This window comes from Hypomesus transpacificus, chromosome 25 (genome assembly GCF_021917145.1).
Source record: "Hypomesus transpacificus isolate Combined female chromosome 25, fHypTra1, whole genome shotgun sequence".
NCBI classification, from domain to species: Eukaryota; Metazoa; Chordata; class Actinopteri; order Osmeriformes; family Osmeridae; genus Hypomesus; species Hypomesus transpacificus.
This window is the reverse complement of record NC_061084.1, coordinates 2,458,456-2,584,004: the sequence shown is the minus strand read 5'-3', so window position 1 is coordinate 2,584,004 and position 125,549 is coordinate 2,458,456. Positions and strand designations below refer to the sequence as shown.

Below are 125,549 nucleotides of genomic sequence, written 5' to 3'. Positions count from 1 at the left end.
ATGTGACTTTCTGCCTTGGCGTTGAGCGGGATTTAAAAGCCAACGGTACAAGTAGCAGATTTTCAACACTCCCTGCATTATACATATACACATATATAATGATATTCAACAATTGTTTCTATTGTACTGCCCTTTCTCTGTTTCAGATATGTAGTTCCGGTTATAAAAAAAAAAAAAAAAAAAAACATTTGTTTCAGATATCCTGTTCCTGTTATACCCCCCCCCCCCCCCTACACACACACACACAAATATATTTTCTGTTTCAGATATTCTTCGAGATATCCAGTTTGTGTTAAAAAAAAAAAAAAAAAAAAAAAGGGGCCTTCCCCCTTTTCGGGGGTAGGGGAAAGGTGTGGATGGTACCAAGCTTTGTCTGTTGACTCTCTGCTACAGTGGTCTCAGGTGAGGGGCCAGACTAAGAATGGTTCAAAAAAACAAAGGACGACATAGTAAACCAACAGAGGAGTCAACCTGCTCGGAGCCCTAGTCTGGAGCCAAAACAATAAACTCTCTTTTTTTTCAGATAACCGTCAAGCTATCCAGTTGTTTCAATGTGTACTAATTGTTCTTTCCAAAAAATGAAACAATTGGTTATATGTACATATATCAGATGGACTTCAAGCTATACTTTCTCTTTTTATCCTACTATGCACTAATTATTATTTCTGTTTCAGATAACACATTTCGACCTTCGCCGTTGAGTGGGCAAACTAGAACCTAAAGATTTTCCAGGAGCTTGCTTGATCGCCTTTTTGCTAGGGGTCAGGGAATAATTTTCCAGTCTCGCCTTTATTGGCTCAAATTGGCTGACTGGTTTTTCGATTCCCTCTGGAAAAGCAGTTTTTAATTATATAAAATAAAAACAATTGTTTTAAATACTGAACTACTGTGTCTTTTGTACATGTATCCTGTGATTTAGAGGCCTGTGCAATTTACTCAGCTAGCATACAGTACGATATGGGTAAACCATGTTCATGAAATAAGTTACTAGCGTTAGATGAAAGCCTGCCAGACAACAATAATCGTGCATTGCAATCCATTTGGACCGAAGACTTCTGCAGTATTTAGTATAAGGTAAAATCCGACTACACTAAATAACGCTACGTAACATGGCCACTAGTTAGTAACAGCTAGGTTAGCTAGGTTAGTTGAATTACACTCTAGCTAGTTGAATTACACTATTACGAGCTAGCTAGTTTAGCAAACACATCACCTCGTAAAGTACAACAGTTAATACTTTCATCTCAATATCATGCAAAATATATGTGTTGTAACTTCAGTTGAACAAACACTTCACTTACCAGAAAAACGTCGCCATGAAAGGTAAACATGGTCCCACGAGGCGGATGAAATGCATCAAGGAGGAGGGGGGTGGGGGGTGGTCGTAATATTCTAAACAACCAATGGGTTGTTGCCTGGTCAAAGCTACGGGGTCCAACAGGTTTAACTCAAAATGCGAATAGAGAAATGCTTAAATTGTACAGCAATTCGACATTAATGCATCATAATCAATTTCTGGAACGTTAAAATTGATCCAAAATCACGCGCATTAAAAACTCACCCTGGGGGACCAGTCAAACAATTTAGAACGTACGTGTGAAAAGGTTAAGAGCATTGAGCTCTAAGTTGTTCTGGCTGCACCATGTCACCAGGTTGTCAACTTCCCACCTGTAATCAGACTCGTCCCGTCAGAGATGAGCCCAGTGAGGGTGGTGTCGTCTACAAACTTCAAGAGTTTGACGGATGGATGACTGGACGTCGAGCTGTTGGTATACAGGGAGAACAGCAGAGGGGAAAGGACGCAGCCCTGAGGAGATCCGGTGCTGATGGACCAGGAGTCAGAGACATGTGTTCCCAGCTTTGTCTGACTCCACCTGCAGGTGTCTGTGATCCACCTGTAGGTGGAGTCGGGCACATTCAGCTGGGAGAGCTTGTCCTAAAGCAGGGCGGGGATGATGGTGTTGAAGGCAGAGCTGAAGTCCACAAACAGGATCCTGGCGTATGATGCTGGGGAGTCCAGGTGCTGTAGGGTGAAGTGATACACTTCAGCTTTTCTAATTTACTCTTTCCCCATTTTTTGACTCTCCCTATCATTCTTGAGATTAAAATGTGTCCCCACATAGCCCTTATTCTATTTTGTGCCACCTTCCCTTCACATATACCATTTGTACCACACTGCCCTAGTGTGTGAATAAAACACACACTAATTTAATCTCGTTGGCCAAATTCCTCAATGCTGACAGGCATCAGAGCTCACATTAAACTCTGCATCGCTTCCCTATTACGTTTGGTCAGCTCACAGACAATTTACAAACATGTATTAAACCAATTACATGGAAGAAATACTCCACTGCATCCACCTGCCTGCCCTTTCCCTCCCTTTCCCTCTCGCAGTCTGTCTTTCTGATGTTCCCTCTGTTCTCTCTGTCAATCTACCTGCCTACCCCCACCACTCCTGCTCTCTCCGACAGCCCTCTCTTTTTCTCTCTCACCCTCCTTTCTCTTGCTCTACCTCTTAGTAGCGATTTATCTCTCTCCTTTCTACGCGCCACCTGACCATGAAGAGAGGTGTGTCGGCCAGTCTGTGTAAGCAAGGAAGTGAGGAAGCAGCCAGGGAGAGTGTGTTGGCAGTCTGGGTAATGCACTAATGCAAGGCCATGATGATTTGTTTAACAAGATTATCGTTACCTGTAACATGCCAGTTCCTCAGCCTATAGAGCCTTAGGGTGCTTTCACACCTATTAGTCCGTTTGCTTTGTCCGAAACAGTGGATAAGTTGCTACTTTGATGCATTTTTCATTAGGTCCGGAATACAACGATTTTTGTAAAAAACAATGACACGCGGTCTGACAGATTGTTAATCTATTGTTAATCTGGTCTACAATCTACCCAGACGCTCCCACGTTACTCCGCTCCTCATTTCCCTCCACTGGCTACCCATCATGGCCCGCATCAGATTCAAGACCCTCGTACTGACCTTCCGAGCAGTGAACGGGACTGCACCCGACTACATCAAGTCTCTCCTGCAGCCTTAGACCCCTACCCGCCACCGACGATCTTCTTCAGACAACCGCCTGTTGGTCCCACCGCTCAAGACCGCCCGGTCCCAACACAAGCTCTTCTCCTGCCTAGTCCCCCAGTGGTGGAATCAACTCCCCACCTCCATCAGAGACACAGACTGTCTCTTCACCTTCAAGAGAAGGCTCAAGACGCATTTGTTCCGGGAGTACAACTGTATTTAGGAATGGTTTGCTGAACCCAATGCTAGTTTCCTCAAGGATCACAATGACTCTTGCTTAGAGACTTGTTGCTCTTGTTGGTTAGTGTTAACTGTTTAAACTGTTGTATTCGCTGCGAAATATTCTATTTTAGTTCATCTTATTTGATTTTTTCTGTTGCTTGCTTTTTCTACAGGTACCCTTGCACTTAGAGATTCATGTTGTTTATAACTTGCTCAACTACATGCTCTTATGGTTCTTCCCCTTGGCACTTATTTTTTGGTTGTTTAAAATGTGTGCTTCTTGTTTTTGGCTACCCGCAATGCTTTAGGGCTATCTTGTTGTTTTTATCAGTGACCTATGCACTTTGTAAAGCTCTCTCTTGGAAGTCGCTTTGGATAAAAGCGTCTGCTAAATGAATAAATGTACATGTGAATCTATTGGACAGGAAATGATTGAGGGGAAATCACTTCCTTGTCACGAACGACAATGGAGCAACAGCAGCTTATTGAGATTGCAATACTATCTTTAATAGTTATGACCACATTTTTTGGTTTGCTCGTTGGTTTTAGGATTATATCCAGGTCATCAAACCTTGGCAATATTTTTTTTTCTGCCGACGAGCTACCACTTTTCCATACAACATCACGCACTTTCATGTATTGCTCCCAACGTTTTTTACCTTCAAACGACATTGGTGCACTGTGCAATAATAACCCTTTATTTCAGTATATCACTAAATAATTTAAATACCTCGCTATTCTAATGTATCACAACAAATTTCTCTGCAATATGATCATCAGCCCATATTTGCAGAAGAGCCTTCACTTCATCAGTCCCCCACGTTTTCCCGCAACACATTTTGCTGCTAATGAGTGGCACAGCTGTCTCTGCCAAGTGTCAACATCCTTTTTCAACCCACAATGCACTACATTTTGGTTTGCTTCCTGGAATAGGTAAATAATATGTCCGATTACGTTCACACCTGAAGCGAACCGAACCATGGTTCACTTGGAACTGGACCGAGACGGTTATTTGGTCCGTACTATGGAAGCAAATCGTGACCAAAATTCAAATGAAAATGCATTTCCAGAAATGCATTTTCATTTTAAGAATGCGGCTGCATTATTTGACTCATAAATGAAATTAGTAATCAATCATCCTATTTGCATTTTAATTTTCTTCTTTAAGACTGCTCATTCTTTCCCTTATTTAAAATGAAAACGAAAAAGACATTTGAAATTTAATTTTCAAAATATGCCCCAGCAAATAGATACCAAAATTCTATTTGAAATGTAAAATTTGAAAATGAAAATGCATTTCCAGAAATGCATTTTCATTTTAAGAACGTGGCTGCAAAATCGTGACCACAATTCAAATTCAAATGCATTTCCAGAATTGCATTTTTATTTTAAGAACGTGGCTGCAAAATCGTGACCACAATTCAAATTCAAATGCATTTCCAGAAATGCATTTTCATTTTAAGAATGTGGCTGCATTATTTGACTCATAAATAAAAATAGTAATCAATCATCCTATTTGCATTAGCATTTTCTTCCTCAAGACAGCACATGTCATGCCATAATCAAAAAGAAAACAGAGCGGACATTGCATTTTCGTGTTCTGCCCGCAAAGAACTAGCCTGACGTTGTCATACTCATAATTCTAGTCAGAATATGAGTCTGAGAACTCTCCGTTGGGCTTTGACTACAGGGCGTGTTTCAAACGAGCCTGGAAAACAAATGCCTCTTCGCTCAATTGGATAGATCTATTCCAATCAGAGCAACAGAGTATGTGACGTATGTTAAGCACCGCATAGTTGTTGTCAACAGAACTAAACTACAAGCAGACTTGAAGTATGCTTGAAGAATGAATACAAACGATTTTTGCCGGTGTTGTAAAATTAATTTAAGGGTAGGGAGAGTACTTGTTCACACGGTCAACCTTTTTGAGCGAAACAATAAAGGGCAATGCACATACGAACAAGTTCTCCTTTTAGGATTACAACTCCATCGGGGCCAGCTGATAAATTAAACTTTTACCGAATCCCGTAGGAAGGACGGCAAAAACATATTTTCCATGACAAATGCCTTGATTGCGTCTCTGTTCCTCTTTCAAAATTAATGCGCTGTCGATGTCTTCTAAAACAGACTCGATGGCAGAATCATCACATCCCAGATCTCCAGCGGTAGCCATGTTTGTTCAAAACGAATTCAACTTAAGCGCTCTTTTGTGACGTGGGTGATTACGTTACTGTTGATCATCTGTCCATCATCGTATAAAGCCCGCCCTGGCAATTTAATTGGTTCGCCCAGATTCTGGTTTTCTGTAGTTGGTCCCCAATACGAGACCCTCCAGACCCAACTTCCCGACCAAATTTCTTTGGGGGCGGGGAGAAGTTGGGCTGGCAGCCAGGCTAGCAAAGAACTGCCCATAATTCGAAGACGAAAATGCATTCTGAGCGGTGCAGCAGAGTGACGTCAGTAGCCGCTCTTCTTCAGCTCCCTGCTGACCGAGCTACCCATCTTGTTCGGTAGGGGGCGGTGTGCACGTACGCATTGCATTACATGGCAAATGTGCCGGGAAATTGATTGAATTGCCGGGTCTTTAGAGGACGCATCACAGATCATGGTGCTCCCTCAAATTGTGAAGACACTAGGGATGGGCATTCGACTAAATTGTCTTAATCGATCGTCGGGAGAATTAACGATCAATTTTCGATTAATCATTAAAAATGTTATATTAAAATTCACAATTTATAGGCAATATTAAAATGCAGTGAAAACAGAAAAAAAACACAGCGTGTTTCCGCATTGAGATCTGTAGCCTAGTATAAAGGGCCCTATTATTGTCCACTCTAAATCTCCAACGTTCGGGGCCCCATTATCGTCCACAACCGTTTCTTCCGTTAATTTCTTAAAGAAGATATGCAGCAGCAACGAAAGAAAGTAACTCATCGATATGTACACATCTTATAGTGCTGCACACCAAATTACAGCTTCTTATTTCGAGATTTGAGTATGTAAATACGCTCTCAAACCGTATGTGTAGCATCTGCCTTCCGCAGCGTCAAACTGACAATTCTTCATTGAAAGTGGTTGGGTGGACGATAATGGGACCCCCTGGCTAACTGCTAAAATCAGGAAAGTAACATTTCTAGGCATATCCGGATTTGATTTCAATACCATAATGTTATAATATAGGTGTGTATCTATATATTAAAGTATAATGCTGTGACATAGGCCTAACGTTTTTAATTTGTATTATAACGACATTTTGGTAACATTGCTAACGAGCGTCGATAACTAGGTGGACGATAATGGGACCCCTTACTAGGTATTACAAGAAAAACAACTATTTCTGTAACTCCTAGAAGCGGAGCCGACAACTAGAAGCCTGTGTTCAAACACAACTGACCCTCGTTTTTTCCGGCTAATTAACAAAGCTTCATAAAAACCTTCGCCCTCAACAATACTTAAAGGTAGCATATCCATCTCGATCGACTTACAGATCCGTTGGGTAATTTTCTCTGCTCGTTGTGCATTGCAGCTCCTCCGTGCTAGCACCAAGAACAGGATGCACCGCCACTAACCAGGGTCGGATGTACGTTCTTCAAGTGGTACATCATTTGAGTCGTGGAGGAGTTGTATTTATACTCAGCTTTGCAGTGTTGGCAGTGAACAAAGTAATTTTTTAGTCAATATGGTCTCACGCTACACTTTGCCGTGACCTCTTCATATTTACTTTTGAAATCGCTACATGGAAACTCGCCGGTAATTGAGTAGACCTGTGGCGTTTTTTTCCAAACATTGGCTTCATTTGGTAAAATGTTTAATTGCTGCCACATAGCGAAATCCATTGCAATCCTTCAAGACTCACACTACGCAACAGAACACGCATTAGTTTTATCGATGAACAAATAATGTTATCGACTAAATTCTTAATGATCGATAGTCGATCGTCGATTAATTATGCCCATCCCTAGCAGACACTGATAGAATTAGCTGAGCTGGTAGAAACTAATATTATATCTTGAGTCTGATGCCCGTGACAGAGTAGAACAAGTCACAGAGAGCTTGGCTGCATACTCTGCCGTCACAGACGTACACATTAATGAGGTTGCCATAGTAAACCTCTCTTCAGTCCTGGAACGGCTGGATGTTGTGGAGCCTCAAATGGGACGGGGACGACCAACCATCCACATTCCGTTCGAGTCCATCGAAAACTATTTATTAAATGGTTTAAAAATAAAGGACATAGCGGAGCTGTTCGGCGTAGGCCACCAGACCATCCGTCGGAGGATGCAAAGCAACGGATTTATGGAGCTAGAAAGCTGACAAAACTATTTTGCAGCCACGTTCTTAAAATAAAAATGCATTTCTGGAAATGCATTTGAATTTGATTTGTGGTCACGATTTTGCAGCCACATTCTTGAAAATGCATTTCCTGAAATGCATTTGAATTTGAATTGTGGTCACGATTTTGCAGCCACGTTCTTAAAATGAAAATGCATTTCTGGAAATGCACTTTCATATTCAAATTTAACATTTCAAATAGAATTTTGGTATCTATTTGCTGGGGCATATTTTGAAAATTAAATTTCAAATGTCTTTTTCGTTTTCATGTTAATTAAGGGAAAGAATGAGCAGTCTTAAAGAAGAAAATTAAAATGCAAATAGGATGATTGATTACTAAGTTCATTTATGAGTCAAATAATGCAGCCGCATTCTTAAAATGAAAATGCATTTCTGGAATTTCTTTGGTCACAATTTGCTTCCATACCGTACCAGAGATAGAATGCATGTTCTCACTTATCCAAACAAACCGGACTTTCAGAGAAAACGGACCATGGTCCGATTGAAACGAATCATGTAAGGTGTGAAAGCACCCTTAGAGTGCGTTCACACTGCAGCGACGCGAATCGCTTGCCATCGCTCGCCTTCCCACAGTGCACCACGCTCGGGGGCGTGTCGACAGAATAATGCACTTAATAATTTCAGCACTTTGTTTTACGCCGAGTGAAAGATTAATTGCCACCCGCACTATGTAACCGGTATTGTGCCCGCTGGAATACAGAGTATAGTCCAATGTTGTATTTATAGTTTTTACTCTAATTTGTATTATTAATGTAGGCTATTGTAATAGGTACAAATTCTGCAAGCTAGCCAGCACCATATATAATGTTTCCAGTAACATTGTAAATAATTGTATGCATAGGCCTAGCTGGATTTTGAATGATAACCACACCCTGTATTCAGAACAAACGAATTAAATTCCCTCCCGCTCTTTATATATTTTTGGAGGGAATACATTGGTATAAATACAGGTGCTCTCCATCAATATTCTTTCATTCATCATGAATAACGTCCAGAGGATTGCTCTCGTCGCCCTGCTCTTCTGCTGGAGAAGACCCCGCCGACGCTGCTGGGTTCATCCCATTCGCCGTTTGCGGGTAACCAACGGAGCTTATCACCGCCTGGTTCAGGAGCTGCGACTGGACGACGACTTGTTCCAGCGGTACTTCAGGCTCAACCGGGCCGAGTTCGATGACCTGCTGACCAGAGTGGGACCCCGGATAAAGAGGCTAAACACCTCTTTCCGCGAGGCGATCAGCCCAGCTGAACGCCTCGCTATTTGTCTACGGTAAGCTTTTATAGCCTTTATAGTAAACAGTTAATATTTCAGTGTTGTCATACTAAAATGTAGTGTAGTTATTTTCTATGCATTAAATTGTATGTATGGTATTTCTTTGTAGATACCTTGCCACGGGGGATTCGTTCATGACGATCAGCTTCAGTTACCGTGTGGGCGCAAGCACTGTGGCAGGTGTTGTTGGGGCTGTGTCCCAGGCCATTTGGGACTGCCTGGTGGAAGAATTCATGCCTGTGCCAACCAAGCAGGACTGGAGGGACATTGCTGCAGGTTTCCTTCAGAGGCGGAACTTCCCCAACTGCCTGGGCTCCATCGATGGCAAGCATGTAGTCATCCAGGCCCCTTCCAACTCAGGGTCACTGTTCCACAATTACAAGGGGACATTCTCCATCGTCCTCCTTGCCGTTGTAGACGCCGACTGCATATTCCGGGTCATCGATGTCGGTGGCTATGGACGGAACCGTGACGGTGGGACCCTGGGGAACTCTGCATTTGGTGAGGCCCTGAAAGATGGAACCCTGGACCTCCCAGAGAACTCCATCATCCCTGGAGCAGAGCCACGTGGACCACTGCCACACGTCTTCGTAGGTGATGAGGCCTTTCCTCTGCGGAGCAACCTCATGCGCCCCTTCCCTGGGACAAACCTCACCAGGGAGAAGAGGATGTTCAACTACCGCCTCAGCCGTGCCAGGTTGACAGTCGAGTGTGCGTTTGGTATTCTCTCCAGCCAGTGGAGAATGTATCGGCGTGTCATCGGTGTCAACCCGACAAAAGCAGAGGCGTGTGTGAAGACCACCTGCATCCTCCTCAACTTCATCCGGAGGTCCAGGAGAGGGGCCACTGGATCTCCAGCAGCCAGTCCTGGCCAGGAGGGGTCAGCAGGTCTGCAGGAGGCTCCACGACTGGGCAGCAACAACGCTGCGCGTGCAGCAACAACGCTGCGCGTGCAGCAATTCACGTGAGGGATGCATTCACTGCATATTTCAATGCAGAAGGTGCAGTGCCCTGGCAGCAATCAGTTGTGTAGCCCATGTCATCAAGAAACAAAGGCTCTTTTAAGAGCCACCCACATTAATCAGCAAAAGGCAAACAGTTCCAGAATGTTCTTTTCATAAAATATGAGCTTAAATCTTTCTGTGGTCATGTTTAATTCTTATCATTATTAATTTTCACTACCAACCATTCACCAACAGCCCAATTCAATAAAAGCAACACAAAGTTCTGTCAGTGACAATTTCTGGTTTATTACATCACTGTGTGGCTTGCATCTCTTCCCTAAAAAATCAAGCGGTGAATATTAAATTTTAATTCTGCCCGCTTAGTTGGTGGCACTCTTTTCAGGGCAGGGAGAAGGCTTTTAAAAAAAAGCTCATCCTCGTCCTCTGCTTGAGGTGGTGGAAGAGGAGCTGCGGCAGGTGTCTGTGCCTGCTCCAAGGCACCAAGCATCCTCTCCTCAAATGCCGACAGCTTTTCTTTGCGCACCCTCTTTTGGCCAGAGGATGCTGGTGGCTGGCTGGTGTTTGCTGCTGCTCTGGCCTCACTGGCAGGTGTTCCTGGCTCGCTGTCTGGCTGTGTGGCTGCCTGCCCTATTTCATCCTCACTGACCTGGCTGACTGAGGATGTGGTAGCAGGCCTCGGGAAGTTGCTGCTAGAGTCCCTGTACTCCATAAATGGAGCCAGGAACCCCATCACAGCAGCAAACTTCCAGGGTTTATGATTACTCAGGCCTGCTCCACTCCTGCCCAACTCTTTCTCCTTGGTTTTCTCTCTCTTGTAGCTGTCTCTCAAAATTTTCCATTTTTTTTTGCAATCCTCAGCTAGAAAGACATTATTTGAAAACGGTTTAATAGACATACACGTTGACATGTGTAAACACGTTCTATTACATTACTCGAAGTGTCTGCTAATCTGTCGATACAACTATGGAGTCCCAGCCTGGCTAATTAGCTAGCTCTAGTTATCACAGAACGAAGTTACGTAATGTGACTAGACTGAATTTGAAAGTACAAAATACCCACCAGGAGCACCGACAATTTCGGCAACCTTGCGCCATGCATCATTTTTTATATTAACATCTCTGTACGAATACAGAGACGAGTCATACAGTACGGGGTACCCAGCCACACAAACGATCAGTTTCTCCTCCATCTTGAAACCTAGAAAGCTAGAAATGTTCACCATGGTTGCTACGTTACGAGAAACAAGCAAACAGTCCGATTGGACATCGCTAGCGAAAATCGCTCTTCATTTGCATAAAGTTGAGAAAATCTCAACTCTGTCGCGTCGCGTCGCTACCCACAATGCACCACGCAAGCGATTCGCCTGGCTCCATAGAAAATGAATGGAAAACCTGTTGTCGCTCGCATCGCGTCGCTGCAGTGTGAACGCACTGTTAGTCCAAAGCCTGATCCAGAGTGTTCGGGAGACCAGGGCCGGCCCAAGCCTTTACGGGGCCTTAAGCAGAATTGATTTGGGGGCCCCTCGTTGTTACCAATTATTATTATTTTTCTTAATTACCATATTTATTTGATTTAACTTCGATTTATTACACATTGTTCATTTTTGGTGCGCCGTTTATTCGAGGGCGGCGTTTAAGTGAGGGCGACGTTTAATCTAAGAAATATGGTATTCTAGGCTGTCTACGCTAGCATGCTAATGTGTTAGTTTGCTACATTAAATGTTCCAAAAGATAGTTTGAACAGTACGGTCTTCTAAATCACAGATTAAGCAACAATCAAATGTCAATGTTAGTTAGACTAGCTAGCTCTATCTCATCTGCTTTTTGTTAACGCTGATTTGCAAGGAATACAAGAACAGCTATAGCGAAAACACCTAGACTACCTACTGTAGCCATGTAAACTAGTTTAACTTGTGTAACCCAGGTAAAATAATGGACCAATTAAAAGCAAAACTATATAAAAGTAAATATGTATACAATGGGTAAAAGTATTATACATTTGTCCAAAACTGATAAATTAATAAAATTATATAATATTAATATTGAAAATGGACAGGTTCACCGGAAGTCGTGTGACTGATCTGTGGCGTGTCGGAACTGATGTGCAGACACCTGTCAGAGATTGATTGAGAGAACCAAGAGAAACACGCTAGACGGTGATCTCTGAAACATTTGGACAAATTAACAAAAATACTGATTACATTTTTTAAGGACTTAAGAAAGCTCTTAAGAAGGGTTCGGCCAAGAAGGAGTGCTAAGATAGGGGTGTTTCCCAGACGCGTTCTTAACTGCCTTCTTAAGATCCCGCCAAAGAAGCTTCTTAAGAAGCTCTTAGCCCATACGGAAAGAAAACATATTTACCAATAAATGATTTGAAATACATTTTAATATATTGTAATATATTGTTTTCCATTACATTGACCAATATATGATATATATGGAAATACATGGGATAATATATTGATGATAAATATATTACAAATATATTATAAACTATAATATATATTCATGTAATATATTGCAATATATTGCAGAATACAGCAATGACTGCCGTTAATGACTGACATTAATATATAATATATGTGGTTTTATATCCCAAAATATATGCAATTTATATCCCGCCTTATATGGGAACATGTATGGGTAATATATCTAAAGATATAGTGTCACATGTATGCTTCATATATGGTAGAATTTATTTTTAATATATGTAAAATTATATGGAAAGATATATTGAACAATGCATGTGTATATAAATGAGAACATGCCCATACAATGTACAGACATATGGTGATATTTACATACAGTCCTTTAACAGACGACCTTATCCAGAGTGACTTACAGGTAAGTTACAGTAAGTACAGGGACATACCCCGAGGCAAGTTGGGTGAATTGCCTTGCCCAAGGAAACAGCTTAATTTTAGCGGTTCCGGGAATCGACCCAGCAACCTTCTGATTAATAGCCTGATTCCCTAACCGCTCGGCCATCTAAGAAGGTATTCTAAGAAGGTTGTCAACGGCATTATTGCGAATGGAATCCCGATTCAAACAGTACCACCTGCTAACTGAAAATGTGCCCCCAAAAACGTAAATACCGTAAGATTGACATTTATTTAGGGGGATATGGCTAATTCAAAATAAGTTTGCTGGAAGCGATCATTGTCATTATATATTTCAAATATTTTTCCATATAATTTTACCTATATTTAAAATATATTCCACAATATATTGACCACATATCTGTACATTTATTTCATGTATATCTCTCCATATAATTAGGATTCCCCCGTCAGGAATAGGCTTTAAGGTGACTTACGTCTGAAGTACCCTGCAAAGTTTCACCTTAATATGTGGAAATATGACTGAATTTGAGCTGTTTGAGCTTGGACCAAATGTGACTATGATTGCCATAGGAGAAACGTCTTATTTTATTATTCAGTAACTGAACACTGCAAAGTCTAGATCTTGGAATGGCTCAATTGGATGAGAGGTCGTGCTGGTAAACAAAGGGTTCCAGGTTCAACTCCAGACACAGGCTTTTGGTTTTCTGGGTAATCCTGGTGTAACTATCTATTATGTAAATTTTACAATATTTTGACATTTTGAAGGAGGAATTCGCCATTGCTGCTTGCAGCTATATTTTTTACATATAATTCAAATATATTCTACCATATATTAAACATACATGTGACACTATATCTTTACATATATTACCAATACATTTTCCCATATGAATCGGAATACATTATGTTGGTTTTTATAGATATAAAATTGGATATATTTTGGGATATATAAACGCATATATTATATATTCATGTTGAATATGTTGCAATATATGGAAAACGGCAATCATTGCTGTATTACATGAATATATTTTATAGTTTATAATATATTAGTAATATATTTATCATCAATATATTATCCCATGTATTTCCGTACAATATAAATATTACATCCCATATATGGACATATATTGCCTAATATATCACATGATATTTTCCAATATACTGCAATATATTTTCCTTCCGTAAGGGAGTGGGAGCTGTCCACCGCCGTGGTGTTGAAACTAAATCAATCGATGCCAGGAAAATCGATCACCCACCACTTTATCAGCGCACGAGTCACACACAACACCGTGTGGTCCCAAGGCCGTCATCATAATACACATCCCCCCCCAATATTCAAATCTGGTCAAAATGTCCCCCCCAATATATTGATATAAAAATATAAATGTGCTACGTTACGACAGGCAACCACGCACGCTGTCCGAAATTATCATAACAAATTTAATTCGTACCCCCCAATGTTGACTCCATGGCTACGTCCTTGAGCCCTATACATGATAGTTGATATGGGTTGTGTGATGGTAGTGGTAGTGGGTTTATTGTTGGGAGTTGGGTGGTGCTGATATCCGTGCTTCGTGACTGGTGGTGACGGCGAAGGGGCTGATAGACATCAAAAGAGATTGACAAGCTCCTCTCTGGTCTGGACAGCAGCTTGGAGAGCTGCTCGGAATTCGCGGGGGGCAAGGTTGGGGGTTTCATCTTCCGATGATTCCCCATCTTCATCCTCAGGAGGCGGCTCATCTGCTCCAACGCGCACTGCTTTTTTGTGCAGCATGGCTGTGACAACAATCATGCGGCAACATTTTACAGGTGAAAAGCGCAGCCCCCCCGACAAACGATGGATACATCGGAAACGACCCTTCCACCTGCCAAACACCCGTTCAATGTGGGTCCTGGTGTGTGTGTGGGCCTCATTGAACCTCTCCTCCTGTGGTGTTGCTGGGTTGATCATCGGTGTCACAAGGTAACTCCGGAGAGGGTAGCCACTGTCCCGGAGGAAGATGCTCCTGCCGAACTTTCCTCGGCCAGCCTCAGCCACAGCTGATTTGGCCCACACAAAGCTGTCGTGTGTGCCTCCTGGCCACCTGGCAACGATGTCCGTGATGAGGCCATCGTGGTCCACTGCCACCTGGGTGTTGATGGCAGCGTAATGTTTCCTCCCAATCCAGCACGAATCCACCAGGGAGGGATTGTGGATTGGGATCAGTGTGCCATCCACGACACCGATTACCCGGGGGATCCCAACCATGGCATGAAATCCACTGTGGACCTGGCGGACCTTGTCCCGTGTGGTGGGCATTTGGATGTGTCGGGGCATGGCACAGGAGGATCGGTGTCACGGCTGCCACACCCCGTGAAACCGATGCCTTGTAGCTACAGGAACACATGAGCAATTATGAATTTTTATATCGTTATTTTTCTTCTTATGCTATTATTTTTCTTGCGTCAGTGTTCTGCAGCTGTGGGCGCACATTTATCATCACACATGGTTTTAGTATTCCTTTGTGTCAGATCTAACTTTCCATGACGCGGCTGCAGTGAGCGTTTGGTCGCTAAGAAGGCTCTTAAGAGTGGGTCAGGCTGATCTTACATTTCCTTCTTAGTGAAAGATCTTCTTAAGCTAAGAACGACTCTGGGAAACACGTCCTTCTTTCACAGCGCTCTTAAGAGCGCTCCTAAGAAGGTCTTAGCGCCTAAGAGCTTCTTAACGAATCTGGGAAACGCGGCCATTGATGGTTTTGAGGACTAGTTCGTTAATGTAATCCTTTCTTATTTTCCTTTTGAATATTGTATATTCTATTGTGTACTTTTTAAGGGGAAAGGTACAGTAGTGTGGTTTAAAAATATACAAGGTTCAATTGAATAACAAACCTAAACCAAACAATCTTAACTGAATTAAGATTTTAAAAATAAATAGGAAATCTAAATTAAAAATTAATTTATTTAATGAATAACTGATAAGTAAACTAAAAGTATAAGGTTAAATATCATTCTAAATTAGGAAAACCATGGTTAATAAATAGGTAATTAAGAATTCCAAATCAGTTTACATTCGTAACTTACCAGATATACTTCAAACTAAATTCATTGGATTTATAATTTTTCATACATTCTGTAAAGTACTAAATTGTAGTAGATTTGAGATTATCTGGTTTGCTACATTTGCTAAGGCAAGAGCACCTGCTTCTCTCCAGTTCTTTCAAAAGATAATCTAGACAGGCGTTAGCAATAGGCTAGACGGCTATTCGTTTTCTGGCATTTTTTTCCGTAAGCTTCCCTTTTAATGTCTATTATCTTCTAACTAGGTAAGTAATGTTTAGATATTTAAAATGCATGGCTAGCAGTGGACCCCGAGTGCAACACAACAGAATGTTTATTAAACATGCTGCTACTAGGTATTTCAGGACATGCTGCTCCTACCGTATTTTTGGGGCAACGTTTATTACACAATGTACATTTTTGGTGCAGTGTTTAATCAAGAAACACGGTACATTAAACTGTAATTTCATGTGCTCTTGGGGGCCCTCTGGTGGCCACGGGGGCCCTAAGCAGCCGCTTAGTATTTAAGGTTTTCTCCTTATCTTGGTCTTATACTTAAGGATTCCCGTAAAGTTCGTTAAAGCGTTGCACAAAAGACCTTAGCAAACAAAGTAAGGAGTTTATGGAGATTAGTTAACCCATCCCACACCTAGGCTCTCACTTGTCATCGAAAACCTTTTGTCTCACCGCTGGCTCTTCCTTTATCCATCAGTTCATTCCCAGACACAGTTGTGTGGCTTATCAGCTGAGGACCCTGGAAATGGGGGGGGGGGGGGGGGGGGGGGGGGGGGGGGGGGGGGGGGGGGGAACGGGGAAACGCCTCTGACCAGTGCATGTCCATGATGCTGGCGGCACTTTGGCAGCTCAAATTATTTGGTACTAGTAAAATATTGTGAAATCCAAGCTCAGAATGTGTTCAAATACATACTATAGCATGGCATCTTGACTTACTGTTAATGGGCTGTGACATTGTGCAGGGGTTTCTGTATTGTATTGTTTTTATGATCATATTCATATTGACAGTGTGTGTGAAATTGAATTTGTTTCCGAACAATGAAGGTGCAGCGTTTGTATTGTATGTGAAAGTCAAACTGAATAAATCTATCCACTAGGCTTGTGCATTGTCAACCAAATGGTCAGTAGAACCCCTACAATTTTCAAGAGAATTCCATATTGTCATAGCCATACCATATTGAAAAGACCCTCTGGACCTAACCCAAACCTTCTCTGTTAGGAATCCTTTTATGTCTTTCTTTAGAATGACCTTCCACACAATAACCTTCCTGTCAATATCAAGCTGAGTGAACTGAACTCAGGCAATTATTCAGCCAAAGTCACGTTAGAATATTTGTTTGTGTATGTGTGTGCATGTGTGTGTGTTTATGCTGTGTGTAGAGGAAAAGAGTGCCAATTGTGTAGTATTGAAGTGGTATTTTGACTGTGGAAATTATAGTAGGGGACTCCACATAGCGCTAACCTTGATGGCACACCATCAAACCTCAAGAGATGGTCAGCCATGACCAATCCGCTCTTTAAAGTGTCTTAGTAATGGCAGCGCTGTCCGAGAAGACTAATTCCATGCCTGGCTGTGTACGTAGTACAGATCCCTGAGGCTCTTGAATCAAGACAAATATAAAAGATAACAGTTGAACCAGTGGAGCATGCATCTGCTGCCTTATGATTTCCTTCCCCTGTCTGCTAATTGATAGGAACATTTAAAGGCAGGAATAATGTAAATCTGTATGAGGAGAAGATCTAGCCAGGCACTGTACTGCACTATGCCACTCATAAATAAATGCATGGACAGAGCAGTGATATATGACAATGAACCAAATTGGAAGCACCCGATGGGGCCAATATGGGGTCTTACTTCTAATCAAATCATTTTTAAGTTGCAGCGAGAGAATGTCTTTCTGGGAGAAACAAAGCTATTTCACAGTGAAGGGCGCCTTCTCTCCCTCTGGCAGAGAAAGTGACATGGACAAATGGAGGGAAGGACAGGCTTTAAAAGGAGGAGAGAAAGGCTTTTGGAGGGGATTATGGTGATTTAAGATATTTCCCATTCCCCACTACAACTCCTCCCTCTGGTTTTCCCAGTCATGATGAAACGTAATAAAGACACTCCATCCTGCCTTTTATTTGAGCTTTATGTTTTACACACTAGCTACTATCAGTAGTGACTGCATGAAGGTGGTGTGTGAACACAAAAGTGTTTGTGTACATAATGTGTGCATATATTGGTGTTTGTTTTAGAGAGATTGTGTGTGTCTCTGTGTGTGTGTGCAGGTGTGTGTGCACTCTCAGCCTTACTCCCATTTGCTCCCTCCATCTTGCCTACTTTTCATCTTCATGGCCACATGCAATCGACTGAGACGGCAGGCTTCAGCAGGTGCAACAAGAGGAGGGACTGTAAATTAACAACATCCCATCACTGTAGAGATAAGGGCAGGGACGTTGCTATGAATTCTGGGACCCCTGAAAAAATATCGATGTAGGCTCCCCCCCGACTTTTCATCACCAAAGTTAAATTTTACACCACTTTTTTTCTTAGACTATGTATTATATATATATTTTTTTTTCTGTTTCCCTATGTTCTTGACAGTGCCTGACATAGCTGTAGAGAAACAGCTTCACTTTATTGTTGTATAGTAAGGTGAAAGCAAGCAACGGAGCAGACATAGTGTGGAACTCCACTTTACTTCTTCATCAATCATACTCACATACATTTCCTCAGGTATCTCATTATCCCAAGAGTGTATGGCTGCAGCCTGCAGCCTCCCGTCTCAGGCCCTCCCGTCTCAGGCCCTCCCGTCTCAGGCCCTCCCGTCTCAGGCCCTCCTGCTTCTACTTTTCAAAATAAAAGCTTGTCTGGTCCACTTAAAAACTCGTCTGGTCCGCTATTTCTCCTTCCTACTTTGGTGTACGTGACGGGAGGGCATGAGACGGGAGGGCATGAGACGGGAGGGCATGAGACGGGAGGGCATGAGACGGGAGGGCATGAGACGGCAGGCTGCAGCCATACCCATCTCCATTATCCTAGCGTAGCGTCCCCAGTGGAATGTAAGATATACCACATTTATTATTGTGTGAGGACGGCAAGCTGTAAAATAAGATTAGCTTACTGTAACATTAACAAGACTAATGTCAACAGGCTACCATAGCAGTTTAGTTTTAGTAAACACTCATGTAAGAATGGAAAATGATGTCCTACTGCTACTGGAATTTCTTGACAGCGTATTAAAATATTTGGCGAATTATAACCTTACTGATCTTTTCTGTCGATGATATTTAGAGGATAATTTTGTAATGTCAGCCTTGTCAGGCGATTATTTGACACTGCTGACCACACGTAACGTTAAACGTTAGTGTCATTCTGTTAACGCAGTAAAGTTAGTAGCTGGATAAGCGCTAGCTCCTAATATTAGTCACTCCAACATCATGACGTTGGACGAGGCGAGCTATGCTATTTTTGGTTAATTTGGTTAATGTGTTGATTAACACACCACTAGAGAGTGACACACTGGTAACTAAAGCACAGATAAGACTAAATCATATGTGCTTGTCCATTGTCGATTAACAAGAAGTTTCCTCAAGAAGTTTCTTCAAGAATAGTAAAACAAGAAAACTTGCAGAGACGTTGTGCTTCAAATTTAGAGTAATTTTTAGGAGGTTTGGGGTTAGAATTTGTGTTAGGGTTAGAAGTTAAGCATAGTTTTAGAGCAGTGGCGGCTGGTCAATAGAGGGCGCTAGGGCACCGCCCTCCCTGGTGAAAAGTGTTTTAGATTTTTGTTTTACATGTAATACATTTTCTAAACAATAACTACTCATTTTAAGCACAACTGTGTTAAAAAAAAAAGTGTTTTGTATATATATACAAAAATTCTGTTTTGGGATACATTTACTTCATGCTGGACATCTGGGGCGCTAGAAAAAGCACCCATCAAAACGCCCTACCAACCTGCTGGCGATAGGTGAATTGCTGACTGTGCTAACAAGAAACACATATTTAGCCAATCAGCGTCCTCAAAAATGATGCTTACAGGGCGCTGGAATTAGCGCCCCAAGCAGAGTCAGAGTATAGAAGTGATTTTGCGACTGTAGGGCCTACTTAACATTATTGAAAATGAATGACTCCGGACTTCAGACGTTCTCATTTCTCAAATGAGAGTTAGACATCCTCTCCAAAATACTTTTGAGAGGAGAGCTTTTGTGGAGAAAATAAAAATAAAAGACTTTGGCCCAACCTGACATCAAAATTACAAAACAGGCAAGCGAAAAGGGTAGAGTTAAATCATACACAGAGGTTTCTCCCACGATTGGTGAACTACAACAGAAAGGCCTGGCTAGCTGGATGCAGTCATGTCAATGCCTTATTTTGCTTCCCTTGCTTGCTTTTTATAACATTCAAAACAGATACAGCATGGACTGTTACAGGAGTTAAGGACATTAATCATTTATCTGAGAAAACAAAACAAGTGCACAAATTCACACATGGAGAATACAATCAAGCTAGCCATGATAGGCAGAGACAATTGCTATGCAATTGGATGAAGGTCACCAGATTGAGGTGAGGAGAAACAACGAAGAAGTGGATAATTGATAGAACAGGCACGTTCTATCAAAGATAATTGATTGTGTTAAATTCATTTAGAAATCCTTAATATTTAGTTTTACAGTAATAATTGTGTTGTGTTTCCTAATAATACCAGGGAGAGTGGCTCAAGTGCCCAGATGTCCGTGGTTTTCAATATTTCTGAACTGAGTGTTATGATATTTATAGTCTACAAATGTGGACATTTGCCTATAGCTGTGTGCATTAATTACTTAATTACTATTTCAAAGAGAACTCGTATCATGCAGTTTGTGTTCAATTGTATTAGGATGGTTACCGAATTGACTAAATATTTCACAGCCCCACCTAGAATAATTTTCTCCAGCCGCCACAGTTTTAGAGTTAGGTTTAGGAGCCATAGTCAGGTTTAGGGTTAAGGTTAGGTTTTTGGGTTGAGGTCAGGGTAAGGGTTAAGTTTCGGTTAAGGAGTTAGTTGAAATTTAATTTTGTGTGTGGAATAGACAAATACATTGATTGCACACTGAAATATAGATATTCAGATAAACAAACATACTGTGACTCTAGCAAGGCCTGCTGAAGTGTGTGTGAAGTAGAGACCATTACATGGAATACCACCTGTGTTCATCATCGTGTGTGTGTGTGTGTGTGTGTGTGGGGGGGGGGGGGGGGGGGTTAGCTTCAGAGAGACCAAAAACAGTAAAAGGTGTCAGAATTGTAGAAGCAAGACAATTACAAGAAAATGTATAGGATTACAGAAATTGAAAATGAATAGAAGGAAAGTGAATAATAAAGAACAAAGGTAGAAAACTGATGGTGAAACTGAGAAAGGCGGGGGAAGAGGGAAAGAAAAGGATAATGCCTCTTTTTAAGGAATCATTTTTAATCATTACTGAGTTTACGTGTATGTGTGCATATATTTTAAAACTCAGCCCCGGACTTGAACATTTATATTTAATATATCAGTGTTTGGTTGCAATTTCCACATGTCAAAGAACACTTGTTATTGTTGAAAGCCTCCAGTGTTTCCACCATCTTAACGAAAAGCAGAAATCAATAGGACAGTGAGTTGTGAGATATATAGATATGTTCTCACAGCTGAAAAGACAGTGCAGTCTTCCATTAAACTCAAATGGGAAAATCAGTAACACATATTTGTTGTATTCATGAGGTCCTAGTGTAGCCTGGCTGCCAGCCCAACTTCTCCCCGCCCAAAAGAAATTTGTTCGGGAAATTGGGTCTGGAGGGTCTCGTATTGGGGACCAACTACAGAAAACCAGAATCTGGGCGAACCAATTAAATTGCCAGGGCGGGCTTTATACGATGATGGACAGATGATCAACAGTAACGTAATCACCCACGTCACAAAAGAGCGCTTAAGTTGAATTCGTTTTGAACAAACATGGCTACCGCTGGAGATCTGGGATGTGATGATTCTGCCATCGAGTCTGTTTTAGAAGACATCGACAGCGCATTAATTTTGAAAGAGGAACAGAGAGACGCAATCAAGGCATTTGTCGATGGAAAATATGTTTTTGCCGTCCTTCCTACGGGATTCGGTAAAAGTTTAATTTATCAGCTGGCCCCGATGGAGTTGTAATCCTAAACAGAGAACTTCGTATATGCATTGCCCTTTATTGTTTCGCTCAAAAAGGTTGACCGTGTGAACAAGTACTCTCCCTATCCTTAAATTAATTTTACAACACCGGCAAAAATCGTTTGTATTCATTCTTCAAGCATACTTCAAGTCTGCTTGTAGTTTAGTTCTGTTGACAACAACTATGCGGTGCTTAACATACGTCACATACTCTGTTGCTCTGATTGGTTGTAGATCTATCCAATTGAGCGAAGTGCCAGGCTCGTTTGAAACACGCCCTGTAGTCAAAGCCCAACGGAGAGTTCTCAGACTCATATTCTGACTAGAATTATGAGTATGACAACGTCAGGCTAGTCCTAGTGTCCCCACACCTTGGATAAAGCAACCCTGTCAAGCAAGGTACTTAATGAAGTTAGATGTCACTGAAGTTTTAGAAAGAAGACCTCCAATCTTGGGTATTCATGGAAGTATACACATCGGATATGCCAACATACAATAGCTGATAAACATAACTTATTTTACATTTACATTTAGTCATTTAGCAGACACTCTTATCCAGAGCGACTTCCAGTAAGTACAGGGACATTCTCCCCGAGGCAAGTAAGGTGAAATGCCTTGCCCAAAGACACAACTTATTTTTGCACAGCCGGAATCGAACCAACAACCTTCTGATTAATAGCCTGACTCCCTAACCACTCAGCCATCTGACCCCCTAATTTTGACAAAATTCTATTTTTGTTAGTTAAAAAGTTCAAAAATAAATTAAATAAATGTACATAAAATAAAGATACAACAGTTCAGGTTTCCATTTACCTCTATTAGGTTAGGGTGAAAGATTATGCTGTGGATAGAGCTATCAGCTATAGTTTTTTTTGTTATGTTTCTATGTGCTATGTTTGTTTTTTTACACATAGCACAAGCCCCGTGTACTGCCGTTAAGAAAACATAAAACACCAGGTTTCCACCGCAGGAATTATACCCTAGAACTAGGAACTATACTATACAAATGAGTAGTCTCAAGAGAGTGATTCATTAATTTTCTTGTGCCTGTGCATCATGACTGTTTCATAGAGGAAACTTCATTCGCGTCTTGATTGGGTCTTTGGGTATGGGTTTTTCGTTAAGTTGTACGTGACTGTTGTATAGGTTCAGTACTGTGCAACAGTCACATGGAAACTGGACAAAAGATCCATACCAGAAGGCCCAAGTGGTGAACAAATTGTTTCTGTTTCTTAACTGAACCTATGCAACATGACACGTCACATGAGACATTTACAAAAGAACTGAAGAGCAACGCAAAGGTTGAACTAGTAATTTCTCTTTAATTATATTATATCATTTACCTTGTATTACATTTACATTACATTTAGTCATTTAGCAGACGTTCTTATCCAGAGCGACTAACTGTAAGTACAGGGAGAATGTCCCTCAAGGACACAACTTCATTTGTCACGGCCGGGAATCGAACCTTCTGTTTAATAGCCCCTAATTCCCGCGCCTATTCCCTAACCGCTCAGCCATCTGACCTATTAGATGCTTATGATTTTGGAGGGGGGGAAATATTGGCCAAACAACCAAAACTATTCCCCTACGGTTTAAAGGAAGAGGGGAAACTGAACTGTGTATTCATTAGTAGCTGGCACAGATACATTTTTTAAATCTAGATTTATCTCACTGTAATCTTGGAATTAATCTAGATTAAAATGGCTCATTTGAATTCCGCCGAAGGCATTCAGAATATGTGTGCTACCCAAATAATGACTAAAAGTACGTATTTGAGAACGGGTTTCTCAAGCCAGGTGAGCGAGGAGATTAGTTAGCTTGGCTGATAGAGCTGTGGTGACGGGCTTGCCTCGGTTGCACTCAAACATAGTAGTTTGACGACAACTCTTCCCCTGCGCTACATCAGTGCTTGGCCCGGCATCTTCCGCATTGGCTAAGGCAGTGGTTCCCTAACCTGCTCCTCAGGTAACACCTGTCCTGCATGTTTTACATGTTTCCCTGCTCCAACACACCTGATTCAAATGAATGGTCATAAGCAGGCTTCTGCAGAGCTGGATAACGACCCATTAATTTGAATCAGATGTGTTGGAGCAGGGAAACATCTAAAACATGCAGGACAGGTGTTCCCTGAGGAGCAGGGTTGGGAACCACTGGGCTAAGGGATGCTTTGCGTTTAGGTGGTATTTGAGACTGGAAGAACTTGTACAATAAACTAATTCCGCATCGCACAAGGTGCAAACAACCTTAATCTTGTCGAGGTTTCCATTGGGAAGCTTCTTAAAAGTACGGCTTCATAGCTGCATCCATGTTGCATGTCACGTTTGATGTGGTAATTTCATACTCAAGGCATACACACAGGTTCTAAGACTCGTTCTCGCCCCCTACAGTGCAATTCGGCTAGGTATACATCCGCGCAAAAAAATCAAGGTGAAAGTCATCATAGCTTGCGTAGTATAGACCCAGCTCCCAACCCGACTTTAAGAAAAGATTAACTGCAATATTTTTTTATCGCCCGATAAGAGTCTCACGTTAACGCAGCACATTAACGCCGATAACGGCCCACCAGTAGTATTCATATTAACCAAATGATGCCAATATCAATTAAATTACAGTTATAAGACACTATGGGTTGAATCATAGCGAGAATGGTATGGTTGTATGATGGTAAAGTATGGTTAAATTAAATTTTATAACATTGCAAATGTATTAAATAAATTACAAAAAAATGTACATAAATAAAAGCTTTATATCTTACCTACTGTACCATGATTATTGTAAAACAGAGAGAAAGCAAGAGGTGAGGAAGGAGAAGGAGTAGGACAAGTCAGAGCTGAGGAGAGGCCCTCAGGAGATGAATAATCCCCAGAGTATGCTTCACATTTCACTTTATATCAAACTATTATCTGTAGAAGACCACATCAGACCACATCTTGACCCTTACTTGTCAACACATGACTAGAAAATGCTAGTTGTTGGAATGCTGCTTCAGCATTCCAAATATTGTTCTTTGAATCTTTATTGTTGGAATGCTGCTTCAGCATCCAACTTCTTAGTTCTTCAGTAGGTTTTTTGTCCTTTAACTACTCCTGAATACTTTCACAGATGCCTACAATTTTGGTATCAAAACGTTCACTTCCTTCAGAAGATGTTTGCTATGTCTTTTGGTATTTCCCACTTTTATACTTTTTAAAATATTAAGTTTTTTGTACAAATTATTCTCCCTTTAAAAGTAATGGTAAATCCTTTCAAATCATTAAAAAAGCTCCCTCCTCTTTCAAACTTCACTACTTCAGCATACTTTCAGCTAGAGACACCATTCAACCTTTAAAATGTTCACAAGACATTCAGCTATTCCCAAATTATTCAGCTTTTTCAAATATTCAACCAATTTTGAATTTTGAAATACAAATTGTCCTCTTTCAGCCAATGTAACTACAAAAAAAATGTTCAAATTCTCTCACTAACTTCAATGGAGAGGTGAAATTCGTCAAAGAAAGCAGAAGGAACAAGATTTTGAAACTGCCGGTAGAGTCGTATTTCGGACCGCACAGACATATAAAGGACAACTCTGGTGTCAGCAGAGTCTTGGGTCTCGGGCAATATCCTTATTTTTGGATTGGACTTACAGTTTTGCATCTAGGTTAACTTGTTTGAGGTGTGGATTCTAGCTACATTTCTGTTATTCTCTGCAATCATAGCTGCACCATCACCGTGGCAACGACAGACACGCACCACTCAGTCTCTCACACGGGTGATTGGTATTAGCTGATTAGTGGAGTCAGAAGAAAGACTTTGATAGTATTTCAACCTGATACAATTTACAAGAGGTGACTCTGCAGGTGCTGCTAATATCTCTTTTACTACTATTGCTAATGTAACTGTTTTATTCTACTACGCCACTGAGTACGTTTACTTGACCATGAGAAACCCGATTACTAGCAATTGTCGGTTTATGCCAATAATACGATTACAAAGACAAAACTTGCACCATCATCCTTCGGCAACAAAGTGTCACCCTGTCCTCCTGTATCGGCCCTACTGCTGTATGTTTCATTCCATCAACACATTGAATTCTACTATCTCTCAATCACCCTGGGATCGGCTACGGTGTCCCCTTCATCCTCGGCCAGGAACCTCGGGGTGACCATGGATGATGAGCTTTCCCTCATTGCCCACATTGCTGCGGTCTCCTGGTCGTGTAGATTCACCCTCTACAACATCCGGAAGATCAGGAGTTACCTGTCTGAGCATTCCACCCAGCTGCTAGTCCAAGCACTAGTCCTCTCAAAGTTGGACTACTGCAACTCGCTGCTCGCCGGTCTCCCAGCATGCGCAATTCGTTCTCTCCAGAGGATTCAGAACGCAGCGGCCCGTCTGGTCTTCAATATACCCAGACGCTCCCATGTTACCGCGCTCCTCATCTCCCTCCACTGGCTTCCCATCACGGCCCGTATCAGATTCAAGACTCTGGTACTGACCTTCAGAGCGGTGAACGGGACTGCACCCGACTACATCAAGTCTCTCCTCCAGCCTTACACCCCCACCCGCCACCTACGGTCTTCTTCTGACAACCGTCTGGTGGTCCCACCGCTCAAGAGCGCCTGGTCCCAACACAAGCTCTTCTCCTGTGTGGCCCCCCAATGGTGGAATCAGCTCCCCACCTCCATCAGGGACACTGACTGTCTCCCCACCTTCAAGAAAAAGCTTAGGACGCACTTGGCCTGGGAGTACAACGGCACTGAGGAATGCTTGGCTGGACCGGACGTTAGTTTCCTCCAGGTTCACAATGACTCTTATTGAGAGACTTGTTGTTCTTGTTGGCTAGTTATAACGGATTTAAACTTTTTGTACTCACTGTGAAATATTTTACTGTTGATTGTTCTTCTAAAGGTACACTCTTGCACTTTTTGGGTTTTATGCTGTTTAATTGTATTTGCACTTTTGAGTTTCATGTTGTTTAATTGTAACTTGTTTAACTGCATGCTCTTATGGTTCTTCCCTTTGGCACTTATTTGGTTTTTCACAATGTATGCTTCATGTTTTGGCTGCTTGCAATGTTTGGGGCAACCTCGTTGTTATGATCAGTGACCTATGCTCTTTTGTAAAGCTCTCTCTTGGAAGTCGCTTTGGATAAAAGCGTCTGCTAAATGCATAAATGTAAATGTACTAAGAAAGCCGAGTAAACGCACTCAATGGTAGGCTACATCTGCTACTGCTATTACTATCCCAACTATAATTTCAGCTGTTAAAACTATAATATTCTTGTTACAACTAGCTAGCCTACTTCTTCTTCTATTTAACAGTTCAGCTTTCAGCTTCTCCCGCATTGTAGGCTATTTAAGCTCTTAGCTGTGTTAGATGATGCAGTCAGCTTCCACACTGCCTCTTGAAATTCAGCTATTTCTTCGATTGCTTCACAACGTTCAAACTTATTCTCCCGCATTGTATTAAAGCACATAACTTTGTTAGATGATGCAGTTCAGCTTCCACACTGCCTCTTTTGTGTGACTCACACATTTTTGAAATTCACTTCTGCTTTCAGCTTGCGGGTATTTTCAAATTTGTGTATTTTTAGCAATAAAAAAATCATAAAATCTTTCAGCATTCCAATGCATTTTCTCCATGAAATGCACATTCTAGTTACACAATGAAGTGTGAGACCCGTCAAGTAGAGACTCCGTCCAGCCTCTCCGGATTTAAGCATTTGAGAGGTGGGCGCAGGGTGATACCTAATTTTCTTCCCTCTATATAAGGCCTATTGTCCACACGTCAGCTGACTTATATGACTATTTTTAAGTTCTTGCAGTTGAAACCTGGCTTACAATGGGCTACAGGAGCCCTTTAGTTTCTTAAACCCTTTGGGAATTTGCTGTAGAAACACGGTTTCATATGGTCAAATGATTTATGATTTATGAATTACAATTCTACTGCTATGCATACATACAAAACCCTCTGTATGTTTTCCTAAGAAAGGCTTGGATCTACACCACACTGTGTGGTCTTTGAGCTTTTAAAGTATGTGGGTTTTTGAACCTACCAAAAAGTATTACTAAAAATGTGCATGCCTGCCAAAAATATCACATGCTATTTGTGCATGGGAAGGGAATCAAATAGGGATGATTACAACCCCATCTGGAACACACATACACACATACAAAAATGCACACAGAAACATAGACACATGCCCAAACACACACACCCCAAGCACTTCAGATGCCCCCGAACGGCGACATGAATCAATTTGACTGTCTCTTCATGTTTGAGTGGCCATATCGCAACGACACAAAACCCATCAGCTACACGACATCCAGAGGCAACTCCACATGTCACATGGTATGGATGCGCCCTCACGCGCCTGTCCTCACCCAGTGCAGCTGCCAAGGTCTCTTGGTACAAGAGGCAGACAGACACTACTTCCTGTACATCATATAGGAGCATTACTGCACAGTCCATCATCAACCAATGCAGAAATAATCTGTACATAAATGTCACAATTGTGGATAAGCCAGCTGTCACAGAGTTACCGCAAAAGGAGTTGCAGTGGATGATGCCATGGAAAGCGTTGTAGCTGGCTGCACAGATGACTGCAGCGGAATAAGGACAGACACCCCTGTACAGTCTATGAGATATCTCATGTACAATAGTGTAAATGTAGGAATTCATTATTCCCATTCTTTGATCAGTAGATACAGTAAGAGGGCTATAAGGCAAAGTTTGTCTTCGTGAGAATAGATGATTACCTAAGCAGTGGCATGTAAAGCTACTTCATGAACACTAATCAGTTTCATAATCTGCTTTAAACTGAAATCATGTAATCTGATATATTTTTACAGTTTTTATATTCGCTTTGGTACTATTTTCACAAGTAATGTGTACATTTTCAAAACTCTGTACAAAGATCCAAACTAATCACACTTGTAACGCAGCTAGTCATTCTTTCAAAACCTGATGGAATGCTTTCAGTCCACATAATCATTGTTTCAAACACAAGATTATTGTAATATGTAATGGGAACATTTGGTTTAATCACCGAAACACAACAGTATGATCTTCTTTCAGTTAAGTACTTTTAACAATCAGTTCATCCAACAGCAAACAATGCAAGATACATGTTTCAAATCGGCCTTAGAAGTGCTGAAATTACTGTAATATGCTACAGTACTATGTAAAAGACAGATTACAGTTTCACATAAGGCAATACACTTACATTACTCACATTTACATAATCTATAACTTCCAAAATATCAATCCTATGTGTAATCAAGTGAAGGATCAATGAAGACATTGTCTACAATCATTTGGCCAAATTAGTTTTTATACTATTTTTCTGATATAATTGTAAAATAGGTATACTTTGTATTACGTATGTAACTGAATGAGAACAAAACATAACATTTACTGTAAAGGCCGCATGCCCACCTCTTTGACCTCTCTGTTGGTGCCCATGTCCACCTCTCTGACCTCTTTGTTGGTGCCCATGCCCACCTTTCTGACCTCTCTGTTGGAGCCCATGTCCACCTCTCTGATGGTGCCCATGCCCACCTCTCTGACCTCTCTGTTAGTGCCCATGCCCTCCTCTTTGACCTCTTTGTTGGTGCCCATGCCCCCCTTTCTGACCTCTCTGTTAGTGCCCATGCCCACCTCTCTGACTTCTCTGTTGGTGCCCATGCCCACTTCTCTGTTGGTGCCCATGCCCCCCTTTCTGACCTCTCTGTTGGTTCCCATGCCCACCTCTCTGATGGATCCCTTGTCCACGAGCTCTTCCTATTCCCTGCTGTCTAGCCTGCTCCATGTTGAAAGAAGCAAGTGTTTACGCCCCCACTTTTACGTACATCTAATGACCAATTGTGGTTACCCCAATTTGAAATCAAGTAGTAATAATGAGTATTAATCATGTGTGGTTACAGTAATTTATATGTTCGTACAAAAACAATTTGTATTTCTTTAGTTCTCAAAATCGATATACTGTTTATTGTTGAAATGAATATATATAGGTTTAACAAACGGTTCAGTGATTAACCATTAAAATCAGTTGGATTAAGTGTTGGTCAAATGTATTTACGCAAATTAGAAAAGAAGCATATCAAAAGTATCATGAGCATTGCATTGTGAAAGACAATTACTTCATATGAAAGGTATTTCTTTGACGACACACTGATTAGGTGTGGTGAAAAAGTGATTGTGTATGTTGTGCATTGTACTTTGTCAATTGAACATGTGATTACATGTTTGAAAAAACAGACTTTTTGATGATCTGCTTTGAGTTTTGTACTAACAGTTGTGAGGTTTTACCACATACTTGTGAAAATAGAACCAAAGCGAATAAAAAAAACTGTAAGACATGACTGGTCATACGTAGCAGCCATTTTAAATGTTAATGCATCAACATGATCTGTCGATATCTTGGTCGAGAATTAGATGGGATGTGAAAGGGATGTTTTTTTGTGCATGTAAATCTCAGTGGCTTGATTTGCCAAAAGATTAGTTATACCAAGACTTAAAGCCTGCATCAATTTATTTCTTTTTAGACAAATTTAAGAATGAAAAATCCTTATAAAAAGCGACCCGCTCTTTAGATATCCTGTATGTCTTGCATGGGTATAGTGAACCTCAATGTCATAATCACATGTCATGTGGGCAGAGTAGCATTTCTGATCTTGCATGAAAGATCTTCTGCATAATTTATTCAAACTGATTGTTCAAATGCCACAGGAGCACAGTTGGTCTCTTAAAAACACACATGTCAGAAGTACTCACAAACACAACCATTTCAGAGATAACAATGCAACTAAAGAAATGACTTTTAAAGACAGGCTCCACTGAGGTTAACCACCATTACTTCTAGGAAGTGGGTCCTGCTGTGCGTCCAGGAGATTTCATGATAAGTGGGAGCAGCGGCGTAACAAGGACTTGGCGGGCCCGAGTGCAGATCTCACCAACGGGCCCCTTACCGACCTATCGTCAGGCGAAATTATTGAGTTTTCAGTTTAGCAATGCGCAAGGAAATTTAGGCTACTCATGATGTACAATTAAGGGTAACGACTGCTCCTTCTATGTGAAGATAGATGACTGTTTTCAAAAGTGAACGGCTCTGACTCGCGAGTCTCTGGCTCTAGATTATGCTTGCTACAACACGGAATGAGCATAATGGAACAGTCAGTCATGAGCCGACATATCTGCGACGTTTGAAATAGAGCACAGAGATGAGAAGAAAATCTGATCATTTACCAACGCTTATCCGACGTTATGAATGACGTTTCGATCTGTCATGTGTGCTATCTGGGTACTATTAAAAAACAAACTGTCACTTCGATGGTGAATATTTGATTTTATGTTCGTTAGATATGCTAGTTTACATTTAGTCTATCTAGCTTTAGCTATTTTCCGACTACATCCTGAACATAGTTTACTATATCTAACCTGGCCGCTGCCTGGTAGCCTAGGCCTATATGTGCATTTTTATGACGTTTAATAGCCATGTCAACTGCATACACCAGACAGTAAACGTCATGTAATTATTAGCCTACCCTGGTGGCTGAGTTTCACACTCATTGCTGTTGCCGGGCTGGGGGTCAGACGTAGCGTCCTCTTCAACACGCTTCGCCACAATCCAAATGAGGATAGTTTTGACAGCTTTGCCACCCTTACATCTTGCTCTTTTCGTTCCTGCCGCTTTCTGGAGCCACTTTTATGTTAAAGGGCATGGCATGGGGTAGCCTAATTCGCTTAAAAACGCTAATGCAACACAACTGTAGTATCCCAACAACAACTGTCTGTGGTATTCCAACAACTGGATGGGAACAATCGTGTGTGGGTGGGCGGGAATCTTTGACAACAATATTACCCAGACATCCTTGCTATTTTTCGAGGGCAATATTACTTAATAAAAACGACATTTGTTTAATTCAGCAAAAGGCAAATGAGGAAAAATTAATTATTTGCTGTTGTTAACACTGACTGTTTTTAAATGTTTATTGGGCAGGTGATAGCTCATAATTCTGAATAACTGACACCATAATTGAGAAATGTTTGCGAATTGATAAGACTGGATCATATGTGAACCTCAATTTGCGGTATCACAGCGGTGCAAGGGGCCCGGTCAGATTGCCTGAAGTTGCCCGGTCAGGTTGTCTCACTTTTACGGTGAGATCGAGGACGGGCCCCCTTTCGCCACGGGCCCTAGTGCAGCTGCACTCCTTGCACTCCCTATAGTTACGCCACTGAGTGGGAGAGGCAGAGATGTATTTCAGAGAAGACAAGAAGAGAACATGGGAAACGCATTACCCTACTCTCTTTCTCTCTCTTGTCTGTGTCTCAGTCCCTCCCTTGCCATTACAAGGGTATGTGTTCTATCATATCTGTCGAGATTTCTCATCCAGCACCCTACCCAGACAACTGAGAAGGAGGAGAGAAAAGAGGCCCAAGCCCCAGGTGAAATCATTCTAGATTAAATGCCTCATGTATGACCTTTGGAATACAAAAGGGAGTTCAGTTGAAGAGGTCAGCTAGTGATAGCACAGTGTTAAAAAGGACCTGTTACTCATTACTTTTAACAATAATAATGGCTTTCCTAATGGTTAGTTGCTAGATTTAAGTTTTTAAGGAGTATGGTTTTTGAGACTGGATTGTTTACAAAAACAGTGACCCTTGCAGAACTACTAGCATGGTGCATGAAAGTGTTAGCATTTGCTTTAAATCAGACAAAATTAAAGAATGGGTATTTCCAAGACAATACAAAGGGAGAGACAGAAGGATGTTCAAAGGACATTGTTGAAATGGAGGACTACCTACTGTAAAGAACTGATGTCCACTCAATAGTTAGTTAAGTGCAAAGTTCTCTATTGAACAACGTGGAGGTAACACAGGCATGTCATTAGCATTAGCCCAAGACTCACTTATATCAGGTGATCTCATTTCCGGTGACGTCACTCATAAGGTCACATATACATGTACACATTATATGACACCTACAGCAGAAAGGCAACGGAAAGAAAAGCTTCTTAGATTTGTCTGTGTGCATGTGGAGATTCTGACATCTGCATGCCTTGATGTGATGAGGGAACATTCCCAACAACCAAGGTTACATGTCCTTCCTCTCTGTTCATGTAAAAGGAGGTGCAGATAGAAAGGATGTCAGCTGGGGGATGAGGAGGGGAGTGGTAATGAGCGCCGCCTACCTGTGAGTGCATGTGTATGTGGCGAACAACCTTAAAGGTGACGTGAGGGTGTGTGAGCATGTGAGGGAAAGACTGTAATCAGATAGGCAGCTCTTGGCATGAAGGCGCCGCGTTGGTGTTAACTGGTGTGTGTGCATCAGAGAAAATCCCGAATATCCCCCTCTCCCCTTTGCGTTCCTTCCCTCACTCTACCATGATGATCCTAATTGGTGGAGAAAGGCAGGGAGGAGGAGAGACGAGGAGGAGAGACAACCAGTATGTTCTTTCTTCTTCCTGAGTAGTTGAATATGAGTGTTTGTGGATGTTGAGCAGTGCTGGATACATCTGGCTGGGGTTAAATAGCAGTCAGAAGCACTCTTACATTAGGACTGTAGGGACTCTCCCAGAAAACAAGGTTACCACCGGGCCAGCTAGCAGGTGAATAGGAAATGGAGCGTGTCTAGTGTTCTAAGAAGGAATCTAAAAAAGCTTACATTAAGAAATCACAGATATGACTTCACTAGATTAGTACACACCAGTATAGAGAGGACCACATACTTTCACCATTCCAAAAAGTTTTAAGATTGCCCAAAGGAGAGAATGGAGGAAAGGATGCTTTTTAGGGTATTTTTTAGAAGGGAGAATAGATTACGGGAACAGTATTGCCATTGGATAAGATGGCCTAAGGCAAACTGTAGTTGAGGTAGATAACAAAGCCTTCCTGGGTGCCCTGCTTACTATATTGGAGGGCTGAGTATTGTGTAGGCTGCGAGCTGGTGTGTGTTCTCCTTGTAGTTTCTGCATGTCTTCAGCGAGGCTGGCAACAGGGGCCATGGTGATACAGATTGACGGGGAGAAGATGGGGCGGCAAACCCCCAAACCCCCTGGCTCATTCCTCCATGTCAGCTTTTGCCAATCACAACCAAATGAACTCCAGTCTCAGTCCCCCCTCCCCCCTACGACCCTCTTTCCCAGCCCACAACCTGCCCACCTGCCTAGCCTCAGCCTGTTCAAGGTGCTTCCTCCACTGCTTGATGTCAATCGAGCCTTCCACACTCCACCCACAATCTTGACACTGAAGACTCCTCTGTGCCCAAGCTCCATCTTCCTGTCAGACCAAGACCAACACCACCTTGGGAATCATTGACTTTGGGACCATGTTCAGAGTTGGTTGGCATGAACTGTCCATTCCCAAGGCTCTACACTTAGATAACACTGTTGACTGTTTTAACAAGGTCCTTTATCTCAGCACTGCTGAAAACACTTGAAACATTTATTTCCAAGATGCTTGAACTCTTGAATGCACTTAATCAGCGCAACTAGTTCAGGCAGGGCAATCGGGCAGCGCGCGTCAGCCATCGGGGACGCAACGCGTCTTACTTCACCTTCCTTTCCTCCGCCCACTACCACACCCCGGTTAGCAGCACATATCCACTGGGCCACGGCCGATAAGGCGTCTTTAAAAGACGCGGGAATACGCACATACTCACCCTGGTTGTTGTATGATCAGTGCTGCTGCCACCCTCCACCATCCCTTTCTCCCCCATGCTGTCTGTATGTTGTTTTCACCGGGGGGATTATATCTCTATTGCTCCCTTCCTCATATGTAAAGTATGGATGTGTTGCATCGAGGAGGCAGGGAGCGCTTCCAATAGATCATCCACTCCGCCAAAGTTAAATCAACATGTCCATGTCATGTAACAATAAATGCTCAAATCTTATACGTGATTGTCTTGACTGATACATGTTTATGGTGGCTAGTAAATCAAATCTTTGATGTCCCTCTTCTTTGAGCTTGTCAGATGTTGTTTTAAGAGGAAGACTAGGCTAAACTTGAGCGCGTGTAGAGATTTAAGTTGAGAGTGTATGATAATGATGCTTATAGCATCCATTCATTACTAGTTATGAACCTAAAATCACAAGTACCTCATCAAACCTTTCTACAAATATGTTTCTAGACAGGCTAAATTAACAACTGCAACCTAAAACTAAGGCTAAACATGGCTTTCCACAGCAAATATGTGAAACAACCACAGATTGTCAATAAATTGTCTAATGGAGCCTAAAGGCCGAACTATACTACTCTGTTTTCACAGAGACGGACACAGGGATTGCCCTCTCCGATGTGGTACGCCCTCCCTGAGCCCCTCGGAGAGTTCTACGTGCACCTCCTGATTTTCCTGACTATCTGTCCGCTAGTCCGTAATTTTACGGATACCCATTGGCTGTGATTGGTCCGTATTAAGAACTGCTTGCGTCAGGGGCGGGGTTGCCGTGACCAATAAGACGACCAGAATCTTTTGACCGCCATTGCTGTAAGTTTTTACAATTCATATTTCAGCTAAACAGTACACGTAAATCAGCATTTGAATTAAAATGTGATGAGAAATGGGCAGTGTACTTGCTGAAAATGTGCTTATTTTAATGATGAAACGGCTAATTTGTAAATTTGCTCCGACTTTTCAATAACCTAGCTAGCATCGCAGTGCAGCGCCACCTACTCTTCTGGCGATGAATTGTTTTCAGCACCCACAGCCTTCGGAGTACTATAAATTCAACGAGTCCGTCCAATCCGTCCGTCTGTCCGTAACGGAGTCGAAGTAGTATAAATTGGCCTTTAAATCGAGGAAGGACCTCTTTAAGTGCTCAGTCAAGCACAGTTACAACTGGATCAGTATGTGGCTTAAGTTGCTCCACTGCCTAGCCAGGGTTAATGGAGGGTGTGAAAGACAGCCACCTCCTTCAGTCCAGGTTGACACCAAGGCCTGCCTACCATTAGCTCATCAAACCTACTAGAGTCCCCCACCATTTCCCCAGCACACAATTACAAAGGAGATGTTACTGACAGATTGTAATCAACATGGTTGACCACAACTTGAATACAACAAAGGACCTTAGCCTCCTCAAAAAGTAAGAGTTGGCTTTAAACAGTCAGGTATGTGGCCTCAATGTTTCCAGTCCATTTCAGTATGTTATCCAGGTGCCCTCCCACTTGTTTGACTGGACCACCTCAAAATCTGCTTCATGGATGCAGAAAGGAGTCTGCAGATAGGTTGTGTTTGTGCTATCTCACGTCACAGGTCAAGGGTGAACAGGTAGGGCAACAGGACAGTCCACTGTGAGCCCCTACATAGCTGACCACTGGCTATGACAGTCCCAAAGCCCCACTGTCAACACATACTGTGGTCTTCTAGTCAGGTTGTCAGTAATCCAGGTCATCAAGGGAGGTTCCACCTGCTTCTTCTTTAGCTTGTCATCTTTCTTAGCTTCCTTAGCTTTAGTAAAGTAGCTGTACTGTATATCTACATTATTACATTTCACTATCCTAGCCCACCCCAGGACACTGACGCGTAGCGTCACACCGGTGTGACGGCTTCTGGCTGGGCCCCATAGTGTGGAAGGCCTAGTGGGCAAGTAATAAGACGCCCCCGTGTGTTAGCACGCGTAATTAACGCCGACTTGGCATGCAAAGTCGGCGTCTTTTGCGCCTTGTTTGACACGGCCCCGTCTCAACCACGCGTGAAAAAAGGCCGACTTCCATACAAAGTCGGCGTCTTTTTCGCCTCGAATTGAAGCGTGTCACTTGACACGTTGCATTTACACACGTAAATTACGTCTCAAACTTTGAGACGTGTCGAGCAAACCACACGAAATTAACGCCTGGTTTGGCACAATCAGCGTCTGGTTTTCCAAAATTAAAGTCTGATTGCTTGAATCTCCGATGGGAAATTATGACAACAATTGTAACAACTAATACGTAAGTCAAGTAGGTCAAAGGATGCTCATGCGAGCTACTATCAAATGCAATGTTGGTTAGCTAGTTAGCTATTAGTATGAAGTTGGTGGTCACAATTGCAATCCTAAAAAGGAGTGCAGACTAAAGACAAATAAATGTAGTAATATCAGGCTGGCTGGTTGTCTGGCTTGAAGTTTTGTGAACTTTCCTTGCACTGCGATTGCGTTGCCTCAGTATTGTGCGCGATTTGGTTTCACTGCCAACATTCCTTAATGTAAGAGGCAATGCGCAAACTCAGTTGGTGGCAAAATACAACTGTTGTTACTATTCATGTCAAGTGTATTTTATTGTCATTTTCAATTCTTATGGTAGAACAAACGAAACAGAGTTTCCCCAGGACCATGATGCCATATTAAAAAACATAACAAGTAAGGTGCCAGGGTCAGCGTATATGTAGCCCACAGTGACAGGACAGTATGTACAGTGACAGGACAGTATGTACAGTGACAGGACAGTATATACAGTGACAAGACACTATGTACAGTGACAGGACAGTATGTACAGTGACAGGACAGTATGTACAGTGACAAGACACTATGTACAGTGACAGGACAGTGTGTACAGTGACAGGACAGTATGTTCAGTGACAGGACAGTATGTATAGTGACAGGATAGTATGCAGTGACAGGACAGTATGTACAGTGACAGGACAATATGCAGTGACAGGACAGTATGTTCAGTGACAGGACAGTATGCAGTGACAGGACAGTATGACAGTGACAGAACAGTGTGTACAGTGATTGGAGGTAGCAGTTATGAAGTGACAGGTTCTCGTGCCAATATATTGTGATGCCAATTTGTTGAGCGGTCATCTTCCTTGTATAGACCTACAAAAGTGAAATACAATAAATAAAGGTTCATCGGCTGTCCTCACATTCACACACTGTTGTCCTTATACTTAACATATCATCTATGATGTCCTAAAGGCCCAACTCCTTCTCAGGTCACCTTCTGGCAGCAACCTTACAGGTGGGTTTCACTGTGCAACCAGGCCTACCCAAGCTGCTACTGCTGGGCCAAGGGCTGATTGGAATGGCACACTGGGACTTGCAGATGACGTGAAATACATTTTTATTTCTGCTGTGTAAGATGTAGGCCTACTGCTTTTAATTTGAGTTGAACGCTGTTAAACACTGCCATGGTCAGCAAACACTAGCCATGGCTCTACTTCAGAAAGGATACTGTTCACAGCTGTATGAGTCAATAGGACATTACCATTACCTGAATGACTTGTAGTGGTCAGGAGGTTATGCCTGTTCTGATGATAGCATAAACCATGTTAGATTGTTGGCTCTATGTGCATTGTTTGGGTCTCCTTTCTCTGTCTTCTGTTTCTGTGTCTTTGGTTCTGTTGCAGGATGGCAGGCAGGTAGAGGAGCTGTGATTGCTGCTAGAGCACACCTGTGATCTGTGCCTCGGTCCTTAATAAGTTGTGCCCTAACAAGCTGGGTCTCTCCATTACTATCAGGAATGTCATTACTGTTTGCTTTTTAGTTTGTAATGATTCTCTACACTCAACACTTGCACTGATCCCACACCCATTCCCTACACTACTAATTTACCAACAGTTTCTTTGTAAGCACTTTTTATTAAATAAATACATGTTTTTTCTTATTACTGTGGCTTGTCACTTCCTGAAGTTCTTATCTAATCTTCCTATGAATCCAGTTATGACAGCATTAAACAAGCACTGGTTGGCTACACACCTCATGCCAGGCTTATACAGATGTGTGTATTGGCACTTTGTAAGGTTTAGTGTAGGCTACTACCTCGTGTGAATGAATACATTCAACGTTTGTGTAGTGACCTGTATCCATTTACGACATGTCTAGCACCTCTACTCTAAGGAAAATACTATATTTTGACTATCTTTCTGTCCCCTGGTCCTCCCCCAGCACCAAGGGTGTTCCCAGAGGCCAACACCTGTGACATAACCCTGAGACTGCCCATACACACAACCCAGTTCAAACAGTACATGAAGTCTGGGATAATACAGGCACCCACCTTTGGGCAGGCATAATGTCACGGCCACAGCCGTGCCCCTGTTTTTGGTTTTGCCCTGCCCTACCGCGTCCTTGTGTCTGCCATTGTCTTCACCTGCGTCTCGTTGAGTGGTTTCAGTTCTTGTTTGTATTATCGTGTCCACCTGTGTCTTGTTTGGTTCTGTGTATTTTAGGTTCCTGTTTTGTGTCTAGTCTTTGTCTTGTCCTTACCCTTGTTAACGTAATACCCTGTCCAGTGCCGGTCTTTCCTATAGGCGACATAGGCAGCCGCCTAGGGCGGCATAAGAGTGGGTGCTGGTGAACAATCAGTCTAGGGCGCCAAATGTGCTAGGACCGCTACTGACCCTGGCTGTTTCCCGTTTAAAAGAATAAACCCTTTGTTTGAGGCAAAGTCTGGCTACTCTCCTGCGTTTGGATCCTACCACCACACACCGTAAAACATAAGGCATAATTGAATTAATTAAAGACATAAAATTAAATTGTATAACCTTACTTTTAGAGTGTTTGATATTAAAAGGGTTTCTTAGTAGCATTGGCTTCTGAGTGTAGGTGGCAACCTACAGATATTACCGTTGGACTTACAAAAATGTCTTATAATTCTTTAAACTTCTCTTTAATCAATGCATCTGCAGTCGTAATCCTGAATGGAAGTTTAGTTAAAATCTAGTATTTTTCACCCCTTTACCAAGACACTGTAGCCTAATGATGGTACATTGTGTTAGTTTGGAGTATGTTTTAAGGCTGAATGTAGGGGAAAGTGTATTACATGAGAAGGAAATGTAACAAAAGGTTAGGGTATGATTTCCCAGATAATGAAAATGGTGTTACCCTTATAGATGGTGTCACTAAAGGGTCAATGACCTGAGCGTCAGGTCACCTCATAAAAGTAGAGGACGCATTGCGTTATTTGTTATGGAAAATTATCCCTAGTGAGCGGGCACTGTGAAGATAAAGTTATCACAATTATTTTATTGGTAGCCTAACACTGCATTGCGAGAGCAGGTTTCTTCTCTTTTGTGTTTTTCTGCAGACATTGAGAACTTGGGTTGGACATCTTTGAACAGTGCTAGTTCATGACTATACCATATCAAGCTTGATTGTCTATTCGCCTACCATTTAGTTAGCTGACGATTAGCAGTGTACGATATTTTGTGTTAACCGGGTTCATTGGAAGATTAGATTGATACTTTATTGCTCCAGAAGTAAATGAAGGAAGTGGAAAGCCACATGAATATGGATAACAGTGTATTTCTTCAATAGAAAGTGCTTACAAAAAAACGGTTGTATGTGACGGTCATGTAAATTAGTAGTGTAGGGAGTGGATGTGGGATCAGTGCAAGTGTAGAGAATCATTACAAACTAAAAGGCAAACAGTGATGATGTTCCTGCTAGTAATGGAGAGACCCAGCTTGTTAGGGCACAGCTTATTAAGGACCAAGGCACAGGTCACAGGTGTGCCCCTGCAGCAATCACAGCTCCTCTACCTGCCTGCCATCCTGCAACAGAACCAAAGACACAGAAACAGAAAACAGGGAGAGGAGACCCAAACAATACACAGAGCCAACAATCTAACATGGTTTATTTCCTACATCAGAACAGGCATAACCTCCTGACCACTACAAGTCATTCAGGTAATGGTAATGTCCTATTGATTCATACAGCTGTGAACAGTATCCTTTCTGAAGTAGAGCCATGGCTTGTGTTTGCTGACCATGGCAGTGTTTAACAGCGTTCAACTCAAATTAAAAGCAGTAGGCCTACATCTTACACAGCAGAAATAAAAATGTATTTCACGTCATCTGCAAGTCCCAGTGTGCCATTCCAATCAGCCCTTGGCCCAGCAGCAGCAGCTTGGGTAGGCCTGGTTGCACAGTGAAACCCACCTGTAAGGTTGCTGCCAGAAGGTGACCTGAGAAGGAGTTGGGCCTTTAGGACATCATAGATGATTTGTATAGTATAAGGACAACATTGTGTGAATGTGAGGACAGCCGATGAACCTTTATTTATTGTATTTCACTTTTGTAGGTCTATACAAGGAAGATGACCGCTCAACAAATTGGCATCACAATATATTGGCACGAGAACCTGTCACTTCATAACTGCTACCTCCAATCACTGTACACACTGTCCTGTCACTGTCACTCTGTCCTGTCACTGCATACTGTCCTGTCACTGTACATACTGTCTTGTCACTAAACATACTGTCCTGTTACTGTACATACTGTCCTGTCACTGAACATACTGTCCTGTCACTGCATACTGTCCTGTCACTGTACATACTGTCCTGTCACTGCATACTGTCCTGTCACTATACATACTGTCCGGTCACTGTACATAGTGTCTTGTCACTGTACATACTGTCCTGTCACTGTACATACTGTCCTGTCACTGTACATAGTGTCTTGTCACTGTATATACTGCCCTGTCACTGTACATACTGTCCTGTCACTGTACATACTGTCCTGTCACTGTAGGCTACATATACGCTGGCACCTTACTGTCATGTTTTTTAACATGGCATCATGGTCCTGGGGAAACTCTGTTTCGTTTGTACGACCATATGTAATTGAAAATGACAATAAAATACACTTGAAATGAATAGTAACAACAGTTGTATTTTGCCACCAACTGAGTTTGCGCATTGCCTCTTACATTAAGGAATGTTGGCAGTGAAACCAAATCGCGCACAATACTGAGGCAGCGCAATCGCAGTGCAAGGAAAGTTCACAAAGCTTCAAGCCAGACAACCAGCCAGTCTGATATTACTGCATTTATTTGTCTCTAGTCTGCACCCCTTTTTAGGATTGCAATTGTGACCACCAACTTCATACTAATAGCTAACTAGCTAACCAACATTGCATTTGTTAGTAGCTCGCATGAGCATCCTTTGACCTACTTGGCTTACGTATTAGTTGTTACAATTGTTGTCATAATTTCCCATCGGAGATTCAAGCAAGCAGACTTTAATTTTGGAAAACCAGACGCTGATTGTGCCAAACCAGGCGTTAATTTCGTGTGGTTTGCTAGACACGTCTCAAAGTTTGAGACGTAATTTACGTGTGTAAATGCAACGTGTCACGTGACACGCTTCAATTCGAGGCGAAAAAGACGCCGACTTTGTATGGAAGTCGGCGTTTTTTACGCGTGGTTGAGACGAGGCCGTGTCAAACAAGACGCAAAAGACGCCGACTTTGCATGCCAAGTCGGCGTTAATTACGCGTGCTAACACACGGGGGCGTCTTAATACTTGCCCACTAGGCCTTCCATACCAGAGCGTACTGTCACGCCGGTGTGATAGGAACGCGTCCTTAGAACGTCCAGTTTTCTTTATTACGTCACAATAGAGAGTTCAACATTAGCCTACGTGTATATTATGAACATAAGTCTCAATTTACTGTATATTTTGAGAAAGTTTACCTTTATTATCTATATGAAAACGTTTAGACAATGATTTTTAGCTAATGTAAGCTAACAGCTAACCCAAAATAACTCACGCTTTACTCACGTCACCTAGTAAACCATAATATTACCCGTTTTCCTTGACTTGGCTATCAGTGTCAACACATTTTACTATTGTATAACCAACCAGAGATCGAAATAATAGATATACATTTACAAATATACATCTAAAACATCCGACACTCGATTTGTTCTTCGTCTCGTTTACATGCGGCCATCTTGGATGTGTTCCGGCAACAAAGATGAACTTTGATGATGTCCCACTTGACACCGTACACCTCAGTATTTTCTCGTGAGAAGAGTAGGTTATCTCGTTGACCCTTTGACACCCACAATGCATTGAGTACTGATCAAAACAAAAAACATGGCAGCCCACATGATCGGTTATAGCCAAGTTAGCTTGTTGACAGCTTCACTATGATCCTATATCATATCCGATCACTATGGATTCACTTATGTGAATATTTAAAATTTGGAACAGTATTGACAGTAATAGGTTATACCCTCAATTCTCAACAACCTATAAAAAACCCACACAAACACGTTTCTTCATTTTTACCACGGTATCCTTGAACTCGTTTCAGGTACATGTCCGGGAAAGGGTACAATCACATCACTCATTTTACTTATCAAGGAATATAATTAGCACAAACATTGAGCCATAAAACATATCACATCAAAATAATTCAAAACCTTGATGCTGAGTAGGGGTAGGCAAGGCTTCTGTCAATATTCCATCAAAGATGTATATCATGTTTGAGTTGTGTGATGTACTAACTATTTTTAGGACATGATCCTTTACACAGGATCCACTATGGACATCCGGTATCATGATGGGCTTGGGATTTCTGGGTCTGTTGTCTTGACAAGTCAACTGGCATTTATTGTCATCATATACTTACATTACACAATAAACAAAACAACATTCTTCCAGGACCTAGACATAACCTAGACAACTACTAAGGAGAATTAGGTAAATACAATTGGTCCAACAAGACAAGATTACATTTGTGACAAATGCCCCAAGACACAAAGAGGTGGGGATCCTTCAAGTTCAAGTCTTTTATTGTAAGATGGACAGAACACCACAAGGTGCCTTCTTAGACATCCGGTGCGCCTAAGAGATGGCTGCGCCGACAAGAGCTTTTTGTTTGTAGTTTCACTTATTTAAACTCAGCATAGATGTAAATTATGTTCCGTGTACTTATATGTTATGTTATGCCAGGTGCTTGCGTTGTCTTGTCTTAAGAATTTCAGTGCCCAGTCTAACCTTGTGTTGTTCTGTGCATCTGACAAATAAAAGACTTGAACTTGAGGTCAGACTGGGCACTGAAACTCTTAGGACAAGACAACACAAAGCAACCTGGCATAACATATAAGTACACAGAACATAGATTTCATCTATGATAAGCTAAAATATAAGGAACCTTCTAAATATACAGATAATATAAAAAATTTGAATGTAAACATAACATCCTAATACCATGTGTGGACATCAGTTATTGAGGTAGCAGCCATATGCAAAAATATTGAGTGAAGTCTGAGGGTGTACAAGTGCTTGTGGGGTGCATGGGTTTGTCCACAATGCGTGTGGCTTTGCGGATGCAGCGTTAGGTATGTTTGTGAGGGAGGGAAGGAAGAGAGACCCTGACTATCTTCTCGGCTGTCCTCACCATCCTCTGCAGAGTTGCAGTTTGAAGCGGTGCAGTTCCAAAACCAGGCTGTGATGCAGCTCCTCGGGAAGCTCTCTATAGTCCCTCTATGTAATGTGGTGAAGATGTGGGATGCCAGATGGTCTTTCAGCCACTGCTGGTACATTAAGGAATTAGATGCTCGACGGTTTAGTTGATGTTCAGCAGGGATGGGTCGCTTTGTGCTGACTTTACTTGCTCTGCACACCTGAGAGAAGGCCATGTAGTACTATACATGCACAATTTGTACAGCAGTGCAACCCTCTTTCAACATTTTCTGTCTCTTGGTACGGGGCCTGTGCAGGCCAACATTCACCTGTAAAATTAGAAAGGGAGATGTTCAATAGATAGAAAACGGTCAACAGCACGCAGTCAAGTGGTATGACAAGAGATGTGTTCATTACCCTATGAAATATTACAGTCATACATTACTGTATTGTCATTTCAATAGGCTGTTTTATTGAATAAGCAAGAAATCAGGTTTATTCTACATGTCGTCCATCAAGTAGCCCTAGTCTAGGTTTTCCAAACGAATTACACTTGCCTCATTTTTGCAATACTTGAACTGTGGCCTGACAATACATGAGGAATAATAAATGTTCCATCAACACGGAAATGAATGGCAGTAGATGGTAGCAAGAGATCACAAAACATAGCCATCAATTTAGAATGGATGTCTGCTTTATTATGTTTACTCTAATTAGACTAAACATAGCAAGTTACTACGAGCTAGCTAGCAAAAACATCAGATCGTGGAAATCAACAACAGACATGCTTTCATCTCAATATCATGCCACAGGTATGTGTATAATTTGTATAAATAATCTACTCACCAGAAAGTTGTCCCAGAAAAGTAGACGCCAACCAAAAAGCTTGATCGCTCTTGGTCAAGGGGTCTGGGAGTCCTTTTCAAGTCTCGCCTCTATGGCTCAACTTGGTTAGCCTGACGTTGTCATACTCATAATTCTAGTCAGAATATGAGTCTGAGAACTCTCCGTTGGGCTTTGACTACAGGGCGTGTTTCAAACGAGCCTGGAAAACAAATGCCTCTTCGCTCAATTGGATAGATCTACAACCAATCAGAGCAACAGAGTATGTGACGTATGTTAAGCACCGCATAGTTGTTGTCAACAGAACTAAACTACAAGCAGACTTGAAGTATGCCTGAAGAATGAATACAAACGATTTTTGCCGGTGTTGTAAAATTAATTTAAGGGTAGGGAGAGTACTTGTTCACACGGTCAACCTTTTTGAGCTAAACAATAAAGGGCAATGCATATACGAAAAAGTTCTCCGTTTAGGATTACAACTCCATCGGGGCCAGCTGATAAATTAAACTTTTACCTAATCCCGTAGGAAGGACGGCAAAAACATATTTTCCATTGACAAATGCCTTGATTGCGTCTCTCTGTTCCTCTTTCAAAATTATTGTTGTGTCTTCTAAAACAGACTCGATGGCAGAATCATAACATCCCAGATCTCCAGCGGTAGCCATGTTTGTTCAAAACGAATTCAACTTAAACGCTCTTTTGTGACGTGGGTGATTACGTTACTGTTGATCATCTGTCCATCATCGTATAAAGCCCGCCCTGGCAATTTCATTGGTTCGCCCAGATTCTGGTTTTCTGTAGTTGGTCCCCAATACGAGACCCTCCAGACCCAATTTCCCGAACAAATTTCTTTTGGGCGGGGAGAAGTTGGGCTGGCAGCCAGGCTACAACTTGGTTGACATTGTTGATAATATACAAGGCTGTGTTACGTTGTTTGTGTGGCCAGATTATAACAAGTACAAAATAATGCAGGTGCATCTAGACAGACTAACGTGCTAGAATTGTAATGCATCGTTTTTTTTTCTTACTTATTTTGTGAACACAGGCTGTGTTGCCAACTCAGTAGGTTTAGGAGATGGAAGCCAGGTAGAGAAAACAACGATGCATAGCAATCAAGTTAGACTGACTGGATGTATCTGAATTCTTGCGTATTTGTTATAATCCAACCACACAAACAACGTAACATAGCCTAGTAAATTAGCAACAGCTAACTTGTTGATTCAACTCTTTACTACACTACGAGCTAGCTAGTTTGGCAAAAACATTACCTCGTGAAATACAACAGTTCATGCTTTCATCTCAGTATCGTGCAAAATAAATATGGGTGGTATAATTTGAGTAATACAAATACTTCAGTCACCAGAATCATAGCATAAATGCCGCCAGTCCCCTGACGCGGAAGAAATACGTAAGGAGAAGCAAATACAACAAAACAACCAATGAATGGAGAAGTCGTCACTAATACGGGATGCAAACTAGGTCAATTTCAAATGCGAACCGAGAAATGCTGACATTGTCTGGAAATTCGATTTGAAAACGTCATAATCAATTTCTGGAACGTTGAAATTAATAAAAACTGCCACGCCAAAAGAACTCACGCTGTGGGGGCAGTCAAGACATTTAGAACGTACGTTTGAAAGGGTTAAATACCAGAATGAGCTGGAAAGACTGAATATTGTAAACAATGAAACACATTTTATATATGTTTAATGGTGGTCTGCACCTGTAATATTTACACTTTTCCACTGCATGAGGCCGGCTCAACTCAATCCAAATGTGCTTGCCTTGTTTGATTTTCCATTAGGCAAATAGATACCTAGTACCTGATTCAATTTTAATACCACCTTCGTTGATGTTCCAAGCGAGCTGCAGCAGCAAAATTTCACCCAATCCAATAGGCCTATGTCTATATGTGTGACACATGTCACACATGGTGGTGGAGACATAACACAAGTTTGTCTTCAGTCTGTGTTAGTGTTAGCCAGGTTGTCATCCTAACATGGCATAGACATAAAGTGCCTGCCCGTCTGATTGGCCTGAAACTAATCCCCTCCGCCTCGTCGTCCCATCCAACACCACCTTTGTGTTTTTCCTAAACCCAGTATTTGTACTTACTCAAGCATTGTGGCTGACAACATAATTACCTTTGGCTGCCGCAGACAAACAAATCGAAACTGCAATTGGAACGCACCCATTTTTGACAATGCCATCAATGGTTTGCAGTGTTTTGAGTAAATTCTTATTTAATTTTTTGTGATAATTGTTTACTTCGTCCATAAGACAACTTAAAGACAGACAACGAGAGAAAAGAAATGGAGTGAGAGAGGGATAGAGAGAATGGCCAAAACTGAGGTCAGATAAATTAGGACACATTTTCTCATTTTTGTTTCCTCTGTCTAAGGCCTCATAATGCTATTGAGGAGACAATTGTTTAACAATTATAGTTAGCCTAAGCAATATGCCGTGAGAGGGAGTGCTGTTCTACTGAATATCAGCACGGCTGTGATTTGGTTGTCGCCACGAAGCCGCAGACAGGGTGAATATCATCGTGCTGATATTCTGAAAACATCACAAGCAGGAGTGTCTGATGACAAGATCACAAATACAAATACATATCTTTTCAATCTAATGTACTCGTCCAGGAAACGTTCAGTAAACGTAAAGTCAATAGAATATTGTTAATAATGTCCAGTGAGGGACTACCACTATGCCCTCTACCTCAGTTCCTGGAAATGACTTAAGGACGCCTCATTAGGTTTATATCTAACACAATAACAATTAGGGCATTTGCTAGATGGAGGGAGTAGATATAGGATCATTTAATAAGGAGATCAGAGTACATCCACCATCTGGTTCTAAATGGTAAGTAATTTATACAGAGAAGGAAGGGAAGTTAAAATGGTCCAGTGATGATACAAGAAAAAGACCAGAGCGAAAAAAAAAGAAAAAAATGGCTGAGAGAAAGGGAGAGATAAATTGTGTCTGTGTGCGCGTGTGTGTGCTGTACCCTTGACTTCAGTATGGCTCATTAATCCTGGTTAACCTCTGGACCCATACTTTTGTAATAACTGAAGAAATGTACTTTTCAGGGCAAAGTTCACATTTATTTAATTTATTTAACAAGCCCAGAGAATATAATTTACTTCGATAGGCAGCTGTGTTCTTTATTAATTTAAGTACAATATCGGATTAGAAAAATACATTGTATTTCCAATATAAAAGGCAAAGCCTATCCAATAAATTATAAATTGATTAAAAGTTAGAATAAAACACAAGGCTAAAGGCAAAAGAGAAATACACAGAAGTGATGTGAAATAGGAACAAAAAGAGAAAGAAGCAGCAGTCAGTAGTGATTTGTGTCCTCCCTTACTGAGTTTACAGCACTGAGAGGGTGTGTGTGTGTGTGTCAGAGGCTCAATGTTGAGTGCTAATGGACCGTTGCTTGCCTGGCGGTAAGCAGGCATCATGGGTAATTGCAGCTCTACAGTGTAACAGCTCTGCAATGGAGCCACAATTCGTATTCGATCACCAAGGCTCCGATTGGGCAAGCTACCACGTGATAGGGGCTGACAGAGGACTCACTCGACAATTGGCAGTGCGCTATTATTAAATCTGTAAACAACGGTGACAAACAACAATGAAAGCTTAAAACCGATTTTGGTGTCTGTTTTTCTGCAAATTTATTGCCAGTAATTTCTTAGTTGACTGCTCCTGACATGTCATACTGCTGACATGGTTTCCAGACCAACTAATTAGGGTTTTTTTTGGAGACAATTTTACGCTAGTCCCCAATTTGCTGCAGAACTAGAGTATTAATTTTGAGGAGAGCTTGTATTCAAAGGATAGAGATAGTCAAAGACAACTGATGGAGGAGTACTCTCCATCTCTTCTTCTCCTCTTCCCTTCATTGTTGATGTCTCCTTTCTGTGAACCATGTGTGTGTTGCCAGGCGACTGGGTTGCCTGGGAGCAAGGTTTTGATGAACAGTCACAGTGTAATGGGAGGAGCCCTTCCAAGACACCAAGCACAGGATGGAGACTCACATACACAAGCTCACAGAGAACCACACACACCCCCAATCACGTAATTCATCACTCACACAAATACTTATAGATATACTATATACAACAGCACACGCCTGTATCCCAAAACATTCAACCGCAACTAAATCGTCTGCTGTGGGGCCTCACTGATCAATGGTAGTGAAAGGCAATTTAACAAGCTATGGCACAGTCAAGCAAACATTTACCATCCACTGCATGGAGAGCCAACATTTGTGATTTAGATACCCTACTTGAAATACAATACCATTTCTAAACTACATATGCCTTGCAACCAAATTGCATTATTCAAATGCATAGTGTTTACACCTTGGCTAAATGCTTACATGATCTAATTCTGTCAGACGGTGCCGCATGGAGGGAGAGAGAAGTGTGTGTCACTATATCTCTCTGTGTGAATGCTCTGTCTCACTGTCATATCACTGCACAAGCCCCTTTCACTACACTCTTACTCCAAATGGGTATACATAGACTACACTTTTAATGGCTGTTAAATTAATCAACATGAAAACGTCATACTGTGATGTGACAGTAACCGTGAAAATAACCTTGATTATTTTTTAAGTCAACCATTTATTATTCCAAATGAACCAATATTACACTGCATTACCTTATGTAAGTGAGTGGTGTATGGGAGGATGTGAGTGCATGCTTGCGTGAGTGAGTGAGTAGAGAGGCAAGTGGTGTGAAAGTTCTCAGCTTGATCTCTTACAGGTATGCTCAGTGACTTGCAGATGAGCGTTTGGTAAATGTACTGTAAACTTGGCAAACAAGCATATGGAAAACAAACAGTGCACAACACTAACCAGCGATGTGTGAAAGTTGCTAATTGAAATAACATTTATTTAAACATCCTGACAGTATGTGTGTTAGTGAACGTGTGCATTTGTTCGTGTTTGATGAGTGCAAGTGGGAATTGGGAGTATGTGCGTGTGTTTAAGTGATTGTCTGTGTTTTGTGTACCTGTATGTGTGTGTGGGTGTGTGCATGCGTGTGTGTGTGTGACGACACCTGATACATGTTATTGCCTGGATATAGGAGTGTGTAGTGCCTCAAACCACATATCCACCACCCCAAATGAAATGAACAAAAAATTAAGCTAGTGGAGAAATACGGCAAATACCATTTGGCTTCCTTAGCTGGAGGCACAGAAAAAAGATAGAAAAGGAGTGAGAGATAAAGCAACCAGAGAGAGAGGCAGAAATCATACTATTGCTCAGAGCTACTACCTCTGAGCATATTCTTAAACTGCAATTATTTTAAGCAGCTGCACCTAAGGGAAGGTCTAGTCAGCCTTGTCCACACATTTAAAATACTTTAATTTCTGTGAGACTATATAATACATTCAGCGTAATCTACAGTGTGGTGGTGTTTTATATCACACAATCAAGATGGACAATAGATCATTAGATTTAAGAAGAGAATTGGCAGTAGCATTAGCGATTAATTCAATAATTAAAAGCTAAGTTGATAAACAGATACTTACATACAATGTTCAACAAATGTATACTGTTAAACAAAATGTGACTTTCTTGCCTTGATTTCCCTCCTTCCTTTCTTTCTCTGTTGTATGGCAAGCCAGAGAGACCCAGGGCTGAGATGTACACAGTTCAGAAGACTGGAGACTAAAGGGCAATGAAAAACATTTTAATTACAAAACAAACAAAATAAACATTTAAGCTCAGGAATCTTCCAGGGAACCTTGCTCCACCCGGACCAGATGCTCAAGCCCGTGCATGAGGCATCAAAAGTATATTTTATGCGATAGGCCGCGTTGTAGGCCGGCTCTCCCTCCACCTCGAAGTGACTCCCTCTGAGGCCCTGTTGGCTCAGCTTTTGTGGCCCAGGCCACCGATTGCCAAAGGATTCGCAACTATGCAGCTCATTTGGAGAGCAGGAAGCGGAAGGTTTCTGAAAGGGATGGCACCCATCCTGGACTTGAGGAGACTTGAGCCGCTGTCCCTGGTGCTGGGAGGGGTCGGAAGGCATCGTCTCTTCAGGGCTGCCACACGCTTTTTTTCAAATGTTTAATTCCAACATCTGTCTTCCAGGGGTCATAGGCTTGTCACAGCAACAACTAGCTAAATCAATTGTACATATCAGAACAGACCTACCTGCAGTCTCTGAGTGTTGTATGTGTTAATCTGTGTTGTCTTTGTATCATACCAGCTGAGTAACAGAATGCATGTTATATAAACCGTCTGTGATCTGACATGTTCCAACTCCACATTTCAGAGTGAGAAAGTTTTAGAGTTTTGCACATGCAACTCATTTCACATGTATATATTGTACTAAGAAGCAAATCATGGAATTTGCTTTAATTAACTTTAGTTCAAAGTAAAGGGAAAAAGTGAAGGACAAAAAAAATGTCTCTTACTGATGACGATGTATTCATGTTCTATCAAGCATTCAATGGGAACATGACATTTCCAAAATGTAAGCCTACCTGTGAGAACAAGGGGTGACCAAAATTGTTAAATTTATGAACATGGGCCTATGGAAGGCTCGTAACCCGTCGGTGCATTATTTAATACATTTACCCCAAATATTTCAAGATGTATGTCTTACTTCAACAAAGCCTTTCTCTGATTGTCCAACTCCTAAATTGTTGTAATATCATGACTTTATGTATCTTAGTCTGATACATAATTGAGTTACAACACTGGCCTATTCCTAGGAAAAACTAGCGTACAAACTTGAAAAGGAAGCTAATGCCCAACAAGTTCCTTTTTTTTTGCCGACTACAATTCAGTAATGCATATTTGCATTTTATTTGACATCAGACTGGTTGCTATGTTGGCTATTAAAAGCAGAATTATGTCAGACATTTCAAAATCATTATAATTTAATTAGATTTCAACTGTCATTGTTTCCATTTGTGGATGGGATCATGCATGTATCATGCATGTATGCACAAATGGTTTACAGTGCATGGTACCCTGACTACAAATATTAGAGGGGGAACAAGAGGGAACTACAGAGGGTACAATTTCTGGGGAAATTGTGGGGTGTGCTTGTGTAACGAGTGTCTAACTTTAACACCGCTACAGAGAATAATAATGATGATCAATGGGAGATGTATCAGAATATCTGGTTCTTCGGAAAGATGGTACTGTTTGCACTACAGAATGAAACACACAGAACACGTTGGCTATATTTCAGAGGTAATAGAATTGTTTTTGTTATTGTTTTTGATATTTTGTTTCTTTATTACCTCTGTTTTATTTTTTCCCTTCTCATGGAAAAAAACACATTTACCAACCAAACAACAATTGCAATTGACTTAATGACAATAACACAAAAATAGTAACTCCCCAAATCAATATGAAAGTGTCAATAAATTGTTCTCCCTGATTCCCTTAAGTTTTATCTATTTATTCTTATTAGCTTGTGGCTTATTTTTGCTTTTAAAATATCTATGGGATTATCACTATATTATATTGATTTGGTTGTGGGACTCTTATTTTGGAAAACGGGCTTGACTTTTTGGATATTATTTTACTCTAATTAAATGAGAGGATTATTGATTTTGATTGAAAGTACAAGTATAAAAAACAACAAATATATGAATACACAAGTCAAGTAGTAGAACAACTAATTCTAAAAAATCCCTCACTCCAACCTCATCTCTAAATCACAGCATATACAAAACACAGTGCTGCGGCGTGAACTCACGCGCACTCAAAGATTTTGTGAGTCTTTCAAAACAACAAACAACACAGAAAATGATCAGTCCGGGTCCAAGTGTCTGGCTCCAGGGTAGTCACAAAACAAATCAAATAGAATCAGGCTCTTGTCCTACCAGTCGTAGCAAGGCTCTTTCTGCTTGATCTCTCAGGCAGCCAGCAGATTGTTGGCCACAGTAGCTAGCAACCCGTAGATGACTCGGTAAGGCTCTCCAGTTCACACCACTCCAACACTGGTACTCAAAGAAACGATCGGGTGTAGCAGGCGAAATCCAAGTTCGCTCGCTGGATTCTCCCCAAGGAATGTAGAAAAATGTAGAAGAAAAGAAAAAAAGGACACAGCTGAGGCAGCTAACAGTTCTCCAACCGTACTGTAGCAGAGCTTCTTCGGCTAGCCCACCGTAAAAACAAACCACTTCAGGAAAATAAGAAAACAAGAAAAATAACAAATATTCTCTCAATCGATACTCATTCACAAAACAATAACATATATTACTAGCTAACCAAATCAATATCTTCGTCTCTTTCTTTCTTCTCAGTAAAATGCTATTTGTTTTTCTTTCTTTCTGGTCCCTCGTCTCTCGTCTCCCTCTAGTTCGGTTAGCCTTCCTTTCTCCGCGCGAGAGCGCGCGAGACCCCAAACCTTCCCGCTTGGACACCGAAAGATGCACATTCACAGCAAGTTATCCCAACATAAAAACATGAAACAAATATGAACATGGATCCACAGCATCAACCTGGGACAAAACCACACCGGCATCACTTTTCTTAATCAACAAATAAATAATAGTTCTTGTATATTACTTTTGTGAATATAATAGTTATTTATTTGTAACTCTTTATAAATAATTTTATTTTACATTTAATTAATTTGTGCCCTGTAACCCTGGGTTACACTTGCGTTGGTTGCAGATGATCCGTTTTTTTACTTAAATTTTACAACTAATATTTCTGTATATTTTACATAAAAATACATACTTATTATTTATGAAGTTTGCATAGATTTAAAAGCATACGTTTGTTGCTGCTCATTTACAATTAAAAAAACTAAGAGTGAAGTGTGGAATGAAATGGCGGTCTTCTCATTTCCCCTGCAAGAGGGACGGGTGATCGGCTATATAACAGCCTCATAGTTGAAAAGTTGCATCAAAATGAAGAAATTGGGCAATCCGGTGTCAAAATGGTCCTAACCTCTATGACTTAAACGTCCCTTAGGTTTTTCCCTTCTGGTGATATTTTCAACCATTTTTAGCCTACTCATATCGCATTCATTCATTAATAAAGAACCCCTTTTGAAACAAGCTTATTCTAACATTGTTGTCACTGGGAATGTATCTCAGATGGAATTGCATTTCAAACAGTAGGCCTACCATCTGCAAACTGAAAATATGCCCACAAAAACTTAAATAAGCTTGACATTTATTAAGGGGAAAATGGCTATTCAAAAAAGGTTTACTGGAAGCGATCATTGTCAATATCAACGAAAAATGCGACCATTCGGTTGCAGTCAAGAGGCCTGCGTGGAAAAGCTGACTACTGCTGTGTGGGAATCGCAGGAGCTAACCAGTTGAAGGGTGTACAAAAATACAGGGTCTTGATATCACATCCTGGAAACATACCTAGATACATGTTTGGAGCCAACATTGTGTATGTAGTTTACGGAGTTTTAGGTAATAGGTAAGCTGAGTGGAACTACCACAACCTACTACCCAGCAAACATGTGACCGACGGGCCAGCAGCGGCCCACCAGCGGCTGGCTGGGGTTTTGCTCATCGTTTTACCAGCGGCAGCCTACTCACGCTACAGGCAAAGCACACCCAATAAGATAAGTCACTCCATTAAGAGACGGACAAAACACTTTCTTCATCAAGAGGATGTACTTCCTGTGGCAGCTGAAAAAGTTCAACCTGCCAAGGATGATGGTGCACTTTTACATAGCCATCATCATCCTTTCCATAAACCTGATTCTGATTCATAACTTAGATTGAGCTTTTTTATTTTAATATTGCACAATATTGTAAAATTCTTCAAACTAACAGGAACAATAAACACAGAAACACAATTTAAACAAATGAACATAAAACAATTATTAATTTACTACAATTAACTTAAAAGTAGGTCGTTTGATAACAAATAGAATATCCTGAATAATATATATATATATATATATATATATACATAATATGCTGTCCTGCAGCAAAGACCTGGGAGCTTGTCTATTTCCGCTTGGTGTAATTGGTGTACATGTTGTTCAACCAGTATCTCCTCCTGGCATCCAAACTGAATCGGCATCGCCATTTCAATTTGGCTAGTCTGTTCTCCGTAATTAGGTAATTATTCTTGAGCTTATGGGTTGGTGCTGGCCTGGTGAGGGCTACAAAACCTGGAGAGGAGATGCATATCAAGAGGGAGGGAGAGCGAGAGGAGGGGGAAAGGGAGGTCAGAGAGAGATTAAACGAAAATTCAGAAGTGGTCAAGTCAAAATGTACACAGTATATCATTATAATAATTTTTTGTGTGATTTTTATAATGTGATCTTTATTCTCACAGGTCTGCGTTCTTAATGTGGGGGTGTGCAGAGACGTGCTCAGCATTTATATTTCTGCGGCCTTGTTGTGTAGATAGCCTTTGCATATTTTGCACTACACAGCGCTGTCACGCAAAATTGTGGTTTGTTCACTTGCAGTGCAGGAAACGATTGATAAACGAAACAATGATTGCATTAAAGTTTAAAGTAGAATAATTAAAGATTAAATTATAAAACAATGATTGTTCCCCTGATATAGCTGGGTAGCTAGTAGCTATTTAGTTACCTTCCTATGTTGGGAAGACAAAACGAAACTTTTGCGTTTCAGACAACTAGTGAAATTGTATGAAGAGGAGGAGATGTACCATGAGTCGGAATAACTTATTTTGCTAAAGTTAATTAGAAACAGAGACAGAAAACGCAAAAGGAGGTGGTCAAAGAGTGCAACATGAATGAAGAGATGCGATACAAATTTAGACGGAAATCCATACTCTGTGTAACCCCTCCCTCCGCCATCCAACCAATCATTGTTTGCGGTTGACATAGTAGCTACGCGCTTTTAGACTTTTGAGCTGTTGCACGTAGCCTATGCGGCCAGGCTGTGTGGTCCTGCGTGGCTTTATGCGGCGTCCACGGATCCTATAAGTTTGAAGTTTAAATCAGGCTTAACAGAAGCCCCAACACATTTGTGTGCTGACTGGTAAGTGCAATTCTCATGTCATGACATGGCGGGAACAATCATTTTTACTGTAAAAAGCTAGTATGTTTTGATAAACATAACTAATTGCATATTCACACGAGCGAAAATGATCATATTATATAACTTTGATAGTTCTAAACTATTTGGCTAATGGTAGGCTAAGCCATTGATCAATAGCTAATAATAAGGTAGGCCTAATAAGGAGATGATGGCATGGGCGGGGGCTTTTATGATAATTGGATTCACAATAGTGTAACCGATCGTTCTTGAAGGCTTCTAATTTAAAATAATGATATGCGCGGACAGACTACAGGGCTCCATGACTTCTCAATTCGGCCGGCCACACTTTATTGTCTCCACTCGCTTTGCACATGACTTCCTCCTTCACAAGCAAAGTCCCCCATTTCTAGCACAATAACAGGCCACTCAATAAAATAGCTTACAATAGAATTTCTGAAATATCGAGAGGTGTGCATTTTACAACTTCTTACATCTGACTGCAATGAATGCCCATTTTTCTACAAAGAGTGTGTGAACGTAACAAGAAGCTAAATTACATTTATTATTGAGCTTTAAGTAGGCCCATCAGAATGTAATGCTTGTAATGTTGGGTAACTGGATTGAGTAAGGTACAACGTTGAAAGGAACTGTTGAGACCAAATCCATTGATTCACTGAATCATTTATTGACTATGTGTTCAATCACAAAAGGGGGGATAGGATCGCACCTTTCAAACAGCCTGAAAGATGCATTCATGGCTTATCAGCATAAAAAATTGAGAAGGAAAGAAATCCTGTGCACAACGCAATGCCCAAGATTAGCTTATTTAATTATATTTAGTCTGTAGTCCGTAAAGGGAACAAAACATATCGGCTAGGCCATTCAAAATTGTCTGTCAGGCTGGTTGTAGTAGATAGGCCGCTTAGTTGATGCAACTTTAGTTTTATATGCGCTACTGCCCTTGCGAAACCCGCCATCCACACTTGGAACTGGAGTCCCAATGTTACAGTAATAGCCTACATAAAACCACAATAGACATTCTCAACTAGTATGATATTGACTACTGTCTAGTATTATAGGCTGCACTGCATATCTTGTCATTCTGAAAGTTGTTACATATGATAGGCTATAGCCTATTCAATTTAACTTATAGCATCAACATGTAGGCTAACATCATGTAAGCCTATAGCCTAGAAGTTCCTAATTACTAATTACACATGACTTTAATTTTTGCAATACTTGGAACATGTCCTGATAATAACTGAAGAACATTAGGGCCTACATGTTTTGCCAGTATAACTGGATCTAATTAGAGCATTGAATGTTTATGATGTTGCTGTGTGTTTAAACTTAAGACTGTGGACCACAACGCAATCTTGAAATGTTGATAATGTTGGGATACTATAGACCAACTGAAGTCTAACCCGCAACATGTTTGACATCCTTTAGCCAATAAATGACATTTTGCTAAAAGATTGAAGGGCTACACAACAAACGCTGATGAAATTATGACTGACTATCAACACTGAAATGAATGACAGATTGACAAAGGCACGTTCATTTTCCGTGCCTTTGCTCCGTGCAAGCTTTGTCAATCTCTCATTCATTTCAGTATTGATAGCCAGCGATCAATAAGTGTAAGTCAATTTGAGCCCTATCCGCGCTATAAGTAGGGAAAACCAGCTCTGCGCTTCTTGTGTTATGATTTTTTTTAGGTTTAAGTGTGCTCTTTCCAGCTCCCAAAGTCACTAAACAGGTTGTGTGTCAAAGGGTCATATCACAACATATGACCAAGGTCAACACACAACACACCAGTACGTGGAGGTGGGTAGCATGGGGGGGTGGGTAGGAAGGGGTAGTCACACACACACACAGCAGGGCCACTCACCAGAGGTCATGGTGTGGCTCTCACCGACCGGCTTCTGGTTGGGGCCATCCTGGATATCTAGAGAGAGAAATACATTCCACTTTAGTCAGGGCTAGCTGTAGGTGTGTGCGATGTGCATATGAGGTGTGTGTCTTTGTGTGCGTATACTGTATGTGTAGGGATGTGGTGTGTTGGTGTGCATGCATGTGTGTGTAACTGAAACAGGCTGGTGTGGTGTGAGTATGTGTGACTAACCCTGCGTATTGTTTGACTAACCCTGTGTGTGTGTGTGTGACTGACCCAGCACAGTGTGCGGGCCTGTTAGGGCCACACCCCAGGCCTGTGCAGCGTGCTGCAGCAGCAGAGTGCTGATCTGACGGTGTGCCTGGGCGTCCCAATGCACGTTGTCTTTGACGCGGTGCTGCAGCTGGGAGCGGAAATGAATGTGCAGGTCCAACACATCCAGCCCAAACCCACTTGCCACGCTGCTTGAGACTGCATTGGCCTCGACAATGTCCTCGCGCATTGTCGAGCCAATGTGGGCTATCTGCGGGTTTGGAGGTCAAGGGTCAGGGTTCAATATGGCCATGGAAGAGCCAGGAAGATTATGTTCAATAGGCTCTTTTATTGATTGATTTGATTCCTTAATTGTTTATTGATTCATTTGTTCCTTGGATTAAACATTAATCAATTAATAAACAATGGAATTAATTGATTAATCAAGGTCATATTGAACTGCCAGTACTTCCTGTGTTTGATGAATCCAACTAATGAATCAAACAATCAAGGAAATATTGATTAGCCTTTGTAAACTTCTGACTTTCTGTGTATGTATGTGTACGTGCCTGTGTGCTTAAATGTGTGTGTGTACATGCATATGCACGTGTGTTTACCTCGGGCACTAGGAACCCGCCCCTGATGTTGTTTCCTACTGGCATAGTGAGGGTCCAAACCACCAGGCTCTCCTTAGGGAGGATGCTCTTCAGCTGCGTGAAGAACTTCCCGAGGTTATCCCTGTAGTTCAACTCCCATGGACGGTTCCATCTGAGACATACACACATGCAGTGACACATAGATACACACCCAGGGACACACACGCAAAGATGCATAAACACACACAAGGACACGCACACACTTTGCTATTTCAACATTTTCTAGGATAATAGTTTGAAATTGATCTAATGCAGGGGTGGGGAACCTTTTTTCTGCCAAGGGCCATTTGGATATTTATAAAATCATTCGGGGGCCGTACAGAATCATCAACTTAAAAATGTGCCTGCCTTATTTGGTCAAACATTTAATTAACTCACCCCTAATGTGATGGCTGGAACTGCTTCTCTTTGGTGAGGTTTGTGATGTTAGCTGGCACAGATGCAGCCTGCATTTTTTGCTTATTGATCTGAGTCTTAATCAGGCGCAGAGCCATACGTTGTAAACATTCGGGGCTTAGCCCAAACCAGCAATGTATTCTGGGTTTGATTTGCTAGAAAAGAATTCCACACTTAGGCCTAATGCGTGTGCCCAGAGCGCGTACATTGCTAGGCAACGCTGCGCGCCTCCACAGTCCTCTTCCACATATTAAAATAGTGCTGCTGCCAACGAATAATGCACCTAATAATATGGTTCCTGCAGTGCCATGGCGGGCTTGACCAAATTTTTTTGTGGGCCGCATACGGCCCGCGGGCCGAACGTTCCCCACCCCTGATCTAATGGGCAGTGACAAGGTAAGTTTGCTTGTGTGAGACAACAAATACATTTGCCACCAAACATGCAAGATCACAGATTACTTTCATCAAAGAGCCCTGATTTGAGTAAGATGAAGTATCAAGGTGAACACATTGTAATGTGACACGTGTCAGTGCAAGTGAAACGTGACTAAAGGTTTCATATAAAGTAGAATGTTGTCTGTTTCAACCTGCTTAGTTTGCAACAATAATCTAAGCTTGCTTACTAGCTGGCTACTTTACTATCCATTTATGCAATTACAATAAACTGCTAATTAACAAAAATGTTCACTGTGATGTTTTCCTTCATTTCTTTGTGTGCTTTAAAAAAATTTCAACCCTGGGGTATGAAGTTTCACGTCCTGTGCATGTTTACATGTGTGCGTACGCATGTCTCAACACCACCACAAAACAAGGCGTTCACCTGGAGATGTCCCAGATGCAGGAGTTGACCACGACCAGGTCTGGTTTCAAACCACACCGGATGTCCTCCAGAATGCTCTCCACGTATTCCGAGAAGATCCGGGTGATGAAATAGAAGCGGACATGGTGGTTATCCGACCGATATTCACGCACCTCCCTATATCCAGTTGAGTTATTCATTGGCCCCCCCTCCAACAGGCAGTCATTTTCAAACTCCAACTCCCCCTTTGAAGAGGAAGAAGAGGGGGAGGAGAAGGTAGTTGATGAGGAATAGGGTGAGGCAGAGAAGGGGGAGGATGAGGGGGAGAGGGCGGAAGAGAAGGAGGATGAGGGGTATGGTGGGGCAAACAAACAAGCAACCAAATGATGTGAATCCCTTTACAGACCAGGACAAATTCTCAGATGCACTTGATTTGACTCACCCCATGCAATGAAATTATCAGTCTCAAAGATACTCAGTCAATTCAAACACACCTAATCTACTTTTCAATACATGTACAGTATGGCCACCATTATTTTGCCTTAATTATCTTGAGAGATTCACAGGTTGCCACTGGAGTCCATTCCTCCATGACAACATCACGGAGCTGGTAGATGTTAAAGACCTTGTGCTCCTCCACCTTCCATTTGTGGATGCCCCACAGATGCTCAATAGGGTTTAGGTCTGGAGACATGCTTGGCCAGTCAATCACCTATTGAGCATCTGTGGGGCATGTGTGGCTGTGTGTTGAGTTATTTTGAGGGGACAGCAAATTTACACTGTTATCTGTTCATTCACTTCTTTAAAAAAAAGTGGCTTCTTCTCAAGATTTACAGACCGTGCAGCTAATTTAATTCACAACACTTGAAAGGGGGGTTATTACTAATGAAAGTTAAAGTGGAGTTTATATTCCAGTGCGGATTAGACTCCAATTTACAAACTTTAAGTTTTCTTTCTGGGGGGGTGCGGTTTATACATGGACGGATTAAGAAACCATAGGCCCCTGGGCCTAGACGTGTCAAGGGCCACCCCTGCCCCCCCACCCCCCACCCCCCTCCCACCCCCCTGCAAAAAAAAAGATTATTTTTTCTTTTTTTCTATAAACTGTTCAAAATATATATTTTTTAAGATCATGTAAGGAATCTCACTTGTCCCCTAATTAAGGCCTACCAGTAAAACATATTTAAAGAATCATACAGTGAAATGTTATGATGTGTTATGATTGAGGGGCTCCATTCAGACAGATCAGGGGTGGATAACATCATAATGGGGTCTTCATGAAGAACAACTTTACAGAAATGCCACATAAACAGCACATTTGTATGTAGGTTGGGGGTGGGGGTGCTTAGACAGAGCTCTAATGCTATTGTTTTGCACTTCCTTTTTGGATTTCTCCCTACAGAGTTGAAGGGCCCACATTGCATGGAGTACTCAGCCCCTCTAAAGTCCTATAGATAAACTGAGGGGATAAACACTCACTTGAAAGGTATCATGATGGTTTCTTTGTGACATCTTCAAAGTGAATGTTTAGGCTATTCTTTAGTTTTTCAGTAGGACTTTTGGGGCCCTGTTATTGACATGAATGACTTAAGCCAAGCATATACTGGCTACGGAGCATCGTATCATATCAATACAAAGTTAATAACAGAGACTTCACGCAAAGGATCTGGTTTAGGGGCCCCCTGAGCTCATGGGCCCCTGGTGCCGGTAGGCTCGTTCGGTAATCCATCCCTCAGTAGGACTATTGGGGCCCTGTTACTGACATGAATGAATTAAGTCTAGCATATACCGACTACGCGCATCGTGTCATATCATCATATTCATATCAATACAATGTTAATAACAGCGACGTCACGCGCGGAGGCTCTGGTTTAGGGGCCCCCTGAGCTCATGGGCCCCTGGGCCTGGGCCCGGTAGGCCCGTTCGTTAATCCATCCCTGGGTTTATACACGTGGCTTATTTTCCGTGTCCGGTAATAAAATATTTACAAAAATGTGAGAGGTGTTTTGTGAAATACTGTACAATTGAGCTCTGTAATTACATTGGTCTAATAGCTGTACAACTACCTTTCCTGCATCAAATATAAACGGCATGTCGAGTTCACCTTTTTCTTTAACTGGGCCTGGGTGAGAAGGTTGTCCTTCTGTAGCAGAATCACCAAGTCTTTGTAGACTGACCGCTGGACTATGAAAAGGAAGCGATTTGTTTAAGTCAAAATCACTTTTATGAAACACAATAGTTAATTCAAAATGAGACTATAGCCTACTTGAGTCTCCGAGCACGATTACGAATTTCTTCCGAAGAAGATGGCTCGCCTGCCCGTGGTTAATTGTGTCATTCTTCATATCAAAACAAAGATAGTTTAATTAACATTATTGAAGTAAATGTAAACTGATGTCGTTAGGCCTTGCACTTGGTCCAACATTAGAGGTAAACTAGATGTGTTAACGGTTTTGGCTGTGAAAATCCCAAGTAGGCCTTTACTTACCATTGCTTTAAGCTATTGCGACTGAACTGTAGCCTACTGGTTTGCAAAGTGTGCATTTGTCTGTCGTGGCCCACTGAATGTACATTTTCTCTTTTTTTTAATAGCCTGAATCATTCAGTAGCCTATTCCAGGTATTCCTCAATTACCTTGTTTATAGTCATCAGAAGCCCTTATTTTTAATTTTTTCTTTATTATTATTTTTTTATAAATATCATTTTTGTATTGCTACCCATTTAATACACACATAGGTCTAAAATGACCCCCATTCATTTCATATGATATTTCTTGTATGGCTGTGAGTTTCTTTGCCAAATCATGGCAATCAATTTATTTCAGAATTAAACATTTCAAGCATTCATCAAATATGTTGTTTTTGATTGCCACAAATAGCCTACTTATTTTTATTTTCTTACTTTATATAATCAACCATTGTTTTTGTGCTACTACCTTCAGTTTACTGACATGGGTCTAGAATATAAGAGTTCCTTATTGTTAAATCAATAGAAGACTACTTTGATTAGGTCATCCATTTCTGCAGATAGAAGACACATGGAATTGACATTGAGTTTTGGTTATATTGATCGTTTTCCGTCGGATAACCTAAAGTTCCATCTATTCAACGTTGGGTTTGATTGTTTGTTCAACATCGTTCAAACCTGTTGTATGATAAATATAACTTCGAACTTTAACATAGCTCTTAACGTACGTAGAATAGGGCATTGGCAGCATCTAGACCTGGACACATTTAAAAGTGCGCGATGCAAGCTTCTTTTAAACTTGGTTCGTTTTTCTACATTGGGATTATAGCCTTTTATAATTCAGTAAAAGGGTGAATCTCCCAAGACTTTCATTTCCAAAGACCAATAATCACAGGATATCACAGTTCTTCATTAGTCAACATAACTGTAATATTTTGGGAAATAATACATAAGAAATTGGCCTGTTGAAGCAACTGAGGCAACATTGAAGCAGCACAGCTGGCAGTGGATGCTAATGCGATCTAGGAATTCAGCCTCCTGGCCATGAACTTCCCATGCTAGCCTTCATCTTCCAGCAGTTTTAACAGTGGGATGTCTTGTCCATACCACCTTTTCAAGAAGCTTGGAGCTCTCCCTTGCTGCTCAGATGGAAGACCAGGTAAAAGAATGAGAGACGGAAGAAAATGTGCAGCCAATTCTAGATATATTCATTCTTTGAATTCTAATACAAGATCATTTCCATGGGTTTACTATTTACAACAATGACACCTGGTCCCTGTTTCTACAACTGTATGAAAAAGTGAGTAATTATATTAGCTTGCTCCGTAAATGAAATACTGAAACATAAAATATACATAGCTTTCAGGTCCTAAAGCAAACAGTTCATTTGAAGCATCGGACCAGAATTGCATTTACGAGGTATGTGTAGTATTATACAGATACCAATATACAGTTACCGATATACAGTGAGGAAAATAAATTGATCCCCTGCTGATTTTGTACGTTGCACCAAGTACTAAGTCAGGTTTTGCAGAGGGATCAAATACTTATTTCACTCCTTAAAATGCAAATCATTTTCAAAAAATGACTGATTATTTCTTTGTCAGTGGGAAAACATACACAATCAGTAGGGGTGATGTTTTCCCCTCACTGTACATGCACTTCACGAGTTGAGTAATCACACCATAGATTGAATAGATAACTTTTATTGAAGCAGGGCCGGTGGTAGAGTCAAGCCCGATGGTGGAGGAGGCTGGTAGCAGAAACGAGCCTGGAGCGGTTGGTAGAGGCCGGTAGCAGAGCCGGGCCTGAGGTCCGGGCATGGACTTGGGGTGTGGCAGAGTCCTAATGGGTCACGGCCAAGCAGCAGCTCGAGCAGATCCCCTGGGAAGCCTGGATAGATGACAGGGAGAAGCAGAGAAGAAAGGGAAGGGTGGGAGGGTGACAACAACATGCTAGCATAAGGACCAGAGGAACGGAAGATACTTTATACAAGGGGAGTTGGGTCGCATTCTTCCGTGCTTTACTGGGATGATGTGTATTAGTTGATTGGACACTGGGCTGATGCGTATTAGTTAACATCTACATTTACATTTATGCATTGAGCAGAGGCTTTTATCCAAAGCGACTTCCAAGAGAGAGCTTTACAAAAGAGCATAGGTCACTGATCATAACAACGAGGTAGTCCCAAACATTGCAAGCAGCCAAAACATGAAGCATACATTGTGAAAAAACTAAACAAGTGCCAAAAGGGAAGACCCATAAGAGCATGCAGTTATACAAGTTACAAATTAAAACAACATGAACCACAAAAAGTACAGGACTGTACCTGTAGAAGAACAATCAACAGTAAAATATTTCACAGCGAGTACAAGACTTAACTTCCTTATAACTAACCTACAAGAGCAACAAGTCACTCAATAAGAGTCATTGTGATCCTGGAGGAAACTAACATCAGGTCCAGCCAAGCATTCCTAAGTGCCATTGTACTCCCGGAACAAGTGCGTCTTGAGCCTTTTCTTGAAAGTGGGGAGACAGTCAGTGTCCCTGATGGAGGTGGAGTTTGATTGGAGAAGGAGTCTTGGTGTGCCACCTTCCTCCCGAACTTCAGTTAACCCTTTCATGCCTAACTCCATTATAAGTTAATACATAATTATTTGTAGTAAAGAGTATGAATATAATTTACATGTAAATATAAAGTGACTAGATATGTGGTCTGAGTGTAGTTTTGTAATGTGGTGGTGCAGTTTCAGTGCCTGTTGGTGCAGGAGCGGAGGTGGGATCTCTGGTGATGCCCCGAGCCCTCCACAGGCTCTCCTCAGGAAGATGAGGTGTTGAGGGACCAGGAGAGCTCCTCAGAGATGTGGACAGCCAGGAATTTGAAACCGGAAACATAAAGATACATTTTATTAGGCTAACACTTGTTTTACAGCAGTATTTAGCAGATCAATATCTTATAATGATTCTTGAGGTCAAAAGTTACTTTGAGAGAATACATGTGAACAATAGGCTACTAGTCATTAAAGTACAGTTCTACAATATAGATTTTTCAATGTAAAATACATTGCAGTGCAATCATGTAAATAAAATCATCTTAACAGCAATGGGTATATCAGAATCAATAACAAAACAAGTGTTATATTTATTGTATGTCATGAACATTTACTGTTACAAATGTGACTGGTTCATCCTACTCTGTTGTTCACACTTATCTTATAACGTTGCTGCTTTCTCAGCCTGCACTATGTCTGCACTGGATTTCTGAGTTTCCTAAATGCATTTTAAAATAATATCTTAATAAACAAAATGACCTAATGAGAAGTACATGCAATGCATTTGTTTGTTCAGATTTTTTTTATTTTTATACGTAGGTAATTTAGGTTTTATGGAGCTGTACTAGGCCTACATCATCTGGACTGGACCTCTGAGCAATTAAAAATGTGTTAATTATATGATGCATACATCATACATCATCGAAGTATAAGTGTGAATGATAACAACTGTAGCTAGCGTTTTGGGCCATGTTCCTGTTCTCTGAATTGGGTTGTCTACAAGGACGTAGGTTTGGTCCCATCTTTGGTAGGAACAATTTTTTAAATCAAGATTAATCTCACTGTAATCTTGGAATTAATCTAGATCAAAATGGCTCATTTGAATTCCAGCAAAGGCATTCAGAATAGGTGTGCTACCCAAATAATGACTAAAGATAAGTCTTTGAGAACGGGTTTCTCAAGCCAGGTGGGCGAAGAATTTAGTTAACTTCCCCTGCGCTACATCAGTGCTTGGCCCGGCATCTTCCGCATTAGCTAAAGGATGCTTTGCGCTTCGGTGGTATTTGAGACTGGAAGAACTTGTATAGTAAAGTAATTCCGCATCGCAGGTGCAAACAACCTTAGTCTCGTCGAGGTTTCCATTGGGAAGCTTCTTAAAAATACATTTTCCCTGAAGCAAACCCGGCGGCTTCATAGCTGCATCCATGTTAGCACGTCGCGTTTGATGTGGTAATTTCATACACAAGGCATACACACAGGTTCGAAGACTCGTTCTCGCCCCAGTTCCAGCACAGTAATTCATCAATTTAATACAGACACTAACCATGCTTAGTTGACTGCTGACATTGGTTGAGATATCAGGGATAACCATATTACTATCCAAGGGATCATATAGGCCTATTACTAGTTAATATCACTTTTGAGTTGCTAGCCTGCTGGTACTAGGCTAAACACACGGTCCCATTATGTGGGTTGGTAGCTCCTTCTGGCTTCAACAAGACCAGCTGCTACTAACACAATGGTCGAAAGATTGCAGACGCTAGGGATAGATTTAATACAAGCAAAAGTGACATGCTCTAGCTACTACACTAACAACTTTCAAAACATGTTTCCATTGTAGAATGGGTGGCGATGTAAGGCTAGCAGGTTTGCACGGGTAGTTTTCCAACTAGATAACTAACAACGACCTTTATAGCTACTTTCGCTCTGGGTGGTGAAAAAACTTCTGATATCTCTTCTTTTTGGGTGACATTTTCCTATCTACAAAGCACAAAAGGGTCAAAAATATCAATGCTGAGACCAAACGAAATACTAATGAGGCTTTATTATTTTCTGGCGTATTTAGTAGTTTTTGATAGTTGTTCCGAAGTGTTCAAACACTAGGTTTGTGGTATTTATTAGCGAAGCTTATAGTATAGGTTACAGTAGTGTTTTGTATATTTAACCTAGCTCTAGTGTAATCAACTGTTTAGTAGTAGTAGTGTAATAGTAGTGTTTTGTATTTAAGTCTAGCCTACAACACAGTTGAGTAGCTAGACTGGGTTTTAGCGTCAGTTACAGTAGTAGTTAATTACCTAGCCTTAAGGCTGACTTTCAACAACAATCACAGCGCACTTTATTGGCAGGTGAGTACACTGCCAGGTGTATGCAGCTATAATGTTATTAACGTTAAGTTTTTAATGTGGGTTTGAGTGAAGTAAACGTAAAGCCTGACATTTGGTAAGGTCAGGTTCGCTATGCTAATGTGACATTTGAATAACCTCTGAGTCTGAGCTAACGGCTATAATCAGACGCATTGCGCGAGCGAATGAACCAGAGCCATAGAAAAATGGCTCTGGAATGAACTAGTTATGGCTAGCGAGCTGGGCGTCAACGTTAATTTAGGCAACATATAGCCTTACGATACTGACTATAACCTTTCAAATACACGACATGATGATAACTGATAAACAAATATTCATGTGACAATACAACTATTTATCTAAAGCATACCATAGTTTAGCATGTGAGATAAACACTTACCACTTCAGCGTGTTCATCACGATCACGAATGACTGCCCTTGCTGAAGTTCAGTTCCTCAACTGGTATCGAAGCAAGTAGAAAAGTGGCAGGTACTTGACCTGTTTAAAGCAGAACCCCACCCCACCCGCCGCCCCTCAGCTTGAAGCAACGGCCCCGGTGGATGTAGGTAGTATTGCATTTACGGTTAGGCACCAGGCTCTTCCGGTCGTTTTTATCCTTTTAACTCTAGTCAACATTTACAAAACGATCTCCCCCAATAATTTGTGTTCGATTCCCGAACCTGGCTCATACTACTAACTTTTTCATAGAATAATTTTTCCAGATTTTTGCTAAATTTGAAACCAATCCTCAATGGGTAAACTAGCACCCCATTTAATCAAGAAAAGTTGCCTGGAAACGTGTTCGCGGATACGGACAGGGGACGTGCACAAATGGAACATCAGCAAATCGCTGATTTACCTGAGCTGAATGAAAACAAGGACTTGATCATCTACAGTTGCCTGCCTTTATTGTTGCACGTTTGATAAATGGTTGCACACATACGTATGAAGGTTGTTTGTAGAGTTTATTTTCGTTATTTTAAAGCAGATTTAACCATTTTGTATTGAACGCGCATTATGCTCATGATGGCATGACAAACGTAATCAGCCTTTGCCATAATATAATATCGTGGCATGTTACGGCGTCATTATAGAAACACGTTATTCTGGAGCAAAGACGAAGATGGATAAATCATGTCTGATAACCACAACATTGTTATGGTCGTTATATTGTTAGAACTTTGTCAGTTAACACCTAAACGATGATATTAACAATAAGATCGTAATAGTAAGCAACACTGATCATCATCATAATCCAGCTTCAGTTCACAAACTCGAGACTGGTTGTCGCAAAGTATGACGTAACCAGTTAGTTGCAAGCTTGCACAAGTCTCGGAGCTAGGGAATCCAACATGGCGGTGTGTATTGCTGTCATCGCTTAAGTTAAGATAATTACCCCTTGTACATCAAGAGTGTTCCTACTCAAAATGAGTTGAAGTTCCACTACACGGTGCGCACATCTTTGGACGTGGTCGAGGAGAAGATATCCGCTGTTGGGAAAGCAATGGCAGACCAAAGGGAACTCTACTTTGGCCTGCTCTCCCCCACAGACTGAGGACTATAAAGTATATGGGTATGTTACTAACTCCAAGGTGAAGTTTGTAATTGTGGTGGACTCATCTAACACATCATTACGGGACAATGAGATAAGAAGTATGTTTAAAAAATTACACACTCCTTCACTGATGTGATGTGCCACCCATTCTACAATCCTGGGGACCCTATTCAGTCCAAGGCTTTTGATGGCAGGCATCCCAAGTCTCCCGGAAGGTCCGGGAGGGGGATGTACGTGCTGGTCAGGGTTGCCAGGTCTGTGTGACAAAACCAGCCCAATGACAAATCAAAACCAGCCCAAAACCAGCCCAATGGTCGATAAAACCAGCCCAAAAACCAGCCCAATATCAGAACTCAAAATATGCCCCTGCCAAACCATATACACTGCTTTTAAAGTCCAACAGCATTGTAATCATTGCCAAATGTATTGTAATATCTACAAAGTCACACCAATTTTTTAGTATGCCAGCATTAAAAGTGGTTTTCAGGAGGTTTTCTCAGGAAACTGAGAGCATTAGGCACGTGTGTACACGCAAAGTACGTGTGTATGTGGGCGTGTCCCATGTCCATGTGTGTACATGCTAATCTGGAGTCAGTTTAGTAGGATTTGGGTATAAATACATTATTTCATTTAAAATATGGATTTTTATATTAAGATATTCATGTAATTTGCCTGCAAAATACGTCTACCCAAACCAGCGGACAAAAAATTAAACCGGCGGCAACACTTCAAAAGTAGCCCAATTCCGCGGGAAAACCGCGAACCTGGCAACACTGGTGCTGGTTGAGGGGGGATTGCGTCAGGATTGTGGGGGGGGCAAGTTTCCAATTAATGCTCCCCAGTGTTCATCCAAACTGTACATACCACCCTGAAACATCTTACATTAGGCTACATATTCCATTGTTTGTCAAAATTTAGCCTCAGGTCTAAAATCTGTGAAATAAATATCAGTGAAAAAAAAAATGAAAAAAAAGTCTCTGAGCTAGGAAAAAGGCGAGCCACTTCTACTCTAGACTGGAAGAGCCGTAACTGGAAAGATGGCGCCGTCCGGTTTCGCGCTCTTGCTTGCCTCATAGGAATGAATGGGGACGCCATCTTGGAAGACAGAAGTAGCTGCAGAGAATGGCTGTGTCTACTACCGCACACTTTATGAAGTACACTGCAATACAGTGCCCTGCAAAACAGTGCACTTACATATTCAGTGCACTCTGTCGCTGATAAGTGCTGTCTTAAATGGAATACTGCTACGTTAAACACTTGGTGGACGTGACGGACGCAAATCTGCTCGCCACACCCGCAAAACCTGCCAAAATGAACGCGCTTCTCCACTTAAGTGGAAAAAGCTGCCGAAAGGGCTCCTCCTTTTCCGCTACGTAGCCAAGATGGCGCCCGTTTAGGGCGAGTAGTGTCCATTATTGTACACAGTGTTTTTGGACCGTTTGCAGTGCGCCATCCTGGTACTTTCAGTGCACTGAATTATTCTGGTTTTGGGAGTGAAGCGCCCTAAGCACTGAAAGTCAGTGCTCGAAGTGCACAAGTGCGCGGTAGTAGACACAGCCAATGTCTAATAAAGAGAGAACTCCCACTCTCGGGAAACTTCCGGGTTCTGAACTGGTTGCAGTTCCACTCAAGTTCCATATGAGGGCGCTAACGGTCGAGTGCAGAAAGAATGGAGGTCTATGGAGCTATACCCCTCAAAATCCACTTTTCTCAAGATATAATTTTTTGTCTAGTGATTTGAATTCTGAAATCGAAAGGGGAGGCAAAAAAACCACACACCACTGGGTGTTAGATTTTTTTTAAAGTCGCCTTTCTGTTCTAAAAAGCCTTTGAAAATGGCATTGACGTCATACATATCGTACGACCAGAGCTACCGCTTGACGGCAAGCTCTGGTTACTTCCACTTTACTCTCGAGGCATCGACAACACAGCTGACAGGTTAGGCTCTCCCTGTCGATACACATGTTAGAAAGAGTTTGCTAATGCGCTAAGGCTTGCTAATGTTGTTGCTAATGTTGCTAATGCTCTGACATTCTGGTTCTGCTTCGGATGCCATCAAGCGGGATCTCTGGTCATAGTGTGTCCTCCACTAACCAATCAACATGCGTTAGCAGAATGCTAGCTTGTTATGGGCAACAACGACTTACCCTGTAAGAAATCGAAAGGACATAAGTACTCGTTCATTCAATTTTTGACCTGTAATCCATGTTGAACATGCAAAAACTATAATCAAATCTGAGATTTATCAACGACAATCAGGCGAAAGAGACAAATTTAGCCGTTTAGCTCCATAGACTCCCATTCATTTTGCACTCGACCGCGATCACTCCCAGTGGAACTCTGGTGGAACTGCAACAAAATTCGGTACAATGGGGCTTAATAGGGAGTGGGCAGACTCTCCTTAAAAAGGCTCTGGTAGCTGTGTCTATTACATTTACATTTAGTCATTTAGCAGACGCACTTATCCAGAGCGACTTACAGTAAGTACTGGGACATTCCCCCTGAGGCAAGTAGGGTGAAGTGCCTTGCCCAAGGACACAATGTCATTTGGCACGGCCGGGAATCGATCTGGCAACCTTCAGATTACTAGACTGATTCCCTAACCGCTCAGCCACCTGAGTCCCCCCTATTTACATTTACATTTATTCATTTAGCAGACGCTTTTGTCCAAAGCGACTTCCAAGAGAGAGCTTCACAAAGTGCATAGGTCACTGATAATAACAACAAGATAGCCCCACAGCATTGCGGGTAGTCAAAAACAAGAAGTACATATTGTGAACAACCAAAAAATAGTGCTAAAGGGAAGAAACCATAAGAGCATGTAGTTAAACAAGTTAAAATTACACAACATTGATCTCTAAGTGCAGGTGTACCTGTAGGAAAGCAATAAAAATAGGATTAACTAAAAAAGAAGAATACAACAGTTTAAATCAGCTACCACTAACCAACAAGAGCAACAGTCTAAGCAAGAGTCATTGTGAACCTTGAGGAAACTAGCGTTGGATTCAGCAAACCATTCCTAAGTACCATTGTACTCCCGGAACAAGTGCGTCTTGAGCCTTGTCTTGAAGGTGGAGAGACAGTCCGTGTCTCTGATGGAGGTGGGGAGTTGATTCCACCACTGGGGTGCCAGGCAGGAGAAGAGCTTGTGCTGGGACCGGGCGGTCTTGAGAGGTGGGACCACCAGGCGGTTGTCTGAAGAAGACCGTAGGTGGCGGGTGGGGGTGTAAGGCTGCAGGAGAGACTTGATGTAGTCGGGCGCAGTTCCATTCACTGCTTGGAAGGTCAGTACCAGGGTCTTGAATCTGATGCGGGCCGTTATGGGTAGCCAGTGGAGGGAGATGAGGAGCGGGGTAACGTGGGAGCGTCTGGGTAGATTGTAGACCAGACGGGCCGCTGCGTTCTGAATTCTCTGAAGAGGGCGGGTTGCGCATGATGGGAGACCGGCGAGCAGCGAGTTGCAGTAGTCCAACTTGGAGAGGACAAGTGCTTGGACAAGCAGCTGGGTGGAGTGCTCAGACAGGTATCTCCTGATCTTCCGGATGTTGTAGAGGGTGAATCTACACGACCGGGAGACCGCAGCAATGTGGGCCGTGAGGGAGAGCTCGTCGTCCATGGTCACCCCAAGGTTCCTGGCAGAGGATGAGGGGGTCACCGTCGCAGATCCCAGGGTGATTGAGAAGTCATGGGAGATGGAGGGTTTGGCCGGGATGATGAGAAGTTCTGTTTTGGCAAGGTTCAGCTGGAGATGGTGCTCAGTCATCCAGGCGGAGATGTCTGCGAGGCAGGCCTCAATCCTAGCTGAGATCCCCGGATCGGTCGGAGGGAATGACAGGTACAGCTGCGTGTCGTCAGCGTAGCAGTGGTAGGAGAAGCCATGGGAGGTGATGATTGGTCCAAGTGAGGTGGTGTACAGAGAGAAGAGGAGGGGACCAAGGACGGAGCCCTGTGGGACACCAGTGGAGAGCTGGCGTGGGCCTGACAGTTTGCCTCCCCAGGAGACCTGGTAGGATCTTCCCGACAGGTAGGATGAGATCCACTGGAGTGCAGTGCCAGTGATGCCCATCTCAGAAAGTCTGGAGAGCAGGATCTGGTGGTTAACCGTATCAAACGCCGCAGAAAGGTCCAGCAGAATGATGACGGATGACCTGGAAGCCGCTCTGGCAGACTGGAGGGCAGTGGTGACTGAAAGGAGGGCAGTCTCTGTGGAGTGGCCGGTCTTGAAGCCCGATTGGTTGGGGTCGAGCAGTTTGTTCTGAGAAAGGAAGTTAGACAGTTGGTTAGATACAGCACGTTCAATTGTTTTAGAAAAGAAGGGCAACAATGATACCGGTCTGTAGTTCTGGAGGACGGCAGGGTTAAGGGAGGGTTTTTTGAGTAAAGGGGTAACTCTGGCCTGTTTGAAGGCAGAGGGGAAGGTGCCAGAGGTAAGAGAGGAGTTTAGAACATGGAGCAGAAAAGTTATGATAGAGGGGGAGATGGTTTGAAAGAGAGGGGAGGGGACAGGATCAAGGGGACAGGAGGTGGGGCGATGAGAGAGAATGAGGTCAGAGAGCTCTGCCTCGGACAGGGGAGAGAAGGAGTTTAGACATTTAGTTGGGTCAGAAATGGAGGGTGAGGGGGTAGGAAGGGTGGGTTTAGGGAACTACTAATGCTACTACTGCTAATGTCGGCGACTTTTTTCTCAAAGAAAGAGGAGAAGTCGTCTGCTGTCAGGGTGGAGGGAGGGGGTGGGGGAGGTGGGTTAAGAAGGGTGGAGAAGGTAGAGAAAAGTTTGTGGGGGTTTGAAGCGGAGTTAATTTTGTTAAGAAAGTAGAGGGTTTTGGCACCAGTTATGTGAGAAGAGAAGGATTTGAGGAGGGAGTGATACTTATCAAGGTCCAGACCGTCTTTGGACTTGCGCCATCTCCTCTCAGCTGCTCGAAGGGTGGACCGTTCTTCACGAATAACATCCGTAAGCCACGGGCAGGGGGGAGAAGATCGTGCAGGCCTGGTAGACAGGGGACAGAGAGAGTCAAGTGATGCAGTTAAAGTGGTTAGCAAGGTGTCGGTGGCAGTGTTAGTGGGGTGGGACGAGAACACGTCAATGGGAGGGAGGGAGGATGTTACAATAGAGGAGAAGTGGGAGGGGGATAGCGAGCGGAGGTTGCGCCTATTAATATATAAGTCTATGGTTGAGTGCCGTAAACAATTGTCGCGATACTTAACTTGTAATTAACCCCTTCAGTCCCATGATAAGTGTTTTTACCCACAAAAACAGAACATTTACTGCATTAACATTTGCATTAATGCTGTAGAGCAAGAATATATACAAATACTAATATAAATGTTGTCAAAGCAATGTTTTTAAATATGTAGATACACCCATATAAAACATCACACAATATATGATGTCCTTGTAACTAACACGTTTAGTCTCTTTTCCCATTTTCCCTATGGATTTCAGCTTCAAGCTCTTCTTGCTGCCTTGTGTTCTTAATAGGTAAATTTTCCCTTACCTTGGCCTTAACATTATGGCCTCCTATTGGGCAAAACGGAGGCGAATCTTAAGCAAAACCAAGGAAACAGTGGATGATATATTGAGTAAGTTTGAACTAGCAGTTGCAAATAAAGCCATAAATAAAAAAATATATCAAATACATCAGTATGTGAGACTAATGCGGAGGGTTCCAGACTGCGACCAAATGGTCGCATTTTGCAACCATTTTTTGAGACAGTGCAATTTTTTTTTACAAGCACTCGCGCATGTGAGACTTACAAATTATTAATAATTTTTTATTGCAAGAAGTGTACAGACATTCAATTATATATGAACATAATATACTCTTACAGTCAGATATAATATAAAGACAATATTGAAGTAAAATAAAAAATACATTATAACGTCATTACAGTGTTTCCCCTAGGATTTGTTTTGCAGTGGGGGCAGGTCAGGTCTACCCCCCCCCCCCCTCCCCCCCGGCCAAAACAAAGTGCTAACCTTATATTTCGGTGCAGCTTAATGTAATAGTCTAATAGCTAATGTAATATTGCACATATTTTCGTCCTATTTCCCCTAAAGAAATAAAGTTGGCATACTTAAAGACACCTTACAGTATGTTCTGATTTAAGTATTTATGTGCATAAATGCTGCCAATTAATAATTGACGTAACAACTTAGGTCAAAATTAACAGGCTAGGTCACTGCAAAGTAAATGCAGTGACCTAGCCTATAAATTAAGGTAGGCCACTCGGAAGCATGTACACTGTCTGCTTTATTTGATCTTGATAGGCTAAGCATTCTGTAACAAATAATAACAATATACACACTATTTATTCATTAAAACTAGGCTACTCAAGCATAATAATGCACCTAAAATACAAACGTGAGCAAGGGCCGCAATCGTCAATGAATCAACAGACGTGCAATTTCGCTGGCAGGGGAAGAACACAAACAATGAAAATCACCAGTTAACTTAATTTAAATTTGCAAGAACTATAGACTAATACAATAACAGGCTTAAATGAACTGACAACATAAGTTATAGGACTAAAGGCCGATTTAAACTTCTGCATCTCCGTTAACGGATAGACGCACGCACGGAGTCGGACGGATTGGTTGAATGCTGTCTTCAATATGTTTTCTTCAAAAAAATTAACTTTTAGGGACCACTTTAGTTTTTTTCAAAGATATTTCGTACATGTTTATTGTTGCATCGTCTGTCTGTAATTTCGTATCCATCTAGAATTAATAAGAGTAAGCGAAGTTTGACGGTCTCATGACTCAAATGGTTCTCAATAAATTGTGTTAAACCAGAGGGAATAGCGCAAATTATATGAATTATTTAGTTAGAATAGGAAATTCATTCTCAGTTATAAATTTACCATAGGATAACTAAGTATCAGACCCGTCAAACAGTTGGACAACATATGAGATACCCTTCTGATGCCATTTAGGCAAAAACAAAGATTTACCTTTAGTAGTGACATCGCTATCGCTATTGTTCCAGAGCAATGCTTTATGAGGAGAGAAATTATGAACATATGATCATTTCCATGCGAGAAGGGCTTGTTGATGGAATTTAGATAGCTTGATAGGGAGTTTATCTGGTAAATAATTGCATTTCAGCAGAAAATCGAGACCACTAACTTTTTGGAAGATATGATTAGGGATGAAATACCAAAACGATTAAGGATTCAAAAGACATCTTTTAAGCCAATTAACTCTAAAAGTATATATTGTGTCATTATATAACATACTGACAAGATTAATAAAATTGTCTCCAAAACCAAATAAACTCAAGGTTTGAAAGAGAAATCTATGTTCAATTGTATCAAATGCTTTTTGGAAGTCTAGAAATAAAATAAGAGCCTCAGATTGAACTAAGTCTGGATAATCAAATACATCTAAAATGAGTCTTATACTACTGCTTATATGTATTTTCTTAAGAAATCTATATTGAGCTTCTGAAATGATATAATTTAAACCGTCTTTTAAACTATTCGCAAAGACCAGGGCTAGGATTTTGTAGTCGATTGTTAGAAGCGAGATAGGTCTCCAGTTATCTATATATAAAGTATATTTTCCAGGTTTTAGTTCATTGTTGGGATCATTTTATTGTGCCTAATACAGTCTTTGTACATATTGAATAATGGTATATTAAGTATGTCCCAAAAGTGTACATAAAATTCGACAGATAAGCCATCACTACCCGGAGATTTACCTTTTTTCATAGAGAACAACGCATTCTTTATCTCATCTAAGGATAACTCTTTATTGCAAGCATCTCTAAAATTAATTTTAATTAAAGTAACTTTATTTCGAGTCTCATTATTTCGAGTCTCATTATTTCAGTATTTTTCAGATTCTACTTCATTTAAGTTTGAAGTATACATTTTTTTTAAAAAGAGCTATATAATTTGAAATTTGAGATGGGTTTTTACTCACAACACTCACAAGAGTTTCTTAAATCTGCATCATACCTTCCTTAAAGTAAAAAAAGCGCTTTTCTTTTTATTATAACGCGAATACTTCTGACATTAAGTGATAAAATATTAAAGGAACCTAAATTAAAATCCATAATAATGTTTTTGTTGTTGTTAAAGAAACAGAACTCCATAGGGTAAGTCTATACAAAAGCCTTAAACAGGATGACAAGATGTTTAGGATACTTCCGGGGAATCCACCCTTTTTCCATTGATAAATAGAAAGGGACCTCTAAAAGACTCTCGTTGTCCATCTTCTGTTGCTTTTTTTTTAGCATAGGTCAAATCTGCTCTCTCGCTGCATGGTCCTCCGGTGACAAGTCTTCCGATAGACGAAGATTGTTATCTACCAAAAATCTTGAGCCTTTGGCGTCTCTCCAAACCTGATCCCGTAGGCGGCATAGTACAAATAAAATGACAATCAATCTGTGGGAGCCTTCCCGCCTTCTCTGGCCAAGGCGGTGAGCAACATCTATCCCTTCCAGTAGCAGACTGGCCATCGGGAGCACCGGGAGAATTCCCGATGGGCCGAAGCACTTCTGGGCCGGAGGGCCGCTTGCCTTATATATTGTTTTTTACTACTAATACAAATTACGGCAGAAGATTGAGCGACACGGTTGGCCGGCGACACGGTTGGCCGGCGACACGGTTGGCCGGCGACACGGTTGGCCGGCGACACGGTTGGCCGGCGACACGGTTGGCCGGCGACACGGTTGGCCGGCGACACGGTTGGCCGGCGGCCGGCGACACGGTTGGCCGGCCCCCCTTTCCCCCAAGACGGTTGGTCTATTCCAAATGAATGTCTATGCAGCCCCTCAGTCACAACAGTGACACGGACTTATCAGAAGCTAGCTAGGAGAGACAATATAAAGATGGAAAACCAGGCTAAGAAATATGGAGTTAGATTAGTTTCATAATTCAAACAAACAAACGCAACACGATTCAAACAAATTTAACACGATCCAAACAAACGTAACACGATTCATACAAACATAACACGATTCAAACAAACGTAACACGATTCAAACAAACGTAACACGATTCACAAATGTATTTCGTGATTCACAATTGTAACGCAATTCACAAATAAATGACCCTATTACATTTGTTTGCAACCTGACAAACACAAGTTACAAATCCCTGCATTCGTTGGTGTGAATCCTTGCATTCGTTCGTGTGGATTTTTGGAAGTTTCCTGACGCGCTTTGATCCACAAATGCATTTTTTCTAAAAGATATCCTCAGCAGCCTATTAGATCGTCTCTTCCAATTTTAGCCAATCATATTAACGTGTCTATGTGGACTTCAACAACCTGCCATAATGACGGACATCGTCTCCTTCAGATAATGAGCAATGTCGTCTGGTAGCATGTAGGTGAAATATTGCTTGTTAATCTTATTAAACCGATGATCATACCTGATTAAATATTGTTGAGAATGGCAGGATTCATGTTTAGTCATTTTTCGTGTTTCCTAGGCTAACGCAGAGCCCGTCTACCCATATTAGACATTCTCCGGTGATTGGCTAAAATTGGAAGAGACAATCTGATAGGCTGCAGAGGATATCTTTTAGAAAAAATGCATTTGTGGATCAAAGCGCGTCAGGAAAGTTCCAAAAATCCACACGAACGAATGCAAGGATTCACACCAACGAATGCAGGGATTTGTAACTTGTGTTTGTCAGGTTGCAAACGAATGTAATAGGGTCATTTATTTGTGAATCGCGTTACAATTGTGAATCACGAAATACATTTGTGAATCGTGTTACGTTTGAATCGCGTTACGTTTGTTTGTTTGAATCGTGTTATGTTTGTATGAATCGTGTTACGTTTGTTTGGATCGTGTTAAATTTGTTTGAATCGTGTTGCGTTTGTTTGTTTGAATTATGAAACTAATCTAACTCCATAAAGAAACGTAAACGTAATTGCCTTCACTAGACAATGTTTTATCAATAGAAAAAACGTCTGTTTTTTTGTTTTACATAAAGCTCCAGAAACGTATTTTTTTTTTGCTCAAATCAGCAAAAGAATTCGCTCGCACGCTGCGTGCGTTCGCATTAAGCATGGAAGTCCCTAACTAGCATCAGATCAGGCACAGAAGTTACATGCCTTAGCAGGGCGCTCGCTATGGTGGCATATACGGGACCGGTTCTGGTGGGCCGGTCTGGATCAAAGTCCATGGCCTATTTTTACTCCCAGTCCGTCCCTGATCCCTTCTTTCAGTTGATCACGGAAAATTAGAGCCATCTTTCCCAGTATGTCAATTACTAGCAACCTAACATCCTCCCCATCTCTTTCTTTCACTCCATATAATTTTAAGGAGCCCTTCCCTTTTTTTCTATTAAATATACTAGTATATGTATTATCTTTGTTGGATGCTGTCCTCCTCTCCTACTCTTTCTTCAATGCCTAACAAATCTATCTCTTTCTCTGCCTGACCCTGTCTTTTTGCTTGAGCAGCACTGGTTGAAGCCTGAAAATATTTCTAACAATTTCTGCATATTTGCAGCTAGCAACGCTAGCGCTAAATAACTATTTAGCTGGTCGGCTCCATGACGACGGGTAAGTAGGGCTCTTGAGACTGCTCACCAAAAGAACGATGGGGAACCCACTTGTCTAGCACAGTGGTTCTCAACCCTGTCCTCAGGGACCCCCTGTCTTGCTTGTTTTAGATGTTTCCCTGCACCAACACACCTGATTAAAATGCATGTTCGTTACCAGGCTTCTACAGAGCTAGATAACAACCCTTTTATTTGAATCAGGTGTGTTGGAGCAGGAAACATCTAAAACATGCAGGACAGGGGGTCCCTGAGGACAGGGTTGAGAACCACTGGTCTAGCAGATTAAGACATGTTCGTAGGTACCTAGCAAAAAGTAACCTAAACTTTCCTAGATTTAGCTACAATACTAATGCTGAGGGCTCGCTGATATCGCATAGCGTCGTTGCTAACGTGTGCTGACATTGTGACTCTGTGTGTAGCCTATGTGAGAGACGCGTGAGTGACAGAGAGACGGAGGGAGAGCAGGGAAAGGAAATGCAGCTAAACGAATACGCTGCGTGTTTTCCAGAAAATGTATAATGAAACGCAATATGTGGTGGCCGGTTTTCATTCTGTGGCGCACCGCCACAAATTAGTCTACGTGTGGGAAACACTGAATGTTTGTTTGAATATCACTAGTGCCTTACAGAAGTGTATGCCTGTACCGTATGTGTCAAATATAAAATTAGACTTATTATATTACTTGTGAAAACCAGTATAACTCCTCACTAATTACTCAAGCATTACCTTGTCATCCTGCAGAAACTACTAGTGATGTTGACCATTTTTTTTAAGTGTCAAACATGTTAATTCCTCACAAATTACTCAAGCGTTACCTAGTCATCCCGCAGGAACTACCAGTGATGTGGACCATTATTTGAAAGTGACAAACATGAAGCCGAATCCCAATACTACCCCATACCCCTCGAAACTGAGGGGTAAGGGCTACATATCCCTAAGAAATGGGACGCCACTTGGTTACGGGTACGTCATCTAGTACGTATTGATATCTCCAAAGCAAGTAGTGTTATGCACTGATATCAAACGAAATTCACTGCTAATGGAGTTCACTTAAAACTGTAGACATGCTAGTCAGAGAAATGCGTGACTGTTGTGCAAATCAGCGCTGTAACATTAGCGTAGCAAACTAGCGATATTTAGAAATGTTTCATTTAGGAAAATGGTTGCAAATATATATGTACAGGACTGTGTATAGCACAAAACAAGACTGTCATAATTTTTTTAATAAATTAATTAAGCCGAAAATATTACATTATCCGACTCTCTGGATGATCTGGCCGCCATTGTTGCTGGTCGCGCAGTATTCACATAGCCCAAGGTTTCAAGTAAACTCCCGATCTTAATCCGGTAACACTTTAGATGAGCTCACCAAATTCATAATTTATTAACCAATTTGTTACTTAATAGTTAACGGTTTGTTAACCATTAGTTATTTGTTGTTCATACAAAATGTATCATTAGTAAAGCATTAGTAAAGCTAAACCCTAACCAAAACTTAAACCCTAAACCTAAACCCTAGCTTAAACCCGAACCCTAACCCTAACTGTGTGAACAAATGCTTTACTAATGATACAATTTGTATAAACAATAAATAACTAATGGTGAACAAACCGTTAACTAATAGGTAACAAATTGGTTAATAAATTATGAATTTGGTGAGCTCATCTGAAGTGCTACCGAAAATCCTACATAATGCACATGGGCATGCAAGAATAAAGCACTTTGTAAAATATGTCTTAATGAAACATTCTTTGTTTGGCACAATGATGAAACTTGGCATTTAAACAAAAATTCTGTATTTTGGAATGAAACATTTAACACATTCAACAAACTGATGAGAAACTTAGTCAAACATATTGGCTAAATAAGTAATAAGTACATGGCTAACCCTAAGGCCTACTCACTCTATAATGAGTCTAGCATTGGCCTCTACTGCCAAATACAACAGCAACGCAATTCCAAAGGGATGAAAATTATGAAGAAATAACAAATGGTTTTTAAAATAACTTGCTAGATAACCCAATTCAGAGAACAGGAACATGGCCCAAAACACTGGCTACAGTTGTTGCTAGCTGTGAAGCCAGGCTAGCTGTCGGCTAGATTGTTGTCCATTTCATACAAACTGTATAATATTGCAATCCAAATTCGCACAACTTCCACAATTCGAAATGTGCACAAATTCTACACTTCGAATCATAATCTAAGGGATTTTGTTAGCCAAATACTGGATATTTACCATCCATAAAAATGTGCCAAATGATCTCGTGCTCCAAATCACTCATTGACGTTGCTTTAGAGCAGGGGTCCCCAAATGCTTTGGGCCATGTTTTGGGCCCAATGCCAGTAAAAAAAAAAATCCTCTGATATGTACGAATGTACGGTGCATAACATAGTAATAAACTAATCTAGCATAATAAATACATTTAAAATCATAATAAAATCTCCACAAAAATACTGGTAGTTACGGAGCCCCTAAAGGGACATGAAAAAAAAAAAGAAAAAAAAAAAAAAAAAAAATCTGCAAGTTTCTCGTGCGCACGAGAAACTTTCTGGTGAGCACGAGAAACTTTCTAGTGCGCACGAGAAAGGTTCTAGTGCGCACGAGAAAGGTTCTGGTGAGCACGAGAAACTTTCGGGTGCACGAGAAAAAAAAAATCTGCAAGTTTCTCGTGCGCACGAGAAACTTTCTGGTGAGCACGAGAAACTTTCTAGTGCGCACGAGAAAGGTTCTGGTGAGCACGAGAAACTTTCTGGTGCACGAGAAACTTTCTGGTTTTAATTCTTTGAAATGACAGAAAGAGGCTTAGTTGAGCTGTATTTCCACCTTGGACTTGCGTATAAAGACATTAAAAGTTTGCTTGCGAGTCGTCACCACTATATCATCTCGGAAAGACATTTAAAACGCATTTTGAAGTTGTGTCGTCTGTTTCGGCGCAAGGGATACACTCATCTGGACCAGGTGATCACTTTCATTCATGAACAATTACAAGCATCTGGCCAACTGCATGGGTATAGGTGGATGTTTACAAAATGCAAGGAGAATGGATTACATGTCAGAAAAGAAGACATCCGCTTAATTCTAAAAGAACTGGACCCGAGGGGTGTTGAACTCAGAAGAAGCAGGCGTCTCCATCGCAGGAGCTATTTTGCGACAGGGCCCAATTACATTTGGCACTTAGATGCATACGACAAGCTAAAGCCATTTGGTATCTGTATAAGTGGGTGTATTGACGGCTTTTCGCGGAAAATCATCTGGTTGAACGCATTTACTACAAGCAGTGACCCCAAAATCGTAGGAGGCTACTATATGGAGGCAGTGGAGAGAACTGGTGGCTGTCCACGGATTGCCAGAGGTGACCGGGGCACCGAGAATGTAAAAGTTAGAGACTTTCAGCGTTTTCTCCGTCGCAATATACACGACGGTTCTGCCATTGACAGCTACATTGAAGGAGCGAGTACAGCAAATCAGCGAATAGAAAGCTGGTGGGGCTTTCTCAGGAAGGAGTCGATTGAGTTCTACATCTCTCTGTTGGTTGATCTGAAAGACCGTGGTTTGTTCGACGGTGGATATTTGGACAAAAGTCTAATTCAGTACTGCTTCATAGGTATCATCCAGGTGAGCTACAAATATATTTTAATCTTGTTACCCTGGCCCACATAACACCATAAATCACTCTTGTATTCATATTGTCCACATAGAAGACACAGCATGGGTGTGTTGGTGTTTAAACGTTAATGTAAAATTTGACAAGTGCATAATTCTTAATTATATAGTAGTTAATATATTTGGCATAGGCCTATTACCATAATTAGAACTCGATAAATGTCAGCTGGTTCCTTTGATGTCCAGCACGTATGTTGCTGTGTATTATATTGTATGTTCACTGATACATGATCAGTGGTAGCTGCTTTAGAAGAGAAAGAGAGGCCTGGGTTTTTGGTGGGAACGTTTAGAGAGACGGACCGGAGGCTATTTGATCCATCCCTCTAAACTGTCTGACATTACAATATAATATACACAGCAACATAATTGTTGGACATTGCATGAACCGGGACAAATTCATCTAGTAATAGTTATTATATTACAAATAAATTCTGAAATAACGACTTGGACATGGCTGAATATTTACTGCTTGGACAAATACTGCTATTTAACATAATTTTTGTAGTCACAAGCTCGAAACAAGGTAGAATTGTTTGCCATCACATACAGTTTATCCTAAGTCAAAATAATTCGAATAGAAAGCATTTGTCATCAAACATTTAAAATGTTTCATTTCCAGCCCTCTCATAATTTATGAAAGGCTCACATAATACTGTTATTAGTGATATCAGTTAACTTGTTCTCTTATTTTCTATCATGCTGTTTCTCCAGGACGAGTTGGATGAGATGATCTGTGTGTGGGATTCGCATGTCATCAGACCATCAAAGAATGACAGAGTACCAAGTGGTCGACCCAAAATCATGTACATGTTCCCAGAGCTCTATGCAACTCATGACTGTGTTTCCTCAGTGGAAAGCGCTGATGTACAGCTGTGTCGGAGTGGCTGCACATTTCGACCAGCAGTGCCATGTGACATAGACATCTACAACCTTTGCAATGTTCTGATGGTAGAGTCACAGTTGGTTCTCACAGCTGATGCTTACCAGGCCTTGGATTTGTACCTGCATTTGAGGAATACGATCATATCCTCTCTTTAATTTGAGATGGTACTACACATATCCAGATCTAAATGATCTGTCCACTGTGCATTTTTCATTTGTTTCTTTTTCAGCTTCATTTTGCTTTCATCAGTGTGATATCTGGGTTTTTTTCCATATCTGCTTTAGAATCAATATTTACTGAAGGCAAAATATTTGATTTGATACAAAGTATCACAAAACATATGGTAATGTTGGATGTATTTATGGCTATCTGTATACCATGACAGTTGAACTATGAATTAGAAACATGAAAGAACCTCAGACATCACCCTAAATATAGGACAATTATTTGATGGTTTGCAGTGGAAGTAAACACTTACAAGAAGGCATGTTATGAATGAAGAATTAAGTTTTTTTTATTTAACAATATTTTGCTATTGCTATGTGGCTCCAACCAAAATAGCCATCCCTTTCGAAATGGAATGTGCACTCACAGCCATTTTATCAAATTCTGACATGTACAGTATTTCAACTGCATAAAATATGCACATGAACATGTAACATTTGCACATGCCTGGTAAATTAATGCATACACATAAACACAGGTCTGACAGACTCATCAGTATGCATAAACAAAACTTGTATTTTGGACTTGAATACAGTTTCAGACTCCCAATGAACATTAAATTGGCAATAACATTTCTTTTTCAGATGAGTTGTGTAACTCTTATTCATGTCTTGCGGCAATGACAGTGCTGACAATGTTAAACTAATAGCAATGGTCTATGCAAAGGATCCGGACACTGCCATCAGATACATAATGTAACTTTGAAGATGGACATAGCAGTGTGTAAGATCCCGTCCGTCCATTACAAAATATTCATTTCAAAGCAATTGCCAGATAGGATGCTGTCAAACTCTGCACGAAAGTCTGGGTATGAACTGTAGGTGCATGGCAATTCAAGAACTGCTCCACATGTGTGTGCCACAGGCCTGCGACTTAAACCACACAACCTGTTAAAAGTTACTTCGATTGTGCCTTTGCACAGTACTGTGGATCCTGTGCAGAAGCGCAAGAATATCTCAAGTTTTTTTTGGTCAGTGCTTCTCACATACCGCAGCAGGTGGTTAAGTGCTGTTTGCTCCTGTTGATTCAGGTTCTCACTTGATGGCTTTATTATCTTGGCTACTTTCTTGTTTGTTGGCCTCTTAGATTCATAAAGTTCCATTATGCTGTCTTTTGTTATGGACATGGGGACAGCATTGTGAATACAGTGAATACTGGAGTGGAAACAGTCAATTATGAACTTTGGCTCTTGAAGAAGAACTTTGTGTGCCATTGTTAAAATGGCAGGCCGGAGGTTGTCTTTAGAAGGCAGGATGTGTGAGCCCATCCTTGAGAAAAGGTCAAGTAAGTCCTCCTCAGCAGTTTCATCCATGTTGCCCTGTAGTGCTTGTTCAACCGATGCTCGCTCAGACACTGAAAGAAACCTGGCAAATGACATCATCAAGAGTTCTTCATCCACTGAACTGACTCCTTGACAACAGGCAAGAATAAAAGCTGGTGACAGTCTGATTGGGAGGATGTTGTGGTCCAAATATCCTTTCAACCAAACTCTTCCAACAGCTTGCCATTCCTTCTCAGAATAGTCTGGTTGCAATCTGGGCACTCGTTCATCTTCCCCCTCACACTGTTCCAAGAAGTGTTCCCAGAACGCAGAGTACACCTCTCTTGATACACCATCACTGTCCACCGCTTTCTCATTTTTTAACTCCATTTTTAGATTAACCGTGAGTACTTTGGGGTCCATGAAGACATTAAGCACATCTTGAACTATGCTTACTCGTCTTAATTTCACATACTGGACTTCTTTTTCATTTTTTTCTGGTGATGCAGGAATACTGTTTAACAATACAGGTCCGTCGTTCAGTGATGAATGCTGCAACATTTTCACAAAAAATAAATAAGGTGTCATCACATTTCTTAAATTATTAGTTGTTCATTATTCTCAAAAAGATTATGCTATGGATTTACTCCTTTTATTTTTTATAACAGATTTAATCTTAAAACAGCTTGGGCTGAAGGAACAAACTTAATTAAAAAATAACTTCATCAAATCATGACAGTTACGTTTTTGCAGCTTCATTAGAAACAACTCCACTATTACAATATACCTGCGTGGTGGTGAGGTCATGTGGATTCCAGGGAAGAGTGTAGTCTTGATCATCACCATCATAATCAGAAATGGGTCCAAATTGTACTTCAGAGTCTTCAAGAGTTTCCTGGATGTCAAAGGCGAGACGGAAATCGGAGTCTTCACAGGGCAACTCTTCTGCATCTTGATATGACCCAGTCATTACATACTCTTCTTCAGATCCAAGCCTACTCGTGGAGTGGCCAGAATGAATCCCAACATCATCGTAAGATGGTGAGTTGAGGACCTCTGCGAGGAGGGGCTGGTCTTGAATTATTGGTTCTCCTGTCTGTTAAACATTAAATGTATATTAATACTGTATATGTGTGTGTATATACACATGCATAGCAGATTGGGCCTGTGAAAACTATTTCCATCGAAGCTTACTCTTTCATCGTTTCTCTCTGTTGAAACACTGGGTGCTGAATTGGAAGATCTCTGTAGATGGTCCACCTGATGATCATTTCCAGTTTTCTCGGATTGGTATTTTCTGGTTTTGTTCCTTAGAGATCGCCTCTGCACTTTCCTGGTCTACAAATAAATTAGCAAATTATAGATTTGCACAGCTATGTTACCTTGTATGACGGGATAGAAAAAAGTGGGATGAATATTATGAAATTGAATTTACAATTCTTATGCTCCTGCAACACAACACTAATCTCAGATTGAGCACATAGCATAATTTTTTTTTTGCAAGCTTACTCTTTCACATGGGTTGGATAATGACAGCTTTCTATCTGCCTATCTCTGATAAATCTCTGAGAAGAGCAGTGAATATGCAGCACAGTACATAGACTAAGGCTACAGTGTGGAATGAGGTGGATCTTATTAGATGGGCTACCCTTTGAAAATAATACACTCTAATCAAATGCACAAATTTTTACATGACATAGTACTGTGTCATAATGCACCTGAGGTAGGTGTGACATGAAGGCATAAGTAGTCTGCACCCATAGTGATTAATCATTTTTTGTATGTTTAGGAACAAAACAGAAATACAACATATGATACATATTACTGGCTAAAAAAACATGGTCTCTTTTTTGTTAACCAATGGATACTACAGTTTAATGTGAACTACTAAACCTTTTAATGCATTCTATTTTCTGTGTGCATTCAATTCATCATCGAACAGTTGCTTACATTTAAACCATATTTCAATTAGTTAATTTTTGTGTCTAATGATTTCTATAGCAACATATTTAATAACAGAAATGTGACGGATAAGAATGTACCTTCATTGGACTCTCCTTTGTAGGCTCGAAGTCCGATGATGTATCAGAAAGAAGTATTGAGACGTCCTCAGGGTCAATTTGATCCTTTTGTCTGGAGCAGGTATAGATGCGTAGCATTCGTAGTTTAGTCTGGTCGTATAGCTGGCTCACCGTGCTCTCAAGGGGTACAGGGTTGTGACTGAAATCCCGGATATCAAATTGAAGGCCTTCAACCAGTCCTTTCGAAGATTGTCCATTTGGAAAGAACAAGCCTTTGCCAATCTCCAGTAGCTCCTCCATAGTAACGGTTTTCTCAACAGTCAGGTGCCGTGTTCCACCTCCATGTTTTGTTCTGACTTGATGAAAATCCACTTTATCGTAGTGGAGCCATCCCATTTCAATCCGTCGGTTGTCTTTGGTTGCATAGCTGTTGCCAACTTTACGGCTTGGGCCTGCTGCGGTGCCATTGTCGGCAGATGTTTTCAGTTGTTCCCGTTCCCTTAGTCTGTCTCTTACTCTCTGTATGAGACTGGGTTTCACTCCACTTTCTTTTGTCTCAGTTCCTTGACGACAAAATGCTCTCAGTGCGAGTCGGTCCCCATATCTCTCTATATACTGCTTTAATTCGTCATCAGTCATAACGTTTATGACTTTAATGTCGATCTGAAAACAGGAAGGCAAATTTGGTGACTCGTTTTGACATTTAGGCGAACATTATGTCAAAACATTTGGAAAAAAACACCAAATGGCCAAAACGGGTGGGAAAGGATCATTAACTGCTAGCTAGCACACTTGTCCTAACAACGTACGTTACAGCTAACGTTATTATATGTGGTTGAAGTTGATATTTCACATTCACAGCTTGAAGTCGTAGCCTACCTTATCATCTTTAAGTTTGTTGATAACACTATCCGGTAAATTTCTTTGGGTTTTCAGGAAGATGAATACCTCCTCCTTGGCATCCATTCTCACTAGTCTTGACTTCTCGGGCTCACCAGAAAGTTTCTTGTGCGCACCAGAAAGTTTCTCGTGCGCACCAGAAAGTTTCTCGCGCGCACCAGAAACTTTCTCGTGCGCACTAGAAAGTTTTTCGTGCGCACCAGAAAGTTTCTCGTGCGCACCATATTTTTTTTTTCCATGTCCCTTTAGGGGCTCCGTAGGTAGTTACTCCGGCCCAAGTAATTTTCTGGTCCGACCTGGCCCCTCGTTAAAGAAAGGAAAATTATCTGGCCCTCGCAGACAAAAGTTTGGGGCCCCTGCTTTAGAGCATAGGTATAGGGGAGAACATGACATGGATTTCAGGACAAATAGGTTTCAGCAAACCAAGTCGACTGGATTTGGAAAATGGACCGGCCGGGATTTGATATTTTCGAAGCTGCAGAAAGACATAATAGCGGTCACATAAAAATTGTCCGTATAATCATACAGCACGAGATCAAGTATTGGGGGGGACGTGTCCCATAATCATACGGTATGATCAAATATTGGGGGGGGACGTGTCCCATAATCATACAGTAGGTCTATGATCAAATATTGGGGGAGACGTGTTATAACGTTAATATTCATGAACTGGTTTCCACAAAGAACTCATTTGAGGCACAAGCTGCTAAAAAATGTTAAACAAATTATCATCATTTGTATCATTCCATGTTTAAGTTTGAAATAAACAGAGAACATACGTCCATCCTTTGGTAAGAGTATTCACAATCTCAACCTGTAGCTAACGTATTTGGGGGGATATAATATTCATTCACTGGTTTCCACAAAGAACCCATACGAGGCACAAGCTTTTGAAACCCCCCCACAATTTTTCACTTTTTAGACATTACTTTTGTGATTAGTAATTCATTGGTTATTCTTTCTTAATTGGTCATACTTCACAAGTAGTTCTCAATGAGGATATATTTATTTCGAAAAATCTAATACCTACCAAGGAACTACCTTTGTAGTAAATTAGCTTTTACTTACTGCTTATTTAATCTTGGTTCTATATTAGTTAATAGTATTTAATTAAATAACAAATTTAACAAAATTAAATTTGGTTAATGTAGTACTACCTATTACTTCCTGCATAGCTACTCGTTAACAACGGACCATTGTTCTAAAGTGTTACCACATTTTGATTTGGCTTTTTCTGGAACAACTGGTAACCATAGACACTACCCGAATGTAGACTACTAATCACGTATTTGGGGTTGTTTCGAGGCAATAGCCATATTTACCACGACATCAAAGCTCCTTCTCAACCACATATGCATACTAAGAATTATACAATTTTTGGTGGGGATAATTATATTTCCTAAACATGATTGAGGACATGTCCCTACCGTCCCACCCTAAATTTACGCCTATGGAAGAAACACTCAGCCATACACGAAATTGCATATGAAACGAATAGACCCATATTGTGTTTCAAAGGGTTACGTGTATTTTTATCGTATTGTCTGCGTTAGCAGCAACGTTCTTAGTATGCATTTTCAATATGTGGTGTCAGAGGGAGCTTTGATATCGTGGTTAATACAGCTATTGCCTCAAAACAACCCCAAACACGTCCTTAATAACCTACATTCGGGTAGTTCAGAAAAAAGCGCTGCCTTCAGCGCCTTTTTACATGCAACCCTATGGGAAAAGGAAAAAGGCGGACACCTTTTTAAAAAAGCGGCCGCCTTTTAAAAACTTTAAAAAAAACTCTGAGCCCAACGCCTTTTTGAGTTCAATTTTCTCAAGTTTTCAGAAAAGTGCTGGGTGACATCAAGCACCTTTTTGACAGTTGACCAATCAGGGCGAGGAAAGTAGCTATGAGCGTACCTTCCCTAGTAACCTTCTACCTTAGTTACCAGACTATGGCTCCTCAAACGCCAAAGCTAATGCAAGTAATTGCATTTTATTGGCCATAGTAGCTAGCTGTCAATAAGTAACCAACGGAAAAAAGAGTACAATAATTTTAAGATAGTTAGCAGACCAACAAGAACAACAAGTCTCTCAATAAGAGTCATTGTGATCCCGGGGGAAAAACATGCAGCCAATCATTCCTAAAACCCGTTGTACTCCCGAATCGCTCGCATTGTAAAGCAATTGCCTTTGGTGTGTTACTTGTTTTGCTTTAGTGCTATTGAATCCCAATTCATGCGAGCCTGCACATGTTTTATTTTGGCTCCATTTATTTTGTTGTGAATGGTAATGTAGTTCGCACGTAGCCTATACTTTCATATCCGCCGCAGCAAATATGAGATCCGACTTGAAAATCGCCAGTAATATGTGATAGATGCAGACTGATAGGTGTACAGTACGTAAAGTCACATTTAATAATGTATATAAACTCAAGCTTATGTGGTGCGTCGCTGTATATCAGTTGTAAAAATGTCGGACCCATTTGCAACCGACGCAAGCACACCCCACAATTTCCACAGAAATTGTACCAGGGGCGATTCGAGGATCAGACCTTTAGGGGTGCAGCCCCCAATGAGAATGTGACATGAATACATTGCCCTGCAAAAATGCTAAACCCCCATGCTAATAGAAACCCATAATTTCACTGGATAACAATTAATAAAATGAATGTATTATTATGCAAAATATTGAATAAATGAAAAAACAAAGGATGTCCCTTTCTTCATGAACTACCAGCATCAAATGACAACAATATTTTTTTTAATTTGTTATCATTATTTTTAGGGGTGCTGAGATAAAATTTCTTGCCTGACCACTCTTAAAAGGGTCTAAAATCGCCACTGAATTGTACCCTCTCTAGTAACATTAATAATTGCATTGTAGGTTAATATAAGGTGTTCCCCTTAATGTTCTGCTTGCGCTCCAAAAAAATTATGTCGGGCTACTGTGCTCCTAGTAAAAAAAGTTAGTCTGGAGAACTGTCAGTCCCGTTGATTACACAATTACAATCGACAAAGAGTTTAGCCAAAGGGCAGATTTCCGTGTTTCATCAGATTCAGATGAGAGTGACTCTTGTTAGAGTGACTCTTGTGGAGACATTCAACCTTCTCTGTGCCCTTGTTGCAGTAACTGCTCTTCTTCTTATTCTAAGAATGTACCTTCCTAACCTGCCAAAAGGTGCAAGGACATTACTTGGTACACAGTCCAAAATAGCTGTGAAAAGACTAGGAGGCGATGAATACTACCACTTTGGATTAGCAAAGTGGATTTATCCAAATTGTGTAGCATCCTTCACCTACCTGATGATCTTCAAGTACTTAAACTGCAGTTTAATATTGACGGTCTTCCTCTTTTCAAATGTTCCAAGATTCAGTTTTGGCCTATTCTAAGCATGATTGATTGTGACTCACTGTGCATTCGTCAAACAGGTAAAATGTCACAATGGCTACTCAGGCTGTGACAAATGCCATCAAGTTGGTGAGTGGCAAAAAAAATACTTATCCAGAGACCACTGTTGGACTTAGATCTGATGAGGAGTTTGTTGTGATGGCAGGTGAGGGTCATCATTTTAACCCTAGTCCTCTCACAGGTATTGTAAAAATGGTGTTCCAGTTTCCTATCGACCACATGTAGCTCTGTTGTCTTGGGGTTACCCGGAAATTAATACCGTTTTGGTTAAGGGGCAAAAATCTGACCACACGGCAGCCGTCAAAAGTAGTTTCAGCATTGTCAGACAAATTAATGAATCTTCGTCCACATATTCCAGCAGAATTTGCGTGCAAACCTCGTGGACGGACGTTTCAAGTTTTTATTTGTCAGGTGAGAGCCCGTTAGAGCCATGCATGGTCAAGTTCCTCCCTACATCTTGGATTTGATACAGCTTCTTACCCCCACTCGTAATCTGAGGTCATTAGGGCAGAAGCTACTCGTGGTTCCCTGTACTCATTTTAGAACTAAAGGGGATCTATCATTCTGAGCAGTGGCTCCTATGCTGTGGAATGTCTTGTCTCCCATTTTAAGCTTTTAAAAAGCAATTGAAGACTCTGCTTTTCAAGCAGGCTTTTAGTTAGTCGAGGGGTTATTATGTTTTTTTTGTCATGTTTTCTATTTAAAATGTTCTTGCTTCTTAATTTGTGGTGTTGTATTGCATTTTGTTGTCAAATCAAAAAATAATTATAGTTCTTTTTACACGCAAGCATGTCACAGAGGGCTTCACAAACACCCGTAGAACTACTGTTGTTAAAAACAGACGTCCGTGGAAGGTAGTGGTAAAAAAAGTAGTCGGAGGCTAAATATATTTCAACAACTCAAGGCAGCTCGATGGTTTATTCAGCAAGGCAGATGTGCATTCACAAACACATACAGGAAAAGACAAAGACTCAAGGCCCAACATTCACGTTCTATAGACTAAATGAGGATAATTCCCTCACCCTGTCAAATACAATGACGGCATCATATCAGAAAGTTCTAGTCTGTCCCCCAACTTCCTCACACCCCACCCTGCGTGCACATTGTTTTGGCTGGTAAGGTTGTTGATGAACTACTCCACAGCTGAAGCCCGTCTTCCCCTAATTCCTCCTCAGATGTCCTTGACGTTAAACAACTTCTCCTCGGGGAGAGGAAGGGACTCGGAAACTCGCTGTTGCCCGTCATGGAGACTGGTTTCCGGTTGGCGACTAGATCCAGCTTTGGTAGACTGTCACAGATCAACGTCCACTGGCGACCCGGTCCAGCGTTGTCCGACCCACGACCAGGCAGGTGCTGACAGTTCAAACCCCCCACACCACAGGGGATGTGTCGAGGGGGGACAGAGAGAGGAGAGCAAGGATTAGAAAATGTCAGGAGCAGCTAACAGTTACAGTAATATTAGAATGAGATCCCCACCGGTCAGGTGTGGACTAGTGCAGCAATTTAGCAGAGCAAATTTAGTAGCCCTAGACACTACGATAGCGCCAGCCCCCCTCGGTTGGAACAGGAAATCTGTTCCAGGGGAGAAAACACTCAAATAAGTCATAGGTATATGTTGTGAAGCTCTTTGTGATTTCTATCTAAGAGAAGTGCTATACAAATACATTTTACTTACTTACTAGGTGCACAGAACAACACAAGGTCAGACTGGACACTGACATTTTTGGGGCAAAACAACGCAAAGCAACCTAGCATACGGGGGCGGTTCTACCAGGGTGGCATGGGGTGGCAACTGCCACCCTAAAAATAGCCTTGCCACCCCAGCTGCCACCCCAGTTGGCAACTTTGAAAACAAAGAAAATATGTAGCTCATTGGACATTTGCGAGAGCTAATTTTCTAATATCCAACTGCAACCTTCCCCACACCGTTGACCGAAATTGCTTTCATTTGAACACAAGGAAGGCGCTAACTGACCATAGAAGGCTCCAACGCAAGGATGCAATCGTCAGCACGGACAGCAGACTACATTGAGGAATGAAGTGTTAAGCAAGTATCTATTAACGAATACGAATAATTAGAGAAGTGCAGGGCTAACGGAGTTGCAACGTTAGTTTTCCTGTTGAATTGAGGTTAATAACGTTATCTCGTGAATGCTTTTGGAAAGCAACAACAAAGATGACCGGGGTAAAGTTAGTTTGAAGTTTGATATTCAACAGATATTCGGATGCCCAGTATTGTGTTATTTTAACCGGTGTTTAGCACCGCTATGACCGGCCGCTTAGCCAATGCTTTTGGCTGCCTAAACAACGCGTATGTTTACGGACCGTCAACAAATTACAAATTTCAAAAGTCAATAGCTTTTTTTAACAACGTGAACTAGGAGTGTCAAAATAAGTGTTCAATAGCCTTTTGGTCATGTGACCTATAATCCTGAAATTAATTTCAGAGTGTTAACTGATAATGCAAACATGTTGCACAGCCTTTAGTTTTTTTCATTTTTATTTCACACACTTCTGCCTCGGGGTGCCACCCCTCAATCTCTGGCCCCCCTTTTGCCACCCCATGAATATTTTTCTAGATCCGCCCCTGCTAGCATAACATAACAAATACTAGGGCGCCCTGAGTTCTTTTAAACTAATATTTGCAAGTCATAAATTCATTTGTATGCCGTTCTTTTATAAGTTCCCAATCTACTATTTCAAAAAAACATTATGCATCTTCATCCAATGTAACAAACACACATCTTTACATTTAATATATAAAAGATTACAATTGAAAGGACAATATCAATGGCCTGTATCCTATTACTAAAAACCCAGTCCGTCGAATGCCAGCCAGAGTTTGGCTCGGGTACATTGGCCCACAGCACGAGATGGCGGCTCCATTATGCTACTCCGTTTTCCAAAAAACTGACACATGGGAACGCCCTCACCTACATGGAACGCCCTCTGTGGTGGTATGCACGTCGAGCCCCGGAGAGCTCAACGTGCACCTCCTGAATTATCCGTCATAATTTCGGATAGTTACGGATACCCCCTTGGCTGTGATTGGTCTGTACTAAGAACCGCTTGCGTCAGGGGCGGGGGCGCCGTGACCACCAAGACGAACAGAACCCTTTGACCGCCATTGCTTCCACACACAGACGGTTTCTCTAAGGTTGTCTTCGACAAAAAAAACGCTGCACCACCTAGTCTTCTGGCGGTGAATTGTTTTCAGCACCCACAGCCTACGGAGAACCATAAACAAAAAAGAGTCTATCGTATCCGTCCGCCCGCCCATCCGTAAACTGAGTCGGAGTAGCATATTTTGGCCTTTAGGGTGAAGGAGTCGGTCGCCGGAGGAGCTGGGCAGAGCGCTACCAAAACATACCACCACAGATCTGTTTTCTGATCATTTGTGCAATCGATTAAAATGGCTGGATCTTATTACTATGAAAAAAATCCTAACGTGACTTACAGTGAATATATATAACAAATACAACATAAATATGCTGTGACATTTCTGTCCTCTTTTTTACCCCAATATAATTTTATGAAAATAAATGTTTTCTGTTAAGTTTTCTGGGTGTCTGGAGGCTATAAATCTTTCAACAACCACTTATGAAATGTGTCAACAAGTTATATATTTCAATGCATATGTCCACTGTGAAATTATAGTCAATACTTGGCTTAGGTCTGCTTTGGTCAGTGAAAATGCAACCTTTTTTTCCAACCTGGGAAACACTTCAAAAAGTCCTATGCTAAGTGCAAAAAACATTCATACTCTCCCCTTTGTAAACGATGTTACACTATTCGTAATTTACAAATATTTCCCAGTTTTCTGTCCTCGACTGTTGCCTCTCTGTCTTATTTTCTACCCCATTCTCTTTCCATCCTTTCCCCCCTTCTGCTCCTTTGCAGAGCTCTACAGCCACCACCAGCAGTGAGCTGTGCTGATGACATTAGTTTCTTAAACCCGTCAGCTAGTTGCGAGGGTGTTGGGGGCTCCCATCCACAGGGGCTTGAGACCTTGAAGCCGTCTGCTAGCCACCTGTCTGTCACCAGGTCCCTGAACCGTCTTGTCCTGTCACCTCATTGCTACACTGTCCCACCAGGTAATTGGCCCCTTGCTCCAGGAACTTTGTAATTTAAAGTGCCTACGGGCCCCCTCCCAGAAAGCTTGCAGAGGCAGTGGAAACCATGCATACTGTATATCACTAGTTCCCTTAATTTTCCTCTCCTCCTCAGTGATAAGACAAGGACCTAGTGATTTCTCAAATGTGATATAGCTAAAAATTGAGCCAAGCAATGCTTGTAATAATCACAGGCATAGTAAAGAACTTCTATGGGGAAGAATACATAAGTACAAGTTACTGAACCCATCCCCCTAGATGTCCCTCCCCCAGGCCACCATCTCCTCCCCCACCCATTTTCTCTACAACTCATTTTTAGTATTGGACTTGATTGTGAAAAGAGATGTAAGTCGTTTCGTGGCATTGGCGGGAGGTTCAGTCACACTGTTGCTATTCCTCTGGAGAATTGCCCACTTTTTGTTGACTTTGTGTTCAACAGACTGATTGTGGAATTAAATCTCTGTAGGTCTCTGGCTGGAAATAATAGGACTAGGCTGGGGGGAATGAGCTGTTTCTGGTTTCACATCATTGCAGAGTGAAATGTAAAATGTACTGTCATCAGCAAAATATAAAAAGAAATATATATATATTATTATTATAAAATATTGGTTGGCCATGGATGTCTGCTAGGTATAGCCGCAAATGGCTTTGGCATATAAAGTGGTTACAATTGTCTTTGTTATGATAACACTTTTATCATAAAAGGTGGTCAGAAGCAGTGTCCCTGACAGCCATATAGTGTAGTCACATCTGCAGTGTTGTGCAAGCTGCTTGGAATATGTAGGGAGCTAAGTTTTCTCGTACCAGTTACTCTACATTAAGTAAAGCTTCACAGGGAAATGTAGCAATAAAAGCAACAGCAACATGCCAAAAGTATCTCCATTAATCTACTATAAAAAAAATATCTATATACATATGAGATTTATACTTTATTCCAAGTCAATCCTATGTCAGTGATCAATAAAACTGTCACTCAAACAGATAAGCAAGCAATATTGTTTTGTTCCATTTTTTATTGCGGTTTGTACGGTTTGCCACGGCAACTCTCTCGGGATTAATTCCCCTCCATTTTCACCCTCTGCCATCTTTCCATCAAGTAAACGTAATCTCATGTGTTTATTCCCCTGCAGCAAAGTCACAGGCATCAGCCCAAGGATTGGTACGTGATGTCATCGTCATACAGATGTGCTTTTGTCGGCTACACATATAGGTCCATGTATGGCGGTGATCCTTACTTACTGATCCTTGTAATAGCAGAACTTCAAACTTGAGCTTGAGCTTCAGAAATGCTTGGGAAAAGTTTGCTTGTGTAGACTAGGGCTGTCAAAACTGCTCAAAAATGACGTTGTAAAATATTCCCTTAAAAATATATATTCGAATTTCTGGTTGGTACGTGATTAGGTACGTCAATAACAGGACAAATTAATACAACGAAACACAACTACTTGGATATTGTAGGTAGGTAGGCCTAATTGATTTAAGTGAACTAATGGCCAAGACCGCAGACCTTGACCTCTCGCTCGCACACACGCACTCTTTCTTTCTCTCCCTCTCCCGCACCGTCGCGCTCTCTGAGCATAGCGGTGTTAAATGAACGACAACAATAAACAAATGCTGAGTTCTGAGCAAGCTATCTAAGGTTGTGATTCTTGTCCGCAATATGGCAGGCTTCATTCAGTGATTGAAACAAATATTATTAACATTAAAGTTTTACAGTATAGAACCGACACTGAACTAGGGTGACCAGAAGCATGACCCTGAAAAGGAGGACACTTGGGTCCAAAAGGAGGACAAAGGGTCAAAAAGGAGGACAAGGGGGGGGGAGTAAAGAAGAGTGCCCGGTGTTACGTCCCTACTGGTTTCCAAGCTAAGAGGACAAAAGGGCGACACGCAACAGCGGCCCGGACAAAAGGCTGGAAAACCGGCCGAAATCCGGACGTCTGGTCACCCTACAACTGAACGCTCCGAGCGAGCTGTGCTGTGGTTCACATGGAGATGTAGCCTCAAATTGCTAGTTGTTGAATGGTAAACGAACTCCAGCTTACATAGTTTACACACTACTTTAGCTGTAGGCTCAACAAGTTTACCATCAACTGACCAAAATCCGAAATATTTACAGACATCCCTCTTTAGATTTTTTGGGGGTTACAATCACTTTCTCTGCTGCGGTTTCTGCTGGGTTCTGCACTTTCTGCCATCTTCCACGCAAGTCAACTGTCAGCAGTGACGCTGAGGCGCGTGCCCACCCGCAAAGCAGACGGACGGGCTGCAGTTGTGTTTTTTTAATTTATTTTCTTAATATTAATTTTCACATTCAAAATTCGGTTTTTAACCACTATTCGAATATATATTCGAATTTAGAATATTCGTTATCAGCCCTAGGCCCCGTCCACACTAGCCCGGGTAAATACAAATACGCGTGTTCCAATTGAAAACGATCTCCGTCCACACTAGCGTTTTCATATCGTTTTCCAAATGTTTGCCGTCCACACTAACACATACATGACAATCGTTGTCATGGTTACGCCACTTCTGTCCCTCCCTCCCGCCACGCTGCTCTGTTTACATGCACGCGATCAGCTGAGACTGACACTTGTTTTGAGGTAAAACAAATAAAAAGTGTCATACAAAAAACAGTTATACTTATAAATAAGTTATAGAGACGGAGCAGCATATTTCTTTCACTTTCCATCTTCACGTTATAACCTCTAGAGCGCAAGCTACCCCAGTGCCGTGGCAACTGAGTGTCATCGTATCTGAAAAGCTCCGGGGACCCCGTCCATACTACTATGCGTACCCGGCGTTTTCAAATGTCTCCGGCTAGGGGAGCGTATTCGAAAAGCTCAGTTTTCAGTATCCGAATACGCCGTATTAGTATGGACGGGAAGTGCCATTGCAGACATATGTAATCGTTTCTAAATTTACACGGGCTAGTGTGGTGTGGACACTACCGCACTACTTGATCAAGCGCTTCGCTACTGAAAAGCCATTTGATTCAGAAAACAGCGACCATACCACCACGCTACAGAGAAATACAGTGAAACTAGTAGCGGCGCTACTGCCCAACACCGCACATCTGTAAACAGCACAACCAATCACAGCAGCCAGGCTTATTCTGCTTCTACTACTGTAGCTACTCCCTCTATTTAATGATTCATTTTGGATTGCTCTTCCTCAGGATCCAATCCCATAGTGTTTACAGTCATAATGTTCAATGTTTGCTCATCTACTTACCCATAATCCTTCAACACACACTCCCTATCCTCCTTGGCCGCTAAATTAAGGCTTCTTCGTCATTGAGGGATTAGCTCTAACTTCTCAGAGATGATACAGCACAAAAAATATCACTGAACTGTGCCAGCTTGTCACATCAGCCACAATGTCTCCTGTGGCAGTGTGTGTTTGTTTGCACATGAGCATGTGTGTGTGTGTGCGTGTGTGTGCGGTCTATGTGTGGGAGGGTGTTTGCTTGTGCTTTTTCCCTTTGGGGGATTTTGCTTTACATTTTTAAGACTAGAGGTGAAAAACGTTTTAATCAGTTAGAGCAGTGGTCACCAACCTTTTTAGGCCAAAGATCACCGACCTTTGCCTTGGTGACCCGAAGATCTACCTATTGAGGCGTTGAGAGACAGAACAGACTCCAGACTGAACTTACAACTTAACTTTATATTTGGCCTTATTGTAATTGAATGAAATCAAACACTTTGTGAACAATATGAACAAGAAAAAACACTTTTGCAATGAGCAGGCTGGATATGAACGGTTTTATTTATAAACTGAAGTTACAACACAACACTGACAAATTTCTCATGTGACAAGTCAGTGTGATGGCTGTGACTGAACACTGTCTGTGAGTGCCTTGTAGTTTGGCTCATAAGCAGAGACAGCCAGTCTGAGGCAGTCTGTGAGGTGTCTGTCAGTAAGCCGGCTCCTGTACTTGGATTTGGTGATTTTCATCTGTGAAAATGCCATTTCACAGAGGTAGGTCGATCCAAAGTAGGCACTCACTTTTAGTGCACATGCACTGAGGAGAGGAAACTTCTCTCGGCTGACAAGTCCCCAAAAGTCACTGTCCCTTGACCTGGCTTTCAGCTCAATGTCATTTTGCAAATCAAGCATCTCCATGTCCACTCCACTTGGCAAAGCAAATGCTTTCTCGAATTGGTCTGCAACCTCCTCTGTATTAATAGGCAGGAATGGGTTTGAAAGAAATGCAGCAATATCCTTCATGATTTCTAACTCACCAAAACGTCGACTGAACTCCGCTGCCAGTTTGTCCAGGTGCACACAGTACTGCTCAGGGTGAAAGTCAGAAGAGTCTTTGATGGACTGTGACATTTTTTCCAGGTTTGTAAAGTGTGTCAGCGTCCCTTTCCTCAGATTCGTGGTCCAGACACAGAGTTTGGCCTTGAACGCATTCACTGCGCTGATCATGTGGAGGAGGTGCCGGTCTTTTCCCTGGAGTTCGTGGTTGAGCGAGTTCAGTTTTCCGGTTAGGTCCGTCAGAAACCCCAGGTCCAGTAGCCACGCATCCGTTGAAAGTTCCTCGTGCTCCTCGTTCCTTTTCGACAGAAACGTCTTAATCTCAGGCAGCAAGTCAACAAATCGCTGCAGCACTTTTCCGCGACTCAACCACCTGACATCAGCATGCAGAAGCAGGTCTCCATACGCCGAATCGAGCTCATCCAATAACGCCTTGAATAAGCGATGCTGAAGCGCTTTTGCTCGAATCGAGTTTACCACTTTGACCACCAGTGACATGACATGAGAAAAGTCCACAACTTTCCCAGCCAAGGCTTGCTGATGAATCACACAGTGATACTTCATGAAGTCGGGGAAATCCGGATCATTACGGCACAGTGCTATAAAACCAGCGTGCACACCGCACATTGCCGGTGCCCCATCGGTAGTGATTGCCACCAGTTTCTGAATGGGGATGTTCTTTTCACGGACATAGCTTTTAAAAACGTTGTAAATATCCTCACCTCTCGTTCTCTCTTTTAATTGGAGAAGAGTGAGGAAGTCCTCCTTTGTTGTAAAGTCCTGGAAAGCCATTCTGACAAATACAACAAGCTGAGCCGTGTCCATTACATCCAGCGATTCATCAAACTGCAGTGAAAAATATTCACAGAGTGACAAGTCCTCCAACACCTGTTGACCAACGTTATCCGACAGTAACTCGATCCTTCGTGTCACTGTTGTAGGACCAAGAAGCACAGCACGGAATGCAGCTTTTATGTCCTCTTTGTTTTTGAAGGTGCTGCAAACAGTCTCTGCGGTGACGGTCAATAGTTCCTTAAACAAATCCCCATCTGTAAAAGGTCTCTTGTGTTTAGCCAAAATGTGGCTAATACGAAATGACGCCTCAGTTGCAGCCTTACTTTGAGACGTAGGTTGTGAGAAAAGCGACTGTTGAGCCTTCAACTCCACTTTCAGCTCCTGAACTTTTTTGGCGCGGATTGCGCTCTTTGGTGGATAGCAGTCTTTGAATTTCGGATGGTTAGTGTTGTGGTGCCGCTCCAAATTCCCTCGCTTAGACAGTGCCTGTGGCTGGTGGCACAACATACACACACTCTTGTCTTTTACCAAGGTAAAGATGAATTCCTCCTCCCATTCATGATGGAAACTGTAGTTTTTCGCCCTCTTTCGTGGTGCCTCTGCCATGCTTGCTAACACTATGTGGACAACACGGCCGGGTAAATAAACAAACCAACGGCAACCACGCCCACAGGTATCCTGGGATAGCAGGTCTCTCAAAGGTCGTCTTCGGGAAAAAACGCCCATTTATTCTGTCGGTGAATTGCTTTGCAACACGCACAGGCCAATATGCAAATCCAGGTACAAGAGAACGCGCGTTCAGTTTAAGAATCCTCCGCGTTCATGAATTAGTCGGAGATCAGTATTTCTGAAATTATTTTGGAGATCGACAGGGAAAGTCTCCGAGATCGACACGTCGATCGCGATCGACAGGTTGGCGACCTCTGAGTTAGAGCATAAAAAAGGAGAAACATTATTTACATTTGTTTATTTAAATATTTAAGGTAAGTATTGAATAAAGAAAATTGCCCCCCATAATATTTTCAGCTACACATAAAGTAAGATAACGGTGTTAAAAATGTGATGCAGATGTGAAAAGGGAGAATGTGAAAATGTCCCTGGTGCTGTTCTATGCCCCCTGATAGATCCTCTGAAATGTTCCCGGGAAAAAACACTTGCTTTTCTCCTTTTATGGTATGCTCATTAATATTTAGATAGGATGCTCGCTGATTGGTTAGTTTTCAACGAATGAAGCTGGGGAGCAAAAACGCAACACGGCCAACAGCAGCACTCATTGAAACACCGAAGGTGGAGACTTAAAAACGCGCAAATAAATCTATTGTGTTTACACAACACTGTTTTCAACAGATTGACTACATATCATTTGAAATGATAACATTACTTGTTTCCACTTCTGTTGTTGAAGCAAACTGGATTGACTTAGGTGGGAGCGTTAGGCTACAGCTTAGCAACCAAACCATATCGTGATTCTACTCGGCCTCAGTTAGCTAGCTCTAGAAATCTTGCTGAAAAATAACATGACAAAGATCTGGACAAACATGCATCGAGAATTGTAGATTTACAAAACACAGGTTATTTATTTGAATGAAACACAGTCAGGAACATGAAACAACGTTAGCCCCATTGCCAATAAACTAGGCTAAATTATCACACATTCTACCTATGCTCTTGAGTTAGCAAGCTAAACTAGTTTACATGCCTACAGTCTGGGTGTTACTAGTAATACAGTTACTAGCGAAGCTAACATATCCTGTATCTAGCACCTGCATTTCTCCAGTTCTTTCAAATAGATTATCTAGACAGGCGTTAGCAATAAGCCACACTGCTGTTCGTTTTCTGACTATTTTTTCGGAAGCTTCCCTTCTAATGCCGACTACAGCTAGTCTAGCTAGAGTCATTTGATGTGTGTAGAAACTTATTTACCATTCTACCTATGCTATATACAGGACACGTTAGCATTGCTAATAACTGTTAGCACAACATCATACTGTCCAGTGTCCTTGCAGCTTGCGGTTGCAATAAGCATACGGTCAGAACAGCACCTCTTTCCAGGTTCAGCTTCCTAGCAAATCCTGCTTGAAATTGTCCAAGGTTGTCAAAACTGTCTCGGGTAAAATGTTCAGAGCAAATGAATGATTGAGTGTCAAACTTCACCGGGATCTTCTCATAGACAACAGCAGCCATGCCTGTCGAATGTTTGGCTCCTTGGGAAGATTGAGTGTTAGCCTTCCCTGTACAGCCTGGAACACAGCATTTACGACCGTGGTCCATTTTCAATATCCTTGTTATAATTCAAAACGTTCTTCTTTGTAATTCCTTAAAAGTAGCCTACACAGAGCAGCGCGCAGCTAAACTAGTATCGGAGATAGACGCTACCTCGGGCTGGTCTGTATGTGAAGTTTGGGGCGTGACAAAGATACAGACCAGAGCCAAAAAGGGCGGCCCCCGTCCTATGTCACGCCGGTGGCTTTGTTGAAAAGCTAGCGTTTTACAGCCACATTTTTTCTTTTTGAGATTTGCATAGGGAAGAGGTGTCAATGGACTTTGATATTCACTGTATGTTCATTTTACCCACCGAACTGTCGTTATTCAACTATGACAAGGTCAAATCGGTTTTGCAATCAATCGTCCCTTTAAGTCTAAAGTAGTGTTATCCTGTACATCTACAGTGTTCCGTATTTTTTGGTCGGTTCATTTGTGATTGGATGTTAAACGTAAAGCTGCTTCCTTTTGGAAGCAGGGGCGGATCTACCGGGGTGGCATGGGGTGGCAACTGCCACCCTAAAAATAGCCTTGCCACCCCTGCTGCCACCCCAGTTGGCAGCTTTGAAAACAAAGAAAAGTTGTGGCTCATCTGACATTTGCGAGAGCGAATTTCTAATATCCAACTGCAAGCGAATGCAGCACAAGACGACACCACCCACCCTTCCCACTCCGCCGAGTTGGACATTTTCCAGAGCAAATTTCTAATATCCCACTGCAAGTGAATGCAGCACTAGACGACTCCAACCCCCCTACCCACTCCACCGAGTCGGACATGAGAGCGAATTTTGTAATATTCAAGCCCTAACAAAATCGATTTTGATTTTTTTGATTTTTTTCACATTTTCTGCAATTATTCAGACTGAAAATCTGCGGAATTCCGATAGCCTTCCTGTTCTTTTGTCAGAGCGACCGAAGATGTTCCACAACAGTTTGACGCGGAATAGGCTATGGTCGAATAAATGTTGACAGACTTTGCAGAAAAGCATTGATCCATCCTCATAAAGATCGCCTGAAAACTCACTGGCCCTGTCTATTCCTGTAATTTTGGTTGATTAATGTTTCCTTGTCAATTCTTCAGGGCTGAATGGATTCTGGATCTGAGCATTTTTGACTAGCCTAACGTTTTAATATTGGCTACAGTAGCTAGTCCAACGTAAACGTTACTGTATCAGTTTCAGGATTGACAGACTTCCATTGATTGCTAGCTTGACGTTGTCATGCTCATAATTCCAGTCAGAATATGAGTCTGAAACAACTCCGTTTGGCTGTGAGTATGGGGCGTGTTTCAACCGAACTCTTAAAACAAATGCCTCTTTGATCAATTGGATATACCTACAACCAATCAAAGCAACGTAGTATGTTGTTTGTTGAAAACAAATTCCACCTAATCGCTCTTTGGTGACGTGGTTGATTACGTTACTGTTGATCATCTGTCCATCATCGTATAAAGACGCCCTGACAATTTGATTGGTCCGAACAGCTCCTGTTCGGACATACTTTTTCCCCAACCGAGCGATCCCAGACCCAACTTCCCAACCACATTTTTTAATGGGCGGGGTTAAGTTGGGCTGGCAGCCAGGCTAATTGATTGCTATCACAGACCTACTACCTACATTGGTGGCAATGGGCTCTGTTTACAGGTTAAATATTTCGAAAGAATAGAGACGTAATATGAGTTGACAAGCTTATTTAAATTTTACCTCAGACAAATGCATTCTATTTGAAATTCCGCAGGTTTTCATCGGAATTCTGCACATTTGCAAATTACGTTTGGGCCTGCTAATATCCCACTGCAAGTGAATGCAGCTCTAGACGACTCCAACCCACCCTCCCCACTGCGCCGACCGAGACCGAGGTGAAATGTTATATTCGAGATTCAACAGATATTCATATTCGTACCTCCGTTCAGGCTTTGTGTCATATTTAAGGACCGGAGTAAAAGAGTAGACAGCCTGAATGCCGAAAAACCTAGCAGCCATTTGAATAGACATTGAATTTTAAATAAACATTGATTAATATGACTGCAATTAAATCAGCATATATACTTCTGCCACGAGGGTGCCACCCCTCAAAATCTCCAGCCACCCTCTTGCCACCCCATGAATATTTTTCTAGATCCGCCCCTGCTTGGAAGTTTCCCTTTATCTGTAAATCCACACAGATACTGCGCTGAGCTCCTCTCTGGCTTATCTCAGTCTGAACGCTAATTAACGACAAGTTCTGTAATTACTCACGAATATCCTGGGTAACAAAGACACAAAAGACAACCCTCCTTAACCCCATCTCTCTTTCTTCAGGCCTTAAAGTTAGAAAGTCTCCCACAAACCATAGGAAGGAGACAGGGTGAAGAGAGGACCTGAGAGAGGGATGAACGGAGTTGTGGGGGATAGGGGTGATGTCAGGTGACACAAAGACAAAACTTGGAAAAGGCCCTGCAATGTTCTAAACCAATGTTTTAATTGGTTTGTCTATCAAGGGAGGAGCCCTAAATCCAGTCCGTAATAGAGTTTTGCCTGAACACGGATAGTTTCAGTCTAGCATAGCAAGCTACAACTAGCTTGAAAGTCAGCATCTGTATAGTTAGTCCTGTTAAGATTTTTGATTGTGATGACCTTCTGAACATAGAAGTTGCAGATAAAATCAGGCTGTAGAGGCTCTTACAAAATGTTCCATCTACATCATGACTATGTGACAAAAACTGAGCAGTCAGTGAAAGCTTTAAATAACAGAAGATGCTGTTAAGATGCAGATTTGTATGTGTACTGCATGTATGAATGTGCACAGATACATTCATTGATTCAAGTGTGTTTGAAGGCCTATTTGAAATGAGTAATGGATTATGTCTGTGTCAAAGCCTCTCTTCAAATCTTATTTGCCATGCATGCCACTGAAAATTTTTGTTTCTATGTGGATGTGTGTTTTGTCGAAACGATGAATATGTGAAATAATTTGTGTACCACTGTGTGGAGTGTCTTTATTTATGATTGTGTATAACAAAGCTATACTGTGTGGCTTATTTTGTCCTTTATGTCTTATGTCATTTAGTTTAGTGGGTGTACTATGGCAGTGTGTGTGCATGTGTTTACTGATAATGACAGCGTGGGACCCCTACTGCAGTGCAGTCTGGCAGACGTCTGGCGGTGGCTCCCACTGTGACTCCGTGGGCGAGATGCTCTCGGACAGCAAGGCTAACACAAGTTGACATCATGTGCTGCTATCCTGCAGGAAAAGCACATCTACCAGATGAGAGACAGAGGAAGAATGCTCTAAAACTCCCTCAGACTTGCGATATACACAAGAACATCCATGCCAATAAATAGGGACACAGACACACACCAAAAGGAAAAGAAATGTGGTCCAACACATTAACTTACAACATTGTAACCTCGGCATTGGGAGGTGTGTGTGTGTGTGTGTGTGTGTGCGCGTGCCTGACAACTTTGCTCAACTATAGTGTAGGCCCATGTTTTTAGTTGGTGCACGATTGGTGCACCAGAAAACAACTCACCATATGGATACAATAGGTATACTAGATTCTCTAATAGCTTATGTTATCTGCTGTAGTGGTGGAAAAGCATTAACATGTAACTTATAAAGGTTCCTATGCTAGTAATGTAAAGGGGCTAGTAATGTAACAGGACAATAAACACCAGATGTAGTTACATTACATTTACATTTATGCATTTAGCAGACACTTTTATCCAAAGCGACTTCCAAGAGAGAGCTTTACAAAAGAGCATAGGTCACTGATCATACGAGGTAGAACGAGATAGTCCCAAACATTGCAAGCAGCCAAAACATGAAGCATACATTGTGAAAAAACTAAACAAGTGCCAAAAGGGAAGACCCGTAAGAGCATGCAGTTATACAAGTTACAAATTAAAACAACATCAACCACAAAAAAGTGCAGGACTGTACCTGTAGAAGAACAGTCAATAGTAAAATATTTCAGTTATCAGCTGTTTAGAAATAGGCCCTCAGGACATCAAGCAGTCTTAAAAAGCTCTAACCTTAATTGTTGTTGAAACAGCCACAATCAATATGTAGTTGCATTTTTTGTGTATGCATATAGTATACATATGCTGTAACTTACACAGTAACTGTGATTAATGCCCTTTAACTATTTCAAACTTTTACATAATATAATTTTTGTGTTACATGCAATTCCCTTTTGAGTGGTTGTTAAACTTAGGCATTCCACAAGTGTTACCTGTAATGGTATCTGAATTGTATCATCCGTGAGATGCATGTGCAACAGGATTTTTTTACATAGTAAATGTATTTTGATGCATGCTAGACCTATCTGTCAAAAACATGGTTTCAAAGAAAAACTCTACTCTTTTTAGTGGTGTGGTTTCATATCTTTCCAAGTGGGTTTTCCACAGCATGAGGTGACCCCCACAGAGAAGAAAATGCAGAGGTCTGAGTGACTGGAATTGTTGCAGTGTGCAGAAGAGGTAAAGCAAGGTCTTGCAGTTACTGCTGTTCAATAGAAACAGCAGACCTGGTGGACTTCTGTAAACAACATATTTGCTTTGATAGGGTAAATCTTTATCATTCTCCTCATCATCTCTTTATGTAAAGACATCTAAAAATCATTTTCAAACTGGATGGAAGACACATAATACATTGTATGCGCAAAACATTATTCTCCGGTTTTGTAGGTGTACGTATGTACAGACGCAAATGCTACACGTACGGCATTGTTCACATACTCCACTGTGTTCTTTATGTGAACATTGATGTTTAAAAGCTATGTCCACTAGGAGGAAGGTCAGCAACAAACAATTTTGTGACTAAATACGCTGACTACAGATTTTGTACAACAGCAATAACCATGGCGATATAGGAGGAGGTATTGCTAATAAGACTGCAACAAACGATTATTTTGATAAATGATTTTGATAAATCGAATCTATTATTAGAACGATTAGGCGCCTTTTCAATTCACCATTTAATTAACTGTATTAACAAGTAACAGATTGACTGATGCAGCATTCTGCCTAACATATCCTTTTGTATGTCATATAAATATGGAACAAAATGAAGGTATGTGATAAGATGTTTTATTTTGGGATATACTATTAATAGTATTCACATTTCTTCTCTCATACATTCTAGTGTTACGCTGTCTGTGGACATGTTGCTACGGTGTTAGTAGGCTAATGTGTGAAATAAGAGAGGACACATATAGCTGGCCCGTTTTACAGAGGTTTTTATCAATTGGTGTTTTAAATGCTTCATCATGCATGTTGTGCTCCTATGAAAGGTAAGTTCTACCCTGTATGTTTGACACACAACAGCACAAGTTTTTTTAAACTTTCCCACACTCGAGGACCGAGCTAGTTCAGCTTTGTTTGCACTCCGACATTCTCATAAGTGTAGCCAAGCTTTTTGTAGGTTCATTCGAGATAACTTTTTATGGTTGTGTGGACAATAAACACGGACACGGTCTCTTTGCACAATTTGTATTGTTCTGCCACTTCTCACTCTCAGACCCGTCCTGTGTACGAGCCTGGTCAATAAACCTACATATATCGCTCTCTTAACGTGATTGGCACGGTAGAGAGCTTGGTTCTACACAGTTTTCTTGGGGAGGTGCACAGTGCGCGACTGCTGCGGACCGGGCTGCCCTGCCATGATTGCAAAACTGACCACGGGACGTCCTGAGGGCCTCTCTCCTGATGACAAGTGTGCCATCTGCCCTGGCCGCTTAATGGCCAGCTACCCTTCTGGCTCGCCCTCTCGTCGATGAAGGAAGGAGAGGCCACTGGGCTTTTCAGCAAGGCCTCAGAGAGTTTCATCCAGCTTGTGGAAGGGAAGAAGCTGCTGGGCGGTCACATGCCACTGCAGCAGCAACGTTCTGAAATGGCTAAGTTGAAACAAATCAAGACCTTTGATTTGACACATAAGGCACTCATCTCTAGATGAGTCTGTACGACGACCCCATATTGCTATTGATTGGCTGGGTTCCTTCAGGTCCGCACTCTCTGGTCGTGGCACAAACCCTTCATCTGTGTTTGATTCTGAACCGCAGGTCTTTGTTCCCTTGGGAACAGCAATTGGGCTGGCTCAAGCTACTATTCAAAACATGCTGCAGCCGTGGGGTTCCTTCACGTCCGCACCTTCCCGTGTGACTGGCTTTTTTAGGTCCGTACCCTGTCAAACTGCCGCCAAAATGTTTTTTTTACTGGAACGGTTGAATCGTTGAATCTTCGGCACAGGGCAGTCTGTCTACCCGTATCAATAGGAACAAGCGGCTTCACTCCTAGCTAGAGAAGCTGTGACGGGATCCCCCCAGTTCTTTGGAGCCGTCCCCACCTTGGGCCATAATTCCTTCTGGGTGAACAGTGGCGTTCAGGGTTTCTCGGGATTAGCTTACAACTGTTTCCTGTCTCTACCCCACTCTGCGTGCGCTCGCCCCCTCTCGCTATTTCATGGGGGATGTAAGGCGAGCTGGGTGCTCTCAAGATGGCTGGACATGACACTGAGAGATGGGTCTGCAGTCAGAGCCCCACTTCCCTGCAAGGGTGTGAAATGGACGGTGCTGTCCTGCCCAGTCAAGGCGTGCTCTCCGTCAGGAGATAGCAAGCTTTCATAGACAGAGGAGCAGTGACCTTGGTCCCCAAGGAACACCAAAAGAAAGGCCTCGTACTTTGTTGTGCCGAACAAGAAGGGCGACATGCGCTCCATTTGAATGGCAATGGCTCTTGAAGAGCATTGCCAAGTATCCCTTTCATATGCTGACTACCAAGCACCTCTTGACTTGTGTACAGGACAACTACTTTGGCACCAGTACGAGCACACCTGCCTGCTGTTCGGCTGCGGGCTGGCTCCTGGGGCGTTCTCCAAGTGTCTGGAGCCTTTACGCTGCAGGGTTTTACGCATTCTTGCGTACCTCAACTATCTCCTTATCCTGGCTCAGTCTCCGGATTTAGCCATCCAGAACACAATCTCATTGGTGAATCACTTCACCCGGCTGGGGTTTGTTGTCAGCTGAAAAGAGCGCCCTGTGGCGCCCCGACAGTTCTCCGACTTGGGGCTTCAACTGGATACTGTCAAGATGAGAGCCAGGCTCACGGCTGACCTCAGCTCCCTGCCCCTTTAGAACCTCCAGCACAGTCTCTGTGCTGTCGGTGATGTACCTTTTGGGACTGATGGCAGCGGCCCATGTCTTAGTGCCTCTTGGCTTGCAATGGTGGTTTGCTCACCTGCGCCTGGACCATGTCCAGGTGTAGGCTGATAATTCCACGTTCAGTCAAACTCGACCTGGCCCATTGGATTCACAAATGGTTATTTGTGGAGTATTATTGTTGTCAGACCCTGACAACAGGGTCACGGTGGTGTATGTCAACCAGCAAGGTGGGGCCTGCTCCTCATCCCTCCACTGTCTGGTGAAGGAGATTTGGATGTGGGGATTCACTCACTTACGCTCCAAGAGCCATGCACATCCCAAGCCTTCTCAACATCGGTGCAGACCTGATTTTATGGGGTGGCCCCATGAGTGTAAACTCTACCAGTGCATCGTCTCCTGGTCTCGGACCACTTTAACAAGGCGGAAGTTGACCTGTTCGTTTCCCAGGAAAACACTTTACGCCTGTGGTTCTCCCTGCACTCTCAGGATGAATCGCCTTTGGGAGTCAATACCTTCGCGCACAGCCCTTGGCCGAGGGTCCTCCTGTATGCCTTCCCTCCATTGCCAGCCATCTTCCCCTTAATGGCTCGGGTGAGGATAGAGGGTCTCTGGCTGATCTTGATAGCTACCGAGAGACCGGGTGCCCCGTGTTTTCCGGAGGTGAGGTCCTTGGTTGTGGAAGGCCCATGGCCACTTCCTCCTCTTCCAGGCCGGGGGCTCGGTTTGACAGAGGTCTGGTCACAAGCACTGATGGGTGTATGCGGCGGCCATCTCTGCATATCACGAGGGTTTTGCTAGATTGACACTGTTAAGCCACAATTTTGTTGTTTTTTGGCTGCTATTTGCTAATGCAACCCTCCGCGCAGCTTCACAAGGTAGCTTTTCTATTTTTCACGAAGGCCATAGGTAAAATACAAAATAAGTCTGAAAATCAGGGGCCTGTTCCATTAAGCACGTTTTTTACCAAATAAACGGGAAAGTAATTGACATGCCTGGCTTAAATGTGTTTTTTGGAACGTGACGCGTCCGATGTGAATAAGGGATAAATCAATAGTTGTTGAACATGAAAGCACAGCTTCTTGGTATTTAAAGAACAGTTCATAATGGGCCTGAATTTGTTGGAGCAAAAGTGGTAAAATATGGGGCTGCAGTCAGGGCCAGAAAGAAATGTGTGTGAGGGAAGTCCTAATACTCATCCATGTGGAAGATGTATTTGTTGCCTGATTATCTGTATGAACCCATAGCCACTTCCAGAAGATTGAAGGTTTGAAAGACCCAAAGATAAGTGGTTAGGGGCCAGGGCTGATAGATGGGTGATGAAGAAGAGTTCAAAAAGAATAGACAGAAAGAAACAGACCAGAAGAGATTGAGGGCCTCATGTACGTACATTTGCAAACATAGCGTTATTAGCGCCATGGCCAACCCGCAGATTGTGCATGCTGTTATTCTTCAGTTTACGTTGTATTTACGAAACCTGCAGTTCATAGGGTAATCAGCACCTTTCTCCGCCCACTATACCGTAATTTGCGAGCATTTAAACGCGCAATTCAATGGGCCTCCTTCTCTCTTTCTATCATGGATCAGCCACCAAAGTCAAAACAGCGAAAACAAAGATTTACATTTATGCATTTAGCAGACGCTTTTATCCAAAGTGACTTCCAAGAGAAAACTTTACAAAAGAGCATAGGTCACTGATCATAACAACGAGGTAGTCCCAAACATTGCAAGCAGCTGAAACATGAAGCATACATTGTGAAAAACTAAACAAGTGCCAAAGGGAAGACGCATAAGAGCATGCGGTTATACAAGTTACAAATTAAAACAACATGAACCCCAAAAAGTGCAAGACTGTACCTGTAGAAGAACAATCAACAGTAAAATATTTCACAGCAAGTTCAAGAGTTAACGTCGATATAACCTACAAGAGCAACAAGTCTCTCAATAAGAGTCTTTGTGATCCTGGAGGAAACTAACATCAGGTTCAGCCAAGCATTCCTAAGTGCGGTTGTACTCCTGGAACAAGTGCGTCTTGAGCCTTTTTCTTGAAGGCAGGTAGACAGTCAGTCCCTGATGGAGGGGGGGAGCTGGTTCCACCATTTCACATTTTATGTGAAAATTGCTAAACAAATATGCCTGAAGTGGGCGCAAAAGCGTTAGTACATGATGCCCTAAGTGTTTTTGGGGAGGCATAGGGAAAAGCACTGAAGTGGTTAAAGACGTGTATTAAAATTATAGAATTTTTAGGTTATGACTGAACTTTTTCATCAATAATGTTTAAATATTAAGCAGACAATTAACAGGTGACAGAGTGAAGCCCTGTAGGTGGCTCTGGCTGTATTGACTGAGGGATGACAAAGTATCAGTGCAGCAGTTTGCAGTCCGATTGGTAGCAGGAGTGAATGTGTGTGTGAGTGTGTCTGGATACTGAGATGTGTTCAACTGCTTAGTTTGCAGCAAGATCTCTCCTTCATCCCAGGCTCTGTTGATAGATAAGAACAAAGAGCACAGCATGGCAGAAATGTATTTTTAACTGTTTATGTAAAGCAACATTTGTCTCTTTTACCACACACAAAAGGTTGATTCCTTTCTTGACAAGGACTTATTTGAGAGAACTGAACAATTGAAATTGATGCAATCCCAATTTCCATGAAACCTGCACATTTGCCAAGCTGTCATTAGTAACTAGAAATAAGATTGACCATACATGTTTCTACTCCTGCATACAAATAGTTTGTTGTTATTATCGCACAACTCTTGAAATTGCCTAACCACGTAATTTGACTAACAACCACCTCAACAGAAAAAACACAGACCAGATGGTGCAAAAAACAAGCGGTGGGGTCATCTCCTGGAAGCTTAAAAGCCTAATTATCTTCACATTGATCGCCTCAAAAAAGAGAATAATTCATCAACACCTCAAACCCTCAGTGATATACCTTCTGCCACATAGGGAATGTTCAAGGTGTTTTTGCTTGGCCTTTGTTTTACTTGTCTCATAGTGCTGCAAGTTATATACTATACTATTTCCAAGCCACTATAAAATCTTGTGAATGTTGTATTGGAAAGTCAGCTTCATTAATCTTCAGAGCCTTTGAGTGAGTTCACCGCTCAATAGATTTCATATGAGACAGTGTAGGCCTAGGAGTCTTGTCTGCCAGGCTTAGACTGTGAAAGTATAAGATCATTATGGAAATGTTCCAAGGGAGGGTGATGTTTAATAACTGCTCAAAATGAATCAAGGTGGGGGAAGGGGGTGTTTGAAAATGGACAGGTGTTTTCCCCTCTAGACACTGCTAAGTTTTAACCACTGTTTAGCTTATGGAACATATAAAGTAATATTACTTCTGCAGGGAGATTTTGATTACACAGTTGGAAAAATATTGGGCTATGACTTTGGATTTAATTTAGTTGGCTGCTCATACCTCAGATTCGGAATTAGTTAGTTACCATAATATTCTGACGTTCAGCTAACTTAAAACCTAGAGGGTGGCACACAGCAATCTCAAAACATAACTACACACAGTAATGGACAGGACTTGTGAGCGGAAGCCAGAACAATTAAAAATACTAACTTTGGGGCCAAATTCAAGAACAGTCGTGTCTGTTGGTGCAAATCCCAAATGGCTTTACTTACTAAAATAGACAGAGCAATGGCATAAAGAGCAAAATCAAGAGAAATATGACGGAATGGTAAAAAAGACTGCCGCATCTGCAAGAATCGTAAATTGAAGTAGGGGTTTCAGAAGCTGCACATAAAGCAACCACTCCACTGAAGGACACCGTTTTTTCTTGCAGAAACCCCACTTACATCGGCAGTCATGGATGAAATGCAAAATGGACTGTCAGACGGGTGTGTGTGTGATCCGCTGGTGTGTCCACCACTCATCATCCAAGCCCTTATCGTAAACTTTCTGAGGGACAATATGAGGGACAATATGCTCAAGAGTAAGGTGTCCAGTTAGTAGAAGTGTCCACTCCAGTGGTTCTAGTAACTTTGTTTGTCAACTTAAATATACTTAACAGTAGTTTAAAGGCTGGATAGGTAAGTTTGCAAATCAAACAATTTTAGCTTGAGTTAGCTTGGTTGGAATCTTTAGCTTGAAGATTCCAACCAAAATATCCCACTCCAAAACACATGAACCTGACTACTGCCAGGAGGTGGTAGACAGACAGAGGCAGACAAGTAGCCAACGCCAAGCATTGCATTCAGTCCAAACACTGTCCAATCAATAGCGCCTGTCCGATCCTCGTGTTTATTTGTCCCAACGCCCACAGATATTGGATTGATTTAATTTTACATTTAGCAGATGCTCTTATCAAGAGCGACTTAAGTACAGGGACATTTCCCCCGAGGCAAGTAAGGAACCGTCTGATTACTAGCCTGATTCCCTAACCGCTCAGCCATCTGACTCCCTGTTAAACCTCTAGATTCATTGGTTGCTATGAGGATGTCAAGTTTATTTTAGCAAATATGAAAGAAGTGCTTCTCAACAACATTACTACTTACCCTGCCTTTAAGAGCTGGCAAACAACAATAACTTATAAGAATTTGGTACTGGATGCTGCAAATAAGAAAACTGTAACGCCCCGCCTCCACAGAGCGCTAAGCTCATGTTTGTTATGTTCCTGTGTTTTGTTACTTGTACTTTGGTAATTAGTGCTGTATGTTGTCACATGTCTTGTTTGGTTTTTGGTATTTAAGTCCCAGTTTTGTGTTGTCCTTGTCGTTTGTTGTCAGTGTGTGAGTATTCCCGCCGTGTTCTTGTTTTGATAGTAGTAACGTTTTGGTTCTCGTGATCTTGCTTTTGGGTCCACTTCCTACACTCCCTGTGACAGAAACATTATTTAAGTCTTCCATATGGAGATGAGAATGGGATTCTGAATGGGATTCTCAGGCATTTAGGGATTATTAAAAAAGCGGGGTCACTTCCTTTGGCAAGCTTTTTATATATGCATAAGAAAAAGAGATAGAGAAAAAAAATTCTTAAAGGACTGCTTTCTCGAGGACATTTCTTGATGGTACATGTATTTAAGACATAACAATTTCAAAGCGCTTTGTGACATTCTTCTTTTCAATCATTTTGCGCTGTAGTGCAGAATTCCATACTGCTTAATAGGTGTCGTTAATTAAATTTATCTCTCTCACTCAAAATGTTTACTGACAGCTTAACCTAGACTGCAAAGCCACAAGTCTCTGACCATAGCTTTTTCTTTCTCTTTCACATCAGAAGACAATTTATGTGGTTCTTTGAGATATCTTAAATCAAATAGGGGCCTGAAGTAGCTTTTTTTGTTTGCATTCTTTTTTCTGCCTTGGTATCGATGCTTTCTCAATAACACATTACATTCCACCAAGGTCATATGAAGTATCTTGAATTGACAACCCAAAGAAAGCCTTCTTCTGTGACAACACCAGGCCAACGATCCTGTGAGACACACCAACTGAGAAAGAGAGAGCGAGAGAAAAGGAGAGAGAGAGGGAGAAACCACAGGGAATTTTCCACAGCCAAACAGCCTGTGATTGATTTTCTACACAGATCTCTAAAAGGGTGTTTCTCCCTATCTGTAACAGTAATGAATTTCATTATAAGGATCTGGAACACACTTAGAGGCCAAAACAGAGATCGAGAGGCGGGGAGAGTTATGTCAGTCAGAGCCTGTCACTCAAGGCTGACACCACATCTACTCTGTGATTGGAAGCTGAAATAATGGCCTGTGGCCAACCACTGCTAAAACGGGATGCTCTAACCTATTGCATAACTCAACTGTAGCCATATAGATTTATATATATAAACACTTTACTATTTTATAGTATGCCTTTATGGCTTGCCTATATTGAACATATAATTAGACCTAATTACATATTTACACCTCATATTTATACCTCATTATTTTCACTTATTTCCTCTTGGAGCATGTTTTACAGGCTCCCTATAACCGCGGGAACAAAAGGATGTTTTGGGAGTGTGTCTCACTCATTTGCTGTGGCAGTGAGTCAGGTTCCAGATTGGATGAGTCAGTCACCTCTCTGGTGCTCACACCGTCTCGTGGATATGTTCACCCTTGGCCTCGCACACCCCCCCAACACACACAAATACATTTCTGTACACATACATTCCCACATACACAGTCTGCGCTGTATCTCTGCTGCTTATTGTGTGCTCAAGCTCATCTACCCTCTACAACTACATGTAATTCTACAATGCACCAAGTAAAAAAGTATGGAATGCTCACTGAGGGTGCAGCGAGTAAGTGTGCCCAGTTGGTGCCTGAAGGAAATGTCACTGCCATTCTGTCAACGTGTGTGACACTTCTTCTTCTCCACTGACCCTCTATTTACATTAAAAGTAAATAAAAAAATGACAGACCCTGTCATTTGACACTTTTTAATATTCATAAGGGGTTCGGTCAGATCCTTTAGGTTCTGAGTACAGGAGTTGGCCAGTTTCAGAAGTTTTAGTTCTTAATGTCTTGTCTCTCAGATGTTATTCAATCTCACTTTGTTAATTAAATCTTTTGACTGCTTCGAGTTGATGAAGTTCTGCATGTGATGTAAACACATTTTCTGTTGATCGAAATGAATGGGAAGAATTTGCATATCAACTGCACGCAAAACAGGGATTTGGCCAGTGGCAGTTTTAGATTTTCTTAAATTATTATTAATTTGTATTATCTTAAATACGTTTTGGTCCCATGTTAAAACTATATATATTTTTTTGTTGACACGTCATTATCGTTTCGTTTGATGCTGGTAGTTCATGAAGAAAGGGACTTTCTTAGTTTTTTCATTCATTAAATATTTTGCATAATATTGCGATAACCTTTAGTACAGCATCAGTTTAGTAGCTCGTTAACTCCTGGGAGAGAAATAGACCAATTATCACCCTACGTCACACAACTGTCAAGCAGGCTCAACTGCGCATGTGGGTTGCAAAAGACAAACTTCTCCCCGTTCTATTACTCTTGGAGTGTCGTTCAGGTCATCATATATCTCTGGCTACTGGATTGCAGGGCTTGATATTAACTTTTTGAGGCTCTTGGCCTTTGGACAAATACATTTACGTTCACTTGTCAATGCTCAAAAGTGACTTGACCCCGATACCCTTAAATAAATAGCCTGTCCAAGTGATCGGGCAAAACTACCCTGGCTAACGGAGGTCGCTTTCTCAGGCAAATGACGAATGAAACAGACAGGTTAAAAAAATCTGAGATTCTGGCTATCTTCACCAGACTCGTATCTCCATTCTACACGTTTCTGGTGTAGAATGGAGAGAAATACAACATTGTGCACACTGCCAGTGAGAGAGTCTGACTACGGCTAACGTCAAAACAGTGTAACTGGGATGTAGTCTCACTCAGATTGCCAGTTTAAACAAATCAGAAAAATAATCGGACCAGCTGACTAAAAGCAGAATTCCCATATCTCTTGAAAGCTGCCCTGCTCGACTTTTTAAATGTAGAATTGACTGTAAAAGTGTAAAATTATGTACTTTGTGACATGACATGAAGACATGGTTGCCGCTCGACTATGCAGTCTGTACTGGGCGACATTCTCACTCAAATTTCAAGACTTTCGTGACCCAAATCAAAATTCTGATGCGACAGATCATTGGGTAATCGCTTTCTCTCCTATAGGCATGTCCTCCTCGACGCTTTTGGTCTTTTTAAATCTAACTATTTGTATTATCCGTGTGGTCCTTTTTCCATTTAAAATGCTATCCTTTCCCAGTTTTCTGCAGCCACAGTGCGCGCGCATCCCGATTGTTTACAAACAAATAATTGGTCTATAGCTACCTAAAACTACTGCAGAAACGTCACAGGCAAAGGCCAGGGTGATAACGTGTAGCTAGGTATGTTTCCAGGCTGTGATATATGTACTGGTTAGCTCCTGCAAAACCACACAGCCAGGCGTGGATTAACGGATTAGCTGCAGCCTATGGGCCCCATGTGTGCAGGGGCCCCGGATTGGCTGGACTGTTTTTTATTATTTTAAACATACTTCAGCGCGAACCAAATAAAGACACTAATTGGCCCATAATATATATATATATTTTTTTTAAAGCAGGTGATTGGATAGATGTGACTTGGGTCACATCTGTCCAATCAGCTGCTACTGGTAAAATCTAGTGATGGGAAGTTCAGATCATTTTACTGACTCGGTTCTTTGAATCTCGTTCAGTAAAATGAAATAATCTTTTTTTGAGTCATTCATTCATTCCAACGAGGAGGTGGGGTGTTGGTCAACATTTTATAGTTTGTATGATTTTAAATTGTCATTTATTATCACACTAGCATTTAATTATCAAGCCGAACACTTACACTGCACTAAACTGTAAGTACGGTACAACAAAGTTAAGACAACAAAACCTGTAATTATTACTTGTGAACGAATATCATTCACGTCTTACTAAACCTAGTCACGCGAAAGTGAATGAGGTAAACAAATCCTTTCTGTTTTCTCTTCTGAGCCTATCAGAATCAGAAAGGGTTTTAATCGCCATGAAAGTTTGCACAGACAAGAAATTTACTTTGGCAGGAAGGTGCATACATTAAACATATCGGAATCATAAAAACTTAAATATGTGGTCTACCTATACTAAAGGTACATAGTCCATCAAATACTAGGGGAATTTAGAATTAAAATAAAATACACAATAATGTATGGCTATATAATGTAGCCAGAATTCACAATATGAAAATACAAAATACAAAAAATACAAATTGTGTAATATAGTGCAAATTGCAATGTGTTTAAACTCATTAAAGTCAGTGTGAGCCCTTGGCCTTTTTGAAGAGGCCAACAGCGGATGGGATGAAACTGTTTTAGTGGCGTTTGGTATTGGTCCTGATGGACCGCAGCCTTCTGCCGGAGGGGAGTGGCTGAAAGAGAGTGTGTCAAGGGTGGGAGGAGTCGGCCACAATCTTCCTCGCTCGTCTCAGGGTCCTTGAGGTGTGCAGGTCCTCGAGGGTAGGCAGATTGCAGCCAATCACCTTCTTAGCAGTGTGGATGATACGCTGCAGTCTGCTCTTGTCCTTGGCAGTGGCAGCAGCGTAGTGCCCAGGAAGAGGAAGGACTCCACAGTGTTGACTGGGGGGATGGGGGTGAGAGGGGCTGTATTCTTCCACAACCATCTCCACTGTCTTAAGAGCATTGAGCTCTAAGTTGTTCTGGCTGCACCAGGTCAGCAGGTTGTCAACTTCCCACCTGTAATCAGACTCGTCCCTGTCAGAGATGAGCCCAATCAGGGTGGTGTCGTCTGCAAGAGGACACAAGCCTGGGCTGTGTTTCTTTAGAATTTTGTCAGATAAAAAAACCCAGAGGAGGAGATTGTGGATTTGTGCCATTAAACCAAACGTTACCTCTGTCTCCGGGGAGGGCAAACAATGCCAGCCGTTCAAATATACAGGTATTTGCAGCTAACACTTCATCAAGCTCAGGTAAATGTATATTAACTAGAAAAGGCATTTCCTACTGAAAATGCGTTGGAATGCTGAAATCAGTTTTTAATTTTTTTTAATGGCTGAAAATACAGAAATGAGAAAATACCTGCAAGCTGAAATTAATAAAAAAAATGTGCGACTCACTCTAAAGAGGCAGTGTGGTAGCTGAACTGCATCATCTAACAAAGCTAAGCGCTTAAATGCAATGCGGGAGAATACGTTTGAACGTTGTGAAGCAATCAAAGAAAAAGTTGAATTTCAAGAGGCAGTGTGGAAGCTGAACTGTATCATCTAACAAAGCTAAGAGCTTAAATAGCCTACAATGCGGGAGAAGCTGAAAGTTGAACTGTTAAACAGAAGAAGAAGTAGGCTAGCTAGTTGTAACAAGAATATTATAGTTTTAACAGCTGAAATTAGTTGGGATAGTCATATCAGTTGCAGATGTAGCCTATCATTGAGTGCGTTTACTCGGCTTTCTTAGTAGGATTCAATGTGTTGATTGAATGAAACATACAACAGTAGGGCCGATACTGGAAGACACGGCAACACTTTGTTGCAGAAGGATGATGGTGCAAGTTTTGTCCGTGGGGCATACAACGATTAATAAAAAGAGCAGCCTAGGGGCCCCTGACCACCTTAATTTGCTTCTGCACACAGCGGTAGTCTGTCAGTCCGGGGGTCAGGTCTGAATCTAGGAGGAAAACGGTACAGGCCTTCTAGGATGTGCTCTTCTGTAGCAGATAACCTAGTTCTCCAAAGCACAGGATTTACCAGTTGTGTTAGCTAGCTATAGTACTAGCCAGTAGTACCAACCAGTTAGCTAATACTTAATCAGCTTTGTTTCCCTGTATTTGCACTGTTGAGCTAGTATTGTGGTGGGACTGATACATTATTAAAGCAACGAAACACGAGGGGCTATCAAATGATGATCAAAAGTCCTGAATTCTATATCCAAACAATTGGAGTGGAGGTTGTTTTCCCTACTTACAGCGTGGGCATGACCTACTAGTCTTCAGATGTTATTACTGACAAATAATGATCACTTCTAGTAAACATGTTATATTAGCCAGTTTTCTAGAAATACATTTCAAGCTAATTTACTTTTTAGGGGGCATAATTTCGGGATATTGAACCATGCTTCAAACCATCCAATAGGCTTAATATAATGTTTGGAAGGAGTTAAATTCAGTCAAGTTAAATAGAAAGCCACATGAATCAGAACCAACATTAAGGCTAATGTGGTAAAATTAATAAAGGAGTGCTGCCACAATTTGACTAAATATTTGTTACTGATTATGTTACTGATTCAATAATTAGCCTAGATTATTGTTTACTTTTTGTATCATATCATTATCTTATTGCAGTTATTGAAGTTTTTCGAAATAGCCAATATTTTTTGATCCCGGCAAAGTTCGACACTCAATTATTCATCTGCTCTGAACATTTCACCCAAGACAGTTTTGACAACCTTGGACAATTTCAAGCAGGATTTGCTAAGAAGGTGAACCTGAAACGATGTGCTGTTCCGACCGTATGCTCATCGCAACCGCAAGCTGTAAGTACAGTATGATTTTGTCGCTAACAGTTATTAGCAATGCTAACGTCTCCTGTATCTAGCATAGGTAGAATGCTAAATACGTTTCTAAACATATCAACATTCTTTGCTTACATTTAGTCATTTTAGCAGACGCTCTTATCCAGAGCGACTTACAGTAAGTACAGGGACATTCCCCCCGAGGCAAGTAGGGTGAAGTGCCTTGCCCAAGGACACAACGTCATTTGGCTTGGCGGGGAATCGATCCGGCAACCTTCTGATTACTAGTCCGACTCCCTCACCGCTCAGCCATCTGACTCCCGCAAATGCTTAGCAAATGACTCTAGCCAGACTAGCTGTAGTCGGCATTCAAAGGGAAGCTTCCAAAAAAATAGCCAGAACACGAATAGCAGTCTGGCCTATTGCTTACGCCTGTCTAGATTATCTATTTGAAAGAACTGGAGAAAGGCAGGTGCTAGATACAGGATACGTTAGCATTGCTAATAACTGTTACCAACAAAATCAGACTACAGCTTACGTTTGTGATGAACGTAAGGTTGGAACGCACCTCTTTTCAGCAACAGCTTCATATCAAATCCTGAGACTTGTTATCCAAGTCTCAGGCTTGGATAACAACCATTCATTTGAATCAGGTGTGCTGGAGCAGGGAAACATCTAAAACATGCAGGACTGAGGCTCTCGAGGACCAGGGTTGGCCACCCCTGCTCTAGCTCATCTGCTTTTTATTAACGATGTTTGCAAAGAATGCAAGAACAGCTAGTTAGCGAAAACACAGAGACTGTAGGCATGTAAACTAGTTTAGCTTGCTAGCGCAAGAGCATAGGTAGAATTTGTGATGAATTAGCCTAGTTTATTGGCAATGGGGCTAACGTTGTTTCATATTCCTGACTGTGTTTCATTCAAATAAATAACCTGTGTTATGTAAATCTACAATTCACGATGCATGTTTGTCCAGACCTTTGTCAGGTTATTTTCAGCAAGATATCTAGAGCTAGCTAACTGAAGCTGAGTTGAATCACAATATAGTTTGGTTGCTAACGTTTTAAGTCAATCCAGTTTGCTTCGACAACAGAAGTGGACACAATTAACGTTATCATTTCGAATGATACACAATAGATTTAATAGATTTATTTATTTCAAGTCTCCACCTTCTGTGTTTCAGTGAGTGCTGTTGCCCGTGCATACCATAAAAGGAGAAAAGCTAGTGTTTTTTCCCGGGAAACTTTCAGAGGATCTATCAGGAGGCATAGAACAGCACCTGGGCCATTTTCAACCCAACCAATGTTACATACCCTATTCAGAGACCTTAAGGAACAGTGTTAAATACCCCCAAAAAACAGTCAATCACCTCTTTAATTACGCATTCCTCAACTTTCTCCAAACACCCTCTGGGGGGCAGTACCACAAGTGCCTTGTGCCTTGGGTAGAGACATGGGTTTGAGAGCAATCTGTTCTGCATGGTTTTTATTACGTATTTTTTGAGGAGGAAACCCCTCATGAGCATAGGGAGAACACGCAAACTTCACACAGAAAGGCCCAGGAGATACTGACCTGATCATCGAATGGCCCCAAGCAGGAATCAAACCAGCAATCTGCTTACTGTGAGGCAGTTACATGTAAAAACCTTTTTAGAAAACTGAAGACGCAATACTTCCAACTGCACTTAAAAACGCGTTGATGGAAACAGCTATAGTTGCCAGTCAAAATATAACGTGATGTACAGTGTCTACAAAGCCAATAATTGTCCACTGTTACCCTATACTTTCTCTCTATTTATTTCAAGGGTGTTGGTACTTTTAATTATGTAAAACACTGCCTGTGCTGAAAGTTGATAATTGCTTTGGCAAAGCTTAAAATACATTGATTGTTTTACGGTCAAAAAAGAGACGAAACTCCCACACTAGTTACACATTATCAGTGGGAGTGCTGAAAAGAATGAGAAGTGGTCTCACCTGTGTGTATGTATGTCTGTCTGTGTGTGTTATGTGGGAGGGAATATGAGAGGCTTTTATCTGTGTTCATCTGTCTGTGCACCTGGGAAATGCCGACAGGCAACAGGCTGGCCAGGGAGGGAGGGGTCCTTATCAGGACCTGAGCAGGCGAGGGATGTTTTTCTTAATTTATTTCCACCAGATGGGGAGATCAAGAGTGGCATTTCTATCAGGTAGTGTTGTTATGTGTGTGTGTCTGCGTGTGGTCTACTCCAAATGCAAATGATGGGGTGTACAGCGTTTGTTTTCAATGTATTTCATTGCAACAATATTTGATTTCTAATTAACACATTAACAGAGCATACTGACATTTACTTAGCCAACCTACACCTGTCGGGGACAGCATATTGTTTTATAATAGAGGAGAGTAGGTCTCCGTTCTCTTTCCCCATTACACCTTTCTCTCCTGCTTTCTGATGGCCTCTCTCTCTGAATGCCTCCATCTGTCTCATTTTATTTCTCCCTGCCATTCTTTCTTCCTTTCTCTTTTACTTCTAATTCTTCTTCTACCATCTTGCCCCATCCATATTTACCATTTGAATAGGCACTATCTCCTCATAATTTTCTATAGTACAGTGCCTGTTATATATTTCAGATTGTGGCTGGTTGCTAGTTCGAGTTAGACAGAATCTTGGCCATTTCCCTATTTCCAAATCAAATCACATTCAGCTGAATAACCTTGTTAATTAATGACTACAACAGTTAGCAGGCTATACAACCTGTTGTCATGTGGGTAACTAGCTAGCTAACGCTGCTGAAAGCCAGACTATGTAGCTAACAATATTTAGTGATGATGGATATAAAGTTAACCCACACCTCTCAATGGCATCCTCATCAGACAGGAAACCTTCAAGCTTTCATATGATTCAAATGATCATGAATATCATACAATTCAATCTGAAAGTAGCTGAAGATTTACAAATTGAATGTTGGTAACCCTTAAATTAACCACCAAAGAAAATAAAATTGAAAGATTTTGAACGTTTTCACACTTCCCACAGGCAGGTAATGGGGTTACCCATTTTCTTCTGCTTCTAACACATCAACTTTCAGGACAAAAGTTCACTTTCATGCCTGGTATTGTAGTAAATGTGACAGACATAATTCACTCTTGTTGTTAAGTGTTGTTCTACAGACAGTTGATTGTAAACGCAGCACTTTGTTCTTAGCGTGATTCTTCATGCAGTGAAACGTAATACGTTATACTTGTACTGTCGTCAGCCACTTAATGTAGTTAGGACTGTTCAGGGATCGCGGTCCCTTTAAAATGCATGCATAATGACGTTGGACCCCACGGGGTTGGTTGCTTAGCGAAGCTTTTGTCTTTGTTGGTTTTTACCTAAAAAATAAAATAAACGACACACGCATTCGTGTGCTCAACGTGAGGAATTGTCTCTTTCAATTTGATGCAATTTCCACACTGGTGACCCCGACGTTATTCTGCTGGACGGATCCAGAGACACGACACGATCATGACCGCGAGCGCTGTTACCCTCAAAATCCACAAATTCTGGGAATCATCGGCGTCGACATGGTTCGCCCAGACTGAAGCGCAGTTTGCGTTGCGTGATATCACCGCGGATACAACAAAGTACTACTACGTTGTGTTGGCTCTCGGAAATTCTACAGCATCCAGAGTGGTGAGCCTTCTTAAATATCCTCCGCCAGCTGAGAAGTATGCAGCACTCAAAGCCCACCTGTTGAAAACGTTTGACCTGTCGGACACTGAGAAAGCCAGCAGGCTTTTCTCCCTTCAAGGACTGGGTGACAGCAAACCGTCCGAGCTCATGGACCGTATGCTGGATCTCTTGGGTGAACACAGGCCCAATTTCTTGTTCACTCAGCTTTTCCTGCGTCAGCTGCCTTTCCAAGTTAGAGCGGCATCTGCCCACACCACAATCACCGACTGTCGGAGACTGGCTGAAGAGGCTGATAAATTATTCCTGGCAAGTCAGGGAAATTGTGTGGCCGCGCTTGTTTCCGCGCACATCGCTCCTGTGTCACTGGAAGACTCCGCACTCGCCACTGCAACTACTTCTCGTCGGCAGCAGTCTTCTGGCCTGATCTTCAGGCTTGTGTTTTTAACATGCAAAGTTTGGACCCAAGGCAAGCTAATGCAGTTTGCCATGCAGTTTCGGCGAGTCGGGAAATGCCAGAGCCGGCGCTCAGTAGAGGCCATGAGTGTCGGCCGCGTGGGCAGGCTGCTTTTCATCCGGGACAGCATCTCCGGACGATGTTTTAAGTGCAACACGGTTGGTGGATGTAATGAACCGCCGTTTGATTGACGCCATCACGTTTTGTTCTTATACACCAACTCCATAAGACTGTCTAGCATGCTCTCAACTTCATATGACTTCCACCATCTGCTGGCCGGATTCCCTACCCTCACTCAGCCCACTTTCTCTGCGTCTGC

At 41.7% G+C, this 125,549-nt stretch overlaps 2 protein-coding genes and 1 pseudogene across 2 annotated transcripts; 1 reads left to right on the top strand and 2 right to left on the bottom strand.

Annotated features, from left to right (window-relative positions):
* Positions 1 to 54,781: 54,781 nt before the first annotated feature.
* LOC124486916 (PC-esterase domain-containing protein 1A-like) lies at positions 54,782 to 62,131 on the bottom strand. Its single transcript, XM_047048795.1, has 7 exons — positions 62,053 to 62,131; positions 61,891 to 61,970; positions 59,808 to 60,031; positions 58,553 to 58,703; positions 57,960 to 58,206; positions 57,681 to 57,737; positions 54,782 to 54,948 (listed from the first exon to the last, which is right to left on the bottom strand). Exons 1-7 carry the CDS (start codon positions 62,129 to 62,131, stop codon positions 54,782 to 54,784), a joined length of 1,005 nt encoding a protein of 334 aa, XP_046904751.1.
* A 6,368-nt stretch (positions 62,132 to 68,499) lies between these two features.
* LOC124486915 lies at positions 68,500 to 68,966 on the top strand (annotated as a pseudogene).
* Positions 68,967 to 84,262: 15,296 nt separating this feature from the next.
* LOC124486933 lies at positions 84,263 to 88,375 on the bottom strand. Its single transcript, XM_047048819.1, has 5 exons — positions 88,160 to 88,375; positions 87,302 to 87,943; positions 86,454 to 86,597; positions 86,047 to 86,355; positions 84,263 to 85,811 (listed from the first exon to the last, which is right to left on the bottom strand). Exons 1-5 carry the CDS (start codon positions 88,244 to 88,246, stop codon positions 84,741 to 84,743), a joined length of 2,253 nt encoding a protein of 750 aa, XP_046904775.1. The 5' UTR covers positions 88,247 to 88,375; the 3' UTR covers positions 84,263 to 84,740.
* Positions 88,376 to 125,549: the final 37,174 nt, after the last annotated feature.

Bases quoted from the DNA above. Each gene is read 5' to 3' on its own strand.
- LOC124486916 (XM_047048795.1), bottom strand. From the start codon at position 62,131: ATGAAGAATGACACAATTAACCACGGGCAGGCGAGCCATCTTCTTCGG. The intron at 60,032-61,890 runs GTGAACTCGACA...TCCTCTTCAAAG, and splicing joins AGGCCCAGTTAAAGAAAAAG to GGGGAGTTGGAGTTTGAAAA. The intron at 58,207-58,552 runs GTAAACACACGT...CCAAACCCGCAG, and splicing joins GCGGGTTCCTAGTGCCCGAG to ATAGCCCACATTGGCTCGAC.
- LOC124486933 (XM_047048819.1), bottom strand. From the start codon at position 88,246: ATGGATGCCAAGGAGGAGGTATTCATCTTCCTGAAAACCCAAAGAAAT. The intron at 86,598-87,301 runs GTACATTCTTAT...ATTTATTTGTAG, and splicing joins CAAAGGAGAGTCCAATGAAG to ACCAGGAAAGTGCAGAGGCG. The intron at 86,356-86,453 runs GTAAGCTTCGAT...AATGTTTAACAG, and splicing joins CAGAGAGAAACGATGAAAGA to ACAGGAGAACCAATAATTCA.